Source organism: Polypterus senegalus, chromosome 1, assembly GCF_016835505.1.
Source record: "Polypterus senegalus isolate Bchr_013 chromosome 1, ASM1683550v1, whole genome shotgun sequence".
In the NCBI taxonomy this organism is placed as follows: Eukaryota; Metazoa; Chordata; class Cladistia; order Polypteriformes; family Polypteridae; genus Polypterus; species Polypterus senegalus.
The window spans coordinates 313,344,690-313,488,868 of record NC_053154.1 but is presented as its reverse complement, the minus strand read 5'-3'; the positions used below and the strand labels follow the sequence as shown (position 1 = coordinate 313,488,868).

General features: G+C 42.8%; 1 protein-coding gene and 1 pseudogene across 1 annotated transcript; one reads left to right on the top strand and one right to left on the bottom strand.

The window, feature by feature from the left end:
- Positions 1-26,397: 26,397 nt before the first annotated feature.
- On the top strand, positions 26,398-139,527 carry LOC120516581 (broad substrate specificity ATP-binding cassette transporter ABCG2-like). The gene is made up of 15 exons (XM_039738389.1): positions 26,398-26,417; positions 26,513-26,572; positions 47,256-47,370; positions 61,193-61,345; positions 70,277-70,434; positions 84,359-84,510; positions 87,760-87,861; positions 87,973-88,250; positions 99,809-99,891; positions 105,265-105,354; positions 117,112-117,236; positions 126,410-126,564; positions 130,637-130,726; positions 130,887-130,996; positions 139,380-139,527. The coding sequence occupies exons 1-15, from the start codon at positions 26,398-26,400 to the stop codon at positions 139,525-139,527; spliced, it is 1,839 nt and encodes a 612-aa protein (XP_039594323.1).
- LOC120515351 lies at positions 127,293-128,244 on the bottom strand (annotated as a pseudogene).
- Positions 139,528-144,179: the final 4,652 nt, after the last annotated feature.

Sequence of the window (144,179 nt, the reverse complement as noted above, 5' to 3'; positions counted from 1 at the left end):
CAACCCACCACAGACATACTTTTCTATTTTATTTTTATTATTATTTTACTTTAGGCTTCTTGAAAAAATATTTTTGACAAAAAAAAAAATAAGACAAGAAACAGAATGAGGTCAAGGTCCCCTGCCATTTAATATAAATTGTTCCTACTAATGTTTATGCACTACTGTTCTAGCGCCCATTATTGTAACGGGCTTAATGTCTAGTTATTAAATAAAACAAGCTGAATGGGGTGGCCGTCGTTGTAGATTTTATAGAAAAGTATATTCTTAAAGTTGATGATTTTCATATGCTCCTAGAGTATACCCGCGAATTGTGAAAAACCGCAAATTATGGATGTGGTTAAAAAAAATGCCAATTTTTATAGTTCAAACCCTGAATATGCCCCCAAAACACTTTAATTCCATTTCAACCTCAGCATAATGCATTACCTAAAAATAAAGTATGTAAAGGTAAACCCATATACCGTGAGAACCCTAACTACAAAGAGAGACTGTTTCATTTATGTGAGGTAGAATGCCCAGAGGGGACTGGCCTGGGACCCCTGCAGATTTAATTTTTTTTTTTCTGTTTTTTCTGTCCACCCTGGCCATCAAACCTTACTCCTTTTCTATGTTAACTAATGTTGTCTTATTTTAATTTCTTATTTTGTCTTTTATTTTTCTTTTCTTCATTATGTAAAGCACTTTGAGCTACTTTTTGTATGAAAATGTGCAATATCAATAAAGTTTGTTGTTGACGTTGTATACTGTACAGTACTGTACTGCTATGTCTCCCGCGGTGCTAGAATGTAAAATATCGATGTTACTGCTATACGGATTCTAATTCATGCAAGCGCATTTTCATTGTCAGAAGCCTTAGAAGTTGCAGGGCGTTTCGATGGCATCTTGGGGTTTTAACCCTTAAATTGCCACATACGTGGTTGGTTAATCCATCCCTGGACAACAAATACTTTTTTTGCTGCACTTTTTAAGCAAGTGTCACAATTCACAAAGAAAAAGAGAAGTTTTAATGGGAAAAAAAAATTTCATGCAAAGAGCATCACAATTACTGCAACAACAATCATTTTACACGCTGCTAATGAACTGTAAAAACTATTTAAAAAAATACTGGAGCAATTGGTGCAACTGATGCCACGGATGAAATTCAGTAAATCACCGAGCCAACTGTGCTGAACTGGCTGCATGCGGGCACACAGAGGTAAACGCTGATGCTGGCAGGCTAGTCGAGTGCAGCTGCTCAATCCCAGAGATAGTGATGCTGCAGGGGGCGCCAGTGGTCACGAGCTGGCTGCTCAACGAATGTACAGCACAGACTGGTCAGCTCCGGTGTGCTGGTAAATTGCACTGGGAACCGACAATATCCAGTTGCAGCGTTCAATGAAATGTACTTCGCCGAATATACTCGGCTCCTACGTTCTGGCAAATGGCACTGGGAAACGACTATAGCCGGCTGCAGCGGTTTAAGGGTTAAGAAGAACACGACGGAAAACACGAGAACACTCAGTTGGAGATGCTTCACAGGGCAGCAGTCAATCAGCAGCAAGGAGAAATGGATAACGCTTTAGCGGTCCGATGCCGTTAAGATTCGCACCGTCGAGAAGACGGTGATTTTATTTTTATGGTGGAGATTTCAGGGACGCACCCAGCCTTGGCCAGACCCACACACACTCACAAACAGAGACAAAAACAAAGCAAACCAGTAATCAAACAGCAAATAACGAATGTAATGAAAACAACGATACCAACCCTGTTCCCCTTACGGCAATTATACATTAAATACAACAAAACACCAACAAAACACACAGTAAAGTCCATGAAAAACGGCAACGGATGAAATGTAACGATGAAAATTGATAGTCTAGAGATCCACACATTAAATGGGAATGTAAAGATAGTCCTAACGCTAGTTCTTGAAATGGTGAAGACGGGTGGACGGGCTCAGGAGCGCTCCTGTTTTTGCAGGATGGCCATGAATCCACTTACAGTCCTCATGTACACAGGCAGACGGCAGACAATTCAGATGCACAAAACGATCGAGGACAACACGAATAAGTACAGGTAACCCAACAGAAGGCAGGCAGAGAGACAGCAACTTGAAACACAAATTACAAAAACTTTTTTTTTTTTTCTTTTGGTCGCCGGCCCCCTTTTTAAAAGCCGCACTGACATCCTTTGACCCCAACAGCCCCTGCACCCTCAGGCAGAAGACCAATCAGAGCCACTGCAGGGACTGCTGGGAGTTACAGTTGCAAATTCTAGTAGAGTACAATGCTCTCAGATTGGCTACTTTCACCATCCCAAGCCGTGTTTTCCTCTACGGTTGCTTCCTTTTCTCTCTACAGTGCAGTATTGCCACAAAAAAAAGCCATAAAAAATTGCGGAGGATATTTGCTGTTTTCAATAACAATTATTAGTTAGGCTCTAAGGATAAATCTGCTAACGACTGAGGCCGCGAACCCTGAACCGCATCAAAGCGAATCCTAAGCATGTATGAAAATAAGCAGTACAGCTGTAGCGTATAGCGTATAGTAAGCTATATCGCGCTTCGACTTTCGCGGCTTCACTCCATCGCGGATTTTAAATGTAAGCATATCAAATATATATCACGGATTTTTCGCTGGTTCGCGGATTTCTGCGGACAATGTGTCTTCCCCTTGGGATTAATAAAGTATCTATCTATCTATCTATCTATCTATCTATCTATCTATCTATCTATCTATCTATCTATCTATCTATCTATTTTTCTGTTATATAGTGCCTTTCATCTATCTATCTATCTATCTATCTATCTATCTATCTATCTATCTATCTATCTATCTATCTATCTATTTTTCTGTTATATAGTGCCTTTCATCTATCTATCTATCTATCTATCTATCTATCTATCTATCTATCTATCTATCTATCTATCTATCTATCTATCTATCAGTTATATAGTGCCTATCTATCTATCTATCTATCTATCTATCTATCTATCTATCTATCTATCTATCTATCTATCTATCTATCTATCTATCAGTTATATAGTGCCTATCTATCTATCTATCTATCTATCTATCTATCTATCTATCTATCTATCTATCTATCTATCTATCTATCTATCTTTTAATATATGTTACATGCTTCCTCAGTTGGTTTGCCCAGTTGATTTCATACAAGGGACGCTATTGGCGGATGTTTGAGAAGCTACCCAATCAGAGCACGCAGTTAAGTTCCTGCCTGCTGAATGCGGTGTTAACCAGGAAGTCTCGTCTCGCTCATTCAGCATCAACGTGTTTCGCTGTGTAAAGAGTTCGCTTTTGTGCTCTTTTGTGAGAAGCTACCCAATCAGAGCATGTATTACGTATTAAATAAAACTCCTCAAAGATATACAACATGCTTCCCGTGCGGTGCTTCGCATACTTTAAAGCCCGAACAGCACATATTGATTTTTTGATTGTTTGCTTTTCTCTCGCGCTCGCTCTGACATTCTCTGCTCCTGACGCGCATTCTTTGAAGAGGAAGATATGTTTGCATTCTTTTAATTGTCAGAAAGAACTGTCATCTCTGTCTTGTCATGGAGCACAGTTTAAACTTTTGACTAAAGGGTGTTATTTCATGTCTAGAGGGCTCTAATAATGTTATAAAAAAAACGTATTCAGAAGGTCGTAAACAGGTTTTTTATGCTCTAACTGCGAAAATATTCGATTTATAAATAAAGAATCCTACTTCGCGGAAATTCATTTACGGGGCGGATTAACCGTGATAAACGAGGGTTTACTGTATATCCTAATGCACGTTAGTATAGTAAAGGTTAAGTCACAAAAAGGTCTGTGGCTGTATATTTTTAAATTTTTCTTAGCACGCTAGAAACTACCAATATTTTATGACTCAAGGTCAAGTATGCAAAGAGATGCTAACAAGCAGCCCCTAACACCCCCCTTCTCCAGCTGTCAAGCAAGGGCTGAAGGCTACAAATAATGGTGGCAGGAAGCAGATGGGACCCAGGAAGGGATGAAGCCTGCTGGACGGCCTTGAATGATAAGATGGAGTGCCATGCTCATTAAGCTACCCTGTTTCCCCGATGATAAGACACTGTCTTATATTTTTTGAAATGCCAAAATATGCCCAGGTCTTATTTTCAGGGGGTGGCTTATTTTTCCATGAAGAAGACTACAATACACATTTGTTGAAAAAAAGGAAATTTATTACCTGTATATGGTACAGTAATAACGGTAGTTGTCATCACAAACCAGCATAATCAGACTTGTAAACATAAACAAGCATAAACAAACAATTTCTTGTTACTACGGTATTGTTCCTACCGTATGTAAAACAATCTATGGTATTGTACAGTACATTTACACATTTATTCAATGACACCCAAGTCATCATCTTCTGGAACATCCTCATAACAATCCCCACTCTGAATTTCCAGGTGAAATACTTCTGACTCCATTTCTTTTAGAACCAGTGGACCAAATCTCTCATGTTTAGCAATGGCCCTGTCTCTAAGTGAGTACTTCTTATCAAGGTAGCCTGCTCGTAGTGCATGTTCAATGCAACCATCAGTGATTTTCTCCCATGAATTCTTCACCCAAGTCACAACCTCTTGCAGTTTAGGCTTCACAAAGTTTCCGCGCTGATTTCTCTCCATTCTATTTTCAATGTAGGCATTAATTTCCATGCGCAGATTGTCCTTGAATGGCTTGTTTATTGCAATATCAAGGGTCTGGAGATAGGCTGTCATTCCTGCGGGAATCATTACTTGATCTACTCTTCTTTCATGAAGAAATGACTTGATATCTTTAGCACGGTGAGTGCTGGCTGCATCCCAAACTAGCAGACCTCTTTGGCTCCCTCGCATAACAAGTGGCAGCATTAAATCGACCCACTTTCTTATAACGGCTTGTGTGGCCCAGGCTTTTTCAGTTTCCAGAACATAAATTCCTGAAAAACGTTCAATCTTTTCCTTCTTACCCTTAGAAATTATTAGAGGTGTGATTTTAGTGCCATCCAGACGAATTGCCAAAATACAGGTAACACGTACACTTTCGTAAGCAGTGGAGGGAACGTACACTGAGGAGGCACCCCGCTGTTCAATTGTTGTTTGAGCTGATTGGCCCATAAATACTGCAGTTTCATCCATAGCAATTATGTTGGAAAGATTATATTTAGAGAAATCAATACCATCAATAAAGGACTTGAATGCAAATGATCGCTTTATAACTTGAGCATCTTCCAGCCTAAACAGTGCTGTGGATCTTCTTAAAGACAGTTCACTTCGCTGAAGGAAATTATCCAGCCAGTGTTGTGATGCTTTGAAGTCTTCGTGGGCTATGTAATCATTTTTTTATTATTTTTTTCTCCAGCCTTTGGAGTTTTTTTTTGTTTTTTCTGTCCACCCTGGCCATCGGACCTTACTCTTATTCTATGTTAATTAATGTTGACTTATGTTTATTTTTTTATTGTGTCTTCTATTTTTCTATTCATTTTGTAAAGCACTTTGAGCTACATTTTTTTGTATGAATATGTGCTATATAAATAAATGTTGATTGATTGATTGATTGATGTCAAACTGTGGTGCTATTGCAAGGGCAAATTCTTGAATCTGAGCCCTAGTCACAACCAAAGCCTTTGCTGTCCTGTCAACAACCAATTCACAGGCCAGATCTTCCAGCTCAGGAAATGTTGCTCGCCGACCTGATCCACTCTTACGTTTTTTAGCATTTCCATTTTCCACTTGTTCAGTGAGTTTACCATACTGTGCTCTCCACTTGCGTACCAATCGGATATTCAGCATCTTTTCTTTGCAGAAATCAGGAAGTGTTTGGCCCCAAGATTCTTCCACGATTCTCATTTTGTACTCCATCGTGTAGCTTTTTTTCCTTTTTGAGGGTAAAAAGAAATGGCATTGGGGTATCCAGGTGTAGGGGGGTATCAGTCACTTACCGGTAAAATGACACAGAAGGGATCAGAGGGGGGAATCAAAATGGCATGAATCCCCATGTGCCAGTCATTGTCCCCTTCTGATCCACGTGCCATTCATTGTCCCCTTATCCTCATTTGCCACCTCACTTGTTACATTCTGTTGACTTTATTATGGTAATTCGTATGGCTGGGTAACAGGGATCCTTCCTGGCACGGAAATGCTGACGCGAACGCGCGGGCTGTTCATTGACTTCCTGGTTCAGAGCGTACCAGGAAGTCAATGAACAGTCCGCGCACTGCAGCCGGAGGCATCACACGCAGCTCCCCACAGCTCCCCCACCATACCAGCCGAAGAGAGCCGAATACCAGCCGCAAGCAAAGGTATCGGTGGGGGGCCTTAGTGGGCCTTATTTGCGGGGGGTGCCTTATTCTGACCAATTTTTAAAAAATGGGGGGTGCCCTAATTGTTGGGGATGCCCTATAATCGGGGAAACACGGTAGGAAACAATGGTGGAATTAATGACAGGTAGATCCAAGGCCGCAGGAAATTGGAGGCAGATAGGAATGTTGAGTGAAATTGATTGAGGTGAAACTTTTGAGAAGAACTGCAATAAATACAAGATTGCTCTGTTCATCTGAACTGGAACCGTGTGTGCATTATGTAATAAAGCTCGATTCTGCTGCCTGTCCTGAGACTCCGAGTGCCTTCTTTGGGGCTGAGGGTGCCTGTGCTACCTAATCTGCTTCAACAATTTCAGCAAACGGGCCCTCGTTCATTAGATTGAGGGGCAGCGATAAAATGTGTGAGTAACGGTGTATGTGTGTTGTGTGGAACAGCGCAAAAGTACCAACGAAAGAGAAAAATGTTTGTGTTATTAAGAGAGGGAGAGACGTTAGAAATTTCATGACTGTGGTTGCAACACAGCTACGTTAAGGCAGGAGTGAAATTTCTAGGGAAAAATGTATAGTTCAGTTGGTGATAGCTGATAAAAAATAGGAGGTCACTGCGCACTGGAGAGAATCTGAAGGACTGGAAACTGGAAAATATCATCCCATTATATTTAAAGGGTGACCGGGCAGATCCAAGTAACTGTAGGCCAGTGAACTTAATGGGCATCGCAGGAAGATTAATAGAAGGAATTATTAAGGATAAGATTGAGCAACACCTGGCAAGGACAGGAGATATTAGGAACAGTCAGCATGGGGTCAGAAGAGGGAGGTCGTGTTTTACTAAGAGGCTGGAATTCTATGAGGAGGCAATAAAAGGATACGATCAAAGTGGAGCTGATGAGATTATTGATCTGGACTTTCAGAAAGCATTTGATAAGGTGCCACATGAGAGAGTGGGCATCAAACTGAAAAAAGTAGGAGTTCAGGGTGATGTTTGTAGATGGGTGCAGAATTGGCTCACACAGGAAGCAGAGGGTGATGGTGCGAGGAACCTCACCAGAATTGGGTGATGTCAAGAGTGGTGACCAGCAGGGGTCAGTGCTAGGGCCATTGCTATTTTTAATATATATAAATGATTTAGATAGGAATATAAGTAACAAGCTGGTTAAGTTTGCAGATGATACCCAGATAGGTGGATTGGCAGATAACTTGGAATCCGTTAATTGGACAGCACACAGGCTTGGGCAGATTTGTTCCAGATGAAATTTTATCAGTAAAGAATTACACATAAGGAAATAAAAATGTGAGGTCTGAATACACAATGGGCGGTTGGAAAATTGAGAGTCCTCCTTATGAGAAGGTTTTAGGAGTCGTAGTGGACTCTAAGCTATCGACTTCCCGACAGTGTTCAGAAGCCATTAAGAAGGCCAACAGGTTATATAGCGCCTTGATGTGTGGAGTACAAGTCACAGGAGGTTCTGCTAAACCTTTAGAACACACTGGTGAGGCCTCGTCTGGAGTCCTGGGTGCCATTTTGGTCTCCAGGCTACAAAAAGCACAGAGCAGCACTAGAAAAAGTCCAGCGAAGAGCATCTAGGCTGACTAGGTTGGAAACTTGTTAAGGGTAAATTTCGCACAAACATTAGAAAGTTTTTCTTTTCACAGAGAATGATAGACGCTTGGAATAAGTGACCAAGTACAGGGTGGTCCAGATCTAATTATGCAACTTTTAATGCAATGCACCTTGGAAACGTTACCCGTTATCGAGAAAAGGCGAACACATCGCACCCGCTGTTTAACCGACAACCGTCTCCTCGCCATTTTGGAATGCAGGGCAGGTGCTGCCATCTATCTGCAACAACAAGAATTGTTTGTGGATTCTCTATGTAATTAATTTAATAAGTTATAGCGTAATGAAAATTGCATAATTAGATCTGGACCACCCTATAGTGTGGTAGACAGGAGGACTTTAGGGACTTTCAAAACTCGACTTGATGCGTTTTTGGAAGAAATAAGTGGACAGGACTTGCGAGCTTTGTTGGGCTGAATGGCCTGTTCTCGTCCAGAGTGTTCTAATGTTCTAAAGTGATTCTGACTTTCCAGTCTACAGTTAAGGTGCGGAGGGATTATTCCGGCATGGGTGATGTCACCATCCTAAAATCCTGTTGTAGCTACATTTGGCTAATGCTCAATGCAGTGACACGCAAAATATTAATAAATGTGACCTTATGATTGCTATGGTCTTTCCTAATTGTATGAGAGAATTAATCAGTAGTACTTACATACAGGGTGAGTCAAAATTATGTTAACACTAATAGTGCTGCTATGTATTTACTTATATGCAATTTTTGTGGACAATTTATGTGCCACATATGGTCCAGGTGTTGAACAGGATGACAAACAGGTTGAGACATTCCTGTAAATCATCTTGCACATATGAAGTATGTTTTGTGGATAATGTTTTTCTGCCATTCAAATGTTAACCGACTTTTCACTCATCCTGTATTTGCCTTAAGAAAGGTAAAATAATACCTGCTGTCTTGGGTGACGGGCGTGCATGCGAAGGGTGGATGAATTCAGAACACCACCTGCATTGCTTTTTATTCTCGCATATGCCAGGGCACACAGCCAGGTCATTTCTGACGGTAGGTTATTATCCATCCATGAGTTACAGGGAGTCAATTACGCTTCACATACGATCCTACACTGTAAAAAAAATAATGTTAAATTTACGGTAAAGTACTGGCAGCTGGGTTGGCAGAATTTTACCATAAAAAAGAAGGTGACAATATTTTAGGTTTATAGAAATGTTATTTTTACGATAAAAAACTGGCAGAATTTTACTGTAATAAATAAGGTGACAATATTTTTAGGTCTACGGTATAACTTTGTAGTAAATAACTGCTTTTTCTTTACAACACATTCCAACAGAAGGGAATGTTTAACCATAAGCAGAAATTCATACAGTATAATAAATATGCTAATAAATAAACCATTAGAAAGTACTGTCAGGGTCAAACCCCAGTACAGAGTTTACATCAGTAAACTAACAACCAATAACACACATTTACTATCTGTTATACAGTGATACCTTGAGATATGACTTTAATTTGTTTCGTGACCGAGCTCTTAAGTCAGAATGCTCTTATCTCAAATCAATTTTCCCCATTGAATGAATTGAAATGCCATTAATCCATTCCGGACCCCCAAAAAACACTGCAAATTTTTTGTTACATGTTTTTAAATAAGAAAAGTGTACTTGTAAATAACAAATATTGTATAAAAACACAATACAATCGAATATACTGCTATAAACTGGTTTTATTTAGTACACTATAATGTACAGCATTTACCTTGGAGATCAGAAGATTTGAAGATGCTGACGGAGGTGGTGGAGAAAGACTGAACTGAATACTGAATGTTATTCACTGATTTTTGCCCTTTTCGCCACGCCTTCCTCACTTTCATCTGCAGGGGTTTTCGATAAAAACCTGTCTAATGAGGTCTGTTTCATCCTCTCTTTCAGAATGTTTCTAAAATGCGTTAGGCAAGTGTCATTAAATACAGCTGCTGCGCGATCAGTTTTAAATTTTTCAGGATGTTTCTTTTCAATAAAGTGAAGTGTTAGGTAAGTGTCATTAAATAGCGCCGCTGCACTATCTGTTGCAATTTTTTTCAGGGTTATCTTTTAAATAAACTCAAGCGTTAGGCAAGTGTCATTAAATAGCGCCGCTGCACTATCAGTTGTAACTTTTTCAGGATGTTTCTCCCTAACCCTAACCCTAAAGTTCGAAACTTTTTCCCAAATTGCAAACACTTCCTTTATCTTACTTTATGAGGTGACCTCCTCCGCGATACTGGTCTCCTGCAGAACCTCCGTATGTTGCCGCGTCTGTAGTGCCGTCAACTCCTCCGTCGTCAGTTCCTCTGAATGTGTGGCGACAAGCTCTTTGATGGCTCGTATTTCGAATTTTGGCTCGTAACTCAAGGCAAAAAATTTGACCTAGTGACGGCTCGTATCTCAAAAAACTTGTACGTTGGGGCACTCGTATCTCAAGGTACTACTGTATATATTTCTTTTCTGGTTCGTCAAACCCGGTCATGTCACGTCACATCACCACCCTATATCTAGCCTGACCGTGTGACCGTTCACTTCGGCGGTGGGGTCATGAAAGAGGAGCGGGGAATGTGGTAGTCTGAAGGAGGAATAGGAATCGAGAAAAGCGGTGTGGGGGTGTATGGGAGGCTGCAGGCAGCATGGGGAAGGGTTTGGAAGAGGAGGAATCGGAATCGAGAAATGCCGTGTCACCGGGTTTGAAGAGGAAGCAGGACGAACCAGAAGAGAAATATATTTAAGAGATTATTGAGTGCAAACTGATCGCTATCCAACATTCTGAAACAATCTTCATTCCCAGAGTCTCTCTCCTTCCTTCCGACACCAATCTCCCTTCTCCATGACTATCAACAAGTCCCAAGGACAAACGCTTGCAAAGATTTGCATTAATCTACAACAACCAGTCTTCAGCCACGGTCAGTTGTACGTGGCTTTTTCTAGGGTTAGATCTTTCGACTCATTATCTGTCGTCTCCAGCAAAACACATATTCACAACTGCGTCTTTCAAGAAGTATTTCTTTCTTCTTGATTTTTTGAATTCCTTTCTCACCGTTTTCCGTTCTTTTTCTTATGCTACAGCGGGCATCGGCTAGTTTAATTATACACATTGAAAACAATTCAATGTTTAAGGAAGTTATAGCACATTGTCTGGTGGGGAAGTAAAGTTTGCTTTTGTGGTGTATGGCGTCCTACAGGTGTGCGAGTTTATCGAATACAACCCACCGTAAATCAGCTTTCATAACCTCAAAAAACCTTCAACACACATGGAAAAATAAGTTTGTTAACTTAGTTTACGTTTTTTTCCCTACTATTCACAGCACACCAGGAACAATATGGTAAAAGAGGGCGTGTCCTTATGCAAATATTGTAACTTCGGTGTCAGTGAAGCAGCGCTTTACCGTTTTACATTTTAGATAGATAGAGAGATAGATAGATACTTTATTAATCCCAAGGGGAAATTCACATACCTTCACTATTTAACAGTTTTACACTGTAAAATTAACAGATTTTTTCAATGTAATTGTAATGCATCAGTAAACGGTATGTAGCATATTCTGAAAGTAGAAAAATATCGATATTACAGAACTTGGCTGTAAAAAATAATGAAATGTATTGTTTAAGATATACAGGTAATTTTCAGTAGAACATAGGGCAACTTTCCATTTTTTTGGAAAACGTCTTTTACTTTCACCATTTACAGTATTTTTACTGTAAAATTTACGGACATTTTTTTACACTGTACTAATGTTTCCTTGACCTGGGTTCACTTCCCGTGTCCTCCCTGCATGGAGTTGGCATGTTCTCCCCGTGTCCGCGTGGGTTTCCTCTGGGAACTCCGGTTTCCTCCCACAGTCCAAGACATGCACGTTAGGTGCATTGGCATTCCTAAATTGTCCCGTGTGTGTGTGGGTGTGTGTGTGTGTCCTGCGGTGGGCTGGCACCCTGCCTGGGATTTATTCCTACCTTGCACCCTTTGCTGGCTGGGATTGGCTCCAGCAGACCCCCATAACCCTGTAGTTAGGGTATACCTAGTTGGACAATGACTGACTGACTGACTGACTGATTCTATAATTCTCTGTGTGAAGAAAAAGTTCTTATAGTTTGTGCGAATTTTACACACAAGTTTCCAACTACGTCCCCGTGTTCTTGTTTAGCTCATTTTAAATTAACGGCTGGGATCCACTGTACAAACGTTCATATTTTTAAACCCTTCATCTTACCTCTTAATCTCCATAAGACTTCTTTTCACAGTCAAAAGTGTGCACTCTGGTGCCAGGAGACTCTATCTGGTTAATTGAAAAGTACTTGAATGGATCCCCTAATATCCTTAAGGGCTAAAAATCTCTTTATGGCAGTTTGAATGGCATATCTTGAATATGTAGCCCAGCTTGCTATTGCTTGGTGACTGTAGCCTTGTTGATATCAAACTAGAACTTTTCCATTCGATTCACCCATTTATTTGTTGCATCACATGACTTCCACAACTGGTTGGGCTCATCACTGCCTCATTAACAACAACACAACAACAACATTTATTTATATAGCACATTTTCATACAAACAGTAGCTCAAAGAGCTTTACATAATGAAGAATAGAAAAATAAAAGACACAATTATAAAACAAAATAAATCAACATTAATTAACATCGAATAAGAGTAAGGTTCAATGGCCAGGGGGGACAGAAAAAACAAAAACTCCAGACGGCTGGAGAAAAAATAAAATCTGTAGGGATTCCAGACCATGAGACCACCCAGTCCCCTCTGAATTAATCTGAATCAAGCAGGCTGGTGGTTGAACTTAACAGATATATGGAATGGTAGAGAGGTGTGGGAGCCAAAACTGTGTTGGTCTAACCAACACACAAGATATCACAAGGTTTTTAGAAAACCCAAGAAATTAATTTTACTTTTTATTGTATTGGTACTGGGCGGCACGGTGGCGGAGTGGGTAGCGCTGCTGCCTCGCAGTTAGGGGACCTGGGTTCTCTTCCTGGGTCCTCCCTGCGTGGAGTTTGCATGTTCTCCCCGTGTCTGCGTGGGTTTCCTCCCACAGTCCAAAGACATGCAGGTCAGCTGCATTGGCGATTCTAAATTGTCCCTAGTGTGTGATTGGTGTGTGTGCCCTGCGGTGGTCTGGTGCCCTGCCCAGGGTTTGTTTCCTGCCTTGTGCCCTGTTCTGGCTGGGATTGGCTCCAGCAGATCCCCGTGATCCTGTGTTAGGGTATAGTGGGTTGGATAATGGCTGACTGACTGCTGAATAATTTATTGGCTAAAATGCCTCAATGCTAACTGTCGGAGTGAATCCAGCAGGGGGCACTAGCTCCCTGGTTGGAATAAGTTTTTTTGTAATTGTGGCATGTTACATAACCCGAATTGTGGCACGGTGGTACAGTGAGTAGTGCTGCTGCCTTGCAGATAGGAGACCTGGGTTTGCTTCCTAGGTCCTCCCTGCGTGGAGTTTGCATGTTCTCCTCGTGTCTCCGGTTTCCTCCTACAGTCCAAAGACATGCAGGTGAGGTGCATTGGTGATCCGAATTGTGTGCTTGGTGTGTGTGTGCCCTGCAGTGGGCTGGCGCCCTGTCCAGGGTTTGTTTCCTGCCTTGCGCCCTGTGTTGGCTGGGATTGGCTCCAGCAGACCCCTGTAACCCTGTAGTTAGGATATAGCTGGATGGATAATGTTTCCTTTACTTTCCATAGATTTCATGGCCTTTTCAGGTGCTCAACAACATTTACAAAAACATTTAGAATAATATCAGCAGCATTCATTTTGAAATAATATAGCTTAACGATTGCACTTTTGTTTATTAAGTTTACACGACAACTTACTTTTTCCCTGTGCTCTGTTCCTTTAAATTGTGAGGAACGTGCAGCTGGAAGTCGTCTGAGATAGGGCAAGACACCGTCGTGAATAGGCAATCCAATGGCCAGCTGAGGAAACTGAGAAGAAATGCAAAACAACAACACAACTAACTGTGTTTTGGTTAAACCTGGCATTGCTCATGTTCCTCTGTTCACTGCTGGAGCACTTAGACCCAGCATCTTCTCCTCTTAGTACCATACTACGTTGTTTGATATGCAGCCTGTACGGTACTGTCTCAGGTACACTGCAGCTTACCCCATGTGACCACGATCGCAGTGCAGAAATCATGGAAGTGACAGTATCAGTATGGCAGTGGTCACACCAGGTGTTATCTCTTGGTGGATACTCAATGTTCTGCAGCTCTCTCTTACTTGGTTATCTTTCTTTTCAAGTAGTCCCCAGCATAGGCCTTGTCTTCACTTTTGTTTCTAGGTTGTCTGGTTTTTCGATTTCAAGTTTTTAAACACCTTGCTTGTCTTGACGATGTGTTTGAATATGTATTTCTTCTCCTGGTCCATAACCCTTGGATGTTTATCTTACTGAATCTGTACCTTTATGTGTATTCATAAGTAATTAGGAATTTTGTAAACTTATGATGGGCTGGTGGCTTTTAATGGACAGGTGCCCTGTCCAGGTGATGTTCCTGCCATGTGCCTAATGATTGCTGGGATTAACTTAAAAGATAGTGAATAGGATAGGAAAAAAGTGTGGGAAAGGTGCTATATAAATAAAATGTATTATTATTATTATTATTAAAATACTGTAAATACATGAATCAAGCATATTGGATTTCCTTGATTTATTATTAAGAGCCAGAGTGCAGCTTCTAATACATTTATCTCTCTGAAGTCAAAGATGGGATTTATTTGAAAATGTGAATATCACGTTTTAAAGGAAACACTCACCAAATGTTATTTTTCTTTCCAATTTTGCAGATCAATTTGTCGCCACCAAAAATGGAGAATGAACCTTTCCAAAAAGATCTGTCCAATGATTGCATCCCAGATGTGGCAATTGCCCTAACTAATGTGAGATCTTTAGAGGACATTTCGGTGGGAAACTACATGGGGGCACCAATGAATGACACCAGTGAACCACAGCGTACCTTTAAGTACCGTGTGCCCACCAGAGAGTCCCTCAAATTGGCGCGGGGAGCCACTGTCAGCTTCCACAACATCGACTACACTGTAAAGGTGTCCAGCGGGCCTCTGTTCAGATCAAAAATAGTGGAAAAGCAAATCCTCTATGGCATTAGGTCAGTCAGAGCGAGTATTGTGTCCATCTTGGTAGTTTCAGCAAGTCTCAGTCTTTCACCCCCCTTTTGTAATGTGTGTGCTGACGTGACTTGTGGTAATCTTTGACATAATCATTGAGCTTGAAATTAATGAGATGCATTCAGTTTTTTCTTCATTCTCTTTTCGAGTAGGTCAGTAGTGCATCCCATAAGTGAGCCAAACTTTCTAATTAGCTTGTTGATTCAGTGGACCTCTGTAACCTTTGTAATTAGCTTGTTGATTTGGTGGACCTCTGTAACCTTTGTAATTAGCTTGTTGATTTGGTGGACCTCTGTAACCTTTCTAATTAGCTGTCTGGTGGACCTCTGTAACCTTTGTAATTAACTTGTTGATCCGGTGGACCTCTGTAACCTTTTTAATTAGCTTGTTGATTTGGTGGACCTCTGTTGCCTTTGTAATTAGCTTGTTGATTCAGTGGACCTCTGTAACCTTTCTAATTAGCTTGTTGATTTGGTGGACCTCTGTAACATTTTTAATTAGCTTGTTGATTTGGTGGACCTCTGTAACCTTTCTAATTAGCTTGTTGATTTGGTGGACCTCTCTTGAGGTGATGTTACTAGCCTAACATGCCACACTGGCTATTAGAGAGTCGTAGAGCATGTAATTGATGGGAACGCACTCTCCTAAGAAAAAGAGTCTGCTGTGCACTTATACATTTTTTCATTTGTTCTTATTGATTATTTCTTTGTCATACACAAAATAGAGCGTTGCTAGCTATATACATAGATGCTTTATGACTTGTACCTTTTGTAGGGAACCAGTTTAAGGGTATAAATATGCCCTGAGCTGCTGGTGTATTAGGTTTAACTGGTAAAAACCAGATAATATCTGGTTTATGCACTGAGTGGCAGTTTTTTAGGTACTAGGGTTGCACAGAACAGGTACTGAAAACATATAGAAAACCCAATTTTTGAAATATTACGGTACCAGAATTAAACTGCAGTCTTAAAACACCTTGTGCTCAACTCTTTCGTTCTCCCACTCTCTGATGTGCTATCATTGCTCAAACCGTTTTGCGGAACCTTCGATGCTGTAGGGCAGTGCTGCTTAAACTATGGATTGAAATGTTTGTGATTGGTTGCCACATGACTGTGTAGTGAAATTCCAAAAGATCGTTCAAGTGCGAATTCTGCACTGAGTGAATATACCTGTCACTGTTTCTTCATAGTTTTTATTGTGACCGTATGTAAAACAACACGACTGATGCATCACATATTGCTTTTGTTTCTGTGGCATGAAAATAGAAGTTTTCCTCAACTCCCATCTCACAACCTGTTAAGCAGTCAGTCTGGGAAGCCTGATAGCAAAGAGGAATATAAGAAAGGGGGAGAGAAGAGGAACTGACAGATGGGACTGTGAGGTAAAGAGACTGTGGCGCTAGATTGAAACAGGTGGGGTTCGAAAGGTGTTGGTTATAAAGTCTTTTTATTATTACCACGCTTCTTTGAACTTCACCTGTTTGTCGTCTGGTTCAAATCTTGTCATCAATGTTTAACCCACTTCCTATTGTCAAAATGACTTGAAATTTTGCACACTGACTTACTTCCGATGACAATACAGTGGTGTGAAAAACTATTTGCCCCCTTCCTGATTTCGTATTCTTTTGCATGTTTGTCACACAAAATGTTTCTGATCATCAAACACATTTAACCATTAGTCAAATATAACACAAGTAAACACAAAATGCAGTTTTTAAATGATGGTTTTTATTATTTAGGGAGAAAAAAATCCAAATCTACATGGCCCTGTGTGAAAAAGTAATTGCCCCCTTGTTAAAAAAGAACCTAACTGTGGTGTATCACACCTGAGTTCAATTTCCGTAGCCACCCCCAGGCCTGATTACTGCCACACCTGTTTCAATCAAGAAATCACTTAAATAGGAGCTGCCTGACACAGAGAAGTAGACCAAAGGCACCTCAAAAGCTAGACATCATGCCAAGATCCAAAGAAATTCAGGAACAAATGAGAACAGAAGTAATTGAGATCTATCAGTCTGGTAAAGGTTATAAAGCCATTTCTAAAGCTTTGGGACTCAAGCAAACCACAGTGAGAGCCTTTATCCACAAATGGCAAAAACATGGAACAGTGGTGAACCTTCCCAGGAGTGGCCGGCCGACCAAAATTACCCCAAGAGTGCAGAGACGACTCATCCGAGAGGTCACAATAGACCCCAGGACAACATCTAAAGAACTGCAGGCCTCACTTGCCTCAATTAAGGTCAGTGTTCACGACTCCACCATAAGAAAGAGACTGGCAAAAACGGCCTGCATGGCAGATTTCCAAGACGCAAACCACTGTTAAGCAAAAGAACATTAGGGCTCGTCTCAATTTTGCTAAGAAACATCTCAATGATTGCCAAGACTTTTGGGAAAATACCTTGTGGACTGATGAGACAAAAGTTGAACTTTTTGAAAGGCAAATGTCCCGTTACATCTGGCGTAAAAGGAACAAAGCATTTCAGAAAGAGAACATCATACCAACAGTAAAATATGGTGGTGGTAGTGTGATGGTCTGGGGTTGTTTTGCTGCTTCAGGACCTGGAAGGCTTGCTGTGATAGATGGAACCATGAATTCTACTGTCTACCCAAAAATCCTGAAGGAGAATGTCCGGCCATCTGTTCGTCAACTCAAGCTGAAGCGATCTTGGGTGCTGCAACAGGACAATGACCCAAAACACACCAGCAAATCCACCTCTGAATGGCTGAAGAAAAACAAAATGAAGACTTTGGAGTGGCCTAGTCAAAGTCCTGACCTGAATCCAATTGAGATGCTAAGGCGGTTCATGCTAGAAAACCCTCAAATAAAGCTGAATTACAACAATTCTGCAAAGATGAGTGGGCCAAAATTCCTCCAGAGCGCTGTAAAAGACTCATTGCAAGTTATCGCAAATGCTTGATTGCAGTTATTGCTGCTAAGGGTGGCCCAACCAGTTATTAGGTTCAGGGGGCAATTACTTTTCACACAGGGCCGTGTAGGTTTGGATTTTTTTTTCTCCCTAAATAATAAAAACCATCATTTAAAAACTGCATTTTGTGTTTACTTGTGTTATATTTGACTAATGGTTAAATGTGTTTGATGATCAGAAACATTTTGTGTGACAAATATGCAAAAGAATAAGAAATCAGGAAGGGGGCAAATAGTTTTTCACACCACTGTACATGAACCAATAATCAGTTTCACCAGTTGATCAATTGATCCATGTTAATTAAGAAATAAGAAAAGTTCAAGATTTCACCAATAGATGGCGCAAGTAATGGATAGAAATATTAAAGGAAGTGTTAAAATATCCATCCGTCCACTATCCTAACTACAGGGTCACGGGGGGTCTGCTGGAGCCATTCCCAGGACACAAGGCAGGAAACAAACCCTGGGCAGGGCGCCAGTCCACCGCAGGGCACACCGTATGTGGATTGTAACACTCGGAGAAACAGGACTATTGACCTACTGTATGCAAATGTTAAAGACGCATACAGCGCCACCCTGCTGCCTGCGCTTGGGAAAGCAGATCATAACCTGATTCTGCTTCAGCCTCACTACAAACCAAGAGTGAGGGCGCTACCTACTACCACACGCTCATTCAGAAAGTGGTCCCCTGAGGCAGAGCAGGCTCTGAGAGACTGAAACTACAGACTGGGATATCCTGCAGGGGTCACATAGTGAGAACATTGAAGAGGCTGTTGAATGCACAACTGATTACATCAACTTCTGTATGGACATTGTAGTTCCAGTAAGAACAGTATGCTGCTATGCTAACAACAAGCCATGGGTTACAAGTGACATCAAGGGCCTTTTGAACCAGAAGAAAAGGGCTTTTAAAGGTGGTGATAAGCATGAGCTCAAGTGCGTGCAGAAGGAACTCCGAGTCCAGCTCAGGGCGAAAGAGCAGTACAGGAGAAAGCTGGAGCAGAAGTTGCAGAACAACAGCATGAAGGAAGTGTGGGATGGGATGAAGATTATCACTGGCTGCAGCTCGAAGCGGGGTGCCGCCATCGAGACAGACGTGGAGAGAGCAAACCAAATGAACAACTTCTTTAACAGGTTTGATCACAGTAACCCACTCTCACCTCGGAGTACTGCATCCTCCAACCATCCTTCTGCTGATACCAGCATAGGTGAGACATCCCCACCCACAATTACAGCAGCCCAGGTGAGCAGAGAGCTGAAAAGACTTTGTGCCAGCAAAGCAGCGGGTCCAGATGGTGTATCGCCACGATTGCTGAAGGCCTGTGCGTTGGAACTGGGGAGTCCTCTACAGCGCATCTTCAACCTGAGCCTGGAACAGGGGAGAGTCCCAAGGCTTTGGAAAACATCTTGTATCACTCCTGTCCCAAAGGTATCACATCCTAGTGAGCTGAATGACTTCCGCCTGTTGCTCTGACGTCACATCTGATGAAGACCATGGAGCGGCTGCTGCTTCACCACCTGAGGCCACAGGTCCTCCACGCCCTCGACCCTCTGCAGTTCGCATACCAGGAGAAGGTGGGAGCGGAGGATGCCATCATCTATATGCTACACCGATCCCTCTCCCACCTGGACAGAGGCAGTGGTGCTGTAAGAATTATGTTTCTGGACTTCTCTAGCGCCTTCAACACCATCCAACCTCTGCTCCTTAGGGACAAGCTGACTGAGATGGGAGTAGACTCACACCTGGTGGCATGGATCGTGGACTATCTTACAGACAGACCTCAGTATGTGCATCTCGGGAACTGCAGGTCTGACATTGTGTGCAGCAATACAGGGGCGCCGCAGGGGACTGTACTTTCTCCGGTCCTGTTCAATCTATATACATCAGACTTCCAATATGACTCGGAGTCCTGCCACGTGCAAAAGTTCGCTGATGACACTGCTATTGTGGGCTGCATCAGGAGTGGGCAGGAGGAGGAGTACAGGAAGCTAATCAAAGACTTTGTTAAATGGTGCGACTCAAACCACTTACACCTTAACACCAGCAAGACCAAGGAGCTGGTGGTGGATTTTAGGAGGCCTAGGCCCCTCATGGACCCTGTGATCATCAGAGGTGACTGTGTGCAGAGGGTGCAGACCTTAAATATCTGGGAGTGCAGCTGGATGACAAATTGGACTGGACTGCCAATACTGATGCTCTATGTAAGAAAGGTCAGAGCAGACTATACTTTCTGAGAAGGTTGGCATCCTTCAACATCTGCAATAAGATGCTGCAGATGTTCTACCAGACGGTTGTGGCGAGTGCCCTCTTCTACGCGGTGGGGTGGCAGCATAAAGATGAAAGACGCCTCACACCTGGACAAACTTGTTAAGAAGGCAGGCTCTATTGTAGGAGTAAAGTTGGTCAGTTTAACATCTGTGGCAGAGCGACGGGCACCAAGCAAACTCCTGTCAATCATGAAGAATCCACTGCATCCACTGAACAGGATCATCTCCAGAGAGAGGAGCAGCTTCAGTGACAGACTGTGGTCACCATCCTGCTCCACTGACAGACTGAGGAGATCGTTCCTCCGCCACCCTATGTGACTCTTCAATTCCACCCGGGGGAGTAAATGCTAACATTACTCAGTTATTGTCTGCTTTTTTTATTTTTATTTTTTTCATTTTTATTACTCTTTAATTTAATATTGTTTTTTATCAGTATGCTGCTGCTGGATTATGTGAATTTCCCCTTGGGATTAATAAAGTATCTATCTATCTACACCCAGACACCAAGCACACACTAGGGTCAATTTAGGATCGCCAGTGCACCTAACCTGCATGTCTTTGGACTGTGGGAGGAAATCCACGTAGACACGGGGAGAACATGCAAACTCCACGCAGGGAGGACTTGGGAAGTGAACCCGGGTCTCCTTACTGTGAGACAGCAGCGCCACCCACTGTGCCACCGTGCCACCTAAGTTAGAGTCTCGCTTTCAAATCACTGTATAAGCAGTTCAGCTAAGAGTCCTGATACCGGAGATCCCATCAGCATGCCTTATTTCTGTCGATAGCATTTTCCATTAAAATGGAAGAGGGATTTTTGGCAAAGTGATATTAGATGCATTATGTCCTTGGTCATCAGCTTCTTCGTTCGTCCCATTATGGTAGGGCCGTTGTTTAGGTTTGTCACTAAAGTCTCTGTGGCCAGATGAATTGAGATCGTAGTACATAATGAAACAACATGAATTAGTACAGTGGATCGAGACTTGTATTTTAAAATGATCTCCTCAAGAACACTGGGACACAGTTGGAAACTTGTTAAGGGTAAATTTCAACACAAACATTAGGAAGTTTTTCTTTACACAAAGAACGATAGACACTTGGAATAAGCGACCAAGTAGTGTGGTAGACAGTAAGACGTTAAGGACTTTCAAAACTCGACTTGATGTTTTCTTGGAGGAAACAAGTGGAGAGGACTAGCGAGCTTTGTTGGGCTGAATGGCCTGTTCTCGTCTAGAGTGTTCTAATGTTCTAGTGTTCAAACATCAAAAGAGACCATGATCTTGTCATCAGCAACGGATATATTCTTCAGGCGCTGTAATGCCATCTCAGCACTACTACCGGAACAATCGGAGTCATATCTTAAATGTTTGAGCTTATGTAAAAGTCTGTTAGATAAGTTGTAAGTTGGTCCACTTGCTAAGCTATAACCACAGGTCTGAATTTTAAAGGTGTCTTGTGGATTTTTGGGAGGCCGCAGAATTCTGGGCAGATTAATTCTTTGCATTTATTTAGCGCTTTTTCTCACTTCTCAAAGTGCTCAGCAATTGCAGGTTAAGGGCTTTGCTCAAGGGCCCAAAAGAGCAGAGTCCCTATCGGCATTCACAAGATTTGAACAGGCAAAATTGCATAATCTTATTTCATTTTATGGTAATCTTGTGAGTTTAAGCAGTTGTTATTTCAGAGTTTACTCAAGATGGTGTTTACTTTATTTAGGCTGGCTTTTGTCGGGTTGCTGGTTAATTGCCACTTCTACTATGGTGGCATATTGCTCTTTGTCCACTATGACTGTCACGCCACCTTTGTCAGCTGGCGTAATAACAATACTGTTGTCATTCCATAGTGATCTTAAAGCCTTCTGTTCGGAGTGCTGTGCCAGTGTTGTGTGTAAAGTGACGACTCAATGACAATGAACAACTCCTCTGTCGCTCATTGCATGTTTGCTGTTATGCCATCAATTGAATACAAATCTGTAGCCGAGGTACTAGAAACATTTTGCATCAAATTTAATTTAATTCCCCCTCATCACACTGCATGAAAGTGGCCAGATAAATGTTCATCTGGAACTGTGAAGATCATGTTTGTTAGACCACTGAGAACGGTAAGAACACCAGAAAATTTGAAAAGGTTAAGATAAGCAGTAGACTTACTTATAAACAGGACAAAAAGCTTTAGATTTATTTTGTTAATTTAATTGTTAAATTTAACCCAGTGTATATATTAAATTATTTGCACACTCATTTAAAAATGTATTGTTAATATCAAAGCTTATTTTAAAAATATTATTTAAGCAAAGTAAATAAGCTGCATAGATGGATTTTTTAACCACTTATCTGGCACCTCATGTCAAGTAACTAAGTTAACACCACAATCCCTGAAGCCTGTGAAAAAAGTCGTAATTTTGGGCCACCTTAAGTTCCTTTGCACCTTCTCATCAGCGCCTTTGTTTTGCAAATGTGTTGATCAGCACTGGCAGCAGGCGGCCTGCAATACCATCTCCCACCGAGGCAGCTGAAGTCGGACACAAAGTTCTGCCAGCTCAAGTCTGTTTATCTGGGTGTGAGGTGTCTGGAATTGCAGAGGGCATTTTAAGTGGAGGTGGGATTACATCAGAGATCGTCTCTGAGCCCTTTCTTATTTGCAATGGTGATGGACAGGCTGACAGACGAGATTAGACAGGAGTCCCCGTGGACTGTGATGTTTGCTCATGACATTGTGATCTGTCGCGATAGTAAGGAGCAGGTTGAGGAGACCCTGGAGAAATGGAGATATAAGAGGAGAGGAATGAGGTCAGTAGGACCACCAAGACAGAATACATGTGTGTGAATGAGATGCTATTTTTAATATCTATAAATGATTTAGATAGGAATATAAGTAACAAGCTGGTTAAGTTTGCAGATAATACCAAGATAGGTGGATTAGCAGATAATTTGGAATCCGTTATATCATCACAGAAGGACTTGGATAGCAGACAGGCTTGGGCAGATTTGTGGCAGATGAAATTTAATATCAGTAAATGTAAAGAATTACACAAGGAAGTAAAAATATTAGGTTTGAATACACAATGGGAGATCTGAAAATCAAGAGTCCACCTTAGGAGAAGGATTTAGGAGTCACAGTGGACTCTAAGCTATCAACTGCCAGACAGTGTTCAGAAGCCATTAAGAAGGCTAACACAATGTCAGGTTATATAGCGCCTTGATCTGTGGAGTACAAGTCACAGGAGGTTCTGCTCAACCTTTATAACACACTGGTGAGGCCTCATCTGGAGTCCTGGGTGCAGTTTTGGTCTCCAGGCTACAAAAAGGACATAACAGCACAAGAAAAGGTCCAGAGAAGAGCAACTCGGCTGAGTCCAGGGCTACAGAGGATGAGTTATAGACTTATATACACAAGAGGAGTAAAAATGTTTGGTTTGAATACACAATGAGAGGTCTGAAAATTGAAAGTTCCTTTAATGAGAAGGATTTAAGAGTCCTAGTGGACTCTAAGCTATCGACTTTCTGGCAGTGTTCAGAAGCCATTAACAACGGCTAACAGAATGTCAGGTTATATAGCGCCATGATGTGTGGAGTACAAGTCACAGGAGGTTCTGCTCAAGCTTTATAACACACTGGTGAGACCTCATCTGGAGTACTGGGTGCAGTTTTGGGTTCCAGGCTACAAAAAGGACATAACAACACAAGAAAAGGTCCAGAGAAGAGCGACTAGGCAGAGTCCAGGACTACAAGGGATGGAGGAAGAGCTGAGGCTTTACAGTTTAAGCAAAAGAAGAGTAAGAGGTGACATGATTGAAGTGTTTAAGATTATGAAGGGAATTAGTCCAGTGGATCGAGACGGTCACTTTAAAATGAGTTCATCAAGAACATGTAGACACAGTTGGAAACTTGTTAAGGGTAAATTTCACACAAACATTAGGAAGTTTTTCTTTACAAAAAGAACGATAGACACTTGGAATGAGCGACCAAGTAGTGTGGTAGACAGTAAGACGTTAGGGACTTTCAAAACTTGACTTGATGTTTTCTTGGAGAAAATAATTGGAGAGGACTGGCGAGCTTTCTTGGGCTGAATGGCCTGTTCTCGTCTAGATTGTTCTAATGTAGGAAGTCTAATGTAGGGAGGTCAGTGGAATGGTGAGGATGAGGGAGTAGAGTTGGGGAAGGTGGATGAGTTTAAATACTTGGGATCAACAGTACAGAGTAACGGAGAGTGTGGAAGAGAGGTGAAGAAGAGAGTGAAGGCAGGGTGGAATTGGCGGAGACGAGTGTCAGGAGTGATTGGTGACAGATGGGTATCAGCAAGAGTGAAAGGGAAGGTCTACAGGACGGCACTGAGACCAGCTATGTTATATGGGTTGGAGACGGTGGCACTGACCAGAAAGCAGGAGACAGCTGGAGGTGGCAGAGTGAAAGATGCTAAGATTTACATTGCGTGTGACGAGGATGGACGGGATTAGAAATAAGGACATTAGAGGGTCAGCTCAAGTTGGACGGTTGGGAGACAAAGTCAGAGAGGCGAGATTGCATTGGTTTGGACATGTGCAGAGGAGAGATGCTGGTTATATTGGGAGAAGGATGTTAAACATGGAGCTGCCAGGGAAGAGGAACAGAGGAAGGCCTTTATGGATGAGATGAGAGAGGACATGCAGGTGATGGGGGTAACAGAGCAAGGACAGGAAGATATGGAAGAAGATGATCCGCTATGGTGACCCCTAACAGGAGCAGCCGAAACAGGAAGAAGACATAATATATTGGTTTTTTTGGAACACATACATTTCATGTGTGTTCCATATCTACAACAATCTGGGTAAATGTAGGATGACAGGAAATGCAAGGCAAGAAATGTTAAACACGTACCTAAAACAGAAACGTTTTTCACGCTATAGTACTAATGATAAAATGTGGACCATGAAGTGTATAATGTGTGAAGACTGAACTCCAAATATCAAATAAACACTTTCACAAAAGTCACAAGTGTAACAAAACAAGTGCACTTTTATTCAGGAATTTCATACAGTCCTTTCAAATATCCTCATGCTACACTACAAGAATATCCTTCAGCTTTACTAGATCTTAACACTAAGCATTTCCTCTGGCAGTGATAAACTTCAGGAATCGATTCCCTATTTTCAATGTAATTGTCTCAAGTGCTCTCAGTGGGAAATGTGAATGTTGTCCCTGTGTGTACGCGTGTTTCCTCCTGGTGGTCCTCCCACAGTTCAAAGACACGCAGGTTAGTTGGACTGGCAATGCTCTACTGGAGATGACCCAGTGATGGACTGGCACCCTGCTCAGGCGTTGTTCTTGCCTTGCACCCTGTGCTTGCTGGAAAAGGCATTGGCTGCTCCGTGATCTTGCTCAGGATAAGGAGGACTGGACGGATGGAGTGTTGTTTTAACAATAACTTCCATCCATGCATCCATTATCCAACCCGCTATATCCTAAGTACAGGGTCACGGGGGGTCTGCTGGAGCCAATCCCAGCCAACGCAGGATGCAAGGCAGGGTGCCAGCCCACCGCAGGATGTGCACACACACACACACACACACTAAGGACAATTTAAGTCTGCCAGTGCACCTAACCTGCATGTCTTTGGACTGTGGGAGGAAACCCACGCAGATACGGGGAGAACATACAAACTCCATGCAGGGAAGTGAACCCGGGTCTCCTAGCTGCAAGGCAGCAGCGCCACCATGCCGCCCAATAATAACATGGGTTTTAGTAATATTCACTTGAGATATGTGCTTGAAAGGGGGAACAATGTGGCCATTTGTCTCTTTAAGACTCGGCTGTCATTTTGATAATAATCTTCTTTTTTGGTTCCCAGTACAGTACGGATTTTTCTTTTTTTTTGTTTGTATCCTCAGATTAAAAAGTTTAACAAGCCCTGCACTAGAGCATTGAAAAGTGAACCACTGCTTGTAGCAAGACAATGAGGCACGCTGTAGACGTGGTGTGAGACAATCGCCCTACACTGGAAAGCTGGCAACCCATAAATGCTCATCTGGAAGTACCATGCATGGAATGTCTGTGTGATGCGGGTTGTCTGCTTAAGTTACACACATTCAAAGTGACAATATTCTCTAATGCGTATCCCATAGAACCAGAGTAATACTGAAGTGTTCTTCCAACAATGGGGCACAAACAAGACTTCCCAGTTACCATGGGGAACTTTGAGTACAGGTTGTGAAGTAGCAGTGCTAACTACTGTGCCACCTTGTCTTACAGGTGATCTGAACCTTCATTTAATTTTGTTTTCCTCTTCCTCTTCTTTTCAGTGGCATCATGAAACCTGGGCTCAATGCTATTCTTGGCCCGACAGGAAGTGGCAAATCATCGTAAGTAGCTCTTGGCATATAACAATGTGGTGCTGCACAAATGTTAACACTGTTTGCTCAGGCATTAGATTTGTTTGCTTGGCACACAAGAATCTTATTCCTAGAGGTTTGGGAGGTTAGTTTTCCTTTTTTATTGATTTGCCTCTGCCTTTTATCCAAAGCAACTTACAAATGACCCGTTATAAATGCAGAATTAGTGTCTTCCAAAGTGGGGACTTTCCAGGAGAATTTCATTTGCTGTGAGCCTTGAGGTTGTTCTGGCAAGCAGTGGGACTCGATCCTCAGTGTATATAAGGAGCCAATGGTGGAGACTGAACTAGTATTAATAAATAGTGCACATGCCTTGCAATTGGTTCAGCTTACACCAAATAACCCGACATTTTACCAGGGTTGTAATGGTCTTGAAGGAGGGCAGAATTTAACCCATAAACCAGTGCTGGCATGGGATTTACAATTTCCATGAGATAACAGGAGTGTGGAAGGGCTGATGAAGGACAATGTTATCCACGCACACAGTTTTGTACTAGCCAAATCTACTGTATCTCACTAAGTTCAAAGTTTTGTATTCAAGTATCTCATTTCTTTTTATTGTGTGTTGTCTTTAGCCATTTTGAATTTCCGGAAGACATTTTTTTTTCTTGTTTATGTTTATCTAGAACCTTTTCTGAGAAATGTGTAGGCTCAAAAGTGGTGTATGGTTGACAAATTATTAAACGATATGTTTGGTAGTGGCACAGCGGCGCAGTGGGTAGCGCTGCTGCCTCGCAGTTAGGAGACCCAGGTATGCCCTTTGGAGTTTGCATGTTCTCCCCCCGTGCCTGTGTAGGTTTCCTCCCACAGTACCAAGACTGGCAGATTAGGTGCATTGGCGATACTAAATTGTCCCTAGTGTGTGCTTGGTGTGTGTGTGTGTGTGTGTGTGCACCCTGCGGTAGGCTGGCACCCTGCCTGCTGTTTGTTATAAAGTCTTTTTATTATTACCACACTTCTTTTAACTTCGCCTGTTTGTTGTCTGGTACAAATCTTGTCATCAATGTTAATCCCACTTCCTATTGTCCAAATGACTTGAAATTTTGCACACTGACTTAGTCCCGATGACAAAACACAAATCAATAATCAGTTTCACTAATTGATCAATTAATCCATGTTAATTAAGAAATGAAATTTTCATATAAAGTATAGTTCAAGATTTCACCAATAGATGGCGCTAGTAACAGATAGAAATATTAAAGGAAGTGTTAAAATATCTTTTACAAAATTATACTAAAACAAGACTAAAAACTTGAAACTAATATATATATATATGTATGTATGTATGTATGTATGTATGTATGTATGTATGTATGTATGTATATATATATATATATATATATATGTACAGTGGGTACGGAAAGTATTCAGACCCCCTTCAATTTTTCACTCTTTGTTATATTGCAGCCATTTGCTAAAATCATTTAAATTAATTTTTTTCCTCATTAATGTACACACAGCACCCCAAATGGACAGACAAAAAAAAGAATTTTCGAAATTGTTGCAGATTTATTAAAAAAAGAAAAACTGAAATATCACCTGGTCCTAAGTATTCTGACCCTTTGCTCAGTATTTAGTAGAAGCCCCCTTTTGAGCAAATACAGTCACGAGTCTTCTATCTTGGAGTTTACTAAAAGACACCTGAAGGACTCTGAGATGATGAGAAATAAGATTCTCTGGTCTGATGAGACCAAGATAGAACTTTTTGGCCTTAATTCTAAGCGGAATGTGTGGAGACAACCAGGCACTGCTCATCACTTGTCCAATACAGTCCCCACAGTGAAGCATGGCGGTGGCAGCATCATGTTCTGGGGGTGTTTTTCAGCTGCAGGGACAGGACGACTGGTTGCAATCGAGGGAAAGATGAATGCGGCCAAGTACAGGGATATCCTGGACAAAAACCTTCTCCAGAGTGCTAAGGACCTCAGACTGGGCCGAAGGTTTACCTTCCAACAAGACAATGACCCTAAGCACACAGCTAAAATAACGAAGGAGTGGCTTCACAACAACTCTGTGACTGTTCTTGAATGGCCCAGCCAGAGCCCTGACTTAAACCCAATTGAGCATCTCTGGAGAGACCTAATAATGGCTGCCCACCAACGTTTACCATCCAACCTGACAGAACTGGAGAGGATCTGCAAGGAGGAACGGCAGAGGATCCCCAAATCCAGGTGTGAAAAACTTGTTGCATCTTTCCCAAGAAGACTCATGGCTCAAGGGGGCTTCTACTAAATACTGAGCAAAGGGTCTAAATACTTAGGACCATGTGAGATTTCAGTTTTTCTTTTTTAATAAATCTGCAACAATTTCAAAAATTCTTTTTGTCTCTCAATATGGGGTGCTGTGTGTACATTAATGAGGAAAAAAATAATTTAAATGATTTTAGCAAATGGCTGCAATATAACAAAGAGTACCCACTGTATATATATATATATATATATATATATATATATATATATATATATTATGGGGTGCCAAACAGGCAAATACATTGATTTTCTGAATATATAAAGTCAGTGTCAGAATATATAAAGTCAAAACTTCAATATATAAAGTCAAAGTCAAAATGTATTGATTGAAACGACTCAGGCACATTTTTAGTAAACTAAAAAAACTGAAATAAGTTAACAAAAACGTATTCAGAAAAATAAATTTAAAAAACACTGTTCGGTTAGTGTTTTGAACATGATGCATGCGCCCTGCCCAGGATTGGTTCCTGCCTTACGCCCTGTGTTGGCTGAGATTGGCTCCAGCAGACCCCCGTGACCCTGTGGTCGGATTCAACGGGTTGGGAAATGGATGGATATTCCAGCGCCTACTTTTAATATTCCGACGCTGACTTTATATATTCAAGTTTTGACTTTAATTATTTGGGAATGACTTTATATATTCAAGTTTTGACTTTATATATTCAATCAATCAATCAACATTTATTTATATAGCACATTTTCATACAAAAAAAATGTAGCTCAAAGTGCTTTGCAAAATGAAGAATAGAAAAATAGAAGACACAATAAAAGATAAAAATAAGTCAACATTAATTAACATAGAATAAGTAAGGTCCGATGGCCAGGGTGGACAGAAAAACAAAAAAAACTCCAAAAGCTGGAGAAAAAATAAAATCTGTAGGGGTTCCAGACCACGAGACCGCCCAGTCCCCTCTGGGCAATCTACCTAACATAAGTCAAACAGTCCTCTTTGTATTTAGGGTTTTCATGGAAGGACCTGATGATGATGATGGTCACATAGACTTCTGGCTTTCAGTCCATCAATGTTGGTGCATCAGGATGCTTTGAGTAGGTGGTGGTGGCGCAGGCCAGAAAAAGAAACAGAAGAGAGAGTTGGGGTCAGTATGGATTTTAGAGCCGCCATGAATAGTTATTATGAGGAATTGAACATACAGAATATCAGAATTAAGTTAAAGTGAAGTTAGGAGAAGGCCATGTTAAAGTAATGTGTTTTCAGCAGTGTTTTAAAGTGCTCTACTGTATCAGCCTGGTGAATTCCTATTGGCAGGCTATTCCAGATTTTAGGTGCATAACAGCAGAAGGCCGCCTCACCACTTCTTTTAAGTTTAGCTTTTGAATTGTAAGGAGACACTCATTTGAGGATCTAAGGTTACGATTTGGAATATGACGCGTCAGGCATTCCGATATATAAAATGGAGCAGATTATTTAAGGCTTTATAAACCATAAGCAGAATTTTAAAGTCAATCCTGAATGACACAGGCAACCAGTGTAGTGACATCAAAACTGGAGAAATGTGTTCGGATTTTCTTTTCCCAGTTAGGATTCTAGCAGCTGCATTCTGCACTCGTTGCAAGTGATTTATGTCTTTTTTTGGTAGTCCTGAGAGGAGTGCGTTACAGTAATCTAGTCAACTGAAAACAAAAGTGTGAATTAATTTCTCAGCATCTTTCAATGATATAAGAGGTCTAACTTTTGCTCTGTTTCTTAAGTGAAAAAATGCTGTCCTAGTGGTCTGATGAATATGCGATTTAAAATTCAGATTACAGTCAACGGTTACCCCTAAATTTTTTACTTCCGTCTTAACTTCTAATCCTAATGCATCAAGTTTATTTCTGATAACCTCATTGAATCCATTATTGCCAATTACTAAAATTTCAGTTTTCTGAAACAAGTTTTGACTTTATATATACTGACGCTGACTTTATATATTCAGAAAATGAATGTATTTGCCTGTTTGGCACCCCATAATATATGTATACATGTATATGTATGTATATATATATATATATATATATATATATATATATATTGTCAGGGATGCCAGGGGCTATGACCCGCCGGGACGCCAGGAGGGACCGGAAGAGGGTCAGAGCCCGCCTGATCACGGGGTGCGCCTTCCGGTTGTTTTGGGAGCCACGGGTCAAGGGCTTGGAAGCTCTTCCCTGTAGGGGCCCGTGGCCACCGCCAGGAGGCGCCCCAATGCCTTGGGGATTTGTTTCCCCAGCACTCCTGCCACACCAGGAAGTGCTGGGGGGAAGACTTAGGACGGTGCCCGGGGAGCAGCCGGGAGGACAACCGACACTTCCGCCACGCTGGGGCGTGGCCAGAAGATTGCCGGGAACACCTGGGGCTCATCCGGTCCCCATAAAGGGCCGTCTCCGTCATTCAGAGCTGGAGTCGGGTGGAAGGAGGACGGCAGTGGAGAGTGGAGGCGCCCAAGAAAGGCATTGTGGCCAGGACATTGGGAGTTTGGGGTTTTTGTGCACGTGATCAGGTCTTTGTGACCATTGAACTGGGGTCTTGGTGACCGACATAATTGTAAATAGTGTGTAAATAAACGTGTGGTGGTGTCAAAACAACATGTCCGCCTGTCTGTGCCCGGGTACCGTTCACATCTGGCGTAGTCGGCAGGATGCTCCGCCTGTTTCAAGGCGGAGACCTGTTCATAAAAATATTGTTGTGGACGGCCCGGGGCAGCAGGGGACCCCACCCACGCATACGCTGGTGCTGCGTGCACACAGCCCCGCGGGGTAAAGGAACCCCACGGACCGCCAGGGGTCCGCAGGAGGGCCGTTATTCCCTGAAGCGGGCGGGCGGCGTGCATTGGAAGAGTGCAGCGGTCTCCGACGAGCGCGCCGTTGCTGGAGGCGCCCGGGACGGCATGGCGTCCGGAGAGGCCACGCCGAGGACGTTTCCTCGGTATGACGGGACCTGGGAGGTGAGTTCCCTGCCTATCGGCAGCCGGCCCTTGGGGGCCGGGCGTGTTTTGTTTTCCAGGCAGGGACCTCCAGGATCCGCGTCAGTGGCGGGCGCATGCTGGTTTGCGGGCTCCGGCAGCACAGCGGCAGCCGCGAGGGCTGCGAAGGAGGAGACGCTGCAGCTCGAGAGGCGCTGGCAACAGCAAGGCTGCCGGCAAGCACGTCGCCGCCGCAGAAAGGGAGCCAAGATGGCCGCGGACCGGAAGTCCCTCCCCCTGACAGGCACGCGATTGGACGGTGTGTCTTGTGTGCCCGCCGATGACTGTAGAGAGGCGGGACCAGGGAATGTCCATCACGGGCAGGGGGGAGACCCGATTGGGCCGGAGGAGAAGGCCCACAGGAAGTGGCCGGCGCCGGAGGCCGACAGGCAGGTAGGCTCAGCGGCCGGTTAACTTCCTGTCTTTGCCGGCTGCTTTGGCGGAGCTGGAGGCGTCCCTTCAGCCCGCCGGGCAGCGTGTATTGCAGGTGCTATGTGCCCTCCGGGCTGAGGTGCTGGTACTGGAGAGGAAGGCGCCATGGGCGCTGAGAACGTTTCTTTCGACAACGGGACGGCGCGACGCTGGAATCTCCAGCCGGAGAGGTACAGCGGAGACGGTGAGTACAGCCGACTCCGTAAAGCATATGGGAGGGGCTGCTGAAAAAGGCTGTGAAGACAATGATCAGTTCCGAGTAAGCAGCCCTCCGACAGGAGGTGCGGCGCCGCGGACTGCATGCGCGGCGAGGGGGGAGTCCGTGAGGACGCTGAAGGGACACGGGCTGCTAAGTGCCCCGGGTCCTAGCCCCGCCCGAAGTTGGCTGCGGTCTTGCGCCGCACTATAGGGACGCAGACGAGACAGAGGCGCCTTTTATTCCATAAGGAGTCTCAAACCGTCAGGGCGTCCCAGAGTGAAGGGAGGAATAAAGGGCTGGGTGCCGATTCCTCCGATAAGGTGAGACGCGCTGCTGGGTGCACGCTGCGGCTGGCTGCCCTCTGGGAGAGCAGAGGGAATCCCTGAGGCCGGGCGGAGAGAGAGCGGGCGGTGCCGACGACTCCATCGTCGAGAGGGACACGGAAGCCGCGGAGAGGGTGCCGATCAGGCAAGTGCCGGGGTGCCGGTTGGAGGGGGGAACGCTGCCCGTGCGTGGCACGAGCTGGGTGCTTTGGCAGCGGTTCTGCCCCTGTGTTCTCTTTTGTAGGGACGGACCCGGGCGAAGTTGAAGGAACCCTCGTGGCGGAACAGCCCTCTGATGTCGGGCCGCCTGCAGAAGGATCTCTCTGTCGGTGCGCAGGTGCGCTCGCAGCTGGAGGAGCCAACGGGGGAACGAGTGGCTCAGAACAAAGGGGCGTGGAGGTCCCGGAGGGGGTGCCTACCGAGGAGGCCCCGGGGTGCCGGTAAAAGGGGGGAGCACAACCTGTGCGAGGCACAGGGATGCACCATGGGTTGGTGTCGGATTGTGTCTCCGCCCCTGTCCCTGCTGGGAGGCGGGCCGGACCCCGCTATCCTCGAGTGGGACCCGTTTGAGCTCTGCTGCCCTCGGGACGGGTCGCCTTACCCACGAAAGTGGTCTTCGCTGGCTGTGGGCACTGTCAGGGATGCCAGGGGCTATGACCCGCCGGGACGCCAGGAGGGACCGGAAGAGGGTCAGAGCCCGGCCTGGATCACGTGGGGTGCGCCTTCCGGGTTGTTTTGGGAGCCACGGGTCAAGGGCTTGGAAGCTCTTCCCTGTAGGGGCCCGTGGCCACCGCCAGGAGGCGCCCCAATGCCTTGGGGATTTGTTTCCCCAGCACTCCTGCCACACCAGGAAGTGCTGGGGGGAAGACTTAGGACGGTGCCCGGGGAGCAGCCGGGAGGACAACCGACACTTCCGCCACGCTGGGCGTGGCAAAAGATTGCCGGGAACACCTGGGGCTCATCCGGGTCCCCATAAAGGGGCCGTCTCCGTCATTCAGAGCTGGAGTCGGGTGGAAGGAGGACGAAGCAGTGGAGAGTGGAGGCGGCCCGAAGAAAGGCATTGTGGCCAGGACATTGGGAGTTTGGGGTTTTGTGCACGTGACTGGGTCTTTGTGACCATTGAACTGGGGTCTTGGTGACCGACATAATTGTAAATAGTGTGTAAATAAACGTGTGGTGGTGTCAAACCAACATGTCCGCCTGTCTGTGCCCGGGTACCGTTCACAATATATATATATATATATAATAAAATCCTTTTTAAAAACCACGCTTATATTAAGTTAAAAAGTATACTAAAAAGTAAAAAATAAGTCTCCCCGTGTCTGCGTGGGTTTCCTCCCACAGTCCAAAGACATGCAGGTTAGGTACATTGGCGATTGTCCCTAATGTGTGCTTGGTGTGTGTGTGTGTGTAAGTGTGCCCTGCGGTGAGCTGGCGCCCTGCCCAGGGTTTGTCTCCTGCCATGTGCCCTGTGTTGGCTGAGATTGGCTCCAGCAGACCCCCGTGACCCTGTAGTTAGTATATAGCAGGTTGGATAATGGATGAATATGTTTGGTATTTTTCACGTTGAAGTTACTGCTTCATGCTCATGATATATATTAATTTACTACATCAAATTGTGTACTAAAGTAGAGCTTTTTTATTATAAATTTCAAAAATATCTTGCCTGTTTTTGCAGTTTAAAATGGGGCTGAAGAGTACCAGGGTCCCAACATGGAAAAAGACTTAAAATTGGAACATACTGTATGTCCATTTTCAAGGCAAGAATTTAATCGGATATTGATAGAGATAGATAGATAGATACTTTATTAATTCCAAGGGGAAATTCACATAATTCAGCAGCAGCATACTGATAAAGAACAATATTGAATTAAACAGTGATAAAAATGCAGGTATAACAGACAATAACTTTGTATAATGTTAACGTTTGTGGGAGGAACGATCTCCTCAGTCTGTCAGTGGAGCAGGATGGTGACAGCAGTCTGTCTCTGAAGCCGCTCCTCTGTCTGGAGATGATTCTGTTCAATGGATTCTCCATGATTGACAGGAGCCTGCTCAGCGCCCGTCGCTCTGCCACAGATGTCAAACTGTCCAGCTCTGTGCCTTCCTCACCAGTTTGTCCAGGCGTGAGGCGTCCCTCTTCTTTATTCTGCCTCCCCAGCACACCACCGCGTAGAAGAGGGCGCCACAACCGTCTGATAGAACATCTGCAGCATCTTATTGCAGATGTTGAAGGACGCCAGCCTTCTAAGGAAGTATAGTCGTCTCTGTCCTCTCTTGCACAGAGCATCAGAGGGGACTGGGTGGTCTCATGGTCTGGAATCCCTACAGATTTTATTTTTTATCTCCAGCCGTCTGGAGTTTTTTTGTTTTTTCTGTCCACCCTGGCCATTGGACCTTACTCTTATTCGATGTTAATTAATGTTGACTTATTTTAATTTCTTATTTTGTCTTTTATTTTTCTATTCTTTATTATGTAAAGCACTTTGAGCTACTGTTTGTATGAAAATGTGCTATAGAAATAAATGTTGTTGTTGTTGTTGTTGCAGTATTGGCAGTCCAGTCCAGTTTATCATCCAGCTGCACTCTCAGGTATTTATAGGTCTGTACCCTCGGCACACAATCACCTCTGATGATCACGGGGTCCATGAGGGGCCTGGGCCTTCTAAAATCCACCACCAGCTCCTTGGTTTTGCTGGTGTTCAGGTGTAAGTGGTTTGAGTCGCACCATTTAACAAAGTCTTTGATTAGGTTCCTATACTTCTCCTCCTGCCCACTCCTGATGCAGCCCACCATAGCAGTGTTGTCAGCGAACATTTGAACGTGGCAGGACTCCAAGTTGTATTGGAAGTCTGATGTATGTTGGCTGAACAGGACTGGAGAAAGTCCAGTCCCCTGCGGCGCTCCTGTGTTGCTGACCACAATGTCAGACCTGCAGTTCCCGAGACACACATACTGAGGTCCGTCTGTAATATAGTCCACGATCCATGGCACCAGGTATGAGTCTACTCCCATCTATGTCAGCTTGTCCCTAAGGAGCAGAGGTTGGATGGTCTTGAATGATATTATACCGTATCTAGAGATTGCACAAGTACAATATAAAGCAAAGTGTCCATATTGATTTATAAGGATATTTGGCCAATTTTAAAGAAAACTTTGTCTGCACCTCATCTCGCTGATTGTCTCACCCTTTGTAGCACTGTGTGAAAGGCAAGAATTGAGCGTCAGCCCATCACTGGAGCAACTGACACACATGCACTCATGCACAATCCCATTCATGCTGACGTGGAATCGCCATTTCAGATTTCTTTGGCTTTGTATATATTTGTGATATATTTGTGATAAGTGGTCTCACAACCAAAAATAAAAAGAGACTACACGGTACAAGAAGGGAGAGAACAAAGACAGGAAAGAAAGAGAAACAGAGATGGATGTTAAAAACAGGAGAAGAAATATAGGGGCAGGAATGAGAGAGAGCTCAAGTGACTGGGAAGGAAGTAGGTGGACAGGAATGTGAGCGCTGGGGATGGAGCCATTGTTCTACCTTGCTGATCTACATAAGAGCTATTCATCTATATGTTATTCGGTCTGCTGGTAACTGACATTTCCATTGTTAATATTCTATGGCTTTACATCTCAGCCTGCTTCATTTGCTGCTGCATTGAATTAACTCACCTTAAATATGTTTGAAAGATCACGGATCTTGACTTTGCTGACGATGCTGTGATCTTCGCGGAGTCAATGGAGACTCTGATCAGGGCGCTCGAGAGACTGAGTGAGGAGTCTATGAGTGTCTGGGCTTGCAAGTGCCCTGGATAAAAACTAAAGGTCCAGGTCTCTAATGACCTCCTGGGCACGGCCATCAGCAGTGTGTCTGTCTGCAGAGAGAGAGTGTTGACCTTGTTAAGAGGTTTACTTACCTCAGCAATGACGATCACGTCTCTGGTGAATCTTCCTGCGAAGTCAGTAGACAGATTGGGAGAGCATGGAGGGGTCATGAAGTCGCTGGAAAGGGGTGTGTGGCACTCCCGATATCTGGAAAAGGACGAAGGTCCAAGTCTTTAGAGTCCTGGTGCTTCTTGTCTTGCTATATGATTGCGAGACATGGACGCTATCCAGTGACCTGAGATGAAGACTGGACTCCTTTGGTACTGAGTCTCTCCGGCAAATCCTTGGGTACAGTTGGTTTGACTTTGTGTTGCTCATGGAGTCCCAAATGAGGCACATGACCTGCATCGTGAGGGAGCGTCAGTTACGGCCCTATGGTCATGTGGTGCATTTCCCAGAGGGTGATCCGGCTCGTAAGATCCTCATTGTTGGGGACCTGAGTAGCTGGACCAGTCCAAGGGGTCGCCCACATAACACCTGGCTTCTACAGATAGAAGGTCATTTCCGAAGGGTGGGACTGGACCGTGTGTCTGCCTGGGGGGGTTGCCAACTAGGATCCTGGGCTGTTTCGACGTGTAGTGGGAACGGCAATGTACTATACCAGTGCATGCTCCCCAACTTGACTTGACTAAATATGTTTGGAAATGTTGTTGACTTCAATAGTGGGCGACTGGCAATACATTTTCTTTTCCTCTTTAGCTGCAAGTAGTCATTCTTGAAGGAATGAGCAGAGCTGGATTAAGGTGGGTGCTATGGATGCTGCAGCATTAGGCCCATTCCTGAAATAGGCCCAGATGAAAACAGACGAGAATTTTCCGGAAGCTGAACAGTTTTCCTTTGCTCTATTAACCTCAAAATAATTCTTAGAATGAAATTTGGAGTCCGACTTTCAGACGCCTAGACACAGCGTTACTTATTATACAGTTACTACTGTTCTTTGTGCTGTGACGTAACTATAACGTTGTTGTGTTTGTTAACCGAAGATTTCAAGTTAATGCTATCAATTTTACGTTAAACAGTTTACTTAGTAATTTAGCTGCGTTTTTTGCAATATCTTGGGGATTCTTGCCACTTTATTATTGTTCGTAGTAAATTTTTCACCCTGAAAGTTAGTTGTACAGTAAAACTCGATGGCTATTTAAATGGTTATCTGTAAAGGTTGTAATAAGTAGAGACTTGAGGCGTGAAAAGGTTTGGGGCAGCCACCCGTTTAATTCGGTTTCCTGGCTGCAAACGTACTTGGGACATCATAGTCAAGTTTACACAACAGAGTCCAAAACAGAACTGCCTGCCTAAGCAAGGCAGTGAGCTTTATAGCTCAGAGGGCGGAAATGATGTCGTCCTCTGGGCCGGAACTGGAAGTGACATCACCCTTGGGGCCGGAACCGAAGTGACCTCATTCTTGGGGCCGGAACCGAGGTGGTGTGTCCTTCCTGGAAATGGCGGCTCCTGGTGGGATTTCCCGGGTAAGACCTGCAGAGAACTCAGAAAGAGCGTCAGCGCACCCGCCCTGGGCAGATGTATAAACAGTATTGTCTAAGCCCTTCAGCTGCTTCCCATGCACACGTGTGTGACAAGACTCCCCCCTCAGCCCAGACCCGCCGGGTCGGGCGACCTGCACCGAGAGGTCGTGGGCCCGGGAGAGGGCATCGGCGCTGGCATGAAGGGACCCCTGTCGATGAACGAGCGTATATTTGTACTGCTGCAGGTCAAGAAACCACCTCGTGACCCGCGGATTCGACTCCCTGTGAAGGGCCATCCACTTTAAAGGCGCATGATCCGTCACCAGAGTGAACACGCGACCCAAGAGGTAGTACCGCAGCTGCGTCACCGCCCATTTGATCGCCAGAGCCTCCTTCTCCACCGCCGCACCTGGTCTCCCGTCCAACAGTTTCCGCTCAGGTACATAACGGGTGTTCAACACCGCCGACGCTTTGGCTCAACACGGCTCCCAAGCCTGTGTCCAAGCGTCCGCCTGGAGGACAAAAGGGAGAGAGAAGTTAGGGGAGATTAAGATAGGTGCTGAAGTAAGAGCCCTTTTTAAGTCACTGAATGCAGCCCCCGCTTTATCAGACCATACCACCGTATTAGGAGCTCTTTTCTTTGTCAAGTCGGTCAAGGGCGCTCTCGGAGAAGCGAGGCACAAACCGGCGGTAGTACCCGCCAAACCGAAAGGATTGGACTTGCCGCTTGGTTTTGGACGGGCCAGGCCATTATGGCTTGCAACTTGGAACACTGTGGCCTCACAGTACCCCGCCCACTAGGTAGCCCAAATATTTGGCTTCCTCAACCCAAGTAACATTTCTTGGGGTTGATGCGAGCCCGCCTCTCCCAATGTCCGTAATACTGCTGTGACCTGCTGTATGTGCTCCTTCCAGGTGCTGGAATAGATGACAACGCCATCCAGATAGGCAGCACAGAACGAGTTATGGGGCCGGAGCACTTTGTCCACCAGACGCTGAAAAGTCGCAGGCCCGTGTAACCCGAATGGAAGGACACGATACTGCCAGTGTCCGCTAGGAGTGCTAAACGCGTTTTTCCTTCGGACTCGCTAAAGGAACCTGCCAGTACCCCTTTGTCATGTCAAGTGTAGTCAAGAATTTGGCTGGTCCCAGTCTCGAGGAGGTCGCCCACGCGAGGCATGGGATAAGCATCAAATCGGGAAACTTGGTTGAGCCGACGGAAGTCATTGCAAAACCTCCAACTGCCGTCAGGCTTAGCAATCAAGACGATGGGGCTGGACCAGGGACTACTACTTTCCTCGATCACTCCTAGTGCCAGCATTCGCTTGATTTCCAGTTCCACTTCTACTTTCTTTGCCTCCGGGAGTCTGTAGGGTCGCCACGGACGATCACCCCGGTCAGTCACTATGTCGCGCAATCAGAGAGGTCCGACCTGGTTGTTCACTTACCACCTCTGGGACCGAGCGGATAGCTGCTTCGAGCTCCTGTCTCTGTCTGGGAGATAGCTGTTCACGAAATTAAGGGCACTTACTTCCAAGAGAGAGCAGGGCTGTCCGGAGGAGGGATCGGGATCCCTCGCCTTCCACGGTTTCAGCAGGTTTACATGATATATTCGCTCAGCTGGTCGGCGATTGGGCTGTTTCACCAAATAGTCGACCAATCCCTTCCTCTCCTTAATTTCAGAGGGGCCTAGCCAATGTGCGAGCAGTTTAGAGTGTGAAGTAGGAACCAATACCATGACGCGATCCCCGGTTGGAACTCCCGGAGAGTCGTACACGGTCATACAGGCGGCCTGTGCTGATTGTGCCTCCTCGATATGACTTTTAGTATAGGTCTTATTACATCAAATCTATCGCAACTGGGCGATATACTCCAAAATGTTAGTGGAGGGCTGTGCCTCCCCTTCCCAGCCCTCTTTTAAAATATCTAATAAGCCCCGGGGCTGTCTTCCGTATAGTAATTCAAAGGGAGAGAACCCGTAGAGGCTTGAGGGACTTCCGTAGGCAAAGAGGACAAGGGGAGGAGTGGGTCCCAATTCCTCCCATCCTTGCTGACTACCTTACGTAGCATTTGCTTGAGAGTTTGATTGAATCTCTCCACTAGCCCATCGGTTTGAGGATGATACACCGAGGTTTTAAATGCTTTATTTTCAGTAACTTGGCAGTCTCCTTGAACGCTTCCGAGGTGAAAGGCGTTCCTTGGTCCGTCAGGACTTCTAGGAATGCCCACGCTGAAAAGACTCCTACTAGTTCCCGTGCAATATTTTTAGTGGTAGCCGGCGCAATGGAACGGCTTCAGGGAATCGGGTTGCATAATCCACGAGGACGAGTATATATTTATATCCTCGGCTGAGGGCTCCAGGGTCCTACTATATCCACCCCAATCCTGTCAAAGGAACGCCAATAAGGGAAGGGGAATCAGAGGAGCACGGTCCTTCCTAGGAATTTGCCGCAGTTGACACTCCGGCAGGAAATGCAAAAGCGCGAACCTCCTCATTAATCCCCGGCCAAAAAAAACGGAGCTTAATGCGCTCTAATGTTTTATCGGAGCCGAGATGGCCTCCAAGAAGGTGAGAGTGGGCTAACTCGCAAACCTGCCGCCGGTAGGTCCGCGGGACTAGCAACAACTTCCGGACCTTCCCCTCATGTTCAGCAACCCGATACAATAATTCATTATCCATGACAAAGTGAGGTCCCTGTGGCATGGGCAAATGCGTGCGTTGGCCGTTAACGAGAACCACTGCATTCTTTATGTGCTTCAGAGAGTCGTCATTCCACTGTTGCGGTAGAACAAAACGGCGAGCAACGACAGACACGTTACTGCCGGAATCAAACAGCGCTGTTACCCTATGTCCATTAATAATAAGCTCTCCCGTATGTTTATCCGCCAGGGGATTGCTAAGGGCACACAAACAACCCCGCCATTGTCCCCTACGGTCCGCCTTGTTCCCCGACAGGTCGCAAGCCAGGCGGCCCGGCGACTTCGGAACAGGCTCTGGATTGCGTGGAGGGGACTGCTTCAGTGGGACATAACTCCCGGGTAGTCCACAAAGCAGCTGTTCTGCCCTCCCAGGTTTCACAGCCGGCCTTGGTGTTTTTAGGAGCTGTAGTAGCTCGTCCATTGAATGAAATTCGCCCCAGGCCGGCTGGGCAAAGTCCTGGGGTAGGTGTTGTACCAGCAAAAAACAGGCCACTTGCTGTACTATTTGTAAGGGGCTTAATTCAAATGGCCGTAGCCACTGCCCCACCTGCTGCCAGAGAGCCATAGCCTGCTCTGACAACCCTTTACTGGGGTTAAACTCCCAGTTTAATATTTCTTTTACCTGCTGGCCTGGGGATAACCCATCATTAACAGGGACCTTGGTCCCGATGGGCGGCTCGGCTTTCCTGCCCAGGAAAGCATACTGAGCTACTCGTGTGTGTTCCCCAGAGGCCAGCCCACGCCTGTGGGTCCCCTCTACTTTCTCCACGAGATGGGTTGTTAGCCCCGGGTTATGCTCGTGGAGCAGAGCCTGCACCGCGTCCTTCCTGACCCCCGGCGCACTCCCTGCCCAAACTCGGCCCGGTACTCACCCACCTGGTTCCTTGTAAGGTCGTGTCCCGGTTCTTCAGGGACACCATCCTGCCGACTACGCCACTGTAATAAGTAGAGACTTGAGGCGTGAAAAGGTTTGGGGCAGCCACCCGTTTAATTCGGTTTCCTGGCTGCAAACGTACTTGGGACATCATAGTCAAGTTTACACAACAGAGTCCAAAACAGAACTGCCTGCCTAAGCAAGGCAGTGAGCTTTATAGCTCAGAGGGCGGAAATGATGTCGTCCTCTGGGCCGAACTGGAAGTGACATCACCCTTGGGGCCGGAACCGGAAGTGACCTCATTCTTGGGGCCGGAACCGGAGGTGGTGTGTCCTTCCTGGAAATGGCGGCTCCTGGTGGGATTTCCCGGGTAAGACCTGCAGAGAACTCAGAAAGAGCGTCAGCGTACCCCGCCCCCCCCTGGGCAGATGTATAAACAGTATTGTCTAAGCCCTTCAGCTGCTTCCCATGCACACGTGTGTGACAAGGTAAAACTAAAAGCCGGCCCGCAGGCCCGGCATGGATTTTTAGAATTTTTAAAATCCTCGACAGGATTCTGGTCTATTATGAAATTTAAATTGTGGACAATTTTTTACCCTCAAGACCCTGAACTGAGTCACTTTGACCCAATGTCTCTACAAATTCATTTTTTCTTACTCTGTTTCATAAGCGAATTGTGAAATTATGTGTGTTTCATTGTTAGGTTTTCTGCATTAAGTGCACTTTTCAGACAATTGCTATTGAATGTTGATGTTAAAGTTGTGCTTGAAAGTTTGTGAACCCTTTAGAATTTTCTATATTTCTTTATAAATATGACCTAAAACACAACCAGATTTTCACTCAAGTCCTAAAAGTAGATAAAGAGAAACCAGTTAAACAAATGAGACAAAAATATTATACTTGGTCATTTATTTATTGAGGAAAATGATCGAATATTACATATTTGTGAGTGGCATTATTATTCATGTTCAATAAAGGCTGGCTGGTTGCGTTGAATTGCGTTGAAGCAATTAAGGCTCCTTGTTTGGCCTGAGTGCGCCCGTACAGTGAGTGTCGAATGCACCGGCACCAACGCCAAGAAAAAAATAGGCATTTTTTGTGCTGCAGCATTAGGCCCAACTTCGTCTTAATCCAGCCCTGGGAATGAGTGCTAAAAATTTGCATGTCCACTTTCAGCGGGTCTTCCATCCGAGTCCTCGCATCCAAACTAAGCACTAGCAGCCGTTGCATTTTCAAACAGCTTTCTCAAAAGACAGAAATTGCTTTAAACACCTCCAGAAATGTTTGATTTTGTGCTGATCAACTTCCTTATTTAAGTCTAATCTGTACTCACAATGAAGGCTGCGAGCAGAGGAGCAAGCAGGAAATGTATTCTTAGCTCAAGAAAAATAGTTCCAACAATCTTTGACAAAATAATTATTTCTAGTTTCGGTTCATTCTCACAAAGATGCCTCATAAACCCAGAAGGTATGTGTTTTGTCTTGGTAGAGTAATATATTACTCTTTCCCTTTTTGTATTATTAATATGTAGCCTTTGTCAGAATGCCTCAAATCTCCCAGACTTACCACTGCTTATAATTCATTGTCCCATATAACCTCCATCTCCCCACCTTCCCTTCTACATGTATAACCTCATTCAATTAGGTGTAGTAAAAGACAAGCAGGAGTTAAGTTACAATTTAAACAATGTATTATTGATAATATTCATAAATAATAACAATAAGCAAAGTACAAGTGAACACGGGCCACCATACAGCCTGATAAATGGTGATGTGTAGTTTCAGGTAGCACACAGACTTGTTAGTTACTTAAAATGTCTCTAGTTAAATCATCATTTTTGGTCAGCTTTCTTTAGAACGGGCCACATGCCTGTCTCAATATGGCTGCCAAGCTGTGCTCTTTATTGTGTTGTCCTTTTCAGTTCATGATGTGTGATGGTCTTTCATCAATTTGGTAAGAGAGAGAGAGTGAGGTAAAGCAAGCAAATGTATAGGTTTTCTGTCCAACCCCTACAGCCAATAGGGCATCATGGTACTTAAAGGTTTTTGATACAAGCCAATTCCAAACAGACCAATGAGGGAAATAGAACACCTTCACACATGCCCTCCAAACCAGGTGTTAAGGTAAAGCTTGGCAGTTAGGCAGCCTGGCTTTCCTATGGGGGTTCAGGGACTTCAGAGAAACATTTACCAAACTAGTTTGAGGCACTTCCCTCAACTCTGTCATAAAATTCACTTTCCTGACTTAGTTGTTGGGTACATGAATGCTTCTCACTAATGTAACACTAATATTACATTTGCTTTGCCTAAGTTACAAATAAAGACATACAAAATATTTATCAACTTGTATGCAACATTTCACATTACAACAGTTTGTTTTCTTAAATTAAAACCTATGGGCCCCGGCACCCTTTAGCCCTATTTTAAGCTTCAAGAACAGACAGAGTATTTTTAAAATTATATTATAAAAGTTGATTGGGAAGAAACAACTTCTAGTTAAAAAATACAAAAAACGTATCCTTTAAGGAGCAATGTTTCTTTCTTTTAGCCCTTCAAAAAGCTTTTAAAATTTTAAAACACCCTTTTATAGATAGATAGATAGATAGATAGATAGATAGATAGATAGATAGATAGATAGATAGATAGATAGATAGATAGATAGATAGATAGATAGATAGATAGATAGATAGATAGATAAAAAACACTATATAATAGATAGATAGATAGACTGCGGTGGGCTGGCACCCTGCCCAGGGTTTGTTTCCTGCCTTGCGCCCTGTGTTGGCTGGGATTGGCTCCAGCTGACCCCGTGACCCTGTAGTTAGGATATAGTGGGTTGGATAATGGATGGATGGATAGATAGATAGAAAAAAAGCAATATTAAATTAAAGAGTGATAAAAACAGTCAATAACTTTGTATAATGTTAACGTTTACCCCCTACCCCCCGGGTGGAATTGAAGAGTCGCATAGTGTGGTGGAGGAACGATCTCCTCAGTCTGTCAGTGGAGCAGGATGGTGACAGCAGTCTGTCTCTGAAGCTGCTCCTCTGTCTGGAGATGATCCTGTTCAGTGGATGCAGTGGATTCTCCATGATTGACAGGAGTCTGCTCAGCGCCGCCTGCCACGGATGTCAAACTGTCCAGCTCCGTGCCTACAATAGAGCCTGCCTTCCTAACAAGTTTGTCCAGGCGTGAGGCGTCCCTCTTCTTTATGCAGCCTTCCCAGCACACCACCCTGTAGAAGAGGGCGCTCGCCACAACCGTCTGATAGAACATCTGCAGCATCTTATTGCAGATATTGCAGGACGCCAGTCTTCTAAGGAAGTATAGTCGGCTCTGTCCTCTCTTGCACAGAGCATCAGTATTGGCAGTCCAGTCCAGTTTATCATCCAGCTGCACTCCCAGGTATTTATAGGTCTGCACCCTCGGCACAGTCGCCTCTGATGATCACGGGGTCCATGAGGGGCCTGGGCCTCCTAAAATCCTCCACCAGTTCCTTGGTTTTGCTTTTAGTGAGTCTCGTGGCAGTGAAATAATAATAATAATAATAATAATAATACATTTTATTTATACAAGGCGCCTTTCTAAGCACTAAAGGACACCAAACAAACAATAAATAAAAAACGCATTATAAACAAAACTTAAAACATCAGAAAATATAAAAATTAAAAACCAAAACAAAGCCACTGTAATCATAGAGAAAAGCCAATTTAAACAGATGGGTTTTAAGTTTACATTTGAAGGTTGAAAATGATTTGATATTTCTGAGCTCAGTAGGTAGTGAGTTCCTGAGCGGGTGAGAGGGACGGTCTGGTGAATGGAGGAAGAGGATCTAAGGTTACGGGAGGGAATGGCAACATGAAGAAGGTCGGACAGATATGGAGGGGCGAGGTTATGAATGGCCTTAAATGTTAACAGCAGAATTTTAAAATCAATTTGAAACTTAATCAGGAGCCAATGAAGCTGCTGCAAGACCGGAGTAATATGGTGAACAGATGAGGTTCGAGTAATGATACAAGCTGCAGAATTCTGGACTAGCTGAAGCTTATGAAGAGATTTATTAGAGAGACCAAAGAGGAGTGAATTGTAGTTGTCCAGAGACGAGAAGTAACAAGACTGTGAACAAGAATGGCAGTGTTATGGAGAGTGAGGGAGAGGCGGATGTGATTTAATATTACGTAGGTGGAAATAAGAAGACCGAGTGTTGTTATTAATGTGAGATTAGAAAGACAGAGTACTGTCGAGGATGACACCCAGACTGTTTACCTGAGGTGATGGAGAAACAACAGAGTTATCAATCACAAGAGAAAGATTATCGGTTTATGATGATTTTGAGCCAATGAGGAGAACCTCAGTTTTGTCACTGTTTAATTTAAGAACATTTTAAGAAAACCAAGATTTAATTTCAGCAATACAGTCAATAAGCAAAGATGGTGGAAAGGAAGAGGTGGGTTTACTAGCAAGGTCATAACAGTGAAAATGAATTTTATATTTACGAAAGATATTGCCAAGGGGAAGAAGGTAAATAATAAAAGGAAGAGGCCTCAGGACAGAGCCCACCTGAAGTAACAGCGGTGGGTTGGGATGTGAAAGTTTTAAGATGAATGAACTGAGTGCGGCCTGAGAGGTAGGATCTGAACCAATCAAGTGGAAAACAGTATATGTCATGTGATGTATGCTTTCTGAGTGGGCAAAACTCCAGAAGCGCTTTTATATACTGGGCACCTATATACATTTTTGTCCAGTATGTGCACTGGTAAAGAAAAAGACTCTGTGGGTCACTCAGTGAGGTAGTTGAGGTTTTGAGCTATCAGTATTTCTGTATTATGTTGTGGTTGTGGATACACTGAAAGCCATAGTGAAGCTTAACTGTTAACTTGTCACACTGTAAATGATGATGCTGCTTATTTAGTTTGAATTTGTTCACTCACACTGACACAAATTCAGTCATGCCAATTTGTTGGGCCTCACATTGCGACGTAATTTGGGATTAATTGATCAGCGTTCTTTTATAGGAACACACATACAGAAAAAGTGCTCAAAGGAAATAAGAATACAAGAGAAAAGGATCCAGAAAAATGATGATTCAATACTTGATTGAAGTTATAAGGGAATATATAGGGTGGTCCAGATCTAATTATGCAATTTCCATTACGCTATAACTTATTAAGTTCATTACATAGAGAATTCACAAAAAATTCTTTTTTGTTGCCGATAGATGGGAGCACCTGCCCTGCATTCCAAAATGGCGGGGAGACGGTTGTCAGTCGAACAATGTATTCACCTTTTCATAATTGCATAATTAGATCTGGACCACCCTAAACAGTAATTAAACATGAACAGAGAGCATAGAAGATGACAAAGAAAAATTTGGGATCAGAATGTTTTGTATTGAAGAATCAAATTATAGAATGTGACTAAAAACAGAAAACAAAAGAGCAGATGACTGTTAAGATAGAGCTACTAAAGAACGCTCAAATAATTAGTCACCTTCCACCGCAGCAGATGGTCCAATCCTTACCGCTGGCTCACAATGCTTTCCTAAATGCCTTTTCTCTTTTTTGTTTAGGCTTTTGGATATTTTGGCCGCCAGGAAAGATCCATCTGGCTTGTCTGGAGATGTGCTGATTGATGGTGTGCTACAACCTACCAACTTCAAGTGTATCTCGGGCTATGTGGTGCAGGTCTGGGCCTAAGAGTTCCAATCCTAACTTTTCTTTTGTTGCTCAGTAGCCAATATAGTGAAGTCGGCCATAGCTCCCCACCTAATATAAACACATGCCTTGTGTGCCCACTATGGTTCACCCGTTAACAGGGTCACAAATATTATTGCCAATGCAATGCCCTGTTGGGGTGAGCTCTTTGCATTTTATACATTCATTAAGTTTTTCAGACACTCTCCAAAAGTTGGTCACACTTAACTGAGCCTGGTATGACCAAATATGTGGAAGAAACAAATGGAATGCCCTATGCAGATGTAAAAGCACGATCCGAGTTCATAGATTTTAAAATACCGGGTGGCGCACGAAAAACCGAACCATCGCTGACTTCAACGTCGACGAACGTTTCTTAGCCCGTACACAAAATGAAAGATATGCAATACAAAAATCCAATTGCATTAGTTTGAAGGAGCCACGTTTAATAAAATGCATGTTTTTCCTTGTCGGCGTCCTTCAATTTTTAGACACAAGTCATTCTGTGTGGCTTCATTCGTAGTGAGTGCAACACACGTTGATAAGACCTGCGCGAAACATTCACTTGTTGTGCCAGTTTATGTGTCGATTTCTTAGGGCTTCTGGCCATCCGTTCCTGAATATCTGCTACGACCGCAGGTATACGAACGGACGGGACTCGATTCTTTTTGCAGTTTGCAATTGACCCAGGCTTACGCCACTTCTTCACCAACTCGTGAATACTGCTGTTTGCTGGTAGGTTTATGTGTTTCCTTAATAGAACTGGTAGACACATACGCCTCCATTATTCCAATCCTCTGCTGCAGAGAATAAATTGTTACAAACTCCACAAAGAGCCATAGCAAGGTTTGGGGCAGCCACACTTATATCTGGTTTCCTGGCTGCAAATTGCAAATAAATGATAGCACAGATGTGCACAATACCGAGTCCAAAACAGAACTGAGGGAATAGGGAAAAGGTGGAGGCTTTTAATGGGGAAGACAGGAAGTGAGGTCAAAGGGGTCGGGTTTATAGACATATATAGGTTGATGCCGCATTCACTGTGTTGCTGTTTCCTGCAGAGGCATTAGCTCTCTTGTAAATGTGTTCTTTTAAAATTGTGACATATTAAATAATTAAACAATATCATAATATACCAGAAAAGGCGATATCCCTCCCATAGTGATTACGGCGATACAAGAATCACATGAGACAAAATATCTTTTAGCTCACATTTACTGACGATTAACACGGTTACAGACGGAGAGGCGCATGCACAGACTTAATCCAGGTGGGAAATCTGGATTAACACAGTCGGCCATTTTCTCGTCACCACGCTGGGAGGTTTTCCTTCGAGCTTTGTCGATTCCGCCTCTAAGGGTCTGGCTGTTGTCCAAGCCTTTATAATGTCTTGCTTCACTTGCTGGTCTTCTCCGTCTCCAAACAAGGGCTGAATTCCTCCCCCACAAAATACAGAAATATCATAGTGCTTACATGCCGATTCTCATTCTCCCAATAAGGAAAGAAGATTTGTGCTGATAGAGGACAGAAATACCCTAACCTGTGTTTAAGCTGACTATACAAGCCTACAGTTGTCTCTGGCTATCTAATCCAATGCTTGGCTAGCAATTCTAACTGCTGAGCCCCTGTGTGCCACAGTTAACATGCACATGTGAATAAAACTCATAACAGTATTGTCCAGATATAGTGACATAAAGAAAAACGTAGTATAACAGTTGCCCAGTCGACACGATACGTCAGTGCGTCCGCCCTATTGCGAGTGGCAAAAGTGCCATTTAAACTAACACAGGTACATGTGGAAACCGGGTTTTCTGATAATAACGTTTAAAACAGTATCGTTTACATACAGATTTTGGCGAATCGTTTAAATGCAATTATTTATATCCATTTATACACTAATAATGGCAATTATTAAATAATAATTATTATTATTAAATAATTCCTCCCGTATAAGTAACATTTCTCGGACTGCCATCTTCCATCTCTAAAACATTTCTAGACTTTTTCCAGTTCTTACGCAACACAGTACTGAAGTATCGGTTAATACCCGAGTCACCTCACGTATAGATTACTGTAATGCTATTCTATCTGGCATCTCACAAAAATGTTTCCATCGCTTACAACTTCTTCAAAATTCTGCTGCCAGGATAATAACCTGCTGTTCTAAATCCACTGAACACATCGCACCGATTCTCTCTCAATGTCACTGGCTCCCTGTTCACTACAGAATACGATACACAATATCGCAGTGAACATTTAAAGCTCCTCCATACCTCGCTGATCTCCTCCAGACTGACACTCCTCTCGCTCACTCAGATCCTCCTCTGCAGCTCGACTTTCTGTACCACACATCAGACTCAGTGCTATGGGAGCTCAAGTCTCTCCTGGTGCTCCTCAACTCGGGAATTCTCTTCCCTCTCGTATCCGTCAGCTCGATTCAATAACACATTTTAAAACGACCCTCAAAACTTATCTTGTCAAACTGGCATACCAGTTGTGAATTTTGCACTGTTACTGCCTGTTATCTTTGTTTGTTTGCTAATTATTGCTTTTTGATTTATCATTCTCTTGTTTTAATTGTACTAATGTTGTTTAATTTTATTGTAAGGTGACCTTGAGTGCTAAGAAAGGCGCCTATTAAATAAAATGTATAATTATTATTATTGGGATAAAAACTTGACCAGTGTCTGAAAGTCAAAATAGTAAGACTGCAACTGTCAGTCTGGTCCTTCTTTTAACAGTGAAATGATCCACTCAATGACAAAAATAAGCAATTTTATTGTAAATTGGCTTAATAATTTCTGAAAACATTTCACTCATTCCTCTCTCAATCTGTTTCTCACACACACACAATGTGGTTATTTAAATATATACAGGATAGGATCTAAAATCCGTGAAACAGAACTATCTTACACAGCTTTTCCCATGTGTTGCCACACTGTAATTTGAGAGTATTCAGTCTGTCAATATGGTGCAGCCTTAGTTTGTGGAAGACAGACACAACTAAAGACATGAGCAGATAATGATGGTTGTCAATTTCAAACTATTTCCTCAATGTGCTCTTTGAGAAACAACACATCATCTGAACCAATCTTATCCTGAACAAACTGATTGATCAAAGATACACTGACAGCTTGCCCTCATGTCGACTGTCGGATAACATGCTCAGCTACTTTGACCACCTTGACTGGACCTTCAGAAGGAATCATCAGACCTCCTTTGTTTTTTAGTGTGAGCGAGTGGTAGCTTTGATCATATGATGCCGGTACAGCACCTGTTACCAAACTAGCACGGCACACGGCACAGGACAGCTTTCCCAAAATCCCGTCTAAGGGCTACCTGACCTCCCACTGCTTCCTGAGGTGGAATACTTTGGGAAAACTTCAAAGTTTGAGAAATGTTAACAGCTAACAACAATCTACATAGTTAGTGACTAAATACGTTTAGCCAAAACATTGTTTGGAGGCTCACTTAAATGCACATAAATGCATAGTTTTGCTAGCTTAGCCTGGTGTAGCTAAAGTTAAGATTATAAAACGGGATTTTCTAATGGCCAAATATAACCAAAACAATTGTTCATCCTTACCTATGAAATGTAATCCCTCATGATCTGGTTTCGAGCGTACAGCGGTTTGTACAAGCCCAAGCAGCACATGCGTGAGGCATCTTTATCCATTACTTTACTCCACAGCAGTGCCACTTGCAATATGGCAGCGGCGTTGACATACGATGCTGCTGGTCATGTGGCGTCTAGTAATTCTATGTCTATGGTCTGGCTCATAAGGGTCTTCAGCCATAGGCTCGAGCCCGGATGCGACATCACAGGGGCCGGAGCCGACAAGGTCTTCCTCCATAGGCTGGGACCCGGAAGTGACGTCAAGAGGGTCAGGTGGAATCTCCCGTGAATGGTCTGCAGGAAAGGGAGAAAAAGAGTCAGTGCACTGTGCCACATCCCGGTCTGATTCAGAATTGCCCTCACTCAAGCCCTTTAGGTGTGACAACACCTTCTGGATCTCTTTCTCGCACATCTGTACTCACTGGCTCACAGCTTCCTTTCTAATGCACAGTTGGGGCTGCTGACCCCGTCGCGACAACGAGGCTCCCACCTGTATAATAGCTTGAGCCAGCCAGTCGGAGACGGTACGGTTTTTCATGCACCACCCTGTAGAAGAGTCAGATGTCCTTCAAGTCCTCAGTACTTTGAAGACTAATAAACCTTTTGAACCTGATGGGGTTTTACCAATTGTATTGAAAGAAATGAAATATGTCATCTATAAACCTTTATTAGGCATATTTGAGTGGTCACTTGAGAAAGGAAAAACATCTTAACACTGAAAAGTTGCAAATGTGAACCCAAACTTCAAGAAGGGAGACAAAATGGATCCTGCTAATTACAGACCACTACATCTTTCTTCTGTGCCATGCAAAATTATGGAAACTATAATAAGAAATAACATAGAAAACTACCTATATGATAATAGCATACTAAATAACAGCCATCATGGACTTATAAGAGGAAGATCCTGACCAGACCAATCTTAACAATCTTTTTTTGCAATAGCTGACAAGAGCAATTCATGCAGCATAATGTACTTAGATTTTCAAAGAGCCTTTGATAAAGTCCCACACTGAAAGCTATTATAAAATTAGAAGCTTTAGGAACCAGAAGTAATCTAAAAATCTGGATCACAGGTTGGCTAGCTGACATTAGACAATAAGTACAGATACGAGGAGATTGGTGTCCTCAGTGGAGCCCCTCAGCAGTTTATCTGTGTGCTGTTACCGTTTCTGATTTATATTAATCACATTGAATCTGATGTCGTTAGTAAATTTGGGAAATTTGCAAATGAACAAAAAAATTAGAGGAATAGCAGGCACTAAGGAGGCTGCAAAAAGAATTTTAAAAGATCTGGACAAGCTTCAGAACTGGGTGAACACTTGCACTTTAAAGTAGAAAAGTGTTATACGTGGGTAAAAGGAACGGCAATCGTAAATTTAAGATGGAAGAATCTGCTCTACAGGAGGCAACCTCTGAAAAGTATTTAGGGGGTTATATTGATGTAACTTTTGTCGTTATCTAAGCTATGCATAGAAGTGATTAAAATGGCAAATAAAATTTTAGGTTATATAGTGGACCCTTGACTTACGAACTCAATTCATTCGCGAGGGCTGGTTGTAACATAAGTTGGTTGTAAGTCAAGACTATTTTTCCCATAAGAAATCATGGAAATACCCATAATGCACTCTGAAACTTCCACAGCAGCAGTTACTTAGATAGATAGATAGATAGATAGATAGATAGATAGATAGATAGATAGATAGATAGATAGATAGATAGATAGATAGATAGATAGATTAAAGGCACTATATAATAGATAGACAGATACTTTATTAATCCCAAGGGGGAAATTCCCATACTCCAGCAGCAGCACACTGATAAAAAACAATATTAAATTAAAGAGTGATAACAATGCAGGTATAACAGACAATAACTTTGTATAATGTTAACGTTTATCCCCCTGGTGGAACCGAAGAGTCGCATAGTGTGGCGGAAGAACGATCTCCTCAGTCTGTCAGTGGAGCAGGATGGTGACAGCAGTCTGTCGTGAAGCTGCTCCTCTGTCTGGAGATGATCCTGTTCAGTGGATGCAGTGGATTCTCCATGATTGACAGGAGCCTGCTCAGCCTGCCGCCTGCCACGGATGTCAAACTGTCCAGCTCTGTGCCTACAATAGAGCCTGCCTTCCTCACCAGTTTGTCCAGTTGTGAAGTGTCCTTCTTCTTTATGTTGCCTCCCCAGCACACCACCGTGTAGCTTATTGCAGATGTTGAAGGACGCCAGCCTTCTAAGGAAGTATAGTCGGCTCTGTCCTCTCTTGTACAGAGCATCAGTATTGGCAGTCCAGTCCAATTTATCATCCAGCTGCACTCCCAGGTATTTATAGGTCTGTACCCTCTGCACAGTCGCCTCTGATGATCACGGGGTCCATGAGGGGCCTGGGCCTCCTAAAATCCACCACCAGCTCCTTGGTTTTGCTGGTGTTCAGCTGTAGGTGGTTTGAGTCGCACCTTTTAACAAAGTCCTTGATTAGGTTCCTATACTCCTACTGCTGCCCACTCCTGATGCAGCCCACGATAGCAGTGTTGTCAGCGAACTTTTGCACATGGCAGGACTCTGAGTCGTATTGGACGTCCGATGTATGTTAGCTGAACAGGACCAGAGAAAGTCCAGTCCCCTTTGGCGCTCCTGTGCTGCTGACCACAATGTCAGACCTGCAGTTCACGAGACGCACATACTGAGGTCTGTCTGTAAGATAGATAGTTAACCTTTTCATAATAAAAAAGGGTTGTATAATGTGCATAATTTACCAAAAAAAACAATAATTTTTCTAATGTACTAACCAAAAAGTTATAAAAAGTACCTAGCCTACCAGGAACAACAATTTCATACTGTACTCACCATTTAATTTGACATCTTTGGGCTGCAGGAAGGGAGGAGGAGGAGAATGAAATGGAAGGTGGCTATTGTTTGGAAGGAGAGCCCCCTTCCATAAGATTTGAGTAAAACCTTTAGCAAAACTAGCTTCCTTATACAAATCTTTTCTTTGTAAAATTGTCGAGATGGTGGATTTCAACATGCTGTACATATTAGCGAGATGGGTCACACGAACGCCACTGTTATATTTCCACACAATTTCCTTCTTCGTTTTGATTGTGATCGCTTTCTTTACCTTCATTGCCTTCTCTTCCTTCCTTAGCTTCTTTTCTAGCTTTTTTGGGGCCATTTTGATAGCAATTATCGAAATAAATTATATAAATCACTGCACCGACCGAAATTACGTCCACAAACACACATATCTGGTATCCGACTGACGCTTAAGAACGCTCTCGGCTGTTTGTTTACAAGTGGATACACGTGACCGCATTCAGGTCGTAACTCAAGACGTTGGTCGTAATTCAAAACAAAAATTTTGGTCGTAAACCAAGTTGTTCGCATGTCAGGCCGGTCGTATATCGAGGGTTGACTGTGTTGTTAAAACTGTTGAATATAATTCAGGTGACGTTATACTCAGACTATTTAACACTTTAGCGCAGCGGTTCTCAGCGTGTGGGACGGGCCCCACTAGGGGGGGAGCGAAGTAACAAAAAGGGGGGCACGAAGATGTGAAAAAAAAAAAAAATATGAAAAAAATATCTATTGAAACCAAAACAAATTAACTTAAACTACATTCTGATAGTAGAAAAATAAATATAGAGTTAGATAAATGTCGATAAAAGTTAAGTAGGTATAATAAAATATGCATCTACATTTCAGAAAAATGTTAGGGGGGCCACGATTAAAACTGTTATGAAAACTCAGGTTCGCAAATACTTAAAGGTTGAGAAACGCTGCATTAGTGAGACTGCATCTGGAGTATCTGTGCTGGTCACCACACATAAAAAAAAGACATAGTGACCTTTGAAGTTGTGCAGAGGAGAGCACCCAGGTGCACACAAGGATTTAATAGGCCATGATGTGCTCTGACAGACTCCTAAAATGAATCCTGTTTATTCTGTGCAGAGGAGACTGTGTGGAGACCTCATCCACTTTTCCAAAATTCTCAAATGCATTGATAATGCAGATCCAGCAGAATTCATAGAAACTAAATTGTGAATCACCTACTTGAGGACACCAGTGGAAATTAAGTGGAAGTGCATTTAGGACTGAAGCCAGAAAGTACCTAATCAAGCAAATTGCTGTGGGAATCTAGGAGTAGCAATGTAGCTGAACTAGAAACTTTGACAACTTTGAAGAAGTATCTAGTCTATTGGGACAGTTTAGCAATTGGCTATACAAATATGCTTGGTGGACTGAATGTTCTCCTCTTGTTTGTCAGATTTCTTATGTTCTAAGCAACCGTCTCGAGTTAAATTTCTACATGTGGCCCAGAGTTGCTGGGATAGGCCTTCACTTCTCAAGATGTTTCATTGGACTAATCGGGCTAACGTCATGGATGAATGGGTTGGTTCAGCGCTCTAGGGCAGAGTAGTGGCTCTCAGGCTAAAAGATCTGAGCTGGTAACTTGAAGGTTGTCGGTTGGAATCCTGGCAGTGACAGAAGGAATGCTAGTCTTTTGGGCCCTTGAGCAAAGTCCTTCACCTACAATTTCTCCAGGGGCACTGTACAAATAGTTGACCCTGCATTCAGATCCCAACAACGCTCTGAAGAGTAAGTTGGGGTATGTGAAAAATGACACATTTCTAATACAATAAAGTGCATATGGCGAATAAAGGATTAAAAATCACTAAAAAAATCACTAAGAAACATAGTGGTGCAGTGTATCTGTTTCACAGGTCCTGAGTTCCAAGTATTTACTGCTTTTATTATTCCATTTAGATTTTCTTTTTTAAATCCCAAAATGTGCTTGTGAGGCTGATTGGTGACTCTAAACCAAGAGTTCACAAACTTTTTTCGGCCGCAGACCCCTTTACCAAAAACTTTGAAAACCGTCGACCCCCTAGTCATTTACTTTACCTACTCAATTTATAAAATTTATAAAAAAATATTAAACCCGGCGGCACGGTGGCGCAGTGGTAGCGCTGCTGCCTCGCAGTTAGGAGACCCGGGTTCAGTACTGTACTGGGAGCCAAAAAAGAAGATTATTATCAAAATGACAGCCGAGTCTTAAAGAGACAAATGGCCACATTGTTCCCCCTTTCAAGAACATATCACAAGTGAATATTACTAAAACCCATGTCATTGTTGGGCGGCATGGTGGCGCTGCTGCCTTGCAGCTAGGAGACCCGGGTTCACTTCCCTGCGTGGAGTTTGCATGTTCTGCGTGGGTTTCCTCCCACAATCCAAAGACATGCAGGTTAGGTGGATTGGCGATTCTAAATTGGCCATAGTGTGTGCTGGGTGTGTTTGTGTGTGTCCTGCGGTGGGTTGGCACCCTGCCCAGGATTGGTTCCTGCCTTGTGCCCTGTGTTGGCTGGGATTGGCTCCAGCAGACCCCCGTGACCCTGTATTCGGATTCAGCGGGTTAGAAAATGGATGGATGGATGATATTAAACCCCAAGGTTCCATTTTAGGGCCAATCCTCCTTTCATTGTACATGCTTCCATTGGGGTCTGTTTTTAGAAAGCATAAAATCGCCTTCCACTGCTTTGCTGATGATCTTCAAATCTATCTATCTATTCCATCAAATAGTCACCCAGCTATTCAGACCTTGTTGAACTGTCTCCGAGATGTTCAAACATGGATGGAGATAAACTTTCTCAGTCTGAACAAAAGCAAAATTGAAATTATTGCTTTTGGAAAGTCCAATGTCCTCAGTGGGTATGACAGTGTTATTGGATCTCTGGCATCTTTTTCTCTGCCAGAAATCTGGGGGTAATTTTTGACTCTGCTTTTAAGTTGGATAAACAGATCAGCAGTTGTAAGGTCCAGCTTCTTTCAACTTAGACTACTTAGTAAAGTCAAGCACTACATTCCCCATGAACAGTTTGAGACAGTAATACATGCTTTCGTTACATCACGCCTTGACTACTGTAACTCATTATACATAGGTCTCAGTCAGGCACAAATTCAGAGGCTGCAAGCCGTTCAAAATGCAGCGGCCCGCCTTCTGACAGGGAAGAAAAAGCGTGACCATATAACACCTATACTGGCCTCTCTTCACTGGCTTCCCGTACATTTCAGGATCCAGTTTAAAATATTACTGCTTGTTTTTAAAAGCTTAAATAACTTGGCATCTGTTTACTTGTCGGAGCTTCTTGTTCCGTATTCTTCTGTCAGAACCTTAATATCCTCTGATCTTCAGTTACTCCATATCCCCAGAATAAAGCTTAAAACCAGAGGAGGCAGAGCATTTCCAGTAATAGCCCCCAGTTTGTGGAACAGCCTCCCCTTGCAGTTGAGAGCGGTCCAGAATCTTAATCATTTTAAAACCCTGCTTAAGACACATCTGTTTTCATGTGCATTTAATTCTTCTTGATTTTATGAAGTTGGTTTTATTTTATTTATTATTATTATTATTATTATTATTATTTTGATTTTATTGATTGGTTTAGTATAGTAGTGTGCAATGTATATTGAGTATATATACGCTGTGTAAGTACCTGCTAACCTTTTTGTTTTTTTTAGTTGTACAGCACTTTGGTCAATGAAAGTTGTTTAAAGGTGCTTGATAGATAAATAAATACATATTTCACTAGATATCAAACTTTTCATTTTAATCACTTGTAATTAATGATTGAAAAAGATAAAAGGACTACGCAATATGGCATTATCTTCTGCAACATTTAATATCGAAACCTGCACTAACGAAAATTAAAGCAAAAAAATACACATTTTTTTTTTACATTTTTGACATTTATGAAATAAATATGTAAATTCAAAATGAGTACAAATCGTCCAAGCTGTACTGTCTGCATTTCTTTTTTGGTTCAGTCATATTATTATCTGAAGAAATAAAAACTTTTATTTAAGATTTTTGTTCAAACTCGAATAAATTAACTCGAATGCATGTCCTCTGATTTTCTTTTTCGTAGTACTGCTCCTCAATAAATAATTATATTCAAAGTTCAAATCACAAATAAGTTCATGTCACATCAGACGAACCAATTTATAGTGTTTTATGAAAGCTCAACCGTACAAGACTGATAGATTCTGCTAATATCGAACATCCGTCGTCTCGTCCCACCGCGAGCAACTGCGGACATGCAACGGTTTTTCGTGTCCGCACTTGCTTTGATACGTTCGATAAGACAATGCACAGACATGTGTTTTCATGCATTCTGAAAATTTGTGACTCTTTTAATGACACATTTTACCTTTTCATTCGCAAGTTTGGTATGTAATGTATTTTTATCAAAAAAGTGTTTTTTTTTTTTATTATTTTGCTTCATAATTAGGTACCTATTGGAATCATAGATATTTTGAAGCAACAAACAAATAGCAGTAGTAAGGGGGTCTATTTTTACTGTCGTCGACCCCCAATTTTTTTTATTGAAACTATCAACCCCTAGAAAGTTCAAATCAATCCCAGAGGGTCGATATCGACCATTTTGGGAACTCTTGCTCTTAATGAACCATAATGGACTGCAGTCAATCCAAGGTTGGTACAGGCTGAATCCCTCATGTCATTGAGACGGTGACCGGAAAGAAGCGCACAGGAAATATCCACACAGAAAAAAGCGCACGGGAAATAACTGCACGTGAATAAATGCGCACATGGAAAAATGCACATACTCTACGACAAAGGCGTATATGCAAAGAAGAAAAAAAAAAGTATATTATACATCGCAATAAACGAAATTGTATAATTGTTCACTAAACGTATTTATAAGCTTGTATGTTTAAATTTGTGCTAATTGGGGTAGTGGGCTGTTGGATGGTCCATAAAATAAAAATTAATCCTTTAATTACTGTCATTGTTGTGCCTAAATTACCATTTCTAGGAAATTATTATTCTTTACAATAGTTTTCAGAATTTATATTATACCTTCTTACTCCACAGGTAGGCAAATTAGGTATTTTATAGTTTTGAATACGGCAAGTAAGTAAAGGTCGTCCTATAAATAGGTAAAGTGACCAGAATTTTTTGAGCCAAACCGGGGACGTGTGTGGGGTATGGGACGGGATGTTACTAGAGGAGCGTAGACTACATACAAAGCGAAAGTTTATCACGTGATTTCTCGCCGAAATTGCAGGATGCGGTAAAGTATAACCTCCTCCGCGCGCCGAGTTCAAATTAGCCTGGTGATGAAATACCGTAGTACAGAAGCGTATTACTGCCACGACATAATAAAAAAAATATGCTCACTATCACGTTATAACGTGAAAATATTACATTATAACGTGAAAACATCACGTTAAAACGAGAAATCGTATCATGTGATAACGTGAAAATATAAGATTATAACGCGGAAAACATCACGTTAAACGACAAATAGTATCACGCTAAAACGCGATACTATTTCACGTAATTACGTGATAAAGTTTCATGTTATAACGTGAAACTTTTTTGGTTATCCAGTGAGGAGTGCACGTCTGCAAATGAAACGGCTCATTTACACGACTTGATCAAATTCTACTTTATGCTTGGGGTCAGACATGGAGAGATTCTGCTCCTGCTGACTAAGGTGGATGGTTTTGTAATAAGTATGCGTACACTGAGAAGAATTTTAAAAGACATGGGGCTTTACAGAAGAAAGAATCAGTCCGACATTTTGGAGGTAGCATCATTTCTCATTGACCAGCTGGAAGGGCACGGAAGGCTCCCTGGATACAAGCTACACCATCTCAGCTGCATTCAAGCTGGGCATGTTGTGACCCAAACCACGGTGAGGCATTTAATAAAGTTTCTAGACCCCGTGGTGTTGAGCAAAGACGGAGGAATCGACTGATTCGACGCGTGTACATTAATCCTGGACCTAATTTTATGTGGCATGTTGACTCTTATGACAAACTAAAGCCGTTTGGAATATGTATAAATGGAGCGATTGATGGTTTTTCAAGGCTCATGATATGGCTTCATGCATATTCAACAAACAGCGATTTTACGTTTTAACGTAATACAATTTGTCGTTTTAACGTGATGTTTTCACGTTATAATCTTATATTTTCACGTTATCACATGATACGATTTCTCGTTTTAACGTGATGTTTTCACGTTATAATGTAATATTTTCACATTATAACGTGATAGTGAGCATATTGTTTTTATTATGTCGTGGCAGTAATACGCTTCCGTACTGTAGCGACCCGTGGTTGAGTCTTAAAGTTTTCAGAGCCGATCTCTGCCTTGCACTTCTCCCAAGCTGCCGGCTAGCGGACTGCCAGCGTTATGCAGGCAGCTGTACCCAGCTCTTTAAGTAGCGAACACTCGTGTCCCATACACCGCACGACTCAGAGTGTCTCGGCAATCATTGCTTAGGTGAAATCTTAGCAATACACAGCTCTGTCCTGTTGTATCTCTTTATTAGAGCAGATAGTCAGAAAACAAAGCTCAATCTCATTGTATAGCCATTGCCAAGGTCATTAACGAAGCCATCTTTCTCATTGATGGTAACTATTTACAATTGAATAACCCCGGACGGCAATAACCCAAACCCACCCCACCAGTTGAACACAAACACATACAACAATTACAACAGGAACAATAATTCGATTGCCTTGCTAATTTAACACAACAGTAAACTTTACATAAATTACCCACAATGCATCATGCCGCCAGTGCTGGCTGCCGGGTCACTACAATACATTCAAAAAAGTGAACCAGTTGAAACCGGGGACATGTTTCTGAGTGGGGACAGTTGTCCGAAAACGGGGACGGATGGTCACCTTAAAATAGACCACACAGTTAGTTTTCTTTAATCCTCCCTAACTTTCGAGCAAAGCGAGATGGAGTCCTTAATGAAAATGAAGAACGGAGACATTGTACAAGAGCAAACCAGTCATTGTTTTAATATAATAAAAAATGTCTAGCAGTATAGGCGGAGTATATTTTATATTTGTAATAGTTATATGTCGCTGCCGTGTGCTTTTTTCCCGCTTGCGCACTTTACCGTATGTGTATTCTTCCACGTGCGGTTATTTCCCATGCGCTGATATGACTGTGCGCTTTTTTCTGTGCGGATGTTTCCAGTGCGCTTCTTTCTGGGATTCCATTGAGATGCGACTCGGTCAAGCAATTGATTGATTGACGCCCTTTGCTTGGCTTTCTGTTGTTGTGAGCCTAAACAGTAGAAAATGTGAAAACCAAGAGATAAGATGATGTAGATGAAGCATAAAGAGAGAGGTGGCCCTCTGGTTTGTTTTCTCTTTTAGGATGATGTTGTGATGGGCACCCTGACGGTACGGGAGAACCTACTCTTCTCTGCAGCCTTGCGGCTCCCATCTTCCATCAGCTTCACGGAGAAGCAGGAGCGCGTGTCGAACGTCATCACTGAACTTGGGCTGACGAGAGTGGCAGACTCCAAGGTGAGTGTACACTACATAGAACGTAAAAGTCTTCTGGCGAAGTGCTGGATTCCCGACCTATCGAAGTTCGTAAAATATTTCACTGGCAGTTACACCATTTTATTAAAACAGCAACAGCTCTATAAAAAGAGCAGCAATATGGGTTTTTGTTTTGGAAAAGTTTGAACCAGTTGTGTAATAGTATTCTTGCAGTTGCCAATGGTGTTTGAGCAGGGTGGTGTTATAATTACTTCCCAAGCTTATGATTTTATTTTTTCTTGTGTTTTAATTTCTTTTTTTGCATGTTTATTTGTTAGTTTTGTGTACTCCTGGTTGTCGCTATTTTGTCACAGGGTAGCCATCTTGTATCTGTGGTTGCCATGGAGAGTGGTCCTGGAAGTTTTGTGAATTACTTCATCAGCGCCAAATAATAAATAAATTAGCATTCCTAATAAACCTTTGTGTGTAAAATTACATTCTAAAGATAGAATTAGAATTTAGGAAGTCACTGTACACTGGAGAGATTCCGAAGGACTGGACAATGGCAAATATCATCCCATTATATAGAAAGGGTGACAGGGCAGATCTAAGCAACTATAAGCCAGTAAGCTTAACATGCATCACAGGAAAATTAATGGAAGGAATTATTAAGGATAAGATTGAGCAACACATGGCAAGGACAGGAGTTATTCTGAACAGTCAGCATGGGGTCAGAAGAGGGAGGTCGTGTTTTACTAACATGTTGGAATTCTATGAGGAGGCAACAAAAGGATACGATCAAAGTGGAGCTTATGATGTTATTTATCTGGACTTTCAGAAAGCATTTGATAAGGTGCCACATGAGAGGTTGGGCATCAAGTTAAAAGAAGTGGGAGTTCAGGGTGATGTTTCTAGATGGGTGCAGAATTGGCTCAGACACAGGAAGCAGAGGGTGATGGTGCGAGGAACCTCATCAGAACTGGCCGATGTTAAGAGTGGTGACCAGCAGGGGGCAGTGCTAGGGCCGCTGCTGTTTTTAATATATATATACTAGACATTAAGCCCGTTACAATAACGGGCACTAGAACAGTAGTGTATAAACATTTGTATGAACAGTCTCTATTAAATGGCAAGGGACCTTGTATGTGGCTGTAATATGCGTCACTGTATTGTGTGCCTTTAAATTTCTCTCTCAGTAATACTGGTTTGTATTTCCGTGAAATGCCTGTAATTTTGTCTGACAGTAATACAGTGGAACCTCGGCTCACGACCATAATTCGTTCCAAAACTCTGGTTGTAACCCGATTTGGTCGTGAACCGAAGTAATTTCCCCCATAGTATTGTATGTACATACAATTAATCCGTTCCAGACCATATGAACTGTATGTAAATATATACTTTTTTAAGTTTTTAAGCACAAATATAGTTAACTATACCATAGAAAGCACAGCATAATAGTAAACTAAATGTAAAAACATTGAATAACACTAAGAAAACCTTGAACAACAGAGAAAACTAACACTGCAAGAGTTCGCACTATAGCCTTATGACCCGCTCGCTAAAAACACTTTTTTTAGTGAGTTTTAAGCACAGGGGAAAAAATTAACATTTGAAAAATCTTTAATTTAATAAACAACCAAGAAAAGTAACATTGCAACAATGCACGTGCGCATCTGTCTCGCGGGCCTGTTTTTGTGTGTGTATGTGTGCGTGCGTGTGTGTGTCTGTCTCACGCGCGCCTGTGTGTGTCTGTCTCACGCGCGCCTGTGTGTGTGTGTCTGTCTCACGTGCGCCTGTGTGTGTGTGTCTGTCTCACGCGCCTGTGTGTGTCTGTCTCCCGCGCGCCTGTGTGTGTCTGTCTGTCTCACGCGCTCCTGTGTGTGTGTGTCTGTCTCACGCGCGCCTGTGTGTGTCTGTCTGTCTGTCTCACGTGCGCCTGTGTGTGTGTCTGGCTGCGCCACCACCACCTACTCAAAGCATCCTGATGCACCAACATTGATGGACTGAAAGCCAGAAGTCTACGTGACCATCATCATCAGGTCCTTCCATGAAAACCCTAAATACAAAGAGGACTGTTTGACTTATGTTAGGTAGATTGCCCAGAGGGGACTGGGCGGTCTCTTGGTCTGGAACCCCTACAGATTTTATTTTTTCTCCAGCCTTTGGAGTTTTTTTTTTGTTTTTTCTGTCCACCCTGGCCATCGGACCTTACTTATTGTATGTTAATTAATGTTGACTTATGTTTATTTTTTATTGTGTCTTCTATTTCTCTATTCATTTTGTAAAACACTTTGAGCTACATTTTTTTGTATGAATATGTGCTATATAAATAAATGTTGATTGATTGATTGATTGATTGTCTGTCTCACGCGCGCCTGTGTGTGTGTCTGTCTCTCTCTCTGCACAGAGAATGCACAGGAAGAGACGGAACACGTGCCGTGTGGCCCCGTGCATGCGCACTTCACCAGAAGACACACACACGGACACCTGGACGCACACAGGGGTTTTATTAAAGAGGATGATTTAGATAGGAATATAAGTAACAAGCTGGTTAATTTTGCAGATGATACCCAGATAGGTGGATTAGCAGATAACTTGGAATCCGTTATATCATTACAGAAGGACTTGGATAGCAGACAGGCTTGGGCAGATTTGTGGCAGATGAAATTCAATGTCAGTAAATGTAAAGAATTACACATAGGAAGTAAAAATATGAGGTCTGAATACACAATGGGCGGTCGAAAAATCGAGAGTCCACCTTATGAGAAGGATTGAGGAGTCATACCAGACTCTAAGCTATCAACTTCCCAACAGTGTTCAGAAGCCATTAAGAAGGCTAACAGAATGTCAGGTTATATAGCGCCTTGATGTGTGGAGTACAAGTCACAGGAGGTTCTGCTCAGGCTTTATAACACACTGGTGAGGCCTCATCTGGAGTCTTGGGTGCAGTTTTGGTCTCCAGGCTACAAAAAGGACATAGCAGCACTAGAAAAGGTCCAGAGAAGAGCGACTAGGCTGAGTCCAGGGCTACAGGGGTTGAGTTATGAGGAACGATTAAAAGAGCTGAGCCTTTACAGTTTAAGCAAAAGAAGATTAAGAGGTGACATGATTGAAGTGTTTAAAATTCTGAAGGGAATTAGTCCAGTGGATCGAGACTTGTATTTTAAAATGAGTTCATCAAGAACACGGGGACACAGTTGGAAACTTGTTAAGGGTAAATTTCGCACAAACATTAGGAAGTTTTTCTTTACACAAAGAACGATAGACACTTGGAATAAGCGACCAAGTAGTGTGGTAGACAGTAAGACGTTAGGGACTTTCAAAACTCGACTTGATGTTTTCTTGGAGGAAATAAGTGGACAGGACTGGCGAGCTTTGTTGGGCTGAATGGCCTGTTCTCGTCTACAGTATTCTAATGTTCTAAAGATCTCTTATTTAGTGACTTTTGCTTTATGCTTGTGGGGGTTTGATGATTTTTCTGATAGTCTTCTAGTTACAATTCCTTGCTTGTTTTATAACTCTTCTCCTGGTAGTCTCATCACTTTAGATTGCATTTCGGTGTTAAACTTGACATGTGGTATGCCAGCTGAACCTCAGTAAGCTGCATTCTGCGAGCCACCATGAGCATACAGTGGGCCTAATTCACTCAGTCCTCTGGACAGGGAATTGAAGTTGGTGGAGGTAGGGCAGGCACAAGTATAGTGGAGTGAGGTGTTAAAAGTAAGTGGCAGTAGGTGAAGGACCATGCCTTAGTAGTTTGGTCATAAATTATATAGAGCTAGTGTTTGTATTTGCTCTTTGTGGAACATTCAGTATTTCAATCTATGCTATTTCTACTTTGTTGTATTTACATAAATAACTGTGGTTGCGCCCTGTGTTGGCTGGGATTGGCTCCAGCTGACCCCGTGACCCTGTAGTTAGAATATAGCGGGTTGGATAATTGATGGCTGGATGGATGAATACATTTGCCATTCTGCGGTGGGCTGGTGCCCTGCCCGAGGTTTGTTTCCTGCCTTGCATCCTGTGTTGGCTGGGATTGGCTCCAGCTGACCCCGTGACCCTGTAGTTAGGATATAGCGGGTTGTAAAATTGCTGGATAGATAGATAGATAGATAGATAGATAGATAGATAGATAGATAGATAGATAGATAGATAGATAGATAGATAGATAGATAGATAGATAGATAGATAGATAAAAAGCACTATATAATAGATAGATAGATAGACAGACTGCAGTGGACTGGCACCCTGCCCAGGGTTTGTTTCCTGCCTTGCGCCCTGTGTTGGCTGGGATTGGCTCCAGCTGACCCCGTGACCCTGTAGTTAGGATATAGCAGGTTGGATAATGGATGGATGGATAGATAGATAGATAGATAGATAGATAGATAGATAGATAGATAGATAGATAGATAGATAAAAAACACTATATAATAGATAGATAGATAGACTGCGGTGGGCTGGCACCCTGCCCAGGGTTTGTTTCCTGCCTTGCGCCCTGTGTTGGCTGGGATTGGCTCCAGCTGACCCCGTGACCCTGTAGTTAGGATATAGTGGGGTGGATAATGGATGGATGGATGGACATTTGTCATTTTTGCCCGTCAATCTACACTTATTAACTTATAATGACAAAGTGAAATCATGTTTTCAGAAATGTTTGAATCAGTTCGACATTGTTTAGAAAAATTACACGTGTGGCTGTGTATATAAGAGCCACAATTCACACTGTGTGTCACGATAAAAATCAAGTCCAAGGAACTTCCTGTGGACCTATAACATCAAATTGTGGTGAGGCATAGTTTAGGACAAAACCATTTCTAAAGCTTCCTGAGTGGTCTTGCGAGCACAGTAACCTCAATTATGAAATGGAAGAAGTATGAAACAGCTGGGACTCTTCCAAGGGTTGGACATCCAGGTAGACCGAGTAGCTGGAGAAGAAGTGCATTGCTTTGGGAGGTGACTAAGAACCCAATGATTACTCTACCAGAACTTAAGAAGCCCTCTGATAAAATGGGAGAACATGTAAGGAGGACATCCATCTCAGCAACATTCCATCAATCAAGTGCTTATGGTGACTAGACAGAAGCCACTCAAGTAAAGTGCTTATGACAGCCCGTTTAGACTCTGAAAGCATGTGAGAATGGGATCCTGTGGCGTGAGGAGACAAAAATTCAACTCTTTAGGCACCATATTCTGGCACGGCTCATCAACTGCCTAATACCATCCCTCTGTTGAAATATGGTGGGGTTAAGCATCATGCTAGGGGTGTGTTTCTCAGTGGCAGGCACAGGAAGATTGGTCAGAATTGACGGACGGATGAATGTAGTGAAATACAGAGAAGTCCTTGAAGAAAATGCTCTCCAGAGAGCACGTCTCCTCAGACTGTGGTGACAGTTCACATTCCAGTACAACAGTGACATGAAGCATACAGCCAAGGCAGTGCTGGGCAGGATTTAGGACCCAGTCAAAGTCCAGCCTTAAACCCCATAGAACGTGTGTGAAGAGACCCGAAGATGGCAGTTTGCAGACGCTTCCTCATCCAATTTAATATATCTTGACAGGATCTGCAAGGAAGATCGGCTGCCAAAACCACGTCTGCAAAGCTTGTAGAGTCTTGCCAAGAAGACTTGAAACTGTAATTACTGCTGATGGGACTTCTACATAGGACTGAATTAAAGGGTCTGAATACTGATTTTTAGTTTTTAGTTTTTTAATAAATTTACAAACCTACTGTATCTAAAAACTTTGTCATTATGGGTTATTAGGTACTGATTAATTGCCAAAGACAGCAAATTTATGTATTCAAAATGAAATCTACAACACCACGAAGTGTGCAGAAAGTTGAGAAGTCTGAATACTTTGTGAATCCACTGTATGTTTAGCAGTTGAAAATCAACAAGGCCTATAAGTCTTCAAATTATTGAATGCCTCCCATGCACTCACACACACACACATATATAATTGAACACGTTGACTCTAAATGGCTGCAGTGGGTTGGCGCCCTGCCCAGGTGTTGTTTCCTGCCTTGCACCCTGTGTTGGCTGGGATTGGCTCCAGCAGACCCCGTGGGCGGCACAGTGGCACCCATGACAAAAAGTCACACAATGGGGCAATGGCTCAAGTCTAAACAGAACTCAGAACATATGGCGCTTTTCCACTGCATAGTACGGCACGACACGGTTCAGTTCAGCTCACTTTTGGGGCGTTTTCCACTGGGAACAGTACCTGGTACCTGGTCCTTTTTTTAGTACCACCTCAGCCGAGGTTCCAAGCGCCAACCGTTACCAAAACATGACGTGTAAACTCTGCTGGTCACTGATTGGCCGGAGAAAATCGTCATTACTGCGTCACTGGCTATTCTTTTCTTTAAAGGTACACACACGCGGAAGTTTGTGTCGCGTCTCTCCATCGCTGTACGCAGTTTTTTGCATAAGTGGATGAATGTTTCTTCAGACATTCGAAAGTTCTCCAGCCACTGAGTGTTTGTAAAACCGGGAACAATCACATCCCACCACTCTGAAGCACGGTTAAATGTCCAAACAGATGGTCTGTTGCGGCGACTTTTTTGCAAAATGTGGAAGATCTGTAATATACAGAATCAGCATTTTAATGTTACACTAGCAGTTAAGTTCATTTTATGCTTTGCAACAGTGATAAAAGTTAGCTAGTGATGTGCTTTTTTTAGATGCTTACCCTTGCGCGTCGTCGAGCTAAAGTGTTGTCGTTGTCTGCGTGTTGTTGTAAAAGTTCCACGGTGTCACGGCAGTAGAGGCGCCGCAACTCTAACGACACGTGAATAATCCCGCCCACTCTAAAGCGGTACTAAACTGCAGTCGAAACGCAATCCGAGCCAAACTGAGCCGAACCAAGGTGAGCTGTACTGAACCGTGCTGTGCCGTACTATGCAGTGGAAAAGCACCTATATTGTATGATAAGTAAACTTTATTAACCAAGCATTCAAAGCTTCATAAAGTGAGGTCACAGAAGGATGATGTGTAAAATATCGTTTAAACACTGTTAAACAAAAAACAAATAGCATGGCAAAATATTGGCATGACTTACCTGCTTTTTTAATTTCATCCTCATGTAATATGCTGAACAAAAGTGGGTAACTGCCATTGGTCGAGAACTCTGACCTTGAACATTTGACTATTACAATTCACGATATGCCACTGTGCCCCTCACATTTTGAAGAGGCAATGTGGCAAAGTCCAGGGTATCTCACCTAGAATTCATTGTCCCTCTTCAAACACAACATTCAAGGCCTAGGGTAGCTGAGATGAGGGGATACGTGCAGTACCACTAAAAAAGAAACTACATTAGCAGGCACTTATTTGGTTCTTGTTCTGGGTAAACTAAAAACGTTGAACGTGGATCGAACGTTTGAATGAAAGAGAGGGTTCTTGACCAATGAATGTAGGCGGAAGCAAATCTTCAATTTAAAAGCTCGATCCCGTTTGAACGCACTTCATATTCATGCATTAGTTTGATTTTCCTCCAAAGTATTTATTTAACAATATTTTAGCAGCACGGTGGCGCAGTGGGTAGCGCTGCTGCCTCGCAGTTAGAAGACCCAGGTTCGCTTCCTGGGTCCTCCCGGTGTGGAGTCTGCATGCTCTCCCCGTGTCTGCGTGGGTTTCCTCCCATATTCCAAAGACATGCTGGTCAGGTGCCTTGGCGATCTTAAATTGTCCTTGGTGTGTGGGTGTATGTGTGCCCTGCAGTGCGTTGGCACCCTGCCTGGGGTTTGTTTCCTGCCTTTCGCCCTATGTTGGCTGGGTTTGGCTCCAGCAGACCCCCATGACCCTGTAGTTAGGATATGGATGGACTCTAAATGGGTGTGATTACCTTTTTTTTTTGTTTGATCTAGAAGAACGGAAATTCATATATCCATGAAATTCTTTCATTTTTGAATAACAAGTTTGTGTTCAGTTATTTTCAAGAGGAAGGAAAGTTCAAGCTTACCTGCTTCCCTGCATCAACCACTGATGCACTGTGAGATTCCTGTAGTTCCAGTGTTCAGAAGCCATTAAGAAGGCTCACAGAATGTCAGGTTATATAGCGCCTTGATGTGTAGAGTACAAGTCACAGGAGGTTCTGCTCAAGCTTTATAACGCACTGGTGAGGTCTCATCTGGAGTGTTCAGAAGCCATTAAGAAGGCTCACAGAATGCCAGGTTATATAGCGCCTTTGTTGTGTGGAGTTGTGCTCTCCTCATAAATCAAATGCATGAGAACCGTGGGCCTCATTCTTGGGTAATGATTGAGTTTGCAAATGAATCTTGCCCTTTGTTCATGGTAATGTCCAAGTTCAAGGAGGTTCTGCTCAAGCTTCATAACACACTGGTGAGGCCTCATCTGGAGTACTGGGTGCAGTTTTGGTCTCCAGGCTAAAATAAAAGGACATAACAGCACAAGAAAAGGTCCAGAGAAGAATGACTAGGCTGAGTCCAGGGCTGCAGGGGATAAGTTATGAGGAAAGATTAAAAGAGCTGAGCCTTCATAGTTTAAGCAAAAGGAGACCTGAGTGAAGTGTTTAAAATTCTGAAGGGAATTAGTCCAGTGGATCGAGACGGTGACTTTAAAATGAGTTCATCAAGAACACGGGGACACAGTTGGAAACTTGTTAAGTTACTTGTTAAGTTACTTGTTACTACGCAATTTTGCACAAACATTAGAAAGTTTTTCTTTACACAAAGAACGATAGACACTTGGAATAAGTGACCAAGTAGTGTTGTGGACAGGAGGACTTTAGGGACCTTCAAAACTCAACTTGATGTTTTTTGGAAGAAATAAATGGATAGGACTGGCGAGCTTTGTTGGGCTGAACGGCCTGTTCTTGTCCAGATTGTTCTAATCTTCTGTACTTGGAGGGAAAAATCAATCAAAGGTTTGTAATCAAGACCTGCACCTCCGCTTTTGGGGGAAAACGCAATTGTAGAGGGTGATCCCCTTTGTGACTTTTTGGTTTCTTCAGCTTGGCACAGAATTAATCCGAGGTGTGTCTGGAGGTGAAAGGAAGAGGACTAACATTGGGATGGAACTGATCACAGAACCTCCGGTGCTGTTTCTGGACGAGCCAACAACTGGCCTTGATGCCAGTACTGCAAAAGCTGTTCTTGCTCTTCTAAAACGGTAAGGGAAAGCTGGATATGCGCCTGAATTCTACTCTTATCATGGAGTGCTTGTTCATCATCTCTGGATCCTCATGCAGGCCAGTCAGGGTTTATCAGTTTTCTTATGGGCACTGCCTTTTTTTTTATTATTATTGAAGAAAGTAACATTGCATAAGATCAAGTCGCACTTATACAACAAATGTCAAACTAGAAAAAGAAGAAGAAACAAAAACAGCAAGTTAAAAGTGGAAAGTAGGAAAGCATTGCCATTTTGATGGGGTTTTGCTGAATGCTTTTATGCTGTTGCTAGTCAAGGTGTGTGGCACGTAACATGTTTAGGTCAAAGGTATAAAGATTGCTTTATTCACTTCCGACTTGTCCTTGATTAGATTCAACTCAAACCTCATGTGTCCAGGAACCTCTTCTGGCAATCCTGCTATCTTGATCTTCCATCTTACGTCTCATACAAAGAACCAAAACAGTCAGTTGACCATAAGTCCATTACTTCCAACAAGAGAAGGAAGAAAAAGTAGCCGCCTCCTCCACTCTCCATGGACTGACTCCTTCATAATAGCAAAACATAACACCTAACAATTCAGCTGCCTTCCGATTCCTCGTCCTCCATTGTTAATGAGTGCTCAATGTTTATCCATTGGTACGTGTCCTTGAATCTGCTTAGCTGGGACTGTGCACTCCAGAAAGGAGAACACCTCTCCCCCAAAGGGTTAACTTTTATGTACTTAAAATTCAAAATTAGTAATGAAAGTCCATGCATTATCCAGCCCACTATATCCTAACGACAGGGTCACGGGGGTCTGCTGGAACCAATCTCAGCCAACACACCCCAGGCAGAGCGCCAGCCCACCGCAGGGCACACACCAAGCACAATTTAGGATCGCCAATGCACCTAACCTGCATGTCTTTGGACGGAAACCCACGCAGACACGGGGAAGAACATGCAAACTCCATGCAGGGAGGACCTGGAAGCGAACCCGGGTCTCCGAACTGCGAGGCAGCAGCGCTACCCACTGCGCCACCATGCTGCCCTAATGAAAGTCATCCTGAACATATTTATCCTGCCTCTGGTAGGTGCTCATTATATTCTGGTCATCCACTCTCAGTCCCAATCTCCTTATCATGCTGCATTTTTCAGCACAATCTCCTCATACAGGAAGCCATCTCTTTGCAGTAACAACCTGCCCACATTACAGACGAGAACCGCAAACGGACAAATCATCTGTTTCCTTTCTGCCACTTGTAGTTCCCTTGCTCCTGCAGCTAATGAGCAACTCTCCCTGAGTCCAAGCGATAAACCAGTGTGGTAGAGAGACACACAGACACATAGGATGTAGAAAAATCATAAAATGTATTTTTTCTACACAGTGCCAAAAAAAAAAACTGTTCAAACTCAGTTTTTCGTGTCAAGCCAGCAATTCTCTTTTTGAGTGAAGTGAAACTTAAAAAAACGGAATACAGAAAATGAAATTATAAATGAAAACCAATTGCAATCATAATCCTTCTCTCCTTTCTTTCTAGGAAGCAGCTGTAGAATTTGAGATCTCCACATGCAGTGTTATTTGGAGGTCTTCACCATAGCATAACCCTCTCTGACTCAGATATTCAGAAGGTTGAGCCGTCTCATGGCACTTCACAACCTTCTCTTTCTCTTGGGCAGTTCAGTTAGGCATCAAAATGACAGGCATAAGTACATCTACCATACCGCACAACCTTCTCCCTCTCAGATAAATCACTAGGTTAACTGCTGCAATAATACAGGCTTTCTCTTATTTTTCTCACTGCGTTGTTTGAAAGGCTCACAAGGTTCTTCCATCCCGTCACCGGCGTGGACCCCTCACCCTCACCAATAGGAGCACACATTGTCCATGTTTGTGATGCTGAATACCTCCACCCAGGAGACACTCTTAATCTGAAGAGATTTGAACTCTCACATGTGTGGTCGCACAACCATGCACACTAATCCACCGTCCAGGCACTCCTGCACAGATAATTCTCCCTGAATCCACTCTGGGCCCTTAACTCGCTCACGATCCTTCCATTTTTGCTGGCTACTAACCTGGTGCTCTCATTACAGTGTTTGAGCAATGCCGCCCTCCAGGTATATACCCTGCCAGTCCTCCTAGATGTGCATGACCATCCAAGCCACAGCTCCTCGCTCTGCACCGCAAACCGGTAAAAACTACATATGATCAGAAAAATAAAGCTATAAATCAGGGGTCCTCAACTCCAGTCCTGGAGGGCCACAGTGGCTGCAGGTTTTCATTCTAACCGTTTTCTTAATTAGTAACCTGTTTTTGCTGTTAATTAACTCCTTTTCCACTCATGTTAATTGACTTGTTTTTTTTTAAGATTTTGGGGCTCCGCTCCCAGCTTGCTTCGCTCGCCCACCCCCGGGTTTGATTTACTGGATATACAATTTAAAGAGATTGTTACTTTCGTGGGAATTGTTACATATGCATTATTTTCACTTTTACTTTAAAAACTTTTATAAAAACAATACTTGTCCTTTATTTCTGGCCTTGGGTGTGGTGACATCTCTTTCTCGCAGGACGTATAACACTGCTCGCATTATGAAGGGGGGCAGCTGAATGCACGCTATGGAGGTGCCGTCGGATCATCTGCTGTCTTTCTGCTGCTGGCAAGCTGCCTGTTCTGCTTGTCGCTTGTCGTTGTTCTAAGAGCTGGGAGCACATGAAGCGTGTCTGCCAAAAGCCTTCCAACAACTGCTAGGTTAGTTGTCCGTGGACTTGTTTTAAATGATGGCTGCCTTGTCTCACGTGACGTTGTAAAAATAATACTTGTCCTTTATTTCCTGCCCGGGTGTGGTTAGATCTCTTTCTCGCAGGACGTATAACACTGCTCGCATTATGAAAGGGGGGCAGCTGAATGCATGCTATGGAGATGCTGTCGGATCATCTGCTGTCTTTCTGCTGCTGGCGAGCTGCCTGTTCTGCTTGTCGCTTGTTGTTGTTCTAAGAGCTGGGAGCACATGATGCGTGTCTGCCAAAAGCCTTCCAACAACTGCTAGGTTAGTTGTCCGTGGACTTGTTTTAAATGATGGCTCACTGCCTTGTCTCACGTAATGTTGTAAAAATAATACTTGTCCTTTATTTCCGGCTTGGGACTTGGTTAAAACTCTTTCTCGCAGGACGTATAATGCTGCTTGCGTTGTGAAGGAGGTGCAGCTGCTGTCGCGCTGCCCGTCGATCATTTTAAGGCCTGTACAGCCGCTGTCCTTTTTGCCACTTTGTGTCTCTGCTGCTCGCGTTGTGAAAAGGTGTGGTTAGGGTGGCTGAACGCACGCGAAGGAGAAGTGGTCGGACCATCTGCTGGTGAGCTGCGTGTTTTGCTTGTCGCTTGTCATTGTTTTAAGAGCTGGGAGCAAGTTAAAGTGTCTCTCGCGGGTAATCGGATATACAATTTTAAAAGCTTTTTTTTCTTCTTTGGAGTTGTTTCAATTTCATTACAGTCGATTCCGGTTAATTGGACCAGCCGCTTATTCAGACTGAATCGTAAAGAACCGAAACAGATCATATTACATAAGCATAATATTGTTTGCTTATTTGGACCAAAATTCCATTTAACCGGACCAAGGAACGTGACAGAGAATAAGAAAAAGAAGCCACAAGTCGCCCGCGGAAAGCGGATGTAAGCGTAAAGCGGAAGACCAGGAAAGTGATGATGATGACCCTAATGAGTTAGTGCAAGTGACAACACAGGATGCCACTTGGCACCACCTTTTCATGCAGGAGGGAAATGAAGGCAGTCCCATTGATGCGTTAGATGTTTGTGGTGATTTTGTTCAAGTGTAGTGCGTCAACAGAATGCGTCAGATCACACTAGACAAGATCTTCAAACATTGACTGGAATTTGGTAATGTAACCTCTTTTATTGTGCCTCGCATGCTGAGTGTCGTGTATTGTAGATCGTTTCGAAGAATCTGTAGATTTCTTTTTCAATAAACAAAGTTGTAAGCAACCATACATGTACTTGTACGTAGTTCTTGTTTGTACGTTCGCCATACGCGTGTGCAGCACAATAAAAGTCATAAGGACATTTTAATATGTTACTTATAGCACGTCCCGTCTTGCTTGCACATGTATAGGGCATGTTCGTGTAATCGGACCAGCCGGTTATTAGGACCAAAATGATCGCGTCCCGATGTGGTCCGATTAACAGGAATAAAAACAATATTTGGAATTACCTTTTCTTCAAGATCACATTGAATTTTGATTCCGTTTTTTGGAGACACATTGTGACAACGCAACGTATAACTGCCCGTGAGTGAGTATTGTTTCTGTTTCTCTAATAAATAATCCAACTTTTTCTAATGTTTATCCCCGTGATTTGTTAATTGTCATAGCAAAAGCTATTCTCACGGGAAACTGTAAACGTTTTAATACGAAATGGCATATCAAGATCTACTTTGGTGTCTAATGTTATTCGCAGAATATATACTGCATTACCTTTCTTGCCGCCTGTTAAAATTTGCATCGCTTCTCCGTGATCATAAATATACACCTGACTGAATTGTGTTTTCTTTGAAATTAAACTTGTCATTACTTTAACTGTTGCGGGACCACAGATTCTCATAGCGTATGGTCCATTATTATGTAAATCTAAGTTTTGTGCATTGAACGATGCGAAGGCGAAAAGACTTTGTTTTCTGCTCTTTGCCTTTTATTTTTGACCTCGTTTTGTCCTGCAATTTTTTCAGTGACACCTGGTCCCGATGATTCATTTTCCTTTTGTTTGCGTTAATGGGATCTTTACTATCTTTTTTTTGATACTGTAGCGACTGATGTAATAAAGTGTCACAAAAGTTTTACTTGAACAATCGCCGACTTCGTAAGCCCAAACACAACTTTCTAGCACCTTCTCCAACCCCTCATCTCTCAGGTCTCGCCCCCCAACCCCTACCGCATCAATCAATACCCCGCTATCAGTCTTCCATGCTGTCCTCCGCCCTCCCTCAATCGGACCTAACAGTCACTTAAAACAAAAAAGGCTTCAACCCGTCTGGGACGCTACAATACTTTCGAATTTTACTGCTTTCATATTCTTTACCTTTCTCTGCATGTGTATCACGCCATTGTTTGTTTGAGCCTTTCGAATTCCACTGCTTTCATAATCTCTTATCTGCCTGTTTTTCTCTCCATCGCTTTTGGGTCTCTGGTCTCCACACTGCTCTTTCTTCTTTGTTTAGTCGTTGACGTTTCATCGAGAATGTATTGTCCTTATACACTTTATATGTGCTGAGAGCACACGATCTGTGTGTGCTACGTGCCTTTACACGACTGAGTGTTATTTGATATTGTTTGAGTCTCGCGGGTCTTTTAAGCGTCTTCTTAGAACTTCCGAGAAGATCACGGCTAGTCGCCCTGCTTTTCCTTTCCAGGATTTTTTTTTTTATAATAGAGAGATTTGTTCCCCTGAATTTTTTCATCCTTCCCTGAATTTCTTCATTTCTTTCCTTAAATGGCACCCAAACAGAAGTGAAATGTGAAGCAAGTGAGCCAACAAAAGACCAACTAAGTCAGGGCCTCAACCTCCAATCAATTTCACTCCAACCAGTTGTTTAATTAGGTGCCGATTCTTGTTGCTAATTAAACTCGTTCGTTTAACTCCATGGCTTGTTGCTGCTCTCATTGTGTAACAGCAGACATTTCTAAAATTGTTGATTTTACTTTTTTGTAAGAGCGACTTTAAAATGTTTTGTGGACCTGAGGAGATCAGCATTCCTGAGACATTCATCTTTCTTTATTTTCAGATATTGCATGATGGACACAGTTTGCTGGTCACGTGTTGGCTCATTTTGTATCTCATTATTGTTTGGCAGCTCATTAAGGAAATAGAAACAATTAAGGGGTTCGAGTTTTCAAGAGCTGGTCAATTAAAATGAATTCAAAAGAGGTTAATTAGCAGCAAAAACAGGTCAGGGCGGCACGGTGGCGCAGTGGTAGCGCTGCTGCCTCGCAGTAAGGAGACCTGGGTGTTCGCTTCCCGGGTCCTCCCTGCGTGGAGTTTGCATGTTCTGCCCGTGTCTGCGTGGGTTTCCTCTCACAGTCCAAAGACATGCAGGTTTGGTGCATTGGAGATTCTAAATTGTGTTTGTGTGTGTCCTGCGGTGGGTTGGCACCCTGCCCGGGATTGGTTCCTGCCTTGTGCCCTGGGATTGGCTCCAACAGAACCCTGTGTTCGGATTCAGCAGGTTGGATAATGGATGGATGGAAAAACAGGTCACTAATTAAGAAAAGGGTTAGAATGAATACCTGCGGCCTCCGAGGACTGGAGATGAGGAATCCTGCTATAAATAGTTTTAATCCCTCACCTATTTGAAGCCCCGTTACACCACTTACTACGTCTACGCCGCTTCATTAACAGACGCATCCTTTTTCTATCCTCCACTCAACATGACTCATCCACCTGACATCTGTTAGCTATGTTATGGAGTATCAAACTTGACAGAAAGGTGTGAGACCTCCAGAAGAAGCTAATAAAGCAGGGCAGGACCCTAAGTAGCCAGCCAGCCCAGACGAGGCTCGCCCAGTCCAGCTTACTCCAAAATACAGCAGAAGGCTTCAGGCGTAACAGAGGGTGGCACTAGATAGAAGCTCTTAACTTAAATGTTTAAGCAATGCCTCACAAGTGTGAAGTACCATTGAAAAAGTCTAGCTTGTAAACCAAAGACAGCACAAATCCTTTAGGAATGAAAATAATTCTTTAAACAAAACAGTATTAACCAATAGGTGCTCAAAAGAACAGAAAGGAGTTGCCAAAAGACAATCCTTAGGCAAACAAAACACAATTCCAGAAAATGCAATACAAGAACACAGAGTAGAAATCAAATTCACAGAAAATCCAAACTTAATTAGTAAATATAAAAACTTTTTTAACTGCTCCTGAGATCCCGGTTATATTCCTTCCATGGCTTATGTTTAAATTTCTTATTGTGACTTTTTTATTACATTTTAATTCTATAATGAATTTTACTGTAATTATAGAATTAATATATAATATATATATAATAAAATATAATGTAATTTAATTATAGAATTAAATAAAATAGAATGTAATGTAATTATAGAATTAAATTAATTTTGTAATTACATTAATCTGTCAAAGACAGGTAATACTGTAGAATAAATTAAAAAATATTTGATATTATATGGGGCAGCATGGTGGTGCAGTGGGTAGCGCTGCCACCTCACAGTTAGGAGACCTGGGTTCACTTCCCGGGTCCTCCCTGCGTGGAGCTTGCATGTCTCCCCGTGTCTGCGTGGGTTTCTTCCCACAGTTCAAAGATGGTGATTCTAAATTGTCCCTAGTGCATGTGTGCCCTGTGGTGGCCTGGCACCCTGCCCAGGATTTGTTCCTGTGTTGGCTGGGATTGGCTCCAGCAGACCCCTTGACCCAGTGTTAGGGTATTGTGGGTTGGATAATGACTGTCTGACAGTCTGCTGAATAATTATTGGCTGAAAAACCTCAATGCTAACTGTCAGAGTGAATCCAGCAGGGGGCGCTAGCTCCCTGGTTGGAATAAGTTTTTTTGTAATTACGTCATGTAACACAACCCAAAGGGCAGCACGGTGGAGCAGTGGTGGCACTGCTACCTCGCAGTTAAGAGACCTGGGTTTGCTTCCCAGGTCCTCCCTGCAGAGAGTCTGCATGTTCTCCCCGTGTCTGCGTGGGTTTCATCCCACAGTCCAAAGACGTGCAGGTGAGGTACATTGGCAATTTTAAATTGTCCCTAGTGTGTGCTTGGTGTGTGTGTGTGTGTGTGTGTGCCCTGCGGTGAGCTGGCACCCTGCCCGGGGTTTGTTTCCTGCCTTGCGCCCTGTGTTGGCTGGGATTGGCTCCAGCAGATCCCAGTGACCTTGAGACTTTTTAGTCGGGGACGAGACGTAACTTTTTCAGAGAGATGCTTTCACATCCCACAAGACAAGACTTTGTCTTTTATTTCCTGCCCCGGGCATGGTTAAATCTCTTAGCACAAAGAGTAGATGACAAACGTCATAAAGAGGTTCAAAAATGTTGGTGCGATGCACATGCAGAGCAGATTAGAGATAATGAATGTACTAAAATTCAAAAGTCTCAAAAAACTAATAGTAAAGATCGCATTAGCATAAACAAATGGAAATGATTACTCAGTGACATAACGGAACAGCGAAAAAAGATTGTATATATTGTTCAGATTTAAACTTTAAGTCAGAGACTTGTAGATCACGGTGGTGTGGTGGGTAGCGCTGCTGCCTCGCAGTTAGGAGACCAGGGTGTTCGCTTCCCGGGTCCTCCCTGCGTGGAGTTTGCATGTTCTCCCCGTGTCTGCGTGGGTTTCATCCCACAGTCCAACAACATTGCATTGGCGATTCTAAACTGTCCCTTGTGGGTGTGTGTGCCCTGCGATGGGCTGGCGCCCTGCCCGAGGTTTGTTTCCTGCCTTGTGAAACTGTGTTGGCTGAGATTGGCTCCAGCTGACCCCTGTGACCCTGTGTAAGGATATAGCAGGTTGAGTAATGGATGGATATTGCATCAAATCAAATCAAATTTATGTAACAAATTACTTTATAGTCAAATTAGAAAAGAAAGAACAAAAAGACAGGAATAGAAAGAATATCGCTTGCTCCTGTTGGGGGAATTTATCCCCTTATGTATCCAATGTTTTCATTTATTTTTGAAATCTAGTTTTAAATTTAGATTTTAGGATTTGGGTGGTTACAATGGGTGGCGCAGTGGGTAGCGCTGCTGCCTCGGAGTTAGGAGACCAGGGTTCGCTTCCCGGGTCCTCCCTGTGTGGAGTTTGCATGTTCTCCCCGTGTCTGCGTGGGTTTCCTCCCACAGTCCAAAGACATGCAGGTTAGGTGCCTTGGCGATCCTAAATTGTCCCTACTAGTGTGTGCTCGGTGTGTGTGTGTGTGCCCTGCAGTGGGCTGGCGCCCTGCCCGGGGTTTGTTTCCTGCCTTGTGCCCTGTGTTGGCTGGGATTGGCTCCAGCAGACCCCCCATGACCCTGTAGTTAGGATATAGTGGGTTGGATAATGGAAGGACGGATGATTATGAAATGCCCTATGTATTACTACTTCTATATGAGACTTACCAACATATACCGTGACTGTAATGTACATGACAGAAAAATCCTACTGCTATCGACAAGGGTTTGTGACACAGCCAAAACACAGATGGTAAAGACAGAGAAAGGGTTAAAACCAAGAGACCAAAAATATGTGCGTTGTTTTCAAAATTAGAAACAAAAGTCGTAATCATAACTAACAGGAGAAAAAAAGTCAAAAGTAGAAGAGTGTATTATAAGAATTAGAGATTGTAGCACGAGTTTTGAAATAGGCTTGTTATGGAAGTGAACTTTTTGCTGACCTTTAAACCTGCCGTGAAGTAACTCAAAGGTCACAACCTCCAAGGACACGCCTCTAACAATGCGGGCTGCTGCCCTAATGACGGGAGTACCAAAATGGTGGAGATCATGAAAAACAAAATGGTGGCTGACATGCGTCCAGATAATTAACAAAATTTCAAGTAACTGGAGAATTTATAAATAAACAGTGGAGTCATATTCAAAGACCCCCAAAATCCTTACAAGGAGTGTCAGATTCTTAGAATTTGATCCAGAAAAGAAAGTGAAAAGTAAAAAAAAAAATAGAAGCCAGTTCATAACACCCATGCCTTGTTCTAATTTGGCAGGACCTCACAATGAACTCTGTCACTATTAGTTTCCTCATCAGCTGCCATCACCATCACATTTTCACTTTTCTTGACTTTTGAATAAAGCTGCCATGTGCAGACACTATCTGAGAGAGAAATCTTGCCCACCTTTTGTAATGTCGGCCCCTGATCCTTGTCTCATTATCTTCACGAGCCTCAATCTCTCTTCCCCTACCTGCACCTTTCCTCAGTGTCCTTGCATGTCTCAGGCTCTCCTGCCCTACATTTACCTTCAGCGAACCTCCTGCTTCTTTCCTGGGTATCCTCGTTTGTCTCATCCTCTCTTACCCAGAGCCTTCTGTCTACAGTGGGGTTCTATAAAGTCTGCTTCTTAGACTCTTACCAGTTTGAGGTGCTTTTTACCACAAATGGTAGATCGGCCCCCATTACCCGCTGTGACGACACCATTCCTATTATTGCGAATACTTCCTTTCTTTGAAGCAACCCAACATTGCTCCGTAGGTTTTCCTTCTTATTGTCTTTGAACTTTTAATTTTACCTGTTAACTCCTTTTTTTTATAAATATAAAAATAATTGTAATAGTCAAAGAACTGAAATTTGATCTCAAGTATTGTGTCATCATACATACCACTAAGTCACAAAAGACAAGCTAACCAATCCGATTGCACAAAGGGACCAGACACACACACATTTACACAGACAGAATGGTTTGTTTTATTTGGTACATTTTTATTTTATCTATATTACTAGGGGGCATCGTCTGCTGCTCACTTCGCGTCTCTGCCGCTCACGTATGTGGATTCCAAACAACAAATCTTTTAATTCTTGTGGATACGTCTCTTAATTGAGAAGAACAACTACTTTTCCTTCATAGCAACATGAATTAGATGATCTACAAGTCCATCCATCATCCAACCCGTTATATCCTAACTTCAGGGTCACGGGAGTCTGCTGGAGCCAATCCCAGCCAACACAGGGCAGGAAACAAACCCCGGGCAGGGCGCCAGCCCATCGCAGGGCACACACACCCACTAGGGACAATTTAGAATCGCCAATGCACCTAACCTGCATGTCTTTGGACTGTGGGAGGAAACCCACGCAGACACGGGGAGAACATGCAAACTCCACACAGGGAGGACCCGGGAAGCGAACCCAGATCTCCTTACTGCCAGGCAGCAGCGCTACCCACTGCGCCACCCATTGTAACCACCCAAATCCTAAAATCTAAATTTAAAACTAGATTTCAAAAATAAATGAAAACATTGGATACATAAGGGGATAAATTCCCCCAACAGGAGCAAGCGATATTCTTTCTGTTTGACTATAAAGTAATTTGTTACATAAATTTGATTTGATGCAATATCCATCCATTACTCAACCTGTTATATCCTAACTACAGGGTCACGGGGGTCAGCTGGAGCCAATCTCAGCCAACACAGTTTCACAAGGCAGGAAACAAACACCGGGTAGGGTGCCAGCCCACCGCAGGGCACACACACCCACAAGGAACAATTTAGAATCACCAATGCACCTAACCTGCATGTCTTTGGGATGAATCCCACGCAGACACGGGGAGAACAAGCAAACCCGGGTCTCCTAACTGAGAGGCAGCAGCGCTACCCACCACACCACCGTGATCTACAAGTCTCTGACTTAAAAGTTTAAATCTGAACAATATATACAATCTTTTTTCGCTGTTCCATTATGTCACTGAGTAATCATAATGCGATCTTTACTATTAGTTTTTTGAGACTTTTGAATTTTAGTACTTTCATTATCTCTAATCTGCTCTGCATGTGCATCGCACCAACATTTTTGAACCTCTTTATGACGTTTGACATCTGTTCTTTGTGCTAAGAGATTTAACCATGCCCGGGGCAGGAAATAAAAGACAAAGTCTTGTCTTGTGGGATGTGAAAGCATCTCTCTGAAAAAGTTACGTCTCGTCCCCGACTAAAAAGTCTTCTCTCATCCCAGGATTTTTTTTTATTATAATAGAAAGATTTGCCTAATTATGTAATTTGTCTTAATTTAGTTTCAGTGTGTGCAATTACCTGCATGTTCTCTTGTGTTTCTTATATTTTGTGGATAATTATCCAAGGAGTGTTTAGAAAGGCACCTACAAATAAATAAAATGTATTATTATTATTATTATTAAGATACAGGACCACCCTTTCCTTACCCCTAAGGGACCACCCCCGCCAATAAAATGGTAGTCCATTGCAGTTCATTTAATGTGCTTGTATGACCATGACCCAAGGATGAGTGAGGCTGTTCTGAAGATAAAGGTTGGCCATGCTTCCTACTAGGTCCTTGTTATTAACAGTTATTAACATATTTTTTAGGTTTTTCTGTTATTTTTGTCAATAATCAGCATGCGTTTCACCATAAGACCAAAGTATTGAATGTGTCAGAACACACTTGACTAGCACTGAAAGCTGTCTCTTGGTGGCCTCGATCAGCATTACACCATGAAGTCAGTGTTTCTTCAGTTAAATAGATAGATAGATATGAAAGGCACTATATAATAGATAGATAGATAGATAGATAGATAGATAGATAGATAGATAGATAGATAGATAGATAGATAGATAGATAGATAGATAGATAGATAGATAGATAGATACTTTATTAATCCCAAGGGGAAATTCACATACTCCAGCAGCAGCATACTGATAAAATCAATATTAAATTAAAGAGTGATAACAATGAAGGTATAACAGACAATAACTTTGTATAATGTTAGCATTTACTCCCCTGGGTGGAATTGAAGAGTTGCATAGTGTGGGGTCTCCTCAGTCTGTCAGTGGAGCAGGATGGTGACAGCAGTCTGTTCTGAAGCTGCTCCTCTGTCTGGAGATGATCCTGTTCAGTGGATGCAGTGGATTCTCCATGATTGACAGGAGTCTGCTCAGCGCCCGTCGCTCTGCCACGGATGTCAAACTGTCCAGCTCTGTGCCTACAATAGAGCCTGCCTTCCTCACCAGTTTGTCCAGGTGTGAGACGTCCCTCTTCTTTATGCTGCCTCCCCAGCACACCACCACATAGAAGAGGGCACTCGCCACAACCGTCTGAGAGAACATCTGCAGCATCTTATTACAGATGTTGAAGGACGCCAGCCTTCTAAGGAAGTATAGTCGGCTCTGTCCTCTCTTAAACAGACCATCAGTATTGGCAGTCCAGTCCAATTTATCATCCAGCTGCATTCCCAGGTATTTATAGGTCTGCACCCTCCGCACGCAGTCACCTCTGATGATCACGGGGTCCATGAGGGGCCTGGGCCTCCTAAAATACACCACCAGCTCCTTGGTGTTTCTGGTGTTCAGGTGTAGGTGATTTGAGTCGCACCATTTAACAAAGTCCTAGATTAGGTTCCTATACTCCTCCTCCTGCCCACTCCTGATACAGCCCACGATAGCAGTGTTGTCAGCGAACTTTTGCACGTGGCAGGACTCCAAGTTGTATTGGAAGTCCGATGTATGTTGGCTGAACAGGACCAGAGAAAGTCCAGTCCTCTGCGGCGCTCCTGTGCTACTGACCACAATGTCAGACCTGCAGTTCCCGAGACGCACATATTGAGGTCTGTCTGTAAGATAGTCCACGATCCATGCCACCAGGTGTGAATCTACTCCCATCTCTGCCAGCTTGTCCCTAAGGAGCAGAGGTTGGATGGTGTTGAAGGCGCTAGAGAAGTCCAGAAACATAATTCTTACAGCACCACTGCCTCTGTCCAAGTGGGAGAGGGATCAGTGTAGCATATAGATGATGGCACCCTCCGCTCCCACCTTCTCCTGGTATGCGAACTGCAGATGGTCGAGGGCGTGGCGGACCTGTGGCCTCAGGTGGTGAAGCAGCAGCCACTCCATGGCCTTCATCAGATGTGAATAAGCAGAAAAGCAATAAGCAGATATCTACTGTCATTCCTCACTTAAAGGGACACTGCCAGTTGTCTGGTACACTTAAATTTACTTTTATTCAAAGGACCTTAAAATCACAAGTGTATAGCAAAATCACGAGTACTGGCATTGCTCAGGTTTGCTCAGCGCGGCCCTGGTACTTTTTGTTTACACTCTGATCACTGTAGCCAATAGGGGACCACCCAGCCAAGGAAGGTAAGGCATCACATAACAAAGGTCAGAGGTGATGTTAAATTGTCAATGAGTGTCAGAATCTTAAAATGCACACTGGTAAACTGCACTCCTCATCATTTGAGTGACTTCCATTTTTCACTTGTATTTCTTTCTTCAGGCTCGCACAAAGAGGAAGGACAATTATTTTTTCTATTCATCAGCCTCGTTATTCTATATTCAAGTTATTTGACAGCTTGACGCTGCTGGCCATTGGGAGGGTGATATACCATGGGCCTGCCCAGTCAGCACTGCAATATTTCCACTCTATTGGTAGGTGCAAAGAATTCAATGTAATAAAAGGGGAGGGAGTTTAAAAAAAAAAAAAAAAAAGTTGGGGTCCAGTTTTGGAAACCTCATTAATGTGTGTGGTCACAACAATTTGAGTGGTCTTTGCAAAATGAGACTTCCAGTTTGAATGCATTACTGCAACATCTAACAAGGAGAGGTCTGTCCTTTTCTGAAGCTGGTTCTGAAATGGAAGATTATCTAGTGTAAGGACGAGAAGAGGCAGGACCACCGTGAGTGAAACAGTGGTTCTGTAGGGAATATTCTAGAAGCAAAGAGGGAAAGGAAGTTAAGGACTGTCTTGATCTCTAGGCTTTTATCTGTTCAGAACCCATGAAGACCTTCCTGGACTTGCTTGTCTTACTATATATATCTATATATAAACTGCTCAAAAAAATTAAAGGCACACTTTGAAAACACATCAGATCTCAATGGGAAAAAGAAATCCTCCTGTATATCTATACTGATATAGACTGGGTAATGTGTTAGGAACGAAAGGATGCCACATCGTTTGATGGAAATGAAAATGATCAACCTACAGAGCCCTGAATTCAAAGACGCCCCAAAAATCAGAGTGAAAAAATTATGTGGCAGGCTAGTCCATTTTGCCAAAATTTAATTGCAGCAACTCAAAATTGTACGCAGCACTTTGTATGGCCCCTGTGTTCTTGTATACATGGCTGACAACATCGGTGCATGCTTCTAATGAGATGACAGATGGTGTTGTGGTGGATCTCCTCCCAGATCTGGACCAGGGCATCACTGAGCTCCTGGACAGTCTGAGGTGCAACCTGGTGGCATTGGATGGACCAAAACATAATGTCCCAGAGGTGTTCTATTGGATTTAGGTCAGGAAAGTGTGGTGGCCAGTCAATGGTATCAATTCCTTCATCCTCCAGGAACTGCCTGCATACTCTCACCACATGAGGCCAGGAATTGTCGTGCACCAGGAGCCACTGTACCAGCATAGGGTCTGACAATGGGTCCAAGGATTTCATCCTGATACCTAATGGCAGCCAAGGTGCCTTTGTCAAGCCTGTAGCGGTCTGTGTGACCCTCCATGGATATGCCTCCCCAGACAATCATTAACCCACCACCAAACTGCTCATGCTGAATGATGTTACAGGCAGCATAATGTTCTCCATGGCTTCTCCAGACCCTTTCACTTCTGTCACGTGCTCAGGGTGAACCTGCTCTCATCTGTAAAGCACAGGGCACCAGTGGTGCATCTGCCAATTCTGGTATTCTATGGTGAATGCCAATCGAGCTGCATGCTGCTGGGCAGTGAGCTCAGGGCCCATTAGAGGACATGGGGCCCTTGGGTCACCCTCATGAAGTCTTTCTGGCTGTTTGGTCAGAGACATTCACACCAGTGGCCTGCTGGAGGTCATTTTGTAGGGCTCTGGCAGTGCTCATCCTGTTCCTCCTTGCCCAAAGGAGCAGATACTGGTCCTGCTGATGGGTTATGGACCTTCTATGGCCCTCTCCAGCTCTCCTAGAGTAACTGCTTGTCTCCTAGAATCTCCTCCATGCCCTTTAGACTGTGCAGGGAGACACAACAAACCTTCTGGCAATGACACGTATTGATGTGCCATCCTGGAGAAGTTGGACTACCTGTGCAACCTCTGTAGGGTCCAGGTATCGCCTCATGCTACCAGTAGTGACACTGACTGTAGCCAAATGCAAAACTAGTGAAGAAACAGTCAGAAAAGATGAGGAGGGAAAAATGTCAGTGGCCTCCACCTGTTAAACTATTCCTGTTTTGGGGGTCATCTCATTGTTGCCCCTCTAGTGCATCTGTTGTTAATTTCATTAACACCACAGCAGCTGAAACTGATTAACAACCCCCTCTGCTACTTAACTGACCAGATTAATATCCCATAAGTTTCATTGACTTTATGCTATACTCTGATTAAAAAGTGTTCCTTTAATTCTTTTGAGCAGTATATATAATTCACTAAGGCAAGACACCCATGGAAAGGCAAGACACCCGGAAAGGGCGTGGATTCACTAAGCCGCCGACAAGTAAGACACCTATGGCGCACGCAGGAAGGAGCCACGCCGGAGGTGAATCGCCATATGCGGCGTGTTAAACGGTTTGCGAGGGGTATCCCATGGGATCCTCAAAACAATCCTTTCCAACTGAGCTTAAAACACAATGAAGTAAGCAGTCTTTAAAAGCCGAGTTTTCGGTTACGACACACGACTGCGTGCACCATAGCAAACTGTTTTACATGCTACATACACCAATTCGCATCCGCCACAAACATGCGTTTTCTTAGATGCTCCTGCAGGGACACGGAAAGTCTACGTGAGTCACAGGTGCATCTGGACTGTGCAAAGACGACAGCGACTCAAGTGACGAGCACTATATAATAGATAGATAGATAGATAGATAGGAAAGGTATTATATGATAGATATGAAAGGCACTATATAATACAGTAGATAGATAGATAGATAGATACATAGATACATAGATACATAGATAAATAGATAGATATGAAAGGTACTATATGATAGATAGATATGAAAGGCACTATATAATTGATAGATAGATAGATATGAAAGGCACTATATGATAGATAGATAGATAGATAGATAGATAGATATGAAAGGCACTATATAATAGATAGATAGAACGTTTACCCCCCCGGGTGGAACTGAAGAGTCACATAGTGTGGTGGAGGAACGATCTCCTCAGTCTGTCAGTGGAGCAGGATGGTGACAGCAGTCTGTCTCTGAAGCTGCTCCTCTGTCTGGAGATGATCCTGTTCAGTGGATGCAGTGGATTCTCCATGATTGACAGGAGTCTGCTCAGCACCCGTTGCTCTGCCACGGATGTCAAACAATAGGCCTTGATCAAAATTAATTTCAGAGAAAAAGTTGTTGAAACATAAGGGACTGGGACCAATCCTGCCAGGGACGCCAGCCCATGCATGCCATTCACGACACTGTTTTCATTTATCCAATTTTCCTGGGAAGTCAGAGGCTTTAATGCGGACTTGAGCAGACAACAGACGGTTACTGAGGTTTATACATATAATTCACAGCCTTTGAAGCGTAGATATTTGGGCCTATTAAAGCCTGTGCAACATTTCAGTGGGCTAAGCTTGCAGCTTGCCAGATCTGCATATGTAAGGAAGACACCTTTGCTTGTTATCATTTACTGAAACCTCTTCTCTTTCTCTCTCTCTCTTCTTTTTCATGTGTTTTTGTCTTCGGCATCCCATAAGGATATGAGTGCGAGCCATTTAACAACCCTGCCGATTTCTTTTTGGACATTATCAACAGAGATTCCACTGCTGTGGCCGAAACCACAGATTATGCAATGAACTGTGATGACCGCGTCAAAAATGGTACAGTCCAAGAATTTTTGCCAATGAAACTGCAGTATGTTGCTCAGAACTGTGGGTGTGGAAATGCTAGATCATTTTTGTTTTTTGCAGTGAAGGAAAATGAAGATGATTCTATGGACAATTTAAAAGATGCTGACTACATTGATAAGACCATTGTGCAGAAGCTACATGAAGAATACCTCAAGTCGGCCATCCACGTTGAGACGACAAGAATCCTAAAAGCCATCGAAGCCAAACAACCGACATCCAGGAAGAGGAAGTTCATGCATTCCATCACTTACTGCACTTCTTTTTCAACTCAGCTCTACTATTTGATCAGTCGTGCCTTTAAGAACCTGATCCGGAACCCCCAGGCTTCACTTGCTCAGGTATTTCAACTTGACCAGTCAGTGGAGTGCAGACATTTTGTCCTGTCAATAGCTATGAGGTGCCCTTTTTAACCAGTAGGTGGGCTTCATGATCCTGTAGTGATGCTTGAAAGGCACATCAATAATTAATTGACCAACCAAATCCAATTCACAAAATCAATATTTGTAGCTTGGACCTTCACCAGATTTCCTTGGCAACATGAAGTAGAAAGCAGAAATAAAGTCTGCAGGGGATCATTACAAGGCACGTTCTAGTGGTGGGCAATTTGCAAATGATTTGCTCTTTTTTAAATGAGATTTTTCATTGAATCATCTGAATCGACTCACAAGCATGAAAGAATTAGTTCAACAGGAGTACTCTATCATAGGGGGTCTTAACGTCGGTCCTGGGGGAGCCCCTGTGGCTGCAGATTTTTGTTCCAACCATCCATCCATCCATTATCCAACCCGCTATATCGTAACTACAGGGTCACGGGGGTCTGCTGGAGCCAATCCCAGCCAACACAGGGCGCAAGGCAGGGTGCCAGCCCACCACTGGGCACACACACACACACACACACACACACATACCAAGCACACACTGGGGACAATTTAGGATCGCCAATGCACCTAACGTACATGTCTTTGGACTGTAGGAGGAAACGGGAGCATCCGGAGGAAACCCAGCTTCTGTTTTTAATTGGATTCCTGGGCTAATTAAGTGAACTGTTACTGCCCAGATTCTGTGTTTTGGGAACAATATAGAAATTAGAAAATGAAGTTTGGTAAAAAAAAAAAAAATTAAAATATACTAAGCAGTGTGAACGATAGGGGGCGCTCTCGCTCCCTTGAACCCCTGTCCACGACTCCAGACACCAGGTAAAATTCCTCAAGTTGACTTTATTTTGTCACCACAGTGCACAAAGCACACTCTCCACCACAATACTCATATAAATAACCAATAAATCAATAATAATCAATCCTCCAGCTCCCAGACGCGTTGCCACCCTTCCACCCAGCTCAGCTCATTGTCTGTGAGTTCCCATTGTCCTTTTATAATCCCTGACCCGGAGGTGTTCCTGCCCAACAGTCTATAAGTCCTTATTCCTTCCGGGTCAGGGTAAATAGTCCTTTTCTTCAACCCGGAAGTCCGTTGCTCTTCCTATGACGAACCTCCGGGTCATAGGGCACGAAGAACTCTTCGGTCCTCCCTGCAGCTCCCTCTCGTGGCCCCCATGGCATCCAGCAGGGCTTTGCATAAAAACTCCATTGTCCATGATGCCCTGCTGGTCTTCTGGGGACCTCCATGCTGCAAGGAGGGCTCCACCTGGCGGCTTGGGGGTATTGGCCGGCCATCCTTCACAGCAGTTATATGGGAATAGTGTTTTTTCTCTTTTTAACAATATTTTTATCTTAATGTTAAATTAAATCTTAAATATCCAACAAACAATTATTAAACGTTTCTACAGCTTTCTTGAAAGTATGTTTTATTACGAGTTCTTACACTTAAAATGAACAGCTGAGAAACAGGGTTACTTACCAGAAATCCTCCATTATAAAGATCTGCTGCTGAAAATGACCAGACCAGTATTGCCACGGCCACTCCATTCGGGAAACTGTTCTTCTTTTTTGTCAGTTGGAAAGCCAGCACGCTGGAAAGTTCGACCGGAAGAAAATACAAACGGCCCCTCAAGCACAGCACACGGACAACCTAAAATATTATGTATTACTAGCCAACCCGCGGCGTACCACACGCCACATAATCAGGCCGGTTTTTTAATGATTTTTTAAGCACAGGGAAAAAAACTAACATTTGAAAAATCGGTAATGTAATAAATCAGCAAGAAAAGCAACATTGTAACAATGGGCGGAACGAACCAACACACAATCGTCCGTGACTGAATACTGGCGGACCGCCATCGCTCATGTGCCCACCTCCAACTCGTCACTTCAAGTCGTTGTCGTCTCTGCACAGTCCAGATGCACCTGTGACTCACGTAGACTTTCCGTGTTCCTGCAGGAGCATCTAAGAAGACGCATGTTTGTCGTGGATGCGAATTGCTGTATGTAGCGTGTAAAACAGTTTGCTATGCTGCACGCAGTCGTGCGTCGTAACCGAAAACTCCGTTTTTAAAGACTGCTTACTTCATTGTGTTTTAAGCTCAGTTGGAAAGGATTGTTTTGAGGATCCCATGGGATACCCCTCGCAAACCGTTTTACACGCTGCATATGGAGATTCACCTCCACGAGAAGCTTGCCTCTATGAACAGTCAACGTGGCTCGGAGGTGCCAGGAGTTGGTGGGCGTGGCTCCTTCCTGCGTGCGCCATAGGTGTCTTACTTGTCGGCGGCTCAGTGAGTCCACGCCGGAATGGTTGTCTTGCCTTAGTGAATTATATACACTCACCTAAAGGATTATTAGGACCACCATACTAATACGGTGTTTGACACCCTTTGGCCTTCAGAACTGCCTTAATTCTACGTGGCATTGATTCAACAAGGTGCTGAAAGCATTCTTTGGAAATGTTGGCCCATATTGATAGGATAGCATCTTGCAGTTGATGGAGATTTGTGGGATGCACATCCAGGGCACGAAGCTCCCGTTCCACCACATCCCAAAGATGCTCTATTGGGTTGAGATCTGGTGACTGTGGGGGCCATTTTAGTACAGTGAACTCATTGTCATGTTCAAGAAACCAATTTGAAATGATTCGAGCTTTGTGACATGGTGCATTATCCTGCTGGAAGTAGCCATCAGAGGATGGGTACATGGTGGTCATGAAGGGATGGACATGGTCAGAAACAATGCTCAGGTAGCCCGTGGCATTTAAACGATGCCCAATTGGCACTAAGGGGCCTAAAGTGTGCCAAGAAAACATCCCAAACACCATTACACCACCACCACCAGCCTGCACAGTGGTAACAAGGCATGATGGATCCATGTTCTCATTCTGTTTACGCCAAATTCTGACTCTACCATTTGAATGTCTCAACAGAAATCGAGACTCATCAGACCAGGCAACATTTTTCCAGTCTTCAACTGTCCAATTTTGGTGAGCTCGTGCAAATTGTAGCTTCTTTTTCCTATTTGTAGTGGAGATGAGTGGTACCCGGTGGGGTCTTCTGCTGTTGTAGCCCATCCGCCTCAAGGTTGTGCGTGTTGTGGCTTCACAAATGCTTTGCTGCATACCTCGGTTGTAACGAGTGGTTATTTCAGTCAAAGTTGCTCTTCTATCAGCTTGAATCAGTCGGCCCATTCTCCTCTGAGCTCTAGCATCAACAAGGCATTTTCGCCCACAGGACTGCCGCATACTGGATGTTTTTCCCTTTTCACACCATTCTTTGTAAACCCTAGAAATGGTTGTGCATGAAAATCCCAGTAACTGAGCAGATTGTGAAATACTCAGACCGGCCCGTCTGGCACCAACAACCATGCCACGCTCAAAATTGCTTAAATCACCTTTCTTTCCCATTCTGACATTCAGTTTGGAGTTCAGGAGATTGTCTTGACCAGGACCACACCCCTAAATGCATTGAAGCAACTGCCATGTGATTGGTTGATTAGATAATTGCATTAATGAGAAATTGAACAGGTGGTCCTAATAATCCTTCAGGTGAGTGTATGTTGATTCCCTCCACCATAACTTACTTTGGTACAAACACATTTTTTTACTTTGATTGAGATCTGAAACCAAATATTTCAAGCTACAACACTAATTGACTCATCTTAAGTTGCTTGAAAGAGAACATTTACGTTGAATGAACAACATCAATGTTAAACTTTTTCCAGTGTGTAGCACATTTGTGAAGTCATCAAAGTCTTGTTTTGCAGGTAGAAGTTTAAAGTGCTGCGGTGGGCTGGCGCCTTGCCCAGGGTTTGTTTCCTGCCTTGCGCCCTGTGTTGGCTGGGATTGGCTCCAGCAGACCCCCATGACCCTGTAGTTAGGAAATAGCGGGTGGGATAATGGATGGATGGATGGATGGATGTTTAAAGTGCACATGCAGGTACCGTCTGTCTCATTCATGACTCTCATTCACTTCAGTTGTGATTCTTTTAAGTTTGAACTGAATCATAACTGGCAGAAGAGAACTCTGTCAGCGAGGATTCTTACATTCGTCATACAAGTACATTGCAGTAAGAACACATATATCAATTGTTTATTCTGTACATTTAGTTATTGGAATGGTTTTAAACAGAATATACAGTGTAAGCGTAAAATTAAACTAATACATTTATGGCCCTTTGTCACTTTAACATATTCCTCACACAAAATTGAACCTCACAAAAAATTATTCTAATTTCTTATAATTATATGCTTTCAACTTTACTTTAACATACACTTTTTTATGCCTCATTAACTGCACTAGGCATGTATTAGTACACCACTTCCCGATTCATTTTACCCTCGCACCCCCTGTGACGAACAAGGCCAATTTCGCACCCCCTTGGTTTGAGAAGAAGTATGAAAAAATATGAATGAGGTTAATGCAGAAAAAACAGATCACCAATTGAAGCTTTATGAATAATGGATACTTTATTTACCATCAATATTGTTTTGGTAAAGCCATACTCAGTGTAATCCTCCTTCCATTTTCACATTTTTTTGCGACTAGCCATGATTAAATGAGCGGTAGGAAAAGTAAGAGCGAAGCGACGGTGACTTATTGAGGCAGGCAGGCGACAGCTCAATAGCACGGGGCTCGATGTAGTGCGCGTCAAGTCGATCTAAAATGCGCGATCAGATTCGAAAAAATATATCTTTTCAAGTTCTGTTTGGATATAAGTAGGTTCTATTTAGTCGACAGAAATATCTTATAAGTTGAATTTAGTCTTTAAATTTCTATGGTGAAGAAAAATTTATGACATAGAAATTTAATGACTAAATTAAATTCCTACTAAAGATATTTCTGTCGACTAAATAAAACTTACTTATATTTAAAATTTAAACAGAACTTGAACAGATACGATAGTTCATAATACCCACGTGGCACTAAGTGCATGTAAGAGCGGGAGTCATCCGTTTTAACAAGCAGTGTATTGCACTGATACGAAATAGCCTGCCCATTTAATTATTTAGGAATGGATAGATAAATTAAGATTTTGTACAAATAATGTTTTTCATTTTTCTTCCTCGATGGATTCTGGCACCCCCAGCAACAGTTGCTCGCACAAGCACCCCCAGTCGGGAAGCGCTGTATTAGAACAATGCTTTCATCTCTTGTTCATTTATCATTCTCACGCTTTGTGCTTTCAGGACAGGACAACGTTATATGATCCATCCATCCATCCATTATCCCACCCGCTATATCCTAACTACAGGGTCATGGGGGTCTGCTGGAGCCAATCCCAGCCAACACAGGGCGCAAGGCAGGAAACAAACCCTTGGCAGGGCACCAGCACACTGCAGGGCACACACACACACAAGACAGTTTCGGATCGCCAAGGCACCTAACCTGCATGTCTTTGGACTGTGGGAGGAAACCCACGCAGACACGGGAACAACATGCAAACTCCACGCAGGGAGGATCATGGGAAGTGAACCCGAGTCTCCTAACTGCGAGGCAGCAGCGGTACCCACTGTGCCACTGTGCCGCCCCATATGATACATCAACACATTTATTATTTAATTTAGTATATACAATTAATTTAGAAAATAATTATGTCCCTTCACATTTTTTCACATTTTGCTTTGTTGCAGCTGTGGGCTGAAATCATTTATATTAATTTTTTTGTTGTTTTTTGTTAAGGACATTCTACTTATTGTTACAGTGATGCAAGCTCTGCATCGGTCTGTCATATTGAAAAAGGAGCTGAGCTGAAAGGCAAAGCTCTCAATTTACTAGTCGATCTACGTTCCTACGCTCGCCTATGGTCATGAGCTATGGGTAGTAACCGAAAGAACGAGATACAAGCGAATACAAGCAGCCGAAATGAGTTTCCTCCGCAGGGTGTCTGGCCTTTTCCTTAACCTCTTAACGCGCACACGTGCCGGTCCCGGGACATAACAGCGTTTTAAAAACGTTACAGTAATGTGTGCATGCCCATCTGCCATGCATCTCGACACCCTACCCATCAAATGAAACTTCAAAGTCTCGTCTTTCCGATGATATAAACCATTTTGACACACAACAACCACAGCACTGACACTAAAGCCTTTTTTACAGAGAAGTACATACTTTTAAGAGTTGACTGTGCCTACCTTTGAAGACCCCCTGCAAGTCAAACATCAATATTTCCGAGCAGTATTGATCCCATTGTGTCCGTAAGGCTCCAGCGAATATAATCCAGTAAAACGATTTAGGTCCAAAACACACGATATATTCTCAAAAACTCCAGAAAACGTTTCATAACTTGAGACCACCTACGTAAATTTTTTTCATTTATATTGCTCATATCAGACGTAATTTGTTTCTGTCGGCGATAACCATGCTACCGCATGAAACACGGAAGTGTTAGCTTTCGAAAGACACCTAAGTTGGCCAATTACGACGGGTCTGGGGTTGACTGGCACCTCGTATAGCCAACCAGTGTCACAGAAAGCTTGTAGGATGACGTATAGCTCTGAACTCTGGTAGAATCTACCAGTTTGATTGGACACTGTGACTGACACTCAAAACTTACAGCCAATGAGCAGCCGAGCATTTTGATATGTAACTTGCCATACTAACTTGTAAACAAAACGATCGGAGCTGCGTGAAGGTGGCATTTGTGCCAGTCTGCAGAGTTGGTGCGTGGTTGTTTATTGTGATTTCGCCAAGTTTTTTCGCATTTTAAATATGAATAAAAGTAGAAGTTTAAACGTAAATACACGCTCGATTAAATAATAGATGCATGTACGCGTTACGAAAGTATTCAACCGGCCCAGGAAATGTCTAATGGCAGAGAGCGACATGTGCCACGCCCTTGTGCTTTCTGCTTGCTAGTGATTGCTGCCATCAAGTGGCACATGGAAAAACGCTGAGCTGTGTTGTAACAGTTTGTAAAAGAAATGTATATAGTTTGTGTGCATTTTATAAAAAAAGTAAAAATAAAAATATAAATATATTTTTGGCCCATAACTTGTATTGACTATTTTTACATAGAAATGTGTATTTTTTATTGTTTTTATTATGGAACATGAATTTCCATAACTAATAGAGTGACACTGTGTGTAGATATAGATTCCTTTAGGTGTAAGCTTTCAGTAGAGCCCTCATTGATATCTGTGGGTTGAAGCATTCAAAAGTTATTACACTTTTCCATACGTTCCAAAATGTGGATAATGGTCCCTCTAAAAAGCCCCTGGACATGCCCACATAAAAACTGGTGTAAAAATGTCATTTTACAGGTATTCTTTTCAAATTTGAAATGTGAGTAGTCAACAAGTTATTCTGTTGGTACATAGTGTGTTTCTGTCCCCACCTACCTACTGCAGCTTTATTTTCCTTTATTTTCATAAAAAAACTTAGGCAAGAACAAAAAAATTCATTTTTTTTGTGAGTTCTAATGTGCATAACTTTTGATCAGTCACACCTACAGTGATTCTGACTACTAAGGGTGAAACTAGAGAATGTTACCTTTACAAAGAGACCAAACATGTGTTTATACTCCAGATAGTTCAATAACAGCAATGATTCTAATTTGGAGAGGTCAAATTACAAGCGATTTAGCACAAATGACCCCGAATGATAAGGGTAAAGATAGTGTGAGAAGCTCAGTCATCCTGGAGGAGCTCAGAGTAGAGCCGCTGCTCCTCTGCATCGAGAGGAGTCAGATGAGGTGGCTCGGGCATCTGATCAGGATGCCTCCTTGACACCTCCCTCGTGAGGTGTTCCGGGCACGTCCAACCGGGAGGAGGCCCCGGGGAAGACCCACGCTGGAGGGACTCTGTCTCCCGGCTGGCCTGGGAACGCCTCGAGATTCCTCCGGAAGAGCTAGAAGAAGTGGCTGGGGAGAGGGACGTCTGGGCATCTCTGCTCAAGCTGCTGCCCTTGCGACCTCTTATAAGTGGAAGAGGATGGATGGATGGATACTTATTGTTAGTGAGAAAAACATCATTCATACCATCTCACTGCGAGTATAGCTTCATGTGATCAGTACCAAGGCATCACATAAATGATGAAGCTCTAGACAGTAAAAATTAAATTAATATTAATTTCAATTCAAAACATAAAACAAATCTAAGAACTATATTTGGTCAAAAAACCCTATGAAGGGAAAAAAACAAATGCATACAAGTGTGTGTGTATATTGCAGATAGAGATGATCTCAATTGCAAGTCATGTCCTGGAACATGTTGTGTCTCGTGATCAAAAATAGGTGCAAACTTCAAAAATCAAAAGTCAGACCTGCACTCCAATATAGATCTGCATCAAAAGACCAGTCCTCACCACAAGGTCTTAATTAATGCCAAGTGTAAAAGGGAGTTAAGAGAGGACCTGACCTGGGGCCTCATGTATAAACGGTGCGTACGCACAGAAATGTTGCGTAAGAACTTTTCCACGTTCAAATCGCGATGTATAAAACCTACACTTGCCGTAAAGCTACGCACTTTTCCACGGTACCTCATACCTTGTCGTACGCAAGTTCTCCTCTCGGTTTTGCAGACTGGCGGCACCCAGCGTCAAAGCAGTGCTACTGTTCCTGTGTTGTTACTCTTTTATTTTCCTGACGCGGTTTTATAAATACACTGAAACTAACCACATATCGTTTATTAGTGTAATGTATCTGATTGTAATTAACTTGTAACAATATAATGGTCCAGGGAATAGCCATAGTATACCAAATACCATAACTGCTTTAGCGTTGTTACTCTCACTGCACCTTCTTCTTCTTTCAGCTGCTCCTGTTAGGAGTTGCCACAGCGGATCATCTTTTTCCATATTACTCTCACTGCACCACTCAGAGTATTTATATCACTGTATCTGAGTGTGAATCACAGCAGCAGCTGATCGGAAAGGGAATTATCAGGATACAGTATCAAGGACACGCTGTCTCAGCCACTGCAAAACGTTTCAAAGCCTTACCTGTACGGACCTCGCGGTTCAGAAACAGTTTCATCCCAAGAACTATAAACGCACTCAATCAAGCGCTCCTTGTAGAACTGTTTGTACTTATAAATACAATCACCTCACTGTAAACTTACACTACAGTTATAATATTTCACAACCTGGGCCACTTTATAAAGCGCGTATTTACATATGATGACGATATCATTTTTAAGATGAAATGCAGCAAAATATGTTTATTAAATTATACAGATAAAACTTTAACTTCATTTAAATAATCTAAATTCTTCACTGGTACTGGCATGAAGGATAGAATAATTAAACATGTACTACGAAGATATTTCAATGTTCCTTTAACGTTTTGAAGAATCGGCGCTCTAAGATTACAGATGGCTTAACGTCTATTACAGAGCTGATTGTGTGGCGATCCACCATGCATAAGATAACATATTGACATTGGACTTTTTGTATTGGACATAGCGCCGCCCCTGAGTACTGCTGCAATAAATAATTTCATCGAAGGTCGCACATAGGGCTGGGCGATAAGGCAAAAAAAAAAATCTAGGTTTTTTCATAAAGTTTGACCGATTCACGATTTCGATTTCGATTTTTTTTATTGTGTAACTAATCAACTTAAAACATTACAACAACATGACTTAAGTAACATTCTCTTTATAAGTAACTTGAAAAACCATTTGGTTAAGGAACATTGTATTTTTAATGGCCATGCCATACATAAATTGGTCAACAAGGTGTAAATAAATGTAAAACAAATTCACGAGTTAAATATCTTTGCAGAAGATTTGAATGATATATGAAAGTAAATATTGTGCAATTTGAATTAAACATTAAATACTTCTGAATATATAGTAAGAAAATAACCATTTTAACCAATGTAAACATTACATCAGTCAACTCAAAAAGTTATGCAAATTTTCAACAGTAAACAAAAAACAAACAAAGAAAAAAGATTTGAAATAGCAGTTCATTGTACTTTGACAGAAATATTGTAAAGAGCTTTCTCCTTCATAACTGCAGAATATGAATCTATAACCAACAAACTAATGTTAAGTTATTGGCACTGTTATTACAAAAGCAAAACAATAATAATCATCATCATCATTTCAGCTATTAATGAAATAACATCTGAATAACTGCGATTTTAATGCTTGAATTATTAATCATACTTACCAATGGCATTGTGAAGACGATGTCCAAAGCACTGAAGATGGGTCCAGTCGTTCATCTTCATTGCTGTCATCATGTTCGTTCCACTGTCAGTGGTCACGCACACCTGTCGATCCTCCACAAGCTTCCAAGACGCCAGCGCATCTTTAAGCCCATGACCAATTATTTCCCCAGTATGATCGTCAGGAAAATAACATGTCTGAAGGCAAAAACTTCGCAGTTTCCATTCTGCGTCAACATAATGGGCTGTAAGGCTCATGTAAGGCTGAAGAGTACGACTACTCCACAGGTCAGTCGCTATACCTCGATTTAATAAAAAAATAAATAGTCTTAAAACGTAAATTCGAATTAATCGAAAAAATCTAAAAAATCGCCCAGCCCTAGTCGCACACAATCACTGCACCGCGAAACTCATGTTTAATAACGTGCTTTAACTCCTATCATCATAAAAATGATATCACGTATACATCTCAGTATTTTCGTTATTCAGAGAGCTGTAATATCACGAATGTAATGGATTCTGTGTCCAGTTGGAGGAAGAGAGCCAGTTTAAGAAGCAAGTAGTGAGTCACACACATAGAGCACATACGAGTAGAAGATCAAATACAAAACAAAGCATTTAACGTGCTACTTTAATTACGATGTGATTTTGAGAAACTGGTTAATTAAACGATTTTAGGATGAAGTTTATGATGTTCTACTTTAATGACAAAATAAACTACGTGATTAAAGTGGAAATGTTGAGATTGAAGTTGACATTTCATGCTTTTTCCGCACTGTGTGCCTTTTTTTTCTCTGTACCCTAATAAGCTTTCATATGACACTCAGACAGTGGGCTACAACTCGCTTTTCACGGCGACTTTGATATGTGACTTCTTTTTTATTTCCGGCACTGTGCGATTTTGTGAACGTGACCTTTCAAGTTTCTCCAACACGCTATGTCACTCGATCAACTTCCTTTTGTTGATTATACCACGGTTTATTTGAACAAATACAGTAGTATGTTTTTCCTTTGCCTCTGCTTGGTATTCACTAATATCGTTATATTTTCCCCGTGCTTTTCCCATTGTCTTTTCACAGAAGGCTGAGCTTAAGGTCTATTTATATTGATTTGCATATTCAAAGAGGAGTAATTCTGGGAGGAGTTGGAGCGTTACATAATGCGCGTGCACGAGCGTTAGTTTTCACGCTGATCGGGATTTATGTAGCGGAAGAACGTGGAAGTTGGAGTACGCACAGATTCCTGCATCTGGATTTTTCCGTGCGTAAACACATTTCGGCTTTTGTGCTTACGCCATGTTATAGTGCGAGTTCTAGACACGCCGTTATACATGAGGCCCCAGGTGAGTACTTCCCATTTACTGAGAACTTGCTGATAGTAACACTGGGCTCTTCTATTTTCAGATTCTTGTAATGATTACTTTGGGAGTTGTTGTTGGTGCCATCTTCTTTGGTGTTAAACTGGACCCAAGTGGAATCCAGAACAGGTATCTATCCATCCATTTTTCTAACCTGCATATCCAGGCCAGGGTCTTGGGGAAGTGGGAATCTATCTCAGCAAGCATAGGGTACTAGACTTTATTCTTCACAGGTCCATGGGGTTGGAGAAGGCTGTGAACGTTTCATTTGCCTTCAGGCTGGTATGTCCAGCCTGGCACACTTTCTCCCTTGGAATGTGTCCAATTATTTCCAATATATATGGTAGTTTAATCATTTGTACATACATATCCATTGTGAAGAGAAGCCATTGAAACAGTACAATCATCATGCGGTTCCTCAGTGGGGGATATTAATGACTGCAGTTCCATTCCGGTGGAGCACAACATGCACTCTACGGGTTTCTGGCTAGATGTTCCCTGACAAGCCTTAGATACCCACACATTTTGCATTTTTGTATATGTGTTATGTATGGACTGGGCTTTTCTAAGCCCCCAATCATCTTCTTCTTTCGGCTGCTCCCGTTAGGGGTTGCCACAGCGGGTCATCTTTTTCCATCTCTTCCTGTCGTCTGCATCTTTCTCGGTCACACCCATCACCTGCATGTCCTCTCTCACCACATCTATAGAACATTTTTCTGTTGTCTGTGAACTACGTATCTACTCTCATCACTCCTGGTCTCTGCCTGAAAATGATGGGTCAGGCCTGCTTTAATCACGTAAGGTCTCTGCCTGAAAGAACTGCCCTTGCTTCACAAATCCCAATAGTTATTTTTCAGTTCTGGTTACACTTGGTGAACAGTAGTTGGGGGCACAGATGCCTATGCACTTGGTCCTCATGCCCAGTGGCTAATAGTTTTTGCTTTCATTTAAGGGAGGCATTTAACTTTAAGGTAAAGGAGAGATTTCAGCTGTGAACCAGAGAATCACTGCTGTAATTGCTGAAATGTTAGTTTCATTTCACTCCATTTAAAAGCTGACTTTGTTTATGTTACTATGTGATGCCATCTTTGTTTATTTGTGGGTGCCACTATTCATGCTCCTTTACCATGACAACATTTCCAGAATCCCCTCGGAGTGGGTAGGCACAATTGACTGAAATTGGATTCAAAAAACGCCATTTTGAAATTCATTTGTTTTGGTGCTTTTGTAGTTGTGGTGACTCTCGGGCTTGTTTCTAGAGTTAGATCTTCAGAGAGCAGTTACGGCACATTGGTAATGACTGTCAGCACAAACATTTGACCACATCTGTTTCTCTGGGTAATTTACATAAAGATTTTCCTCTATCCCTTTTGAGGTAATATAACAATGATTTCATAGATTTCACTCTTTATAGTTGTTTCTGGCACATTAGAAAAAGTTCTCCATATAAGGCCTCTTGCTGAAAAAACTCCGATTTTATGGTGATGCCTGTGCTATTTGCTTATGTTAGTGAAGGTGTGGTTAACAGGAATCATGGCTAAATATTTACAGATAATCATCATATTTCAGTTGTGTTGAATTTTCCGATTATATTAGGCTTGGTAGGTTATTTTAGAAACCTACGTTTAATTCATATGTTTATGGGGCTGCATTGTAAAACTTGGATTATGTTGTCACCATCACTGTAATCTGTTAGGTCAGTGGGTTCAATTGCGAGCTAATTATGCTAATACTGCCGTTCAAGGGTACTGTTTCTCAGTCACATGTATCACAATCAGAAACCTTTTTAGAGACCTTTGAAATGCAATGAAGTACAGCCTAATTGTGTCTTTTGAAAGGCATTTTTTCAAGACAGTGTTCTAGAGTGACTCTCTCGTGTCCCCATAGGTTTTACAGGCACATCCAGCAGTGATATTTAACTCAAGTCATCTTTGAGCAGTTGCAGTCACAAGCAGACAAATTCACAAACCTGCACTTGGAACAATTTGAAGTCAGCATGTTGTGTTGTTCATGGTTGTCTATTAGGTCGTTTTTGCCTAATGAAATAAAATATATTAATTTAGCTGATTCGGGATAGTTAGATAGGAAAGGCACTATATAACAGATAGATAGATAGATGAAAGGCACTATATAACAGATAGATAGATAGATAGATAGATAGATAGATAGATAGATAGATAGATAGATAGATAGATAGATAGATAGATAGATAGATAGATAGATAGATAGATAGATACTTTATTAATCCCAAGGGGAATTTCACATACTCCAGCAGCAGCATACTGATAAAGAACAATATTAAATTAAAGAGTGATAACAATGCAGGTATAACAGACAATCACTTTGTATAATGTTAGCATTTACTCCCCTGGGTGAAATTAAAGAGTCACATAGTGTGGTGGAGGAACGATCTCCTCAGTCTGTCAGTGGAGCAGGATGGTGACAGCAGTCTGTCAATGAACTGCTCCTCTGTCTGGTGATGATCCTGTTCAGTGGGTGCAGTGGATTCTCCATGATTGACAGGACTCTGCTCAGCACCTGTTGCTCCGCCACGAATGTGAAACTGTCCAGCTTCATTCCTACAATAGAGTCTGCCTTCCTCACAGATTTGTCCAGTTGTGAAGTGTCCCTCTTCTTTATGTTGCCACCCCAGCACACCACCGTGTAGAAGAGGGCACTCACCACAACCATCTGGTAGAACATCTGCAGCATCTTATTGCAGATGTTGAAGGACACCAGCCTTCTAAGGAAGTATAGTCGGCTCTGTCCTCTCTTGCACAGAGTATCAGTATTGGCAGTCCAGTCCAGTTTATCATCCAGCTGCACTCCCAGGTATTTATAGGTCTGTACTCTCTGCACAGTCTCCTCTGATGATCACGGGGTCCATGAGGGGCCTGGGCCTCCTAAAATCCACCACCAGTTCCTTGGTTTTGCTGGTTCAGTTGTAGGTGGTTTGAGTCGCACCATTTAACAAAGTCCTTGATTAGGTTTCTATACTTCTCCTCCTGCCCACTCCTGATGCAGCCCACCATAGCAGTATCGTCAGCAAACTTTTGTACGTGGCAGGACTCTGAGTTGTATCGGAAGTCTGATGTATGTTGGCTGAACAGGACCAGAGAAAGTCCAGTCCCCTGTGGCGCTCCAGTGTTGCTGACCACAATGTCAGACCTGCAGTTACCCAGACGCACATACTGAGGTCTGTCTGTAAGATAGTCCACAATCCATGCCACCAGGTGTGAATCTACTCCCATCTCTGTCAGCTTGTCCCTGAGGAGCAGAGGTTGGATGGTGTTGAAGGCGCTACAGAACTCCAAAAACATAATTCTTACAGCATATAATAGATATATATGAAAGGCGCTATATAATAGATAGATAGGAAAGGCACTGTATAATAGACAGTGTCATAAATATGAGACAGAGTCATATAAAGGTTTGGGGCAGCCACCCGTATAATCTGGTATCTTGGCTGCAAAAGTAAAGATCAGCAAATACAGCACTGAAGTGCACAAAACAGAACTGAGGGACTAGGGGAAAAGGTGCAGGTTTTTAAAGGGGAAGACAGGAAGTGAGATCATATGGATCGGGCTCATGGTCTTCAGCCATTGGTTCAAGTCCGGACGTGACATCACAGGGGCCGGCAAAGTCTTCTTTCATAGACTCGGTCCCGGAAGTAACGTCAAAAGAGCCAGGTGGGATCTCCCGTGAATGGTCTACAGGAAAGGGAGAAAAAGAGTCCGTGCACTCTGCCACATCCCGGCATGCTTCAGAACTGCCCTTACTCAAGCCCTTTAGCTGCCTCCCATGTGCACGTGTGTGACAATAGATAGATATGAAAGGCACTATATAATACATAGATACAGTCTGAAAGAACGAGTCTCAACACTCTTAAAAAGGTTCGGGGCAGCCATCCGTATAGTGTTCCTAGCTGCAAAAGAATTATATTGGTACAGCAATGTTGCTTCTTTGAGTTCCACACTGAACTGCTCGAGTTAGCCAGATGGAGGCTTTTATATCTTGTGACCCGGAAGTGACGTCCGTCTAGGTACCAGAACAGGAAGTGACATCAGTCTAGGTGCCGGAACAGGAAGTGACGTCAGGTCAGGCAGGTTTTCCCGTATTTGATCTGCAGAAATAACAGACAGAGGTTTAGAGCACCCACCACCCCCTGGCCTGGCGGGTAATCACCTTCACTTGGTCCCTTCAGCTCGCTCATAGTCGCATGTGTTTGACAACAGATAGATATGAAAGGCACTCTATAATAGATAGATAGATATGAAAGGCCCTATATAATTGATAGATAGATAAGAAAGGCACTATATAATAGATAGATACATAGATAGATAGATATGAAAGGTACTATATAATAGATAGATAGATAGATCTTTATTGTCATTGTCACTTTTACAAAAGAACAACAAAATTGAAGATGCTGTTGACTCAGTGTAAGGCATAAGAGTTAAAAAACAAGAAAAGTAAATGTAATAAAAGTACATTATAAATGTATACAAATTACACTTGTCATATATACAAATTGCAGTGGTTGACTTAAGGTCTATATTACACATTTAGAGAATGATATGGATCAGTTTTATTTGAGTTCAGGGTCATGGTTGCTTCTGGAGGTTTCTCCTGGTTTTCATTGCTCTGTATCTCTCTTGCCCGATGGCAAAAGCTGGAAGAGGCAATGACCGGGATGTGATGAATCCTGTGAAATGGCTGTTGCTTTTTTGCGGCATCGGGAGGTGTAGATTTGTTCCAGAGTGGGGAGGGTGCAGCCAGTTGTTCTCTCCGCTGTCCTGGCGGCCCTGTGGACCGCTTTCCTATCTGCCGTACCGCACACACAGTCCGTACGTGAGCACACTCTCGATGGAGCAGTGATAAAAGGCAAGGAGCAGATTTCTGGGGAGATGGTTCTTTCTGAGGATTCTCAGAAAATACAGTAGATAGATATCTGTGTTGTTATATCAGACTCGAATCACTTACAAATTTAATTTGAACAGTTAAACACAAAAAATGGAAATGAGCCAAAAATCAGAATTGAGTCACTTTTTACCTGCAGCATTTAGTAACATTCAGTAACAAATGGACTCAAACACAAGCTGCTTTGGACTATTCAACTCATTTTTACCATTGCAACTTTCCTCCAGCATTGCTCCGAGATTTCCTCCAACTTTAGGATTGTGGGTATTTGCCCCTTGTCCCTTCCATAGATGGTGCCTATGATCATAATAATTACAGTCGATCCATAAAATGCAATCCCCAGTGTCATTTAAATGCTAACCCAGATGTTGCTTTTCTTAGGATATCAAACATTAAGTACAGCCTGAAGATATTCTTTCATTCCCCCCTCATGGCCACAGTGAATAAGTGGTGGAATCTCCATTCTTGTCCAGGTTCTTTGCCATTAGGCTGTGCTACCAGAGGAAACTAAGTTTTGGGAACTTTCAGTACAACTCATTTGTCAGTAATTTATTATTATTATTATTTATTTTTTTTTTGTAGAGCGGGCTCTCTGTTCTTCTTGACCTCCAATATGTGCTTCTCTAGTGTTTCCGCCATTGAGCTGTTCATCAGGGACAAGAAGCTGTTCATGTAAGTGTGCGATAAAATACCAAGACCTGCCTAACTCAGCTGCTATTCTTTTCGTTTCATTTCGATCACACCATGGATCTTTATCTTTAAGATACCTGAAGGATCAGGAGTGAATTAAGTGCAGAAGTCAGGTTTTTCATATTGCTTTGCCAGGATTGAAAATCTCACATTTTGAGAATAGGAGACCAGGAGTAGCAATATGAAACAGAAATCAAAACAAGCTGCGGTGAAAGAGAACAGAAACCAATCAGCAAAACTGAAATGAAAGTCAAAAATCCTTGGGGAGAAAAACAAACAGAAGTGCAAATACCCTAAAAGTGTCCACCAAGTCACTAACTCATCTCTCTATTATAAAAAAAAATCTTGGAAGGAATTGAGAGACGAGACGTGATTTTCTAAGAGAGACACTTTCACGTCCCGCGAGACGAGTCTTCGTGCCACGAGATTTAACCGGAAATAAAAGACAAAGAGTAGACGACAAAGTAGAATGTCGTAAAGAATTCTAAAACATTGGCACAGTACACATGCAGAGCAGGTTAGAGATAATGGAAGTAAGAAAATTCGAAAGTCGCAAAAAAAATGATAGTAAAGATCGCATTAGCGCAAACAAACAGAAATTATTACTTGGTGAAATAACGGAAGAGAGAAAAAAGATTGGATATTTTTTCGAATTTAAACTTTAAGTTGGAGACTTGTAGATTGTCTAATTCGTGTTGCCATCAGGGAAAAATAAATAGTGTTTCTTCCCAATGAAGAGGCGTATCTGTGAGAAATAAAAAATTTGTTGTTTGGTGAAAGTGAAAATTTCAAGCCCCGTGAGATAAGAGGTTATGCAAAGAGATTTGGAAAAGTCCTGCCCACATAACCGCGCACACGGTCCAATCATTTCTCGTTTTGTGTGGATGCTATTGCCAGACACATTTCTTGTAGAGAGAAAGAAATGATATTCACTCACGGCGAGTTATACGTTGCGTTGTCACGACGTAATTTCAAACATGGAATCAAAATTCAACTGAGTGGTGGCTCCTGAGGCTAGGGGTCTGCACTAGCAGTCGGAAGATTGCCAGTTTGAATCCCGTGAATGCTAATAGGGACTCTGCTCTGTTGGGCCCTTGAGCAAGGCCCTTTAACCTGCAATTGCTGAGCGCTTTGAGTAGTGAGAAAAGCGCTATATAAATGCAAAGAATTATTATTTATCATTATTAATACGACATTGACGAAAAGGTAAAAGCAAAAAGAGAACAAATACGAGGGATATCCAGAATAAAAGGTTACAAGTGCCCTGGAGAATGCAGGGAATTTTTTTTTTTCGAAGGTTGGCATACCTGCGTGTAGGGGGGTCCTAACGGTCAAAATAAGCCCGGGACCGCGTCAGTCAGTTGTGAAATGTCATCACAGCAAGCGAGTTCGTCAACCTCTGCTGAGGCCGTTTGCTCCACATACCGCCGATGCGAGATTCGTTCGGTCATCAAGTTCCTCACTTTGCGTCGCGAATCCGCGGCCGAGATCCATCGTCAGCTTGTGGAAACTTATGGAAAGAATTCTTGGGTGGGAAACGTTTTCCAACAATGAGGAGGTGAAGGAGACAGTGGAGAAGTGGCTTTCGGAGGTGGAGCGGAGCGTATTCGACAAGGGTATAAAAAAGCTGGTGCCCAGGCTGAAGAAGTACATCGAAGTGGACGGCGATTATGTTGAGAAATAAACACATATTTTGGAACATACCCTGTAAATTTGGTTGAAATATATTCATTTTTCGATTTTTAACAGCTGTTGTAACCTTTTTTTCTGGATATCCCTCGTATATGGACACAGGTGATATGACAGTAGTGTGCAGATATTGTTTGGCTTTAAACTTTAAGTCGGAGATTTGTCGATCGTCTAATTCGTGTTGCCATCAGGGAAAAGCAGTGTTTCTTCCCAATGAAGAGGCTTATCCGCGAGAATTAAAAGATTCGCTTTTTGGTGAAAGTGAAATCCACATACGCGTGCGGCAGAGACGTGAAGTTGCTGGCACGAAGTTGTTGCCGAGCAGGGGGCAAAGCCCCCTAATAATGTAAATTTTACTTGTATGTAGAGAGCTTGACACATGGCACTGCACAATGCCAATTCAAATAGCACTGGAATCCTGACACCACCCAAACATAACTTCTGGTCATTACATTATTATGGCAATGGGGTTGTTGCCAATTTCACAAATTCACAAAAAGGTGCCACGGGGACAAAACAAAATAACAAAAAATTGTAAACACAATGTCATGCCTAATGCAGAAAACAAGTCATAGTGGTAATATTCCAAAAACACCCAACAATCATATTGTGTTGGTTTGAAGCTGGTAAAGCGATCCTGAAAGGTACATTTAGGCTTCCTCCACACAGCTATGTTTTGCTTAAAAATGTGGACGTTAGTCTCCAATTTTGTCTTTTGTCCAAACTACCCTCACATTTTTAACCTTTTGAAAATGTTCTCCAAAGCCATGCAGTTTCTGAAAATGCCAGTTTGGCATTGCAGTGTGGGTGGTTTAAAATGAGATGTTTTGAAAAGGCACTCTGATTAGACCCTGCTTATTACATTTTCTGTGCTGCTTTGCTTGCCCAATACTTGTGTACCACTGTTAGTAACAATTCCATCTCCTTGTCAGTCCAAACAAAACAGTGTTTTTTGTCTTCTTCTTCAATATGGTCCATCCCTATGTGTGAATGCAAGCTGCAAATCAATGGCTAGCATAGAGGAGACTTCCTCTTGCAGTTTCTGGCAATGCCTGCAGGCCCAGTGTAGGTAAGCCACCACATCATGCATTTTCAGTTGTTTTAGCGTGAGAGGAGATACTTTCATAAATGATGTAAAAACACAACCAAGATGGCATCCAGCTGCTTCCTTTCCCCAGTCTGTACACGCATGCACTTCTCTGCTCTGCCGCACGCTACATAACGTGATGAGGAGCAGGGTCCTCCACAGATTCTCCAGTACACTAACGCTATGCAGAGCAGAGATGGTGGCCTCCCTTGATGATTTGAGCACAAAGTGCAGGAAGGTGCCCCCCCTTTAATATTTCTCTCACACAGTAAAACAGGGGTCTCGAAACTCCAGGCCTGGAGGGCTGCAGTGGCTGCAGGGTTTCATTCTAACCCTTTTCCTAATTACTGATCAGTTTTCACTGCTAATTAACTCCTGTCCCCTTCATTTTAATAGCCCTGTTTTTAAGGATTCAGTCCTCTGCATTGATTCCTTTCTTCATTAAATGACAGCCAAACAGAAATGAGACACGAAACGAGCCAACAGTTGAGCAGCTAAACTTGAATTTCAAACTCCAACCAATTTTCACTCCAACCAGTCTCTTAATGAGAAGCCAATTCTCTGAGTTAATTAAACTCGTTATTTAATTCCACAGCTTGTTGCTGTTGATGTTTTGGTGACCTGAGAGATCAACCTGGGGGCTGTTCCACGAAGCGAGCTTATAAAATCGAGGATTATTTGTAATAGCCTCGCTTGAGTTAGCCTAACAGTTCACTTCAGGCTCATTGAGTTCCACGAACAAAATTCAGGTGTATTTAATCTCCGCTAATTCAAGCCAAGCTTGATAAGCGAGGCTCGTGCGCGTCCACGCGATATAAAAGGCAGCCTTGTTAATCGATGCTGGATAAGTAAGTAAGAGCTGCGTTTTTTTCGCAGGCGGAGCAAGAATTATTATTACAAGCCTATGAGGACTACAAAGCTATAATAACTAGAAAGGGAAACATGAGCTGTATTATCAAAGCTCGTGAGGCTGCATGGCAGAAAATAGCTGACAAGTTAAATGCGTAAGAACATGATTTTAGTAACTTTTGTGTTAAGGATGTCAAACTATTTAACAACTAAATGAGAACAGTTTCAAGCCTTCAAAATGTATAGTCATTAAAATTTCCTTTTACATATGCATTTTGTTACCAGTTGTAAGGTACTTTAAACTGCACAGGCTACTACAATGTCCCACGCTCTGTCTGGTGTAACTCGGAGATGCCGCAGGCAGTTAAACCTGGATTTGAACTGTCCAAATGTCATTTCAATGCGTGCCCTTGTCTTACAATGGGCATGGTTGAAATGTCTTTCTGCTTGTGTTGCAGGATCTGTATATGGTGTGAGAAGAAACGGTAGACATGGGTATCCTCTGTCACCAAGCAGCACACCAGGAAAAATTCCTATAATGGAAAGTAGACACATTAGACTGTAGTATAATAAACTATAGTATATTTGTGAATTTTAGTTGACTTGCCTTGTCTGAGGCTTTGAGCCAGTGAAGACTTGCGAAAAATTCTGGCATCATGTACTGATCCTGGCCATTTTGCCACAATGTTTGAAATTAGATGTTCAGCAGTGCATACCATCTGAAACATTTTAGGAAATGGTAATGACATACATTGCTAATGTTGGACGACTACACTTTCACCTCTTGTATATAAATGTGAGATATTATCAGTACTCACCTGTACATTAATACTGTGATATGATTTGCGGTTTATGTAATCAGGCTCTGTTGGACCTGCTGGAGCCTTTATCCTCACGTGTGTAGAGTCAATGGCTCCAATGACGTTAGGAAAGCCTGACAAATTAAATTCAGTTACTTATCAGGTAATGATTTATGTGCTGTAAATGAGTAGATGTTTAAAGATTAAGCACCATTAATTCCAAAGAAAGTTTCCTTAATGGCAAGAATTCCTCGGTGGCCAGGAAAGGTAATGAATATATTTAAAAAGGACGCAAACCTTCCTGATTTCACAGGACACTGTAGCTTTGCTTAAATGTTCAGCATCCCCCACACTGTACAGAAATGAACCACTGGCAAAATAACGCAAAGCGATACACAAAGACTGTGCAACCGTAAGGGCTTTAGAGCGACGTGTGTTTTTAGAAATGTAAGGTTCCAATAACTGACACAAATATGCAATACTGTGTCTACTAAATCTATAGCACTCGTATAAATAATCATCCGCAAAATGCAACGGATCTATCCTGGGCTAAAGTAATTGTGGAACCTGTTGCCTTAAAGCTCTACGAATGAGCCTCACTCCCTCATCAACTGGATTATGAATAAATGGGCACGCCATGGTTATTCATGTAAAAGCCTTCAATGCACTCCTTGTCATTTTATACTTTCTAAGTAATTAGAATCGTCTGCATGTAATCTGTAATAATTTTATATTGGAGGGTCGATGTGTGCGAAAGAGGGAGTGAACAGCAGCAGAATAATCCCAGCCCCGCAGAATGTCGTGCTGTGACATCACATGGCTTGTCCAATCATATTCATCAAGCTAAGATAAGCGTCACAACTAACCTGCCACGGAGCAGGCTTGTCCAAGAGCATATGTTGACATAGTAATTAAGCGGAGCTTCAGGTTAGCCTCGTTCGTGGAACCGAATTTCGAGAAATTATGACGGGATTATCGAAATAAACCTGGATTTTGAGGTTAGCTCGCTTCGTGGAACAGCCCTCTGAATGAGACCGTCACCTTTCTTTATTTTCAGATATTGTGAGATGGGCACAGGTGAGCTGGTCACGTGGCGGCTCGTTTTGTATCTTATTTTTATTTGGCTGCTAATTAAGGAAAAAGAGACAACTAAGAGGCCTGAGTCAAGCTGATTCAAATTAAGGCAATAGCAGCTTAAACGGGTCACCAATGAAGAAGGTGGTTAGAATGAAAACCTGCAGCTATTGCGGCCCTCCAGGACAAGAGTTCGACACCCGTGCACTAAAACATATTTAAATGTGATATTTCAGTACTTTTTCGGTATATACTGTGCAACACTAGTATGAGGTGGGTTGGCTGGAGCTTTTCCTGGCAGCACTGGGCTCAAGGCATTGCATCATAAGGTCCAGTCTCACAGCATTAACAACAGCAAGGACTATACTGACTGGCCTTCTAGAAAAACCCTGTTGGGTAAAGATACTCAGATATACTCCTGGAGATAAGCAGTGGCTACAGGTTTTTGCTTTAACCATTTTCTTAATTAGAACCCATTTAATTACTAAAAATAGCCAATATTTGGTTTGGGTTTAGTTAGCTAACACATTTGTTACAATTAACCGTTAGTTGTCTGTTTTACGTTTAATGTTTAAGGTTAAGTGTAGCTGTTGCCTGTTTTTTTAACCAGCCATCCATTAATAATGAGGTGTAAATGACAAGTAACCACCAGCTCCCCAGCTAATGAGTTTCTATTTAAACCTGTGCTCATGCATAATTTATTGATTTATTTTTTTATAAACCCCCTGTTTGCTGCACTCGCCACCCCCCAGCGGGCGCTACACGTTAACCTCTTTGCAGTTCAGCCTCTCATGTATGGGGATGCGGATGTACAATTTAAACAGATTTTTATTTCTATGGGAATTGTTACATATGCATAATAGCACTAACTATTTTACATTACAGCGAGTAATTAACCGTAGTAAAAAATTGTTAAACGTAATAATTTTAAAGTAAATTATGTTTCAGGTTGCGTTAGAGTTATTCGTTGCGTTATACAATTTTGTTCTGTTTAGATTTGAAATGAACACACAAATACTTTTTAAACTTACACTTTCACTGTAAAACTTCAGTAAAAACAATTTATTTGAATTACATTTTTGTCAATATCGCACTGAATTTTGATTCCGTGTTTGGACTTACATTATGACGACACAACGTATAACTGCCCGTGAGTGAATTTCGTTTCTTTCTCTCCAATAAATAAACCAACTTTTTCGAATGTTTGTCTCTGTGAATTGTTAATTGTCTTTGCAAAAGCTATTCTAATGAGAAACATTTTAATATGAATGGCATATCAAGATCTTCTTTGGTGTCTGATGTTATCCCCTGAAGATGTACTACATTACCTTTCTTGGATACGTACATCCTTCTTTCAACAGTAATTCAGGCGGTGGAAGACCGGACGGTGTTAACAGTTGTATATATTCATTGTGATATTGTAGGTTGATGTTTTCATCTTCCACACCATCACCACCTGTAACTGTTTCAGCGTAGTCTATCGATACACATTTAACCAATTTGACATGTCACCAATCAACAATTTGCTAGTTAATTTGTTTGACTTCATCGTTTCTCGGTGCTAGGATTGCCCACGTTCTCATTTCTTCTATTGATAACCCTTGTGACGATTGGCCGGCGTTTCAGTCTGGCCGGGACGTCTCTCAACAGAAACAAGGAGGAAGAGCAGCCTTTTTAGGGCACTACCTCCCCGAGGACACTAGATGGCAGCTCCCCTGGACGGAAATGGTTCCTTGGATTCCCTCAGGGCATCATGGGACATGGAGTCCAATTCTTCAGCCTCTGTTGGGTGCCATGGCTGCCGCCGGGGGAGCTCACAAGGAACCTGGGGACTTCTACTGTCATTACAACCCAAGTGCTTTAGAGGCACAAAGACGGAAGCCCACAGTACTTCCGGGCTACTTGAGGAAGGAGGATGTGGCGTTTGACCTGGAGAAGGAACACTTCCGGGTCAAGGACTATTTAAAGGACTGGTTGAGACCCAGCAAAGAGAGCCAGAGTTGGGAGGTAGTGCGACAGAGCTGCTGTGTGGAGAGGAGGATTGATTTATTATTATTGATTTATTGCTTATGGTGGCGGAGGTGCTTTAGGGCACTTTATTGAAGAAAATAATTAAAAATCAACTTCTGGGTCATTTTACCCCGTGTACTGCGTACTGTCTGTTGGGAAAAAAGGTGCAAAATAGCGCCACCAAGCGTCCACGTACTTACACCCTTCAGCATGAAATTCTTCAGTAAGATTTGGACATAATACGTCTTCTTTTATTGGGAACTTAAAGTGAGGAAAACGCAAAAATTTATACGAGCTAAGAGAGCAGGAACTGTGTCTGTCAAAAGCATTCACACGAATGAGAGGTGAGAGGGCCGTGTGCGAGGTTGAATATGGTTGAGAGGAGGGCGTGACTTGAAAAAAATCGCATGGCCAAAGTCTCGTCTCGCGGGACTTGAAATTATCTCTTTGAAAAAGTCTCGTCTCAGGATTTTTTTATTGATATCAAACAAATAGTATAGTAACATAAAAGAAGACATTTTCATATTGAAATTATGAAGAGAAAAAAAAAACATCTCCACCAGTGCCCCCTCAAAACCCAACCCACCCTGGAGCTGTTTAAGAAAATAGATACAGTGGACCCTTGACTTACGAACTCAATTCGTTCACGAGGACTGGTTGTAACTCAAGTTGGTTGTAAGTCAAGACTATTTTTCCCATAAGAAATAATGGAAATACCCATAATGCACTCCAAACCTCCCACAACAACACTTACTTAACCTTTTCATAATCCAAAAGGGTTGTATAATGTGCATAATTTACCAAAAACACCAATAATTTTTCTAATGTACTAACCAAAAAGTTATAAAAAGTGCGTAGCCTACCAGAAACAACAATGTCATACTGTACTCACCATTTAATTTGACATCTTTGGGCTGCAGAAAGGGAGGAGGAGGAGAATGAAACGGAAGGTGGTTATTGTTGAGAAGGAGTCTCCTTATGCAAATCTTTTCTTTGTAAAATTGTCGAGATGGTGGATTTCGACATGCTGTACATATTAACGAGTGAATTAGGGGCTAAGCCCATTAGGAATCATTTCCTAGGGTAATATAATAATAAACTCTCTGGGCAATTTTATATTGAATGTTTTGGTGGTTAGAGTTTCTAGAAGAATTTTGAATGTTTCTAAAAGTATTATTCCAACACAATGGCATTGATAAGGCAAGATCTCGGATCCATTTTTGAGTGACTGGGGTAGATGTAGTTATGGAGTCATGAAACTGAGCATGCAGAACAGAAATGCGTTTAGTGGAACATGAGGGCGAGAAAAAGAAATCAAATAGATAGATAGATAGATAGATCTTTATTGTCATTGTCACTTTTACAAAGAAACAACGAAATTGAAGGTGCAGTCGACTCAGTGTGAAGCATAAGAGTTAAAAAGACAAGAAGAGAGAAAATAATGACAAACTGAATAGTAATAAAAGTACTTTACAAAATATACAAAATGCACTTAAGTTGACTTGTATTGCACATTAGGAGAGAATAATATGGAGCAGTTTTATTCTGAGTTCGGGGCCATGATTGCTTTTGGATAAAAGCTGTTTTTAAGGTGGTTTCTCCTGGTTTTTATTGCTCTGTAACTCTCTTGCCCGATGGCAAAAGCTGGAAGACTCAATGACCGGGATGTGATGAATCCATGTCTATTACTTTTTTGCGGCATTGGGAGGTGTAGATTTGTTCCAGAGTGGGGAGGGTACAGCCAGTTGTTCTCTCCACTGTCCTGACGACCCTGTGGACCTTTTTCCTATCTGCCGTACCGCACACACACAGTCCATACATGATCACACTCTCGATGGAGCTGTGATAAAAGGCAAGGAGCAGATTTCTGGGGAAGTTGTTCTATCTGAAGATTCTCTGAAAATACAGTCTCTTCTTCAGCAGCTCCTTGGTGTTGGCGCTCCAGGTCAGGTCATCCTCCAGCTCAATGCCCAGAAACCTAAACACCGGTACCCTCTCCACACAGGCCTCGCCAATGATGAGTGGTTGGATGTCAGTTTTGTTTTTTCTAAAGTCAATAATAAGCTCCTTCGTTTTTGTGGTGTTGAGGAGCAGGTTATTGACTCTGCACCACTCTGACAGCCGCTCCACCTCGTCCCTGTATGCCAGCTCACCCTCCTTGCCCGAAATGAGTTTGACCACCGGGTGGCTGGGAATTGGGGGGCAGAAAAGCTTACTCCACACGTCCTGGGCAGCTGGGGGCTGGGCAGTCTTGTGTCCTTGGAACCCCTGCAGATTTTGTTTTGTTTTTTTCTCCAGCCATCTGGAGTTTTTTTGTTTGTTTTTTTTCTGTCCTCCTGGCCATTGGACCATACTTTATTCTTTGTTACTTAGCATTGTCCAATTTTATCCATCCATCCTTCCTCTTCCGCTTATCCGAGGTCGGGTCGCGAGGGCAGCAGCTTGAGCAGAGATGCTCAGATTTCCCTCTCCCCGGCCACTTCTTCCAGCTCTTCTAGTGGAATTCCGAGGCATTCCTAGGCCAGCCGAGAGACATAATCCCTCCAGCGTGTCCTGGGTCTTACCCGGGGCCTCCTCCCGGTTGGACGTGCCCGGAACACCTCACCAGGGAGGCATCCTGATCAGATGCCCGAGCCGCCTCATCTGACTCCTCTCAATGCGGAGGAGCAGCTGCTCTACTCTGAGCTTCTCATCCTATCTTTAAGGGAAAGCCCAGACACCCTGCGGAGGAAACTCATTTTAGCCGCTTGTATTCGCAATGTCGTTCTTTCGGTCACTACCCACAGCTCATGACCATAGGTGAGAGTAGGAGCGTCAATCGACTGGTAAATTGAGAGCTTTGCCTTACAGCTCAGCTCCTTTTTCACCACGACAGACCAATGCAGAGCCCGCATCACTGCAGACGCGCACCGATCCTCCTGTCGATCTCACGCTCCATTCTTCCCTCTCTCGTGAACCCGAGATACTTGAACTCCTCCACTTGGGGCAGGATCTTGCTCCCAACCCTGAGAGGGCACTCCACCCTTTTCCGGCTAAGGACCATGCATGGTCTTGGATTTGGAGGTGCTGATTCCCATCCCAGGCGCTTCACACTCAGCTGCGAACCGATCCAGAGAGAGCTGAAGATCACGGCCTGATGAAGCAAACAGGACAACATCATCTGCAAAAAGCAGTGACCCAATCCTGAGTCCACCAAACCGGACCCCTTAGACACCCTGGCTGCGCCTAGAAATTCTGTCCATAAACGTTGTGAACAGAATCAGTGACAAAGGGCAGCCCTGGTGGAGTCCAACCGAGGACACCCAGAGTGCTTCCGGGTGCTCATGCAGCACTTCCGCCACACCAGGAAGTGCCGCAGGAAGTCCATCGGAAAGCACCTGGAGCACGTCTGGGTGAGAATAAAAGGGGCTGCCTCCCGCTAGTCAACAGCCGCAGTCATGAGGAAGAAGACAGAGCTCGGTGGAGAGGAGTGGAGGTCATGAAGGACCGTTGTAGGGCCTTTGAAGAGGGTGCGTGGTGCAGGGGCACCGTGTGCCGTGTGGACTCAGGTGTCTGTCTGTCTGTCTGTCTGTCTGTCTGTCTGTCTGTGTCTGGGGCTGGCTTCCACAATAATTTATGAGAGGATTATATTCATCTGCTCCCTGTTTTGTTTTAAATCTAATAAATGGTAGGTGTTGCCCAGCATGGGGGAAAACAAGATATATTTCTATAAGTAGCCAAGATGGTAAGGAAAGTGCGAAGTTTAGCCATGGATAGCAGACCTATGCCCAATGATACATTTCAAAATCTGGAAGGGAGATACCTCTGCCCGTCCTGGATCTGATTAAAAAGGAGTGTTTGATGGCAGGTCTTTTGCCGCTCCATAGAAAGGAGCTGATAGCTGATCTGACCTGAATCCAAAAAGAGAAAGGTGGAAGAACGGGGGACAATATTCATTTTAATGATTTCCAAATGAGTTTGAAAGCAGAGAGGTTATTCCAGGAGTGCATTGATTGTTTTACTTCATTAAACACTGTGTGGAAGTTTGCGCTTACTATATCGGTATGTCAGCTAAGTGAAATGTTCCCACTTTTCTCCACTGCAACTGTCTGAGATGGAAAACACAACCCGCTGGCAGCACGCATTTAGAAATGGGTCATTTTTAGGAGTGGTGGCTGATTTGCAGTTTTGGTGGGCCTATGGTGACCAACTCTAACAGTCTTTTGTCTTGTTTTTTGTTTTTTTTTTTAGTCACCATTACACCAGTGGATACTACAGACTGCCCGCTTACTTCATTGCAATGCTTATAGGGGACCTCATTCCAATGAGAACACTGCCAGGGGTCATTTTCTCCATCATTACCTACTGGATGATAGGTGAGTAGAATTTTGAGAGAAAGCTGAAAATGAGAGGGTCCAGGGCTGGATTAGGTCTGCATGGGGGCCTCAGCATGAGCTCCCACCCCAAAAGATCACATAAACACAAGCGTGCATACAAATCAAAGGCAAAACACTTTACTTTACAGGGCCTTCAGAAGGTATTCAGACCTCTTCACTTTTTACAGTTTTTTTATGTTAAAGCCTTCTACTAAAGCAATTCAAATTATTTTTTCCCTCATCAAAAACACTCAATGCCCTTGGAATGACAAAAGGTAAATATCCATCCATCCATTATCCAACCTGCTATATCCTAACTACAGGGTCACGGGGGTCTGCTGGAGCCAATCCCAGCCAACACAGGGCACAAGGCAGAAAACAAACCCCGGGCAGGGCGCCAGCCCACAGCAGGGCACACACACCCACACACACCAGGGACAACTTAGGATCACCAGTGCACCTAACCTGCATGTCTTTGGACTGTGGGAGGAAACCGGAGCACCCGTAGAAAACCCACGCAGACACGGGGAGAACATGCAAACTCCAGACAGGAAGGACCTGGGAAGTGAAGCCAGGTCTCCTAACTTCGAGGCAGCAGCGCTACCCACTGCACCACCGTGCCGCTCCAAAAGGTAAACAAGATGTTTGAATATTTTTGCAAATGTTTTAAAAGTAAAAAAACTGAAATATCCCACTGACACAAGTATTCTGACCCTTTACCCAGTACTTAGTGAAGCTCCTCTGGCGGCCTTTACAGCCTAAAGTTGTCTTGGGTTTGACATGACAAGGTTCGCACAACTGGACTTTGGGGTTTTCTGCTATTCTTCTCTGCATTCTCTTTCAAGCTCTCTGTCAGGCTGGATGGAGACTGTCGGTGGACAGCAATTTCCAGGTCTCTTCAAGTCGGGGTTGTCACTGGAGCACTCAAGGACATTTCTGGAGTTGTCCCTAAGTAACTCCTGTGCTGTCTTTGCTTTGGGTCCCATTGGAAGGTGAACCCTTCAGCCCAGTCTAAAGTTCAGAGTGCTCTAAAGCAGGTTTCCATTAAGGATATCTCTGTAATTTGCTCTGTTTAGCTTTCCCTCAACCCGGACTAGTCTACCAGTCCCCAACCCCACAGCATAATTCTGCGAATGCAGTGCTTCACCACTGTGCAGGTGATGAGCATTCCAGATGTGATGCCAAACATTTCAGTCTTGGTTCCATCAGAACAGAAAATCTTGTTTCTCATAGCCTGAGTCATCTCTCTATTACTGTATAATAAAAAATATCTTGGCATGAGACGTGACTTTTTGAAGAGACTTTTTGGAATGAAATCCCGTGAGATGGAGACTTTTGACAGGAGATTCTTTCAAGTCACGTCATACTTACAACCTTTTTCAAACAAGACCACGGTCATCTAACCTCTCGGTCCTGTGAATGCTTTTGGCAGACACAGCTTATAAATTTTATCAGGACTATAATTTTATAAGTTCTAGACGACACGTCAATGACTAAGCGAAGAAGAAAGAGCAACGCGTCGAAAAGAGACCCAAAAGCGCGGGAGAGAAAACAATGCAAAAAAGAACAATAATAATCTATGTGCAAATTCTGAAAATAAAAAAGTAATAATCAGCCCGAACCAGATAGATAGATAGATAGATACTTTATTAATCCCAAGGGGAAATTCCCATACTCCAGCAGCAGCATACTGATAAAAAAAATATTAAATTAAAGAGTGATAACAATGCAGGTATAACAGACAATAACTTTGTATAATGTTAACGTTTAACCCCCCGGGTGGAACTGAAGAGTCGCATAGTGTGGCGGAGAAACGATCTCCTCAGTCTGTCAGTGGAGCAGGATGGTGACAGCAGTCTGTTGCTGAAGCTGTTCCTCTGTCTGGAGATGATCCTGTTCAGTGGATGCAGTGGATTCTCCATGATTGACAGTAGTCTGCTCAGCGCCCATCGCTCAGTCACAGATGTCAAACTGTCCAGTTCCGTGCCTACAATAGAGCCTGCCTTCCTCACAGATTTGTCCAGGTGTGAGGCGTCCCTCATCTTTATGCTGCCTCCCCAGCACACCACCGCATAGAAGAGGGTGCTCGCCACAACCGTCTAGTAGAACATCAGCAGCATCTTATTGCAGATGTTGAAGGATGCCAGCCTTCTATGGAAGTATAGTCGGCTCTGTCCTCTCTTGCACAGAGCATCAGTGCTGGCAGTCCAGTCCAGTTTATCATCCAGCTGCACTCCCAGGTATTTATAGGTCTGTACCCTCTGCACACAGTCGCCTCTGATCACGGGGTCCATGAGGGGCCTGAGCCTCCTAAAATCCACCACCAACTCTTTGGTTTTGCTGGTGTTCAAGTGTAGGTGGTTTGAATCGCATCATTTAAAAAGTCCTTGATTAGGTTCCTATAGTCCTCCTCCTGCCCACTCCTGATGCAGCCCACGATAGCAGTGTCATCAGTGAACTTTTGTATTGGAAGTCTGATGTATGTTGGCTGAACAGGACCGGAGAAAGTCCAGTCCCCTGCGGTGCTCCTGTGTTGCTGACCACAATGTCAGACCTGCAGGTCCCGACACGCACGTACTGAGGTCTGTCTGTAAGATAGTCCACGATCCATGCCACCAGGTGTGAATCTAGCATTAACAAATGGAAATTAGTACTCGGTGAAATAACAGAACAGCAAAAAGAGATTGAATATATGGACATGGGTGATATGACAGAAGTATGTACATATTGTAAGGCTTTAAAGTTTAAGTCAGAGACTTGTATATCGTCTAACTCATGTTGCCATCAGGTAAAAGTAGTGTTTCTTCCCAATGAAGAGGCCTATCTGCGAGAATGAAAAGATTTGTTGTTTGGTGAAAATGAAATCCACAAACACTGCAGGCAAAACATCCAAATCTACAATAATCTGTTTGCGTTCTCATCATTCAATGCTCAAAACGTAGATTTACACAATAATTGACCTTACACTATGAGAATTAAAGCTACAACAAGTTTAATTTCAAATAAACCACTGTGGAGGATGGCCGGCCGTTTATCCCGGCCAATACCCCCAAGCCGCCAGGTGGAGCCCTCCTTGCAGCATGGAGGTCCCCAGAAGACCAGCAGGGCATCATGGACAATGGAGTTTTTATGCACCGCCCTGCTGGATACCATGGGGGCCACGAGAGGGAGCTGCAGGGAGGACCGAAGAGTTCTTTGTGCCCTATGACCCGGAAGTTCGCCATAGGAAGAGTGACGGGCTTCCGGATGAAGAAAAGAACTTTTACCTGACCCGGAAGTGATTGAGAATCATATGGACTGGGGATTGGGAACACTTCCAGGTCAGGAGATATAAAAGGACTGTGAGAGCTCCCAGACGGCGAGCTGAGCTGGGTGGAAGGGTGGCAACGCGTCTGGGAGTGGAGGATTGTTTAATGTGGAGGAGAAGGTGCTTTGTGCACTGTGGCAATAAAATAAAGTCAGAATTTGGACTTTTACCTGGTGTCCGGAGTCGTGGACAGGGGTTCAAGGGAGCGAGAGAGCCCCCTATCTACCACACCACATATATATGTATATTTATGATAATGGAGAATTGATGCAACATAGAATCGAAAGAGTTAAATGATCGGGCGTATTAGAAATTCTACAGCCAATAATAGATACTAATCCATATATCAAAAAGTATCGCACATTACACAAAACTTATCTGGAAAACACGGACAACGACATTTTCTTGGATTTTTATATGACTCTGAAAGATCACGGTCACATTTATAATAAACCAACATTTGACGAATTGTCAGCGATAATAGTTTCGAAAGACAGAGATATCAAAGACAGAGTTGATATTCGTGTATATCCAATAGCAAAGCACGATGCAAAATGAGATCTTGATATGCCATTTGTATTAAAACAAGTCTCCCATTAGAATAGCTTTTGCTATGACAATTAACAAATCACAAGGACAAACATTTGAAAAAGTCGGTTAATTTATTAGAGGGAAAGAAATGATATTCACTCACGGGCATTTATAGGTTGCATTGTCACGATGTAAGTCCAAACACAGAATCAAAATTCAGTGCGGTCTTGTAGAAAAGTTAATTCCAAATATTGTTTTTACTGAAATTTTAAAGTAAAAGTGAAAATAATGCATATGTAACAATTCCCATGAAAATAGCAATCTCTTTAAATTGCATACAGTAATCCCTCACTACTTCGCGGTTCACTTTTCGCGGGTTTTTAAATATTGTAGTAGTATTTCCTAGTCTAAGAACAACAAAACAAGTTCGGTGACTAAGTGCGTTGTCACTCGGGCTGTGATTGGTACATGGGAGGGAGACGACAAATCACAGCTTCCCGCTTTCTAATCGGGCCCGTGATTGGTGCTTTGACTGATGCCCAGATCCCACAGCACCTCCCTTTGTCTCTCTGTCGCGGCCATTTCACTTCAAGCATTCTCTCCGAGCGGTTTACTTTACACTGTACTGTGTGTGGTTTTTTTTGTGGTTTCTTTGTGTTGAACTTTGCTTCAATTTTCACCCCCTGCAATGGCTCCCAAACGTGCTCCTTCTTCCAAGGGTGGTGCTGAGTCTAAACGCCAACGAAGAATGATGACGATCGCTGAGAAGGTGAAACTTCTGGATATGTTGAAGGATTGGAGAACGTTCACGGCTGTGGCTGCAGACTGGCTAAGGATCTGCAAGAGCGGTCACAGGAATGGGATGACGATATGGTTCGATCAGTCCAATTTTGTAACAAGGTCGACAACGTCATGACCACCTACATGCTGCTCTTTGACCAGAAAAAGAAGCAGCGGCAGCAACTGCCGATCACAATGTTTTTGCAGTCTCGCAAAAAAGAGCCAGTTCCTACTACTACTACTACGGATACACCTTCGGAAAACGTGGAAGAGGTGCCCCAGGAAATGGCACCGCCGTCTAAAGAGACGTGAAATACAGTCATCGGCTGCACAGTAAAAGTCATCATCACCTTCATCGTCATCATATTTACTGCACAGCATATTTATCACCATCAACACGTCATATATAAGTACGTGTACTTTGCTATACAGTAAATGTAAACTTATCTACCGATTTCATATTGCTTAACAGTTGTCCCGGTTATTAATAGAGTAAAGGTTGGGTTGTAAACAGTACAGGGAGGGTTTAAAAATGTCCAAATACACGTTAAATAATTAAATAAATATGGTGTTGCTACATCACGGAAATTCAGTTATTGCGGCCAGCCTTGGAACCTATCTCCCGCGATAAATGAGGGATTACTGTACCTGGTAAACCGAAGCCGGGGGTTGGCGAGCAAAGCAAGCAGGGGGTGGATCCCCTTAGTTTAGGTAAAAAAAATAATTCTAATTACAGTGGGATGCAAAAGTTTGGGCAACCTTGTTAATAGTCATTATTTTCCTGTATAAATCGTTGGTTGTTACGATAAAAAATGTCAGTTAAATATATCATATAGGAGACACACACATCGATATTTGAGAAGTGAAATGAAGTTTATTGGATTTACAGAAAGTGTGCAATAATTGTTCAAACAAAATCAGGCAGGTGCATAAATTTGGGCACTGTTGTCATTTTATTGATTCCCAAACTTTTAGAACTAATTATTGGAACTCAAATTGGCTTGGTAAGCTCAGTGACCCCTGACCTACATACACAGGTGAATCCGAGTATTTAAGGGGGTCAATTGTAAGTTTCCCTCCTCCTTTAATTTTCTCTGAAGAGTAGCAACATGGGGGTCACAAAACAACTCTCAAATGACCTGAAGACAAAGATTGTTCACCATCATGGTTTAGGGGAAGGATACAGAAAGCTGTCCCAGAGATTTAAGCTGTCTGTTGCCACAGTTAGCAACATATTGAGGAAATGGAAGACCACAGGCTCAGTTCAAGTTAAGGCTCGAAGTGGCAGACCAAGAAAGACTTCGGATAGACAGAAGCGACGAATGGTGAGAACAGTCAGAGTCAACCCACAGACCAGCACCAAAGACCTACAACATCATCTTGCAGCAGATGGAGTCACTGTGCATCGTTCAACCATTGGCACTTTACACAAGGAGATGCTGTATGCGAGAGTGATGCAGAGGAAGCACAAACAGAGCCGCTTGAGGTCTGCTCAAGCACATTTGGACAAGCCAGCTTCATTTTGGAATAAGGTGCTGTGGACTGATGAAACTAAAATTGAGTTATTTGGGCATAACAAGGGGCGTTATGCATGGAGGAAAAAGAACACAGCATTCCAAGAAAAACACCTGCTACCTACAGTAAAATATGGTGGTGGTTCCATCATGCTGTGGGGCTGTGTGGCCAGTGCAGGGACTGGGAATCTTGTCAAAGTTGAGGGACGCATGGATTCCACTCAGTATCAGCAGATTCTGGAGACCAATGTCCAGGAATCAGTGACAAAGCTGAAGCTGCGCCGGGCTGGATCTTTCAACAAGACAACGACCGAAACACTGCTCAAAATCCACTAAGGCATTCATGCAGAGGAACAAGTACAACGTTCTGGAATGGCCATCTCAGTCCCCAGACCTGAATAGAATTGAACATCTGTGGTGTGAGTTAAAGAGAGCTGTCCATGCTCGGAAGCCATCAAACCTGAATGAACTAGAGATGTTTTGTAAAGAGGAATGGTCCAAAATACCTTCAACCACAATCCAGACTCTCATTGGAACCTACAGGAAGCGTTTAGAGGCTGTAATTTCTGCAAAAGGCGGATCTACTAAATATTGATTTCATTTCTTTTTTGTGGTGCCCAAATTTATGCACCTGCCTGATTTTGTTTGAACAATTATTGCACACTTTCTGTAAATCCAATAAACTTCATTTCACTTCTCACATATCACTGTGTGTGTCTCCTATATGATATATTTAACTGACATTTTTTATCATAACAACCAATAATTTATACAGGAAAATAATGACTATTAACAAGGTTGCCCAAACTTTTGCATCCCACTGTAATTTAGCAATACGCTGTATTAAAACAAAACATGACAGGAGTGAAGGGGTCTGAATACTTTCTGAAGGCACTGTACTTTATCTATCCTTATAAACAAATCATGTCAGTTGTCGATGGGTGAACACTTTATGATTTTTTGGTTGACTTGCAAGCCACAGACAGGTTTATCAAATCAGCACAAAATCACGAGAAAGACATTAAAGGTGGTTAAAGGTAAAGATATGAAATGCATTGTAGCTCAATTTGAGAGGCTTGTAGCTCCTGATGCTTTTTTGACATGTCTAATGGGAGCAGCCAAAAAAAGCAGAAGAAGATAATATTGAGCTGCGGTGAGCTGGCACCCTGCCTGGGGTTTGTTTCCTGCCTTAATAATCATAATAATAATACTACATTTTATTTATATAGTGCCTTTCCCATGCTCAAGGCACTTCACAGAATTTAAGAAAGAATGGCAGGGTATACAGTATATAACATTGTACTAAACCAGATAAATAAATTAAGAAGATTAAGACAGTAAATTCAGAGAAAGCCTAACAGACAACATAATTGATGGTCTGCACACACACACACAGGTTACATGAGCATCTTGACATGGAGGTAAACTGAGAGAAGGGTAATAAAGTCAAGTAGAGCTAAAAGCCTTCCTGAACAGATGAGTTTTGAGTTGTTTTTTAAAAGAATTCATGGAGTCAGCTGATCTGATTAATTTCGGTAGGTCATTCCAGAGTCTGGGCACTCGCTATACAGCTGAAGGCCCTGCTGTCACCCATGGAGTGTAGATTAGTGTGTGGCACAACAAGATTGCCAGAATCAAAGGACCTCAGTGGGCGGACAGGCACATCATGATGGAGAAGGTCGCTGATGTAGTTTGGCGTAAGGTCGTTTAAGGCTTTGTAGGTTATTAGTAGGATTTTATATTTGATTCCGTAAGACGCGGGGAGCCAGTGAAGACGGAGCAGGATGGGTGTGATGTGCTCGCTGCTGCTGGTTCGAGTCAGGACTCTTGCAGCAGAGTTTTGAATCAACTGGAGCTGTGGTATAAGATTAGAAGGGGCACCTGCCAGCAGCGAGTTACAATAATCGATGTGGGATGTGATAAAAGCAGGGAGAAGTTTCTCAGCATTAGAGAAGGAGAGGAAGGAGCGAACACGGGATATGTTACGGAGGTGAAAGTAAGAAAGTTTCTTAATGTGATTTATGTGGGCGGAATAAGAGAGGGAGGAATCAAAAATGACACCAAGATTCTTTGCAGTAGAGGCAGGTCTGATGAGATCACCGCCAAGATGGACTGGGAAGGAGCTCATTTTATTAAGTTGCACTTTAGTCCCAATTTGCAGTTCAGTTTTGTTGCAGTTTAATTTTAAAGAGTTCTGCTCCATCCAGGTTTTAATTTCACTGAGGCAGGTTGTGAGCTGAGAAAGCTCTGATGAAGTTCCACTTTTAACACTGAAATAGAGTTGAGTATCATCAGCCCTGTGTTGGCTGGGATTGGCTCCAGCAGACCCTTGTGACCCTGTAGTTAGGATATAGCGGGTTGGATAATGGATGGATGGAGATAATATTGAAGTATTGTCTGCTATGATTTAGCTCCTTTTTAACAATTTCCTGACCTTTTTATGGATCTTTTATGGAAACTTCTTTTTTACAATAAAGGTTTTCACTTGTGCTGCATCTGATTCTACAGATACATTGTACATTTTGATGTAGGGCATCGTAATGTGGCTCTTGTATTTTTCATTACCTTAATTAAGGATCAGTCATCTGAGATTGAATTAAATGTACTTAAGTTAGTTTGTATTGGGGGCGGCACGGTGGCACAGTGGGTAGCACTGCTGCCTCGCAGTAAGGAGTCCTGGGTTTGCTTCCCGGGTCCTCCCTGTCAGAATCAGATGTGTGGGTTTCCTCCCACAGTCCAAAAACATGCCGGTTAGGTGCATTGATGATCCTAAACTGTCCCTAGTGTGTGCTTGGTGTGTGGGTGTGTGTGTTTGTGCCCTGCGGTGGGCTGGCACCCTGCCCGGGGTTTGTTTCCTGCCTTGCGCCCTGTGTTGGCTGGGATTGGCTCCAGCAGACCCCCGTGACCCAGTAGGATATAGCGGGTTGGATAATGGATGGATGGGTGTTAATGTACCTTGATAAGCTAATTTTAAAGAAATTTCTAGGACTTACCCCACATCTGACTGATTTTTCTTTACAATTTTGTTTTTTGTCACACAGGCTTTCAAAACGATATTTGGAAATTTTTCTTCTTCATGCTGACCTTAATCATATTGGCCTACACAGCTACATCTCTGGCCCTCGCGATCAGTGCCGGAGTGGACATGGTGGCTATTGCCAACCTGCTCATAGCTTTTTGCTTAATTTTCATGAATGTGAGTATAGCTGCCATTTCCATGTTGTCAGAATGAGGAGTGTAAGGTAAGATGGAAACTCCAGGGGTGAACCTCACCAAGAAACGGGGCTGCCTGTATGAGAAGAAATGATGTACAATATAGGGAATAAGATTAGAGCACGTGTCTTAGTTCAGGAAATCCCCTAGTGGATCAATTACTGTTCACAACCAGACAGTGCACACAAGTGATCAAAAACATTGATGGGATGCCAACTTATTTTGAGCCCTAAGTGTAGGAAATGGTACAGGACAGCCTTGTAGTGGAACATGTTCCATATTAATTGGCATGCTCAGTAAAGAATTTCAGTGTACTCTGTACTCGTGATAATAGTAACTATATGAACCTACAAGATAGTCTGAAATACTGTTAGATGGATTAGTAGATCTGCCGCTGAGACAGTTACATGGGTATGGGATGAGAGAGTTCTAAATCTAACAAAATTAAAATTAAAGTAAATAAAGTAATGTACCTATAGAAAAGACAACAATGAGAAATAAAATCTAAAGCTTGAATCAAGGAGGTTAGGCTAGTTATTTAAAGGGGGGATGCTTATATTACATAAATACAAATTACCGTTTTTACTCGTGTACCACGTGCCCTCGTGTAAGACACGCACCCTAATTTTTACAAAGAAAATCAAAAATCGTTTTGCCCGTGTACGACGCGCGTTGTGATTGTATAGGAAGCGTTTATTTTTTTATTTTTTTTATTTAGAACATCTGTATTTTATTGAAGTTTAATACACCGATATCCATAGTGATCTGCACAAAGGTGGAAATGAGACTCCACATGCTATTCCAGGTACAATATATTTTGTTTAATAAGAGTGATCAAGACAAAGCATAGCAAATAACTACACAAGCAATATATCAACCATTAAATGGGGACAGACACCAGTAATAAAGGTGCACACACCCAAGGCACTACTTGGGGAAAGTAGTCTAACTTGAACGAGAGCCAAGGGTATGCTTGCCAAACCATTCTGGGGTGCACCCATATGCCGCAGGTTGGTAACCCAGTCCCCTAGCTCCTTAATTGACTTCGCCTGTTCCTCCAAATAGTGGGTTTCTATGAAATCACACATATGAGGATCACTGTGCTCAGATGCCACTTTATGGAGGTCCAGCAAAGACTGATTTACATTTTTTTTCCAGCTGTAGAGAACATTCCAATGCTTCCAATGCATTACCCCATTCATCTCTCTCTGGTTTCCATATATCCTGAAGAAATATACGACCACCACGTTCATTTTGCAGTCTCATCAATTTCTCAGCATGTTCACGCTCTTCATGGGACTGATGTTTAAAAAACTTTGCAAAGTTCTTTAAGGCTACATCATCTCTATCAAAGTAATAAGCCATTGACAGATAGACATAGGAGGCGTACAACTCCAGGTTGATCTGTCGGTTGATAGCCGCCTCACAGTCCTGGTGGTAGTTTTGTCTGACTTGGGAACTCATGATTAGTTAACTGAAGAAATAATGACCTTTGAGGAACCAAAATGATTTTTTTCAACAAGGTTCTTGAAAGATATCTTTGTTAAGATTTGCCAAAATAGTTCCTCTTTCCTCGTTAAAAAAAAAAAAAACAGGCACTTTAACAAAACTATAGAAGAGAATAATGAATATTCTAAGAAATAAGGGCTTAAGCTTTGAGTTCCATTCAATCACTGTTGAAGCAGGAACTGCTGAAGCTTCACCCTTTAAATAAACAGCACAAACAATTCTGTTACCTCGGCTGCTATTGCTAGACTATGTCGCTACCCGATTTGCGCATGCAGGCGTATTGAAAGCCTAACATCTATAGGAAGCGTTTAGAGAGAGAGAGAGAGCGCGAGTGAGCGAGCCCAAGCAGAAGAAGTAAACATTACAGAATTACATTTCCTCGTGTATGATGCGCAACTGATTTTCTAACGCTAATTCTCAGGGAAATAATGTGTGCGTGGTATACGCGTAAATACCGTATAACTAGATAGATAGATAGATAGATAGATAGGAAAGGCACTATATGATAGATAGATAGATAGATAGATAGATAGATAGATAGATAGATAGATAGAAAGGCACTATATAATAGATAGATAGATAGATAGATAGATAGATAGATAGATAGATAGATAGATAGATAGATAGATAGATAGATAGATAGATAGATAGATAGATAGATACTTTATTAATCCCAAGGGGAAATTCACATACTGATAAAAAACAATATTAAATTAAAGAGTGATAACAATGCAGTGCAAGTTAAAAAAATGCAAGGTGGAGAGTGCAATGCAGGTAAAACAGACAATAACTTTGTATAATGTTAACATTTACCCCCCGGGTGGAACTGAAGAGTCACATAGTGTGGTGGAGGAACGATCTCCTCAGTCTGTCAGTGGAGCAGGATGGTGACAGCAGTCTGTCTCTGAAGCTGCTCCTCTGTCTGGAGATGATCCTGTTCAGTGGATGCAGTGGATTCTCCATGACTGACAGGAGTCTGCTCAGCGCCCATCGCTCTGCCACGGATGTCAAACTATCCAGCTCCGTGCCTACAATAAAGCCTGCCTTCCTCACCAGTTTGTCCAGGCGTGAGGCGTCCCTCTTCTTTATTCTGCCTCCCCGGCACACCACCGCGTAGAAGAGGGCGCTCTCCACATCCGTCTCATAGAACATCTGCAGCATCTTATTGCAGATGTTGAAGGACGCCAGCTTTCTAAGGAAGTATAGTCGGCTCTGCCTTCTCTTGCACAGGGCATCAGTATTGTCAGTCCAGTCCAATTTATCATCCAGCTGCACTCCCAGGTATTGATAGGTCTGCACCCTCTGCACAGTCACCTCTGATGATCACTAAACCAGTAACGGCAGACTGCATGATAACGTGCAGTGAATCCACTTGACTTGATCATTCCTCGTTTTCATCCTCTTTCTCTGTATGTTTATCATTCGTTTGCTCAGAGGTTGATGCGCTTGCTGTTTCCTGAGCAGCTCTTCTTTTCTCCACCCTAGCAGCCCACTTCTTCTCTTCTTCCGTAGGCATCTTTTCGCGTTAAGGCTGATTAAGTCAGCATTTGTGTTGCAATTGCTTAGTGCGTTTTTCTTCATTTTTCACTTAAGCTGGCATTTAATCTTCAATCTGCCTCAAGAATGATTTAAGATATGAAGAGGTAGGGGAAGTGATGGCGAAGGTGGTAGGGAATGAGAACGGCGCCCGTACGCGTGCACCGCCCTGCTCCTCCCTGCCAAGAGTTGATTCTACATTAAAATACAATAAAAATAAAACGAGGAATAACCTTGGATGTCAATCATCACCCCGAAAGCATATAGCAGATGTCACCAAATGTGTACCAAATTTCAGGTCAATAGTTTAAACGGCTTGCGAGCGACGGGTGATTTAATATCCCGGACAGACAAACAGACAGCCACGGTAGCGTATTATATAAAAAGATGGACGACACGCATCTAGGGTTTGCCTGGATGCACAAGTGAAACTTAACTTCTCACCTCCTATAACCATCTTTCTTTGTCTCTCTCTAATATTTAATTCCTGACTGTAAGTCGCAGGAGCATTACCCAGAAGTGACCATTTTTATAGCTTGTCCTCGGATTAGTTCAACGATTGGAGATGCCATACAAGGCCCTGAAGTTGACCCCTCTGATGATCCCAAATTCCACTGTAACTCTGAAGCTTACCTTGCATTAAAACTGCTGGCTGACCTGTAATATAAGCAAAACTTTAAAGATCTATTACAAGCCACTAGGTGGCAGCAGATATATCCATTAGGTAGTCCTGCCAATCTCCGGTGGCATGAGTACTAAACTGGTGCCATGAGAGAATGTGTAAATCATGCAGGGCTGTCTGTAAGCTTGGTTGCTTTACTTAACTGCTTTCTGTGTGCCAGAAGGTGGCCATTTTAACAGTCAGTCTTTACTGCAGTGTATCAAGTGATGCCCTGAAAGGCCCTGAAGCTGACCCAGCAGAGGTCCCACCGATGGTCCCAAATTCCACTGCAAGGAGGAGGCTTACTGCAGCTTGTGGTCATGTGACACTTATTCTCCTTTTCCTGCAGATGTTTTCTGGTCTCCTGGTGAATCTTCCTTCTGTCATGAGCTGGCTCAGTTGGCTAAAACATTTAAGTATTTCACGCTATGGACTAACGGTAAATGAAGAGATTTTAATTTTGGTTATGAGAGGTTTTAATCTCATCTCATCTTCCCATCTGCTTTTCCTGGCGAGGCTCATGGTGGGTTTTAAATATTTTATCATACATTTCCTTTGAATCTTATGTTTGATTGTTTTTATTTTTTTTACTTTCTCAGGCTCTGCAAATCAATGAGTTCAGAGGACTGGTCTTTTGTCAAAACACTAATCGATCATATGAAAATGCCATGGCTAACTGCTCCTGGAGCACTTTCCAGTTTGGAGGAATGTATGTATTCCACCCAACAGTATTGTCCATCTATTATCCAACCCGCTATATCCTAACTACAGGGTCACGGGGTCTGCTGGAGCCAATCCCAGCCAACACAGGGTGCAAGGCAAGAAACAAACCCTGGGCAGGGCGCCAGCCCACTGCAGGGCACACATACACACACACACCAAGCACACACTAGGGCAGCGGTTCTCAAACTGTGGGGGGGCACTGAAGCTCTACAAGGGGGGTGGGGTCAAATAAATGAACAATACAGTACATCAAAATTAATTTTTTACATTTTTATTTCAAATTTAAATATGCAAGCATATAATCACAACGAATGCATTATAACTAAAATTAAAATAAACTATTTCTAAGGCATAGATCTAATGACTAATATATGCTTTATTTAAAGTACACAGCCTGTCCAGGTTTGGTTTGATAGTCGAGATATCGAGACACTCTGAGCTCCTTTTCTATTTGAAGTTTGGTTCTATGACAAGCGGCGCTGCTGCTGCTCCTTTTATAGTCGCGTATTTTCAATCCAGAAAGTTCGAGACGTATCGGTGTCTGTCGCCAACATTCGGGTAACAGTAGATCAGGTGATAATGCGGCGCGATTGGAAGCGTATATTGCCAAATTGAGTTAAATAATTTACTGCGCATTGGGTTATTTTAATGGTACAACTAACAGCGGTATAATATTTGTCAGACGAAAATACGTTCATCTCGCGCAGATTGACTTCATCTGTGTCCTTGTTTATGAGATTTTTAAAAATTAAAACATATTTAATCGTTTCTTTAAAAAAAAATAATTAAATAACAATAAATAATTTTTTATTTGTTTTTGGGATTAGAATTACTACCAAAAACCACAAAAGGCGTTTTAACAGTTATTAAAGCACTTAAAAAAACAAAAATTGCAAATAGCCGAACACATGCAAATCTTATGGAAGTAAAAATGATAGGATACCGCGACATCGCACGAGTATCATACCTTTGTTAGTTGTATCATGGGTTATTTTCATCTATCTTATATTATGCAGGGGGCGCAGAAATATTCCAGGTAGAAAAACGGGTGCACGAAATACGAAAGTTTGAGACCCGCTGCACTAGGGACAATTTAGGATCGCCAATGCACCTGACCTGCATGTCTTTGGACTGTGGGAAGAAAGCCACACAGACACGGGGAGAACATGCAAACTCCACGCAGGAAGCACCCGGGAAGCGAACCCGGGTCTCCTAACAGTATTGTGAACCTGTTTATTCCATTCCAGCCTGTCTCAATTGCAACACATGCAAGGCTGGAATCAACACTGGATGAGATGCCAGTCCTGTCATGGGGTACACAGGTAGACGTATGCATACCGGGCCAATATGGAGTCACCAATAAACCTAAAGAGGACATGTAGAAATAGACAAAGTCAAAACTGGTAAGAGAAGATTTAGTACGCAGTCTAGGATGTGAGGCAAAAACAATAAGTCGAGAATCATAGCAATAATAACATAAGCCAAAAATAGATAATAGAGCCAATGCATTGAAAAGAGTTTAAAGCTACTGAATCTTTTAATGCTGAAACTAAAATGCCAGGTATAAGGTTGTATCCACAAACTGTAGTGATGTACGCGCCATACTTCCTGTTTATGAGTCATTGTGCTGATGTCGCCTAGCAACCTGTGGACGGCGCCCATAACAAAAATAAGATGCCATCACAGGAGAATGCCTTTCCTTTTAAACAGTCTTAAGAATTCAAAAACCATTGTAACAACCAAATTCCTCTGAAACTCCCCCATGATGAAGTTTCAGTTATAGTCAGCAACAAAGAAGAAGCTTTAAAAACTAAAATAAGAATCAGATCATATATATACAGTGTTTATATATAAAAACATTAATGAGCCAAATCATTATATTCACCTACTTAATATGTTGTTGCTCCTGTGTGTGCCCACTAAAGCATGGACTCTGCAAGACCTATGAAGGCATCCTGTGATATGTGGCACCAGGAGGTTAGCAGCAGATCCACTAATTCCTTTAAGTTGCAAGGTGGTGCTCCTGTGGAATGGATTTGTTGTTTCAAAACATCTCACAGATCCTCTGTTGGATTGAGATCTGGGGAATTTGAAGGCAAGGACACCACCTTAAATTCATCATGATGATCCTCAGGGCACATTTTCCTGCTGCAAGATGCTTCTTCCATCTTCTAGAAATGCCATGAGGAGATGAAGCTGGTCTGCAACAATGTTTAGGAGGGTAGTATGTGTCAAATTAACATCTGCATGAATGCACAGTTGCAGGGTTTTCCAGGAGAACATTCCTCAAATTGTCATACTCACTTTACTGGCATGTCTTCTTCTCACAATGTATCTTGGTGCAACCTCTTCCCCAGACATATGACCCCCATGTACCTCTCCTCGGGTGAGCCATTGTAGGCGCTTTCAACAGTGGACAGGAGATAGCCTGGGCACACTGGCTGGCCTGCGGCTACACAGTCCCAAACACAGCAAAATATTTAAGTATATTTGATGCACTGTGTGTCGTGATACATTACTCCCAAAACCATTGTGACCACTAGGGGCTGTTGCAGCACCCCATACCTTATAGACACAAGTCCCAGGTTCAAATTGAAGTGTTGTTATGCAATATATCTTACACAAAGGTTCTGAGAAACTCATACAGTGCAATGCAATTCCTCTTCGTCTCTTTTTCTGTCTCCTTCCACTCTTCTAAGTGACCTTTGTCCTTCTTTCACCCAACTCCAACTCCTCTGGATGAGATTGAATGGGTTCCTGTATGTTAGACTCAGGAGTAATTGTTGTGCTAGGGCATAGCGTGATGGAAGCACTTCTGGGTCAATTGCAAGTCTCATAAAGTAAGGATGATGAATCCCTGTAGCCCCCTTTGGTAGCACCACCAAAACCTGAGAAGGCTGTCCTACTGAACAAAACAGTTCCCAGTTTGCCTTGTGGGTGTTACATGGGGAACATGTAATCCTGCCAGGTTGTCTCTCTTTGTCCTTCTACTACTCTGGCCTCCTGGCCATGTATTGTTCCTTGGTCCAACCCTGCCAGGATGCCAGTGTACCCACTGCCATGGTGGCATCTTCTGGCTGAGGAAGGAGAATCTTCACTCAGTTTCATGTGCTATCGTAGGACTGCCCTCCCATCCAGTTAAGGAACCTTGCCCCAACCCAGGTGTGATGCCCGCTCTTGTGTACCACCCATAACACCAACATTAACATTTTCTGTGATTTGTGCCATAATAGCTATTCTGTCTTTTTCTTCCCAGACAAAATAATCTTTTTTGATCTCTCACATTGATGTGTCGTGGCCACCCAACATCTTGCTGGCTATTGGTGTTTTCTCTGTCCTTGGACTACTGTTGATAGGTACTCACCATGGCTGACCATGACCACTCCATATACCTTGCCATTTTGGAAATGTTCTGACCTAGCTGACATTTGACAAATGAGAGGAGAACCTTCAGTCTGTCAGTCTTGTTAGTTTAGCTAATAGCAGTCCCGATATCTCCTGCAAATTCTTCTTAAAGCTTTTCAGAGTTTTTGCTTCAACTAATGTTGGCTCATATAAAAGTCACTTAGGTCTTTACACCTGTCCTTATGTTTGCATTCAAATGTTGGCTACAAGTTCCTACTGTCAGCTTACCATCTAATAGTGGCAAACAGGTGAACTGAATCACATGGATTACAGTGTTACAGTGGAACATACCAAGGGGTGGAATATATTAGGCAGCAAGTGAACGAACAGTCAGTTCTTCAAGGTGTTGGAAGCAGGAAAAATCGGCAAATGTAGGGATCTAAGTGACTTTGACAAGGACCAAATTGTGATGGCTAGATGACTGGGTCAGAGCATCTCCAAAACAGCAGGCCCTGTGGGGTGTTCTCAGTATGCAGTGGTTAGTACCTACTAAAAGTGGTCCAAGAAAAGACAACCAGTGACCAAGTCATGAGTGCCCAAGGCTCAGTGACACATGCTAGCCCATCTGGTCTGATCCCACATGTAGAGTTACTGCAGCAGAAATTGCTGAAAAACATAATACTGGACATGAGAAAATGGTGACAGAAAACACAGCTCATCGCAGCTTGGGGCTGCAGACTGGTCATAGTGCCAGTGCTGACCACTGTCCCCGGCCAAAAGTGACTACTATTGGCACGTGAGTGTTAGAACTAGACCATGGAGCAATGGAAGAAAGTGTCCTGGTCTCATAAAACAAGTGGACGGCCAGTTGCGTCTGCATCATTTACCTGGATGTGATGTTCTGGGCAGTGATCTGCTGGAAAAGCTTGGGTCCTGGCATTCATGTGGATGTTACTTTAACATGTACCACCTACGTAAAAATTGTTGCAGACTACATATAATCTTTCCTTGCAACAGTATTCCATGATGCCAGTGGCCTCTTTCAGTAGGATAATGCGCCCTGCCACACAAAAAATTGTTCGGGAATGGTTTGAGGAACAAGATGTTGACTTGGACCCAAATTCCCTAGACCTCAGTCTGATTATGCATTTGTGGCATGTGCTATTAAAACAAGTCTGATCGATGGAGACCCCATCTTGCAACTTACAGGACTTAAAGGATCTGCTGCTGACATCCTGGTGACAAATACCACAAGACACTTTCAGAGGTCTTCTTGGGGTCATGTCTCAATGGGTCAGAGCTGTTTTTGGCAGCAGGCGGGAGACATACACAAAATTAGGCAGGTGGTCTTAAAGCTGTGGCTGATTGGAGTGCATGTTTACATGTTTATACAGTGTATATATATATATATATATATATATATATATATATATATATATATATATAAACTGCTCAAAACTGCTCAAAAAAAATTAAAGGAACACTTGTTAATCCGAGTATAACATCAAGTCAATGAACCTTCTGGGCTATTGATCTGGTCAGTTAAGTAGCAGAGGGGCTTGTTAATAAGTTTCAGCTGCTTTGGTGTTCATGAAATTAACAACAGGTGCACTAGAGGGGCAACAATGAGACGACCCCCAAAACAGGAAAGAACAGGTTTAACAGGTGGAGGCCACTGACATTTTTCCCTTCTCATCTGTTCTGTCACTCGTTTTTCATTTGACGACAGTCAGTGTCACTACTGGTAGCATGAGGCAGTAACTGGGACCCTACAGAGCTGGCACAGGTAGTCCAACTTCTCCAGGATGGCTCATCAGTACGTGGAATTGCCAGAAGGTTTGCTGTGTCTCCCAGCACAGTCTCAAGGGCATGGAAGAGATTCCAGGAGACAGGCACTTACTCTAGGAGAGCTGGACAGGGCCCCTCGTAGAAGGTCCTTAACTCATCAGCAGGACCCACCGGTATCTGCTTCTTTGGGCAAGGAGGAACAGGATGAGCACTGTCAGAGCCTACAAAATGACATCCAGCAGTCCGTCCACTGGTGTGAAAGTCTCTGACCAAACAATCAGAAACAGATCTCATAAGGGTGGCCTGAGGGCCCGATGTCCTCTAGTGGGCTTTGTGCTCACTGCCTGGTACTGTGGAGTTCGATTGGCATTTGCAATAGAAAACTAGAATTGGCAGGTCCACCACTGGCACCCTGTGCTTTTCACAGATGAGAACAGGTTCACCCTGAGCACTTGTGACAGACGTAAAAGGGTCTGGAGAAGCCGTGGAGAATGTTATGCTGCCTGTAACATCGATCAGTATGACCGGTTTGGTGGTGGGTCAGTGACGGCCTGGGGAGGCATATCCATGGAGGTTTGCACAGACCTCTACAGGCTACACAACTGCACCTTGACTGCCATTAGGTATCGGGATGAAATCCTTGGACCCATTGTCAGACCCTATGCTGGTGCACGACAATGTCCAGCCTCATGGGGCGAGAGGATGTAGGCAGTTCCTGAAGGATGAAGGAAATTATGTCATTGACTGGCCCCCACGCTCACCCGCCTGACCTCAATCCGATAGAACACCTCTGGTTGGGACATTATATTTTGGTCCATCCAATGCCGCCAGGTTGCAGCTCAGCCTGTCCAGGAGCTCAGTGATGCCCTGGTCCAGATCTGGGAGGAGATCTCTCAGGACATCATCCGTCGTCTCATTAGGACGTTGTCAGGCATGCATACAAGCACAATGAAATTTCAGCAAAATGGACTTGCCTGCCTGCCGCATCATTTTCTGCCTTTGATTTTTGGAGTGTCTTTGAATTCAGCCCTCTGTAGGTTGATCATTTTCATTTCCTTCAAACGCTGTGCCATCCTTTCGTTCCTATCACATCACCATATCAGTCCATATCATTAGAGATAGCCAGCAGGATTTTTTCCCATTGAGGTCTGAGTTTTTAAAGTGTTACTTCAATTTTTCTGAGCAGTTTATTAGTATATGTTTGAACTTTTTACATATTTAATTTTGCCTGTGTTTGTTTTAACATATATTTGTACAAGGTTGAAATCATATGAGATAATTGCAGTCAGAACCCTGATTTATTCTTTAAGCAGAGCTCTCCTTTGACTGCAATAGGTGTGGGATCATGGGTGTGATCCAAGATCACATTCTGGATGAACTCTACCCAAGTGGAGAGACCTTGGTTACATATCCAGTGATACCTTGGTATACAGTACGTCCGCTTTGGAATGAGTCCAACTTGGTATATGCCCTGTTTGGACGCGAAAAATTTTGCTTGGTATACAACCTTTGTTTGGAATACGACTTGCATGGTAGAACACCATGCGCTACCTTTGTATACTTCTCTTGAGACAAAGCCACGGCTGCCCACGAGCGTCAGTACGCCAGTTGCTAGCATTCAGTGAGCAACCTGCGCTATAACTCGCTGTGAATTTTCACGTGATTTTGTGTTTATTCGCGTAAATTTGAATTGATTGTTGAAAAGTATGATGGTGGCATGCGTATCTGGGACTTGGCTGCTGCATACCGTATGCCAAGAACGACGGTATCTATGATTGTGGAAAAACAAAGACGTTATTAAAAAGTAAAGTGAGGTTAAATTTTCATTTATTTCATCTAGTTGCTTTTGTATTTATGTATTTTAGTATTAAGCAGTGTTTAAATTATTTTATACAACCCCATCAATGTATAATATGCCAATAACAATAGGATGTTTTTTCATGGGAATGGATTAATCATTTTCCCTTTATTTCTTAAGGGAAATTATTTGTTTAGTATACGTCCTGTTTGGTACAAGTCCAAGGATCTGGACCGGATTAAGGACGTTATACCGAGGTACATACAAGTAGATAGATAGATAGATAGATAGATAGATAGATAGATAGATAGATAGATAGATAGATAGATAGATAGATAGATAGATAGATAGATATGTGAAAGGCACTATATGATAGATAGATAGATAGATAGATAGATATGTGAAAGGCACTATATGATAGATAGATAGATAGATAGATAGATAGATAGATAGATAGATACTTTATTAATCCCAAGGGGAAATTCATATAATCCAGCAGCAGTATACTGATACAAAGAAACAATATTAAATTAAATAGTAATAAAAATGAAAAAAAAATTAAAATAAAATTAATGTTAGCATTTACTCCCCCGGGTGGAATTGAAGTGTCGCATAGTGTGGCGGAGGAACAATCTCCTCAGTCTGTCAGTGGAGCAGGATGGTAACAGCAGTCTGTCACTGAAGCTATTCCTCTGTCTGGAGATGATCCTGTTCAGTGGATGCAGTGGATTCTTCATGATTGACAGGAGTTTGTTTAGTGCCCGTCGCTCTGCCACAGATGTTAAACTGTCCAACTTTACTCCTACAATAGAGCCTGCCTTCTTAACAAGTTTGTCCAGGCGTGAGGCGTCTTTCATCTTTATGCTGCCACCCCAGCACACCACCGCGTAGAATTAGAATGTAGAATTAGCCCCAGATTGAATGATATTGGGGGATAATTTCCAAAATCTAACCAACTAAAATATTCAGTGAGTAAGAGCTCAGTTAGAATGAAATCCAGCAGTTGTTTACATTTCCCAGAGATTCAGTTATTGCCTCCATTACAGATGTTTCAGGAGATTCTTCCACCTTAATTGAAGGTTAAGTGTCTGTGTGTTTGTCTGGTTGGTAAAAGGTGTTGCATCACAAACATTTTTAGTAATGGAATGACAAATGTGTTGCATTTTAACAGACTGTGTATCACAAACATTAACACTGCTTTTATGAATCCCATACCAAATGGCGTATAATAGACACATGAATTAGATAGATTACTTAGATTTGTCAGGTAGCACAGCTTGTTTTATTGGAGAGCACAGCTGACAATTTTTGCCTATGTTGTCCCTTACAAACTTTAATCATAGCTACCCACACAAAGTCTTCCTTTACAGGAAAAGGCTGCCTTGTGCCTCGGCAGACAATCTGAAGCAGTTGATGAGTGTCTCTTTGTGTTTTGCAGGTGCTATGGGGAAGTTTACCTCTGCGGACAGGGCATTGGCTATGATGATTGGGCCATGTGGCAAAACATTTTGGCTTTGGCCTGCATGATCCCCATTTTTTTGACCATTGCGTATCTCAGGCTGCACTTCATGAAGAAGTTCACCTAAAGCTGATGTGATGGTTGGTTACTGGCAAATTTAAAAGCCTGAGCTGGTTAAGTCTGCTGCAATCGAAGGCTTGAACTGAATGTGGAGGCCCTTTGTGGAAGCTTCTGCAAAATGTTATGGATGCTTATTTAGGAACTGACACAGTAGGGCATGTAACAGATGGAATGATTGCCAGAAATGAAGTGAAATCTAACATTTATGTTTCATATTATATGTGTTGTGGTGGCCTGGCCAGGATGCCTATGAAGTGGAGACCGGGTGAGAGAACAAACAAAGGACAGTACCTCCCTCGGGCCGCTAGATGGCAGTCCCCCTGGGTAGCAGGGGTGCCCAGGATTCCCACAGGGCACCATGGGACTTGGAGTTTGGGACAGCCCTGTTGAGCCTTATTGTGTCACCTGGGAGTGCTTCTGATTTCGCTAATGAACCACCTGGAGTCCACCCAGGTGTAACATAAAAGGAGCCGCCTGCCTTCATTCCAGGAGCCAGAGTTGGGTAGAAGAGGACGAAGCTTGCCAGGAGGAGTTGTGGCAGAAAGAGAAAGAAAGAAAGAAAGAAAAAGTGTGCTGTGTTCTTGTGCTTGAACTGTGCTGTGTGGGTGGTAAAGGGAGAAAGTGTTTCCCACGAAAAAAAAAATTAAAAAGTGTGTGCTAAACTTGTGTGCTGTGTCTGTCAGGTTTTGTCAGCTGAAGCACCCTGAAGCGTATATACGGTGCCCTCCAAATGTTTGGGACAAGACCCATTTTTCCTGGATTTAACCCTCTGCTGCACAGTTTAACGTTACAAATGAAACAATTCAGCTGTGATTAAAGTACACATTGCAGAATTTCATTTAAGAAGATTTGCATACTGTACATTTCAGTCACAGCATTAATATTTGGACACAGCAATGGCAGGTCTATTAGAGCCATTATATTTAGAACTTTGTCACATATCCTTCTTTTCATCGACATCAGCAGGTGCTGAGCATCTTCTCTGGTGATATTCCATGAAGTCTGTAATGCAGCCATCTTCAGCTCCTGCTTGTGTTGGGGGGCTTAGTCCCTTATGTTCTCTCTCTTCAGCATATGGAAGGCTTGCTCAATTGGATTTAAATTAGGTGACTGGCTTGGCTATTCAAGAATTGTCCATTTTTTTAGTTTTGATAAACTCCTGTGTTGTCTTAGCAGTATGTTTGGATCACTAGTTTTGCCCATGCTCAATACATTACACAGCAGATTTCCACATGTCCATCAATCACCTTTTGAAAATGGAAAATATTTGGATGGTTTCAAAACACAATATAAAAATATACACAGTCAACTGCAGAAATGTTGGCACCCATCCTGAAAAACTGCAAAAAGTAATCTATAAAAACATACAATGAGTGATATTTTGTGCTGTCACACACATCATACGCATGGGAGGCAGCTAAAGGGATAATTCCATGTCTGACCAGGGGGTGGCAGTGTGCACTGACCCTTTCTGTCTTTCTTGTGCAGACCAACAACCGAAATTCCGCCTGGGCCCGTTGACATCACTTCCTCTATCTGGTTGTTCCAAGGAAGTTTAGTTGTGGGCTCAGCTCTCCAAAGAGATATTGTTTTTTTAATTTTTTTTCTTTAATTTCAGCAAATATTCAAGTATACAGGAAGGCACACATCATTTTTCAGTGCTTAAACAACTGGGTAATGTCAAGATAGAAGTCATGCTATTTAGACCCAATAACACAAGCGGGACCCCCTGCATCGACCACTCCACTGTGTGCTCAATATGAGAAATCCATGATCACAAATTTAGGTGTGAAAATGGATTCCACTTTAAAACTTGATCGCCATGTGAACGCAGTGGTAAAATCTTGCGGCTGTCAAAAATCAAGCCTGTTTTGTTTAAGCGCAACCTTGAAACAGTGATCCATGCTTTTATAACATCTCATCTAGATTACTGCAATGCGCTTCTTTTTGGAATTAGCCAGGCCTCCATTGCTCGCCTACAGCTGGTACAAAATGCCGCTGCTCGATTTTTAACTGGCACAAGAAAGCATGAGCACGTTACCCCGATTTTGGCTTCCCTTCACTGGCTTCCAATTCGTTTTTGAATCGATTTTAAGATCCTTGTATTTGTTTTTAAATCTTTTAATGGTTGTGCACCACTTTATTTGTCGGAACTGCTGCACCTTTACGTACCGTCTCGCTCTATCAGGTCAGCAGATAAGAGGCTTTTACGTTTTCTAAGACTCGATGCAACCTCCGAGGTGATCGAGCTTTTTCAGTTGCAGCCCCAAAACTCTGGAACGATTTGCCGTTGCACGTTAGGCCGGCTCCTTCGCTAGCTGCCTTTAAATCCTTTTTAAAAACACATTTTTACTCTCTGGCTTTTAACCCAGTATGAGATGTTGGCTATCTGTATACTTTTTATTAAGAATCTCTTCAGTTTTTATGTGTTTATGTTTCATTTACCCTTTGGTTTAGTGTGTCTGATATGTTGGGTTTTTATTGTACAGCACTTTGGTCAGCCTTGATATTGTTTTTAAAGTGCTTTATAAATAAATAAATAAGTAAACTTTTGGATCAAAATTAAGTTTTCCTAATAAGATAATTTGAACCTCATACCCGGGAACAGACAGACGTGGAGGCCAAAAGTCCAAAACAATCACAGTTTATTACACAACCCCTTTTCCACAACACAACACACCACTAAAGTTCTTTCTCTCGCTGCTTCTTCTTAATAATAATAATAATAATAATAATAATAATAATAATACATTTTATTTATATTGCACTTCATATTTTAGAAATCTCAAAGTGCTACAGAGTAAAAATAAAAATAATAAAAACAAGAAAATCTATACTCCGCAAAAAAAGAAACGTCCCTTTTCCAGGACTGTGTATTTCAACAATAATGTTTTAAAAATCCAAATAACTTTACAGATCTTCATTGTAAAGGGTTTAAACAATGTTTTCCATGCATGTTCAATTAACCATAATCAATTAATTAACATGCACCTGTGGAATGGTCGTTAAGACCTTAACAGCTTACAGAAAGTAGGCATTTAAGGTCACAGTTCTAAAAACGCAGGACACTAAAGAGACTTGTCTACCGACTGTGAAAGATGCCCAAAGAAAGATGCCCAGGGTCCCTGCTCATCTGCGTGAACGTGCATTAGGCATGCTGCAGGGAGGCATGAGGACTGCTGATGTGGCTAGGGCAATAAATTGCCATGTCCGCACTGTGAGACGCCTAAGACAGCGCTACAGGGAGACCGGAAGGACAGCTGATCATCCTCGCAGTGGAAGACCACGTGTAACAACACCTGCACAGGATCGGTACATCCGAATATCACACCTGCGTGACAGGTACAGGATGGCCACAACAACTGCCTGAGTCACACCAGGAACACACAATCCCTCCATCAGTGCTCAGACTGTCGGCAATAGGCTGAGAGAGGCTGGACTGAGGGCTTGTAGGCCTGTTGTAAGGCAGGTCCTTACCAGACATCACCAGAAACAACGGCGCCTATGGGCACAAACCCACCTTCGCTGGACCAGACAGGAGTGGCAAAAAGTGCTCTTCACTGATGAATCACGGTGATGGACGGATTCGTGTTTATCGTCGAAGGAATTGAGCACGTCTGGGACCTGTTGGATTGCAGGGTGAGGGCTAGGACCATTCCCCCCAGAAATGTCCAGGAACTTGCAGGTGCCTTGGTGGAAGAGTGGGGTAACATCTCACAGCAAGAACTGACAAATCTGGTCCAGTCCATGAGGAGGAGATGCACTGCAGTACTTCGAGCAGCTGGTGGCCACACCACATACTGACTGGTACTTTTGATTTTGAGCCTCCCTTCATTCAGGGACACATTGTGAAACATTTTTAGTTTATGTCTTATGGTGTTGACTCTTTTAGTGTTCATACAAATATTTACACATTAAGTTTACTGAAAGTAAAAACAGTTGAAAGTCAGAGGACGTTTCTTTTTTTGCTGAGTATATTTATACTTTAACAAAATATCTTTCTAAAAAGATAGTCGACTGTGGGGCTCTCAGGTAGTCAGGGAGGGCGTTCCACAGTCTCGGTGCCATCAAGAATAATGTGACAACTGCTTCTTCTTCTTCTTCTTCTTCTGCCTCCACTCCACACCCACCAGCTCTGTCCTCTGCCTCCCGACTCTGGCTCGCTTGCTGGGTCTCCACCAGTCCTTTTTATAGTCCTTGATTGAGAATTGTATTTTTCCTCCGCCAGGAAGTACTTCTGTGTTTCCGTCCGCGTGACTTGGGAGTACTTCCGGGCTATACAGAGAATAAAGATTCTCGGGTCTCCATGCAGCATCCCAGCAGGGCTGTGAAGCTGAACTCCAAATCCCGTGGTGCCCTGCGGGAATCTGGGGTACCGCTATGCTGCATGGACATCTCCATCTGTCGTCCGGGGGGGGGATGTAGTGTCCATAAGTAGCTGCTTTCCGCCATCTTTCTCCTCTATGGGTGTCCCAGGTGGGTTGAGCAACCGGCCGTCCGCCACAGCAGATTCCAAATATATTGGTACCTCACATGTCAGTATCTGGTGGAGCCGACAGCCTCTTTCTGTGGTGTTTAACAAGGCTGGAGGACACTGGTGGAGGGGTCTTGGACCACTCTTCCATGCAGAACATGTCCAACTCCTCCTAGAGATTCTTG

Excerpts from the sequence above, each read along its gene's own strand:
- LOC120516581 (XM_039738389.1), top strand. The coding sequence starts at position 26,398 with ATGGGGAACTTTGAGTACAG. Across the intron at positions 84,511-87,759 it reads GCAATATTTCCACTCTATTG|GATATGAGTGCGAGCCATTT; the intron begins GTAGGTGCAAAG and ends GCATCCCATAAG. Across the intron at positions 126,565-130,636 it reads TTTGCTTAATTTTCATGAAT|ATGTTTTCTGGTCTCCTGGT; the intron begins GTGAGTATAGCT and ends CTTTTCCTGCAG.